General features: G+C 40.2%; 2 protein-coding genes and 1 pseudogene across 2 annotated transcripts; 1 reads left to right on the top strand and 2 right to left on the bottom strand.

Moving 5' to 3' along the window:
• Window positions 1–34,092: 34,092 nt before the first annotated feature.
• LOC104447279 (UPF0481 protein At3g47200) lies at window positions 34,093–35,328 on the bottom strand. The gene has a single exon (XM_010061038.1). It carries the CDS (start codon window positions 35,326–35,328, stop codon window positions 34,093–34,095), a length of 1,236 nt encoding a protein of 411 aa, XP_010059340.1.
• Window positions 35,329–37,078: 1,750 nt separating this feature from the next.
• LOC120293979 lies at window positions 37,079–89,966 on the top strand (annotated as a pseudogene).
• A 436-nt stretch (window positions 89,967–90,402) lies between these two features.
• Window positions 90,403–91,740, bottom strand: LOC104447277 (UPF0481 protein At3g47200). Its single transcript, XM_010061037.1, has one exon. The coding sequence runs from the start codon at window positions 91,738–91,740 to the stop codon at window positions 90,403–90,405; it is 1,338 nt and encodes a 445-aa protein (XP_010059339.1).
• Window positions 91,741–121,224: the final 29,484 nt, after the last annotated feature.

Genomic DNA, 121,224 nt, shown 5'->3' with positions numbered 1-121,224 from the left:
ATCAAATAGTTTATGATGAATGTAGTTGGATTTCGGATATTATTAAGGAAGTTATGCAAATCAAACATTTCATCATGAACCATTCTATGAGATTAATAATATACAATGAGTTTGTTAGCTTGAAGTTGCTTTATGTAATGGATACACGTTTTGCTTCGATGATTGTGATGCTTAAGAGATTCAAGTTGATAAAAAGTGGTATTCAAAACACGGTGATTTGTGACAAATGGAATATCTATCGAGATGTTAATTAAGAGAAAGCTAAGCTTGTCAAGGAGAATGTGTTGGATGATTTTTGGTGGGATTTGATTGATTATATACTTTCCTTCACGGGTCCTATTTATGATATGCTTAAAGTTTGTGACACCGATAAGCTTTGTCTTTACTTAGTTTATGATATATGGGGTTCGATGATTGAAAAAATGAAGAAAGTTATATATGCACATGAAGTGAAGAAGCTAGATGAAAAGTTCACATTTTATGAGGTGATTCACACAATTCTTGTAGATCGTTGGACAAAGAACAACACTCCACTTCATTGCTTGGCACATGCCTTAAATCCTAGGTAAGTTCTAAAATTGTATGAGATTATTATTTTAGCAGTTATTCTTTCTTTAACATGATAATATAATAATCCTCTTATTTATTATTGTTTTCTAATTTTATTTCATTTTATTAAATAAAAGTACTATAGTGATCAATGGCTTGATGAAGATCCTACTCGAATTTCTCCATACAAGAATAAGGAGATCAACAAAGAAAGACTAAAATGCTTCAAGAAATACTTTTCTAATTTGGATGAGCGCAACAAGGTGAATTTGGAGTACGTAGATTTTGCAAGTAAAAATTGGGATTTTAGACAATTTGATTCCATTCAAAATTGATATTCAATGGATCCTAAGGCTTGGTGAGTCAATCATGGTGCATGTGCACCGATGCTTCAAAGCATAGCCTTAAAGCTTCTTGCACAACCTTCTTCTTCATCATGTGCTAACAAAAATTGGAGTACTTACTCATTTGTGCACTCGGCGAGAAGAAATAAGATGATCCCAAACGTGCAGAAGATTTGGCTTTTATTCATAGCAATCTCCGTCTTCTATCAAGAAAAAGCCCATAATATGCAGAAGGAGAGACTAAGATATGGGATATTGGCCGAGATGCGTTTGACTCGTTTGAAGATGTTGGAGTGCTTGAAGTTGCAAATCTTTCACTTGATGAGCCGGAGATGGAGTCTTTTTTTTTTTTTTTTTTTTTTTTTTTTTTTTGTGCAGAAGAAGTGGATAATGTGGATGGATGACTTTTTGTTATATTACTTGATGGAATGTTGATTGTTTTTTGCTTATTGATAAATTTTAAATTTTAAAGTGCAATGTGGATTACTTGTTTTTTCCTTCAAGTTTTATGGTTTATTACAATGAAATGTAGTTGACTTTGTCAAATTAAAATAATGAATGATATTACCAAATGTATGATTAATGTTTTTAGTATAGACTAATTCTAGACTCTTTTTATTATTATTATTATTTACTTATTTATGTATTTATATATATAGATATTTATTTAATATTTAACGTGTCAGAACGTGTCGAAATTATCTACTTTTTTAGAAATGACGTGTCACGTGTCGTGCCGTGTCGCATGTCGCGTGTTGCGTGTCGATTCTACATAGCTTATTTGAAAAGTATTTCCTTACCAGCTTGCGAAAGAAGATTTTCTTTCGAACTCTCCAACTTCATATTTACTCTAGCAAGTATCTAGGCGAACATATCTTTTTTCGAGGCCCCCCAGCTCGAGGGAATTCCTAAATATTTCCTGTTTTTGCAATTTTAGGAACTCTCAACACCGACACCATGTTTCTTTGAAGGCTTTCTAGACATCCTTTGCTGAAAAAAATTCCTAATTTATTCAGATTTATAGCTTGACCTAAAGCATAAGGCTACATTTGGTCGACCAGATAAAAACCATGATAGGATATATTTTATTCTATCCCATGTTTGGTAGCTGTCTAGGATAGGATAAGGTCGGATATAGACCGGATATAGACCGGATAAAAAAATCTGAGGGGGGTAGGATAAGGTTGGATAGGATTTATTTTATTCGAAACATAAAACCCTCGCTTTTTTTTTTCTCTGTCATTCACCCACGGACGACTCTGTTTCCAAAGTATCGACATTGAAGCATTCTCCTCAATAGCTCTCCAATTCTCATTGAAATTTTATGAAAGCCTTCTTCCTCCGCCAAGGTAAGACCCCCCCCATCCGCCAACAATCGCCCGCCGGTCACCCTCCCGATCGATTCCCCTCCACCACATTTCTGCTTCACCTTCCATCTCCGATTTTCCATCAGCTGGTTCATCTTCGCTTCTCTTCAACCGACTCATCGCCACTACCACCGGCGGGGACAGCGCCACCACTGGCGGTGGCGTAGATCCCCTCTGTTGACCAAACCTAGATTCAGGTCTGAGCAGTCTCGGGTCAAGCTGAAGCAAGACGACATTGGAGAGGGTAGAAGAAACTTTCATGGGTCTTGGTCCCAAACAGCCTCAGTTTTGCTTGAAGTGGCCATGGGACATCCACCGGAACCCTACTGACCCCAAAGGCTGTAGCTTTGAAACTCCATGGTTGTTCAAGTCTTTGTAGAACGTGGGCTCTCTAGCTTCCAATCTCCTCGTCTTCGCCTTAAACCCCCCCTTTCTCATGACCCATCTTTTCAATCCTCGCCCTTGGTCTTTAGAAACGGTAAAGGCAAGGTCCTGAAGTCGCAAAACAAGGGCTTAAGCACTGAAGAGCAAGGGGAAGCAGAGCAGAGGGTGTTTCCCTATGCTTTGGCCAGTCGGAAAGAGGCCACTATGATTAAGTTCTACTTGCCCGAGTGTAGGTTGTGTAGTTCTCTGCTCAAGTTCGTTATGGAGATGGAGGGGCGAAATTCGAATTGGCTCAACATTGTTATGGCCGATGCAGAGAATGAGATGTGGCTTCCTGAGGTGCTTTCATCTATCTTTCTCTTTCGAGTCTTTTAAGTTGTCATCTGGTATTACTGAGATTTAGGAATTTGAGGATTGTTTGTACAGTTTAGTTCTCTTTGAGGGATGGTTCTTTTGTATGTTGTGATGGAAGGTTTTTCAGCAATAGATTGAGTACGTTGTTCAAATATTTGAGGATATATAACTTTAAATCCATAGTTCACCAAACAATAGATTGGATAAAATATGAAGATATCCGACTTTAAACTCATAGTTCACCAAACAGTTGATGGGATATGAGGATTTCTTATCCTATCATATACAGTCCTATCCTGTTTAGAAATCCGGACAACCAAATGCAGCCTAACAGTATTGGTGGAGGATAGTCACCAAGTTCTGACATTCCAAAACTGTACCATCTAGGAAAAAGATAGAGTCGTTTGCAAATAATAAAGGTGAGAGAGTTGGACAATTTCTATTGAGTTTGATATCGTGAAGTGTACCTGCTACGAGTGCTTGCTTCATCATATGAGAAATGACATTTGCCACTATAATAAATAAATATGGGGATGGAGGGTCTCTCTAACGAATACCCCGAGATGGCTTGAAATAGGGTGAGGACTCCCCATTAAACTTAATGATGTAGGACACTGTAGTGATACACTACATAACCCATTGTACCCATTCTTCACAAAAGCCCATCTTGCTTAGACACCCCTGTAGGAAGTCCCACTCTATTCAATCATAAGCAATCTACATGTCGAGTTTAAGAATGACCTCATTTTTTTCCTTTTGTCACGAGTTCTTAATCTGTGGAGAACTTCCTGTACAATCAGAATATTATCTTGAATTTGCCAACTCCCCACGAAGGCACTTTGCTCCGCTACAATTATGTTTGGTAATAGAGGTTTTAGTTTGTTCGTGAGAATTTTAGAGATGATCTTATAAGCAAAATTGCAAAGGCTTATGGGCTGAAATTGTTCTAACTTTTCTGGGTTTTGGTTTTTAGGGATGAGAGTAATTTGGGTTTTGTTCAGGGCTGGGTTTAGGGTTTCAGACTTGAAGAAAAGCTGCACCTCCCTAAGAATATCTCCTCCGATGTCTTGCCAATGCTACTGAAAAAAGAGACCGTCCAATCCATCCGGTCTAGGAGCTTTGATAGCGCCCAACTAGTAAGTTGTAGCAGAAACTTCTTCCATAGTAACATCTTAGGTGAGTTTAAGGTTCAAAGCTGCATCAATTGAAGTTGGAATTTGGTTTAGAATGGGCTGAAAGTTCCTAGGACCCCCTAAAATATATAGGTTTTTGAAGAAATCCATCGTCATGTCCTTTAGAGTTTCATCATTCCTTACCCAGTCGTCTTTGGCATTCATCAGCATGGAAATGCGATTTCTGTTTGTCCGTTGTATAGTAGTGGCATGAAAAAACTTTGTATTTCTATCCCCCAATTTCAACCACTTAATTCTAGATCTCATGCCCCACAACATCTCTTCTTGTCGCTATAGTAATTCGATCTCTCTGTGGATGAGCTGAATTCTGCAATGATCGTACTGCAATGTGGGGCTGTTCATCAGAATCTGAAGTTCATTTTTCAGCCCGTCGATTTTCTTATAAGCATTGGGGAATCTCTTTTTACTCCATGCAACTAGTTGAGTTGCCACTATATGCAGTTTCTCAGCCATTTTCTTCCTTTGGGAATCCTCCCAAGTTTGCTTGACAATTCGCCTACAATCCTCATCTTCAGCCCAATAAGCTTCATATTTGAACTCTCTCTACTTGCGTATCGATGTGGGTAGAATTGATAGAATAAGAGGACTATGGTCAGATTTGATAGCTGGTAGGGCTATAACTTCTGTATTTGGATAAGCTATTTTCCAGTCCATGGTACAAAGAGCTTTGTCCAGCCTTTCTTTAACATTATCGTCTCCATCCCTTCTATTTGTCTATGTAAAAGTGCACCATTTGCTTTCCAGATCTATTAATGAGCAAGCATGTAAGAAGTCTCTGAATGCTATAAGGCGAAAGTGTTCTACCATCCTCTTTCCCACTTTTTCCCAATGGTACAAAATTTTATTAAAGTCCCTGATACATAGCAAGGGAGATTGTTTAATGCATATGCTCTTTGTAATTCGTCCCATAGTAAAACTCTCATGAAAGGCATTAGGAGTGTGTAGGAAAGTAATATGCATAATTTGTCTACTATCATGGAAAAGGCATTGCACGTTGATTACGTATTTAGAATGCGATTCCATTGAAATGGTTATCTGTTCGTCCCAGAAAATAGCCAAGCCCCCTGAGATTCCTTCTGGATTCACCAAAAAAACTGTTGGAAAACTTGAGCCGTCTCCTTAGTCTTTGCACCGCCTGCTCTTGATTTTTGTTTTCATTAGAAATATAATATTGGGCCTTTCCTGAGTCACTAGGACTCGTAGAGCTTGAATTGTTAGGGGAGAACCTAACCCCTGACAATTCCAACTTAGTAGTTTCATGGATGACCCGGTGGCTTATTAGGGCTAGCCACCAAAGCCCATTGTGTTGATTTCTCCTCCTCTGTAATCGAGATCTCCATTAGTTGTAAGTTGTCAGTGGACGTTGTCTTTGAGGATTGTGCCCCATATAGGCAAAACCTCTTCCCTTTCTTCGATGTAGGGAGCTTGGTAGTTCTGGCTTTGCCCCTAGCTTAGGCTCTTTCGGTCGCTGAATGATGTTGTCTCTATTTTTCCACTTCTTTAAGTTGTTCATTATACAGCGTCATCGTGGATTTCGCATCTAAGTAGCTGCTGCCTCTCTTCTGTGCAGCTTTGCCTTCTATAATGGTTAAGGCTAGAGAAGCGTGGAGATGGTCAGCCTTTTGTTGCGACCCCTCCTCCGAGAAATGCTGAGGATGGAGAGGCAAAATAGGCTGCGTTGTTGTGTTCTTTGCCTGCTGAGTTTCATGAGTTTCCACAACAAGAGGAGATTCCGGCACCATTTCTTCGTCTTTGAGGAGTTGGGCTTGTTTACCATAAAAAAAAATTTCCATACAGGCTAAGTTCCCGGACCTCAGCTCGTGGCCAATTCCCAAAGTTGTCTAGTAAGTCCTCCTCTAGCCTTGTAGTTTCATAAGGTATCTCTTTGCAGACAGTGGCATAATGACCAATTCTACCACAAGAGTAACAATAATGTGGCAGCCTCTCGTATTTGAATTCAATCCATAATTTTTTGCTTCCCAAGTTGATGACCACCCCTATTTTTAAAGGGGTAGCCAATTCAAATCAATTCTGGCTTTACTGACCCTATAATTGTTGTTTCCTTTTGCCTCCAGCTTCACATCTATGACTTCTCCAATCTTAAAGGCAATCTCTCGTACCATGTCCGTCGTTACTTTGCCAAATGGTAAGCCAAACAAGTGCACCCAAAAAGGGCAATGAGAAAAATCATAACAAATTTCTGGAATGTCAATATCATATTGCTGGAGTACTAGGAGATTGCTAGAAAAAGACCACGGCCTAGCATCTAACACTTTTTGCTTCTCGGCTTTTGATTTGAAGGAGAATGAGAAGAAGCCCGGTTCTAACAAGGTATAAGATACATTCTCCGTTCTCCATGCCCATTTCATAGTATTGAGAAAGGCCTGGAAATTGATGTTTGGTCGATAATAGAGTTTGCCAAACAATGTTAGCCAGCATTCTGTTAATTTTTCATCAGAAATGCCATCCTTAACATCTATTATATCGTCCTTAGACCATAAGTTACTCAAGCTTTTGCACAGTGCCTCTAATCTGCTAGCTTTAGAATTCTGATCAGTCATGTTTCGTACTTCTAAAAGGCATGATGATAAATCTAAAGGGATACCGCAGCACAGCAGGTACACAAATAGACGCCATATAATTTACAGAACAGAGAGCTTAGTGCGTCACTTGAAGCTGTTGAGTAGAACCTTCTTGAATGATTGTAGATAAAGGCTTGAGCTCCGGCATACCTTCCTTCGTGTCTGAAGTGCTATTGGTCTACATGGCGATCCAGGCCTAGCGGAGAAGGGCGAAGCATATCATTGAAGGGAGTGGTGAAAATCGAAAGGTGAGAGGTTCAGGGAATAGGCTGATGGGGTTGGGTTGTGGCTGTGGGATAGCGAAAAAAGAATACGTGCAGGGGTAGATGGTGGGTTTCGACCTGAGGTGTTGAGCAAGTAAATTAGGGCCTGTTCTTTAGAGTTCTGGGTGGGTCGCTCGAGAGGGAGGAAATAGTAGGCGAGGAGGTGCGGATATATGCCCAAAAACTAATTAAGGATTTTGATGGGGGTTAGATGTAGGTATACTGGCACGAGAGACTTGATAGAGTTTATGGTGTTTATGGGTGTGGGGGATGCGTCCAGGGAAGGTGAAACAGGGGTCGATTGGGGGAAGCATCTGTTCATCATAAAGAATTGGGGTTGATGGGGAGGACTAAAGTGGGTAAAACGAAGAGGAAATCGTTAGCATGAAGGATGTGAACAAAAACTACCAAGCGGTAGAGGGGAACCTAGAGCGTCTAGGAGAAAAATAATCATTGGTGGAGTTTTCCCCCCTTCCCTCTTTGTCCAAGCCGATTTAAATTGTAGAATCTACGTGAATTTTTTGCTGGAATTTCACTAGCCAGATAGAGAATCGAAATTCCTAGCGAAAAAAGAAAAATAGGAAAAAAAGAAAGAGAATCGAAAGGATGTCAAGAGCAGTGCAGTGTATCCTATGACAAATATCAGGGGACAAGCTTGACTTACATGTAGTAAAGTCATCGAGTGCTCATGAGTTATCGGATGCTGATTGACAATCGTCATCAGGTGATAAATCGACCATGAATTTTCATGGCCGTCTGTTTTGTAAAAGAAATGACTACGTGTTAGCGAAAGAGCAAAGTGATGGAGACAACTCCTTAAATTTTTTCCCCAGTAGTTGTGCTTTCCCGATACACATTACTCCCTGGAAACTAGCCTCCTTCGGTTTTCATGAGAAAAATAATATCTTTTACCTGCCATATACGGTTCTGAGAAAGAAATTGAATTCTTAAGATAATCTAATTGACGTACATATAGAGCTTGTAATGTTAAAACTGTATTATTCTACACAAAATTTGATACTTTTAAAAGATTAGGTTTTATAAAATTACAAAAAATACATGATTTTACATGTTCTTATTTGTATAGTTTCAAAAGTTTCATTTTTGTTTTGCTAAATAAAAATCTAATTGGGAAAGACATTAAATTTTAATAAACTGAAACCCACTATATTCTCTCCTTATTTTAAATTACCTCCTTCCCTCTCTTTTTTTCTTAACTATCATCCGGTCCTTGACTCTAGAAACTCACCATATTCTCTCCTTATTTTACTCGCATCAACTCAAAGGATAGATTTAACATTTAAATGAGCAATTATGTGAAAAGAATGAACTCATAAAGGCTTGTGCTTTTTCCATTCATTTTGCACTTCGGATGCCTCTGTTACCTTAAATTGATCACACTATCTCTTGCAGGTGCCAGATTTAGAATTTATTTTTTTAAACCTTTTTTCTTCTCTTTCTTTGGAATTTCTGCATTTAGAATTGACAAAAAATATGCATTTGCCAATGGTTTGATTGGATTGTCTTATAATGCAACTACAATTGTCATAATTTCCTTGTCAACAACTAATTATTCCACTTGATCAGTGTTGACACCTAAATTTTTAGGGTTAATTTTTGCTATAAAATAAAAAAATCACATGGCATATAGTTTAGGGAAATTTTATTTTGTGTTATATTGCATTAGGATTTTTCACATATTTGGGTAATATACCTTTGCGAGGTGTATTTCGTGCAAAAAGGGAATTTTTTTGGATAGAATATGTGAAAAATACAAAAGAGAATATCACATGTAGTGCAATGATATATTCAGAAAATTATGCACGAGTGAAATTGGAAATAAAATTTGCTTCAAAGATCTAAAATTTTCCCTATAAAAGGCGTTGCACACGTACGGACAAAGGGGGATTTTCGAAATTTTTGAAGAGCAATTACGTGAGGAGTTCTTGGGTGCAGTGAGCGGGGATTCGAAAGAAAAATCAAGAAAAAAATTGCTTTCTTCCGTTTGTCTTTGGTTTGTCTTGAAGAGAAAAAAAGTCAGAAAAAAAGAAAAGAAAAGTCATGTCTGCAGAAGGGAAACAATAGAGAGAGAGTACGAGAGACAAGGAGTGACGTGAAAAAAAAAAAAAAAAAAAAAAAGGGGACGCCTTTGTTCATCTTCCTCGCCGGGTTGCCTGCCGCGCGGCGCCGCGTGCCAACGTCGTCGACCGCGCCGGCACCGCCTCCACCGGCTACCTCCGCATCTCCGCCGCGGCGCACCACCACCGATCCGCCTCCACCGCGTCCGTCGGCCCCGTGAGCAGCGCCTTGCCACCGACTGCGGTGCAGGAGTCCCGCCGCCCGCCGCGATGGACCCGAAGCGGCCGTCGTTCGTCCCACCTCGCCGCGGCGAATCCGCGATCCGGGCGTCCGGATCTCTCCACCTGCGCAGTCCGAAGCTCCGGTGCTCTGTCCCGACACCGCCGTGCCGCCGCGACGCCCGCACCCGAGGCCAGCCCGCGGTCCTCTTCCGCCCCGACGACCTGCGAGCTGTCCCGACGACCGCGCCGAAGCCCCCGGTGCCGCGCCGCCGTCACGCCCTCGCCGGAACCCTAGCCGGAGGCTTCCCTCGCCGGACCCACCAGCTTTATTTTATTTTATTCTTTTTCTTTTTCTTTTCAGGAAAAAGGAAAAGAAAAAGAGAAGTGAAAGAAAATTTAGGTATTTTCTTTATTTTATTTTTTAATTATTTTTGCTATTTTATTTTATCTTTTTAGTGTAATTATTCCTTAATCTGAAATTGAAATTCCATGACATGAAATTGCCTGGAAATTAGTGATTCTCAGTCCGATTTTCAAGCTCGAAATCCGACTCGCAATCACTTAAAAAATTGCCAATCCGATCTCCCGCTCGAGATCCGATTCGTGATTTATGTGAAATTGGCCAACCCGATCTCATGCTCGAGATATGGTTCGTCAATTTGTGTATCAATATGGCTTGATTTGATGTGGTGTTGCTTAAATTAATTTTCTTAAAAAAATAGAAAATGTAGCTTTAGGGTTTGCATGTTCACAATAGGTATTTTATTTCGAATTTAAAAAAAATAAAAAAATCAAATCAATTCATTTAGGTTGCTAGTTCTTTTAATTTGGATTGCATGTTTAATTATTTGGCAATTATTAATTTTGAAATTTAAAAAAAAAAAAAAAAGGAAAAAGGAAAAACATAAAAAAATCATCATGCATAATTCATGTAGAATTAGGGTACATTTTGCACGTCATTGCATATTAGGATAGAAATTGCACTTAAGTTAATTTAGATAATTTCTTAATTTACTATAGGTTTAGGTATTTTATTAAATGGATTGCATTTTAGGATTATCTAGGTTAAGATAATATTTTAGTTTAAATTAGGATGTGGCTCAACCTAATTCTTAATATAAATTAAATAGGATCTTAATCTAATTAGGTAATTTTCATATTTCACCTAATTTCGAATTTCATAAAAAAAAAACATAAAAAATGCCATAGGTTGATTTGTCTTTATTTTTAGGATAAAAATGTATTCTTTTAGGAAAAAGAAAAATTGTCATATGCACGTCATTAGGGTTAGAATTCATTGAGATGCATGACATTTATTATTTTTGCTAGGCCATTCAAATTACATGTTATTAGAATTAGGTCATTTAGTTAATATTGCATTGCATATTGCATGATTTTCATTAAAAAGTGAAAACAAAATAAAAATTGTGTGTTAATTAGAAACCATATCTAGGGTTGTTGATGTGGATTTTAATTTAACATTGCAGATGCTTTCGTTGCTTTGAGGTAAGTCCTGCAATTTATTCATTTGCTTTCTTGAGTGTTAAATTGGTGGTTTGTGCACCTGCATGGTCACCTCACATGTTAGGAAAATAGATTTAAAATCAATCCAAACTGCTTGCCAAACATTTATTAAAATAAAAAGAAAGGTACCGAAAGGGCGTTAGAGAATTTTAGCGTAACCAAGTCCCCGTACCCATAGTCTCTGGTTCGTAGGAGTAAAATAATTCTCCCATTATTTTACTTGGGTTTCTAATCGACCCACCAAAAATAGATTAGTGGCGACTCCTAATTGAAAATCAATTGCATGTTAAGAACTTAAACTTAAGTCGCGAATTGGTATGGGCTTGGGAGAGCCCGAGTTAAGTCTAGGCTTAACAATCCATTAGCCAAACCCTAGGTGGTTCATGCCTCGAAAAAAAAATTGGTCGCGACAGCTTGGCGACTCTGGGGACTTGAGTTAAAACTTTTAGTGGACTTAGGCCAATTTTCTTTTTGAAAAAATGTTTTTGTTTGGCAGCGAGGATCCTGTGTACGTCCCTAACATTTAAGGTGTTAAATGTTTTTGCGGATGGGAGGTATAAGGGGAAGTGTTTGCTAACCTTTGTTTTGTAGGGAGGTGTAGGAATGTATGGTTTATTTTCATATATGAAGTGTTGCTTGATATAAAATGTTGTGCATGCCTTGCATCTAGCACTACACTATTGCACACACAACCCGCCGCCGGACTCGGGGCCGCATTAGGATCATCTAGGATGGTATTGAGATGTTTGCCACTCCGACCGCATGATCGCGGTACGAGTCGCCCATCTCAATCCCAGTTTCTTTCATGGTGTCAAGAGTACCCACCTCGGTCCGCATGCTCGCGACCCGGGTCGGCTCTTTGATCAAGCCGGAGTCATGAGGACCCGACATAGTCCACAAGCTCGTGGCTAGTCCGATCATCCTTGTGGCTTCACTTTGATAAGCCTTATAGTGTAGAAATCGAGCCACTTAACATGCGCATGTCTATGTGATTGCCCATCATTGGTAAAGTAAGTTCTCTAAATTTTTGGCCTTTGCAATTTACTTACTTTATCGCATTATTTTGTCGGTCCATGGCATTAGGATTGTCCCGAGTCTTGATCAATATACAATGGGGACATCGGACATTCGAATTATTTTCCCTCCAAGGGAAGAGCTTAGCATTTGGTGGGACAAGTTAGATCAAGATGGCCGTCAGTTTGTAGAGTCACATATTGGTCGACTACTTCCGCTGCTGCGTATCAACATCCATGTCGGCCTCGCCCAAGCACTCGCCCCACCGTTGGTGCCCCGAGACTTCTACTTTTATCTTCGGTAAGCATGAGCTCACTCCCACCTTGGAAGAGTATAGCATTGCCATAGGAAAATCCTTGAAAGCTGAATTGATTAGTCCACCTATCGGAATAGATCCTGTTATGACCTTATCGATTTTCCGAGAATTAAGGAAGACGATTTAAGAAAGGTTTTAAAGGCTAACCGCAATGCATGTCCTTTATCTTTTCTGAAACAATGTTTTGAGAAAGGCACTTCATCTCAAATGCGAAGGGTTTTCCTTTTGGCTTTCTTTGGGTTTATAGTTTTCCCCCTTGCAAGAATGCTATTAACCCTTTGATCGCTCAATTAGTTAAACAAGTGTTGGAAGGAAAGAATTTTGTAAACACTATTCTAACTGAAACTTTCCTTTCCCTCACTCATTTCAAAAGAGGTGGCGATAAGACTCTCCATTCCTCTCCTGAACTTTTACAAATTTGGTTTCTTTCACATATAAAAGGGTTTGGTGGTCTAATGACTATACATGATGGTAGTAATTCCAACCACCCTATTATGAGATTTGAGAACAACCAAAAACATGCACCGGATTATCATTATTCTAGGTGGCTAGCTTTCATGAAAAAACCAACTTCCAAGGGTTTCCTATGGCATGCTAAATGGTTCCAAGTTCGGGTAGCGAGACTCTCGTGTGGAGGAGTTGGCCCAATCCCTCTATTGGGATTCACCGGAGCATTGGAGTACTATCCGACTAGGGTGACTCGTCAATATCAAGTCGTGCAAGAGCTTCCCCGGCGTTACAAGTAGAGCCACTCCAAGTCAGTTTTGTCGATGGAAGCCGAGGCCATGAAGATTCCATTCTCACTATCAAATCAATGTGGGACATGTGCCATCCGCGAAAGCTCAAATGGCCCGAGGAGGAGTTGAAAGGCACAGAAAGGAAGTACTATGCCTCGATTAAGTACATCCAACAACACAAGATTCCCGAGAAGCTGCTTCCGAAGATACCGGAGGCGCCGTTGAAGATCACCAATCAAGCTGAGAATAAACGCCTCAAAAGAGTTGCTGAAAAAGCTCAAGAGGAGAACAAACGATTGCGTCGAATGGTGTCCCGAATGTATATTGATCAAGCCAAATGAAGTGCTTGAATCAATCTTGCTATTCTCATTTTTAGATTAATGTTTAGGGAGTTTGAGTCATTTACTTTCCTAGTTCGTTTGCTTAGGACATATCAAATTTCTAGGCTTGTCAAAAGCTCCATTGATAAATAAAATTTCTAGAGTATTGCCATGGATCGGCGTATTTTCATATGAGATACTTATTTGTGTTCATTTCTTAATTTTTAGGTGATAACGGATCCGTCACGTTCGCCCATCATCACGCGATTAAGAGCGAGAATGGCTGAACAAACCGAAATGCGTGATCGTGTCTCCGCTGTGGAGACTCAACTCCAACAAGTACTCGCCTCTTTACAACTTGTGACGGATCAACTCCAATTCCTCCAGGCAAATCCAACAGCTGCACCTCCGCTCTTCCTGAAGTGGTTATCCCAAAGCAAGCAAACAAGGTTCAAACGATTGACGATGACATGCCCGGACGGGAAGATGATCCATTCTCGATCAATGTGGAAAAGGCTAAGCTTGTCAACATCCCTAAGACGGAGCGGGATGAACGCTTTGCTAAAATGGAAGAAAAGTTGAAACAACTGCAGAGTCACGAGTTCACTCCCGTTCGACTTGTCCGTGTACGAGAAAGTCAAGATGCCAAAGAAATTCAAAATGCCGGATTTTGAGAAATACGATGGTACTTCCCGCCCAAAAGCTCATCTTGGATGTACCATGTGCGTATGGCTCAATATGTCAAAAACGAGCCTCTCATGATCCAATCATTCCATGCAAGTTTGACTGGGCTCGCACTAAATTGGTATGTCATGAAGAATGTGAACCTACTCGACACGGAATGAAGTGGCTGACGCATTTCTCAAACAATACAAGTTCAACATGGATATTGCACCTTCCCGAGAGGATCTCGAGAGGATGGAGAAAAAGAGGAGCGAGTCATTCAAAGAGTATGCCGTGAGATGGCGAAATCTGCGCAGCTCAAATCACCCCGAGCCTACCGACAAGGAGCTGATGAAGTTATTTATCAAAACTCTCCCATCCGAGTTTCGTATTCGGATGGCCAGCACGTACGTTGAAAGCTTCAATCAGCTTATTTCGTGGGGGAACAAATCGAGATAGGAATAAGGGAAGGATGGTTTATCGAACCATCGAGTAGAAGATTCTCCGCCAAGAAAGAGAAGGAGACTGGCAGAGACGTAAATATGGCTTATAGCCGGGAAAATGCCAATCGCACCCGGCTATCCGAGATGAATCCAAAGCAACAAAGCAAGCTACCGGCCGTCAATCATTTGCCCAAGCAAGAAGGCAGTTCTCTCTCTCCCGGATCTCCATCCCAAGTGTTGGCAATTCTAAGAAAGAAAGGATTGCTTACTAGCGAACCAAAGCGCCCTAACCGCGAAAGCATTCGTAGTTACGACTCGACGAAGAAGTGCGACTATCATAGCGGTGAATTGGGACATTCAACTCGATGAATGTTTCACCTTGAAACACAAGATCCAAAACCTCTTGGACACAAAGGCCTTTTCATTTCGCATCGCTCAGCCAAACGTCAAGAAAATCCGCACGGAGCATGAAGGTACGGTCAATGCTATCCTAGAGCCCGAAGTTGGTCGAATCAAGAACTCGAAGGTACATGTGGCGGATGCTTACAATGGCTTGGTAAGAGCTGGATATTATCCAGATCAGGAGGATGTTCCTCTTTCACTGATGAAGGAAAGAGTCACCAGGATGGTGGATGACGGAATCATCGTTTATGCTGACCATAACTCTATAGTTTCCATTATTTCCCCCATCATTATTGATTGGGAGGAGGAGCAAGCGGCGCTCAATGCGATAAAGAGGAAGTTGATCCTTCACTCGTGGACATGCCCCCACTTGAAGATGCATCCGACGATGAGATAATGATTGAAATGCCTCAACCGTATGAATATGTCAACAATAAGGCGGTCCCTTGGTCCTATGACCTAGATGTTGACCTCGTTACAAGGTCTGGTCGGACTTATTCTCAAACTAATACTCAACCCGCAAAACCCGTCACCGATGAAGAGGTTAAGGAGTTTCGCCGTGATCAAAGCAAGCGAGTACAAGGTGGTCGAACGATTACGAAAGATGCCCGCCTGCATTTCTTTGCTTGAACTCCCGTTTACATCCCCGTGCATCAAAAGTCTCTAATGAAGGTGTTAAGTGAAATTCGTGTACCCGAAACGGTCGAGGCGGACAAGTTGGAAGACTTTGTGGGATCGATCCTTCTTAAGGACATGATTGCCTTTTCGATGAGGAATTCCCTCTTGAGGGTAGGGGGCATAACAAGGCACTCTATGTATCTCATCAAGCATAAGGCTTCCCATGTATCCCGAGTGCTTATTGATAATGGGTCCGCTCTGAACATATGTTTGTTGGCCACCCTTCATCACCTTAAGATAGACCCATCCAGGATACATGCTGCAAAGACATTCGTGCGAGCTTTTGATGAAACAATGAAGGAGGTGATTGGAGAAATCCATCTCGATGTGCAAATAGGGCCGGTGGTTTTCAATGTTCCTTTCCGAGGTAATGGATATCCCTCCGCTTTTAATTTCCTCTTGGGTCGTCCCCGGATTCATACTCGCGGGGCGGTACCATCAAGTCTACATCAAGCTGTGAAATTCGTAATCAAAGGGAAGCTAGTCACCTTGTCTATGGCGAAGAAGATCACCGAATTTATCATGAGACAGCTATCCCCTATGTAGAGCCAGACTTTGAGTTCGAATCGAGCTACCACTCATTTGAGTTGGTATCCACTATTCATGCTTCTCGAGACTCACCACCACCAACTCCCGAAGTTTCAAATGCTACTCTAATGGTAGGAAGGATGATGGTTGGGAATGGTTTTATTCACAGCGGTGGCCTTGGAAGAAATGGTCGTGGGATTCGAAACCCCATTGAAGCCCCTCGAGAGGTCCCGTCTTCTTTGGATTAGGGTACCATCGAAGAGTTGGGGAAAGTTACGGAGGACGAAGACGGGAAAGGCGAAACCCGCCACCCGACCACGAGCAAGAAAGGCAAAACCCAATACTCCCAAACATTCGCGAGACATTCCCCGGTCCTCCCATAATGATGCGGGATGAAGCGAAGTAATAGATACCAGGGCAGCCAAGCGGAAAATTCGACTATCGGGGTGAAGTATTCGGCTCCTCCCGGTTTCTATATTGATCCCCGCGACATTGTCCTGGATGGATGGGGTGGCATGGATGATCCGACACCCCGGAGATCGAAAACCCGAAAATGCATTGGAAGGAATCTCTAGTCTCTTCGATGATGTCTTCATAGGGGCCATTGACGAAGGACCTCAGGAGAAGATGGGCTCTAGCCCACAAGAGAGCAATCTTACGGCATACAAAAGTATGGAAATGGCCCAGCCCAATGCAACAAATGCTGACATTGACGACCTCGATGACTTGAATGAAGATTCCATTGAGGTGCGGCGAAGCCGGGAGCAACATGAAAAAGCCAAGGCTCTCACATCCGAGCATGTCACTATTAATTTAGGTGACACCGAAGAAGTCAAAGAAATTAAAATTGGGGCAAATCTTCCCGAAGACGAGGCCGAGCGCCTAACTCAGCTACTAAAGGAATACCAGGATGTCTTTGCATGGACCTATGCTGACATGCCTGGTTTAGACCCATCAATCGTCGAGCATTGCTTGCCTACTAATCCGGACGTACCACCTAAGAAGCAAAGGCTCCAGGAGAACTAAGCCCGAGCTCTCAAAGAAGATAGAGGAAGAGGTGATGAAGCTTCTGAAGGTGGGATTCATTGAAGTCTCACAATACCCTGAATGGGTGGCTAATATCGTGCCGGTGATGAAGAAGGATGGTCGAGTTCGAGTTTGCGTCGACTATCGAGATCCGAACAAGGCTAGCCCAAAAGATGATTTCCGCTGCCTCACATAGATGTCCTCGCTTGCCCCGGATTTGAACTATTCTCATTTATGGATGGGTTTTCCGGATACAATCGATATAAGGATGAAGGAGGAAGACAAGGAGAAGACTGCATTTATCACCCCGTGGGGGACCTTTCATTACAAGGTCATGCCCTTCGGACTCAAAAATGCGGGGCAACTTACCAACGAGCCATGGTAACACTATTCCATGATATGATGCATCGGGAGATTGAAGTCTATGTTGATGATATGATTGCAAAGACTCGGCCCGGAAGAAGCCATGTAGAAACCCCGAAGAAGTTGTTTGATCGACTCCGTGAATTCAAGCTTCGGCTAAATCCCACTAAATGCGTGTTCGGGGCAACATCCGGTAAATTACTCGGATTCATTGTAAGCGTAAGGGGATTGAGATTGACCCATCCAAGGCTAAGGCCATATGCAGAATTGCAACCTCCATCAAAGTGAAAGAAGTTCGGAGCCTCCGGGAAGGCGAATTACATAGCCCGGTTCATTGCCCAACTCAAACGCCAAGCCATTCTTCAAGCTCCTAAAGAAGAATGCGCGAGTCAACTGGGATGATGAGTGTCGAGAAGCGTTCAACAAGTTAAAGCACTACTTGATGAATCCACCAGTTCTTGTCCCACCATCACCGGGGCACCCCTTGATTCTCTACCTCACCGTTCATAGTGAGTCATTGGGTGCAATGTTGGCTCAGGAAAGTCCTGTGGATAAAAAAGAACGAGCCATTTATTATCTCAGTAAGAAGTTCACTGTATCAGAGCTAAAATATTCTGATGTTGAAAAGACTTGTGCGGCATTGGTGTGGGTATTGCATAGATTGCGACAATACACACTGCATTACCAGACATTCCTCGTGACTAAGAATGACCCCATCAAGTTCTTACTTGATCGGCCAGCTTTGGTGGGTAAGTTGGCCAAATGGCAAATTTTGATTTCGGAATTTGATGTGCAATACATGCCACAAAAGTCGGTTAAGGGTCGAGTGATCGCCGATCTATTGGCCGGAAATTCAGAAGTTTCTAATCACGATGATGGTTTCCTTGATGACCGTGTCTTGAGTGTAAATGAAGACTCATGGAAGATGTTCTTTGATGGAGCTGTAAACTTGTGCAGTTCAGTGCTTGGGGCGGTTCGATATCCCCGGATGGACAGCACTATCCGGTAGCTGCAAAATTGATATTCCCATGCACTAACAATGTGGCCGAGTATGAGGCTTGCATCCTCGGACTTCAAGCCGCAATCGAGATGGGTGTGGCCAAGTTAATGGTATTTGGAGATTCGGCACTGATCATATTACAGACAGTAGGTGAGTGGAAGACCAAGGATGCCAAGTTGCTCCGTACCACAGTACTTAGAAGATGCGGTAAAGGAGTTTGAAGAAATTTCATTTGAATACTTGCCAAGGTCTCATAATCAATTTGCGGATGCACTCGCGACTTTGTCATCTATGTTACAAGTCACCGATGGGTTAGAGGTTGAGCCTTTGAAGATAGAGGTGTTGCCGAAGCCGCTTCTTGTATGATTATAACGGAAGAACCCGATGGAAAACCGTGGTATTACGATATCATGAACTACATTAAAAGGCAGGAATTTCCCAAAGGAAGCACTCCTTCGATAGGAAGTACATCACGAAGATGGCCTCAAAATTCTTCGTCGTGGTGAGAATTTGTACAAGAGATCCTATGATTCAGTTTTGTTACGGTGTGTGGATGCAACCAAAGCCACTCAAATCATGCAAGAAGTGCACGAAGGAATATGTGGTCCTCATATGAATGGGCACATGATGGCCAAGAAGATTATGAGATTAGGCTACTATTGGCTCACACTAGAAAGTGACTGCATCAAGCATGTACGGAGTTGTCATCGTTGCCAGATCCATGGCGATAAGATAAATGTTCCTCCAACTGAGCTGCATCAATTTTCCGAGCCATGGCCCTTCTTAATGTGGGGCATTGATGTGATCGGCCCAATAAATCCGAAAGCTTCTAATGGGCATCGATTCATTTTAGTGGCCATAGACTATTTCTCCAAATGGATCGAAGCTACGTCATTTGCAAGTGTCACTGCTCGCAATGTTGCGAAGTTCATCAAACGTGACATAATTGCTCGTTATGGTGTCCCTGAAGCAATCATCACTGATAATGGGACCAATTTGAACAACAAACTTGTTGATGAGTTGCTCGGAGAGTTCAAAATCAAGCATTTGAATTCGTCTCCTTACCGCCCTCAAATGAACGGGGCCGTTGAAGCAGCTAATAAGAACATTAAGAAGATTTTGGCTAAGACAGCCGAGAATTATCGAGATTGGCATGACAGGTTACCCTTCGCGCTGATGGCGTATCGGACATCAATCCGCACTTCCACCAGGGCTACCCCGTTTGCTTTGGTGTATGGCATGGAGGCAATTCTACCTGTAGAAGTGGAGATTCCTTCTCTGAGAGTTTTATCCCAAGTGGAGTTGTCTGAAGCTGAATGGTCGCAACAAAGACTTGAACAGTTAAACTTAATTGATGAGAAGAGGGCGAAGGCGCTTTGTCATGGCCAAGCTTATCAGCAAAGAGTTGCCGGATCCTTCAACCGAAAAGTACGACCGAGACATTTCGAAGTAAATGATCTTGTTCTAAGAAAAGCATTGCCAATTTTCCACGATCCTCGGGGGCAAGTTCGCCCCAAATTACGAGTGGTCCATATGTGGTGAAGAAGGTACTTCTGGAGGTGCCTTGATCTTGGCAGAAATGGATGGTCGCGTGTTCTCCACTCCAGTTAATTCTGATACTGTCAAGAAGTATTATCCATGATAGAATTTGCCATGTCTTGTCTTGAATTGCAAGTATTTTATGATAAATAAGATGCCTCGATCAATTGAATTGTTCAAGTTTGTCATAAATTTTGCATTCTTCTTCCTTAATGAATCGTGTGAGATAAATTAAATGTGTCAAATGAGATACCTTGGAATGATGAAGGGCAAGCCTTATTCCATACACTATCCCATACACTAATCCTTGGTGAGTTGTGCAAAAGAATTCCATGCCCGCAAGGAAAAAGGTGATCTCGCAAATGGTACGTCAACCAAGGTGATGAGAGGCCGTTTCTTCTTCTACCCAAAACACCACAGGTATACCCATTGTTTAGCCCTTCGAACCCACACACATGAAGAATTTTTAAATCATCCCTGTTAAGGATCATCCCACATTGGGATGAAGTTTGAAATGAATGAAAGGAATTTTCTTACTCACACTTGCATCAATCTTTGAGTGTTCCTTTCGCATTGTAACTCATATGATAATTTAAAGTGCCTTAGGATGATGAAGAGCAGTCATTTCTCTATCCTACACACTTTCATCCATTGCATAACCCACTTGAGCTTATGAATTTATTTCATATTAAACCCAGTTGGTGAGCATCCCCCACACTGGGGCAAGACAAAAATACTCAAGTAGCATGAACTAGAATACCGACAAAAATGGAGATTTTGCTAAAAAAAAAAGGGGCAAAAATGGGGCATGAAAAAGCAGTGTGCCTGGTAAAAGCAAGGCCGATGCCCAAAAAGAAAAAAAACTCAAATGCTGTTGCAATCAATGAGTAAAAAAAAAAAAAAAAAAAAATCTCCGACAATGGAGAAGGAAAGTGGTGGAAATGTCAAGATGATCACCAACTTTGACCCTCTAAACACTTTTTGAGCCTAATGATCCTTTCATTTCACAACCCATGAACCAAGCCTACGTTACGTCCCTTGCAAAGTCTTTTCAGATTAGGGCACTTGAATTAACGTAAGAGTTCATATGCTTGAAAGCATCGCTTGAAGAAGTGCGAGTAAGATAATTACTTCCTTGTATGTTTCTTGACTTGAAAATCCCAAGACAGTTATGAAATGTCGTTTTTCAAATAGCCCCGGCTTAAAGAGTCCTCTTTGTTAAGCCGTTGACCAAACCCACATTATGGTCCCTTTTGAAGACCTCTCAGATTGGTGAAATCGTACCACTTGCGAGATTGCTCAGACCCTTGTTTGGCATGACGATGGTGAGATAGAGTGATTGACAAAATCCTGCATCAAAGGTCAGGATGAAATTGCCATTTTAATGAGGATGAGAGAAAAGTCCTTTCAGACCAAAGGATCCCTCATTTAACACATTCATGACACTCATGTATTCATAATGGAAATTAGGTGATGCAAGATTAATGAAAATCATCGTGAACCTCCATTAAATTGATACATGTTTATGATTACCAATGCATGTTGTCTCTTCTACGACCATATTTTGCAGGAGACGTATCCCCGAAAATCGGAGATGTTACCAGGTAAGTATATCTCTATCCATACCTTGAATATTTGTCATTGCACAGGTATTCCTTTTTAAGCATACCGACACTCAATTGAGTTGTCCCCCAAAAGATTTTTCCTCATTCAATCGATTAAGGCGACCAGAAGAATGGTTCGGGTCCGGTCGGATGATTTCTCGTCGCAAGGCTGGGCGACCGAAGAATGGTTCGGGTCCTAGCCAAGCAAAACCTCAGTCTAGGCGACTGTAGGATGGTACGGGTCCTAGACAACATTTATTGCTTTAATAGGCGACCGTAGAATGGTACGGGTCCTGGAAAAGCAATCTCCACATTCAGGCGACCGTAGAATGGTACGGGTCCTGAAAAATCAATTTTCCATCAAGGCGACCGTAGAATGGTACGGGTCCTTGACAACACCTATTCCTTATTCAGGCGACCGTAGAATGGTACGGGTCCTGGAAAATGAATCCCTCGTTTAGGCGACCGTAGAATGGTACGGGTCCTAGACAAAACCTTTCGCCGTCTTGGGCGACCGTAGAATGGTACGGGTCCGGGGAAAGCAGTTCTTTACAAAACATTTCTGCCGTATTGGGCGACCGTAGAATGGTACGGGTCCTAAGAAAGCAGCTCCTTTCTGCCATACTTGGGCGACCGTAGAATGGTACGGGTCTGGGAAAGGTTCCTTCACAAAGTCATGTTACTATTCTAGGCGACCGTAGAATGGTACGGGTCTGGACAGATAACACCCACTACCTTGAATTACTCTATCATCCTTAAAGGTAAGTTATTCGTGTAGGTTCATCTATCATTTGCATTAACATTTACATGCATCATATAAATTGCATTAAAAAAATGGAATTCACGTTCCAACAAAAAATCATTCATTGCATGAGCATGACCAAAATTTAGGTCTCAATTTGTCTTTTAAGGCAACCCTCGTGAGCTCACCTTCAAAGAGGGCAGCTGTTGACACCTAAATTTTTAGGGTTAATTTTTGCTATAAAATAAAAAAAAATCACATGGCATATAGTTTAGGAAATTTTATTTTGTGTTATATTGCATTAGGATTTTTCACATATTTGGGTAATATACACTGCGAGGTGTATTTCGTGCAAAAAGGGAATTTTTTTGGATAGAATATGTGAAAAATACAAAAGAGAATATCACATGTAGTGCAATGATATATTCAGAAAATTATGCACGAGTGAAATTGGAAATAAAATTTGCTTCAAAGATCTAAAATTTTCCCTATAAAAGGCGTTGCACACGTACGGACAAAGGGGGATTTTCGAAATTTTGAAGAGCAATTACGTGAGGAGTTCTTGGGGTCGGTGAGCGGGGATTCGAAAGAAAAATCAAGAAAAAAATTGCTTTCTTCCGTTTGTCTTTGGTTTGTCTTGAAAGAAAAAAAGTCAGAAAAAAAGAAAAGAAAAGTCATGTCGCAGAAGGGAAACAAGAGAGAGAGAGTACAGAGACAAGGAGTGACGTGAGAAAAAAAGAGAAAAAAAAAAAAAAGGGGACGCCACTGTTCATCTTCCTCGCCGGGTTGCCCCTGCCGCGCCGGCGCCCGCGTGCCAACGTCGTCGACCGCGCCGGCACCGCCTCCACCGGCTACCTCCGCATCTCCGCCGCGGCCGCACCACCACCGATCCGCCTCCACCGCGTCCGTCGGCCCCGTGAGCAGCGCCTTGCCACCCGACACTGACGGAGTCCCGCCGCCCGCCCGCGACAGACCCGAAGCAGCCGTCGTTCGTCCCACCTCGCCGCGGCAGATCCGCGATCCGGCACGTCCGGATCTCTCCACCCGCAGTCCGAAGCTCCGGTGCTCCTGTCCCGACACCGCCGTGCCGCCGCGACGCCCGCACCCGGCCCGGGCCCGCGGTCCTCTTCCGCCCCGACGACTGCGAGCTGTCCCGACGACCCGCGCCGAAGCCCCAGTGCCGCGCCGCCGTCACGCCCTCGCCGGAACCCTAGCCGGAGGCTTCCCTCGCCGGACCCACCAGCTTTATTTTATTTTATTCTTTTTCTTTTTCTTTTTCAGGAAAAAGGAAAAAGAAAAGAGAAGTGAAAGAAAATTTAGGTATTTTCTTTATTTTATTTTTTTAATTATTTTTGCTATTTTATTTTATCTTTTAGTGTAATTATTCCTTAATCTGAAATTGAAATTCCATGACATGAAATTGCCTGGAAATTAGTGATTCTCGATCCGATTTTCAAGCTCGAAATCCGACTCGCAATCAATTAAAAAATTGCCAATCCGATCTCCCGCTCGAGATCCGATTCGTGATTTATGTGAAATTGGCCAACCCGATCTCATGCTCGAGATATGGTTCGTCAATTTGTGTATCAATATGGCTTGATTTGATGTGGTGTTGCTTAAATTAATTTTCTTAAAAAAAATAGAAAATGTAGCTTTAGGGTTTGCATGTTCACAATAGGTATTTTATTTCGAATTTTAAAAAATAAAAAAATCAAATCAATTCATTTAGGTTGCTAGTTCTTTTAATTTGGATTGCATGTTTAATTATTTGGCAATTATTAATTTTGAAATTTAAAAAAAAAAAGGAAAAAAGGAAAAACATAAAAAATCATCATGCATAATTCATGTAGAATTAGGGTACATTTTGCACGTCATTGCATATTAGGATAGAAATTGCACTTAAGTTAATTTAGATAATTTCTTAATTTACTATAGGTTTAGGTATTTTATTAAATGGATTGCATTTTAGGATTATCTAGGTTAAGATAATATTTTAGTTTAAATTAGGATGTGGCTCAACCTAATTCTTAATATAAATTAAATAGGATCTTAATCTAATTAGGTAATTTTCATATTTCACCTAATTTCGAATTTCATAAAAAAAAAACATAAAAAATGCCATAGGTTGATTTGTCTTTATTTTTTAGGATAAAAAATGTATTCTTTTAGGAAAAAGAAAAATTGTCATATGCACGTCATTAGGGTTAGAATTCATTGAGATGCATGACATTTATTATTTTTGCTAGGCCATTCAAATTACATGTTATTAGAATTAGGTCATTTAGTTAATATTGCATTGCATATTGCATGATTTTCATTAAAAAGTGAAAACAAAATAAAAATTGTGTGTTAATTAGAAACCATATCTAGGGTTGTTGATGTGGATTTTAATTTAACATTGCGAGATGCTTTCGTTGCTTTGAGGTAAGTCCTGCAATTTATTCATTTGCTTTCTTGAGTGTTAAATTGGTGGTTTGTGCACCTGCATGGTCACCTCACATGTTAGGAAAATAGATTTAAAATCAATCCAAACTGCTTGCCAAACATTTATTAAAATAAAAAGAAAGGTACCGAAAGGGCGTTAGAGAATTTTAGCGTAACCAAGTCCCCGTACCCATAGTCTCGGTTCGTAGGAGTAAAATAATTCTCCCATTATTTTACTTGGGTTTCTAATCGACCCACCAAAAATAGATTAGTGGCGACTCCTAATTGAAAATCAATTGCATGTTAAGAACTTAAACTTAAGTCGCGAATTGGTATGGGCTTGGGAGAGCCCGAGTTAAGTCTAGGCTTAACAATCCATTAGCCAAACCCTAGGTGGTTCATGCCTCGAAAAAAATTGGTCGCGACAATCAGCCATACTTTTTAATTTTGTTAATGTAGTCCTAAACTTTTGGGTTATATTTCAATGTAATATTTCCAGCTAATTGTCATTGAAAATCGCTGACATGGCATCTAATCATTGCCGGCGTCCTAAGTGGCATGCTAATGTGGACAATTTATTAATTTCCACGTCATAATTTACGATGGCAAATGGCAGGAAATACTATATTTAAATATCACGCAATTGTGTAGGACTATCACATAATTAGAAAGTTAAAACTGAATTGATATTTGTAAAAAAAATTTAAGACTAATTGATAATTTTCTCAAATATTTAAATAATCATTCATTCAACGACACATGTATAAGCACTTTTAGGAAAAGTACATTAGGAGTACCGAAACTTTTATACAACGCTCGTTTGAGTGCCTTAAATTTGAAAAATCAATCACTTTAGTGCTATCAGTAATTTGTCTTACCAGAAAAGCTAATGTGGATGTTAGTTGTCCTACATGGTATCTAAGGGTGAGCATCGGTCTAGGGTCAACCCTGGATCAACCCTAGACCAGCCCAACCCTACCGATCCTAGTTTGGTTCCCACACACACACACACACACACACACAAAATAAAATAAACGGCGTCAACAATATTAAATAATTCATTATGATGAGTTTAAGTAACACACACACACACACACACACACACACACACACACACACAAAATAAAATAAACGGCGTCAACAATATTAAATAATTCATTATGATGAGTTTAAGTAACACACACACACACACACACCATAAAATAAACGGCGTCAACAATATTAAATAATTCATTATGATGAGTTTAAGTAATTTTACACTATTTTTTAATAACTTATATCTTTTAATGTTTTTTACGGCATCAACAGCCATAATTTAGAAAAGAGGAAAATATTTTTTTGAGGAGTTCTCACAGCGTTCAAAAGGGCATAAATATCTCCTCACGACATTCTCATCTAGTACTCATTCTCTTTTGTCTTATTTGTTCTCTTAGTCTACAATTTGCCAAAATTAAAATAAACAACTTCTCCACTCGTCACTTGTCACTCACTTTGGGTCACTTGTGCCGTGCACTTAGCTTGTTGCTCCCTGCTCAACGCTCGACACTCACCCCACTCGACACTCGTCGCTCGCCTCTCTTAGCTGACCTCGTTCATCATTGAACCCATTGGGTTGGTCCAGTCCTCAATCGCCTTTTCAAGGAGTACAAAAAATAAAATAAAAAATTACCGGTTGGTCCTAGATTGACCCTGAAACGAGACTAAACTCATTGGGTCGATTTGGTCCTCGGTTGCCTTTTCAAATAGTACAAAAAATCAAATAAATAAATTATCGGTTAGTTATGGATTGACTCTAGAACCGGACCGCAAACCCATTAGGTCAGTCCGGTCCAGTCCTCAATCTCAAGCTCAATAGGGTCGGTCATTGATTCCAAAAATTGAGGACCAGCACTGTGTGAGTTGGTCCTAGGATTAGAGAGTGGGCTGGCTCAATCTAGACCAAGCTCACCCCTAGTGTTATCATTAGAGCTGACATGGATAATTAATAAAAAATTCAAAAATAAAAAATAAATCCATGTCGGAATGGGAAATTAATTTAAAAAAATCCATGTGGGAAGATTTGCGGAAAATTACACTTAAATGATCGATTTTATTCTAATGTGGTATTTAAGTAAGCAAAACGGAAAAAAAAAAAAAAAAACAAAACAAAAGAAGAAGAAGAAGAAGAAGAAGGTTATAGCACTCTTACTGAACTTGTCCCTAGTTCTACTATGTATAACTTTTCATGTACAAAAAAGATATTTTTAAAATAAGGTGGAGTTCGACTAAAAAAATGAAGTTAAAAATAAAAAGTTGATTGGGTCCGTTCGTTTTGTGGAAAATGGGTCATTTCCGGAAATGTTTTCCTAGAAATCATTTTCTAGGAAAATGACAATATTTTATGGTGTTCGATTAAAATCTGAAAATGTTCTAGAAAATATTTTCTGGTGTTGATAAGGAAAATATTTTCTAAAACTTCACCACTTAAGCATGCATCACTTACCGACCTATAAATCCATCAAATATGAACTTGCTTTTAAATCCGAGCAAACTTACTTTATAACTTTATTCCCTTATTGTCGTCAAATGCTCATCTACTCTAAAAAATGTTCGTATGGATTTTAAAAAGAAACAAAAGAGAAAAGAAGCAAAACATGTATAGCCCTCATAAGAATCTTCCAGTTGAGTGGCATGTTTTCCCCCTGCGTCTTTTGTGTTCTAATAAACAAAAGAAAAGAAAAAGAAAGAAGCAAAACATATAGAGCCCTTTGCTTGAGCAATGTACAATTGCAAGGTAGAGTAAATAAAGAAAATGATAAGTAAGAATGCAGAGTGCGAGCTTGAGATCGACAAGCTTGAGGTTCGCCTAGCAACGACCAACAACTAGCCAAGAAAGAAGAAGATGGGAAACAAAAAAAAAAAAAAAAAAAAAAAAAGCAAATAGAAAAGAAAAGGAAAATTTAAAAAATTCAAATTAAAAAAGAAAAATAAAATTAAAAAATAATTCAACTAAAAAAAAGAAAAAGAAAGGGGAGGAGGAAGTGGGGATTTGTAGAAGTGTGAGATAAGAGAGATCAAGTGAGGAAAATGTTTTCCACTTTTGAAAAGTGCAAAAAAATTTCCCCTAATTTAGAAGACTTTTTTTTCTTTTATGGAAAACATTTTTCCTAAGGAATTCATTTTCCGTGAAACAAACGCCGGAAAATCTAGAAAACGTTTTTCTGGAAATTATTTTCCGCGAAACGTACAGAGCCTTAAGGTTCTAATCTTTTATATAGATACCCATAGATGCATGAAGCATGAAAAACTTTATCCATTTTTCATGTTCTAAAGCTACCCATCTCAAATGTGAAATATAAGAAGCTGACGTGTCCGGAGGTCAAATATCGGATTTTAATGCCTGTATGGTCCTCGATATTTTCTCACAACCTGCTGGTATTTTTTAACTCTTTAATTCTCCCAGTTATTATCAAACAAGTTGCAATGGTTTCTTCTAACTTCTTCACCCAAGCTTTTGTTCTCTTTTATAAGTAACTGCATCTTTTTTTTTACCAATTTAAAGAAGTCAGTAACGATCTTTTGTTGGAAATGCCCTTTATTTGATCGAGTTGATAGACCATCTCCTTTCAAAGACATTTGGAGGCGTATTGGAGTCCAACAGCAGCAAAAAACACACCAACATGTTTCTCAACGTTGAAGCGCTTCACCTATCCAAAAACGCGTGCGGCCGAACAAAGCAATTTGCATTGATGGATTTTGATTAGCCATTTTCATCGCAGGAAGACTAAAAGGTAAATTCATAACTTAAATTACCCAAAAAATTAAAAATATAAATCACACTAAGCAATTCTTTTGTTTATGCTTAGGGAGTATATATAAATCTTATAAAAATAATTACAGATCAACATATCCAGCCACCAGTGACTAGGATTGGGTAGGACTCTTCCTACCCCTTATACAAGTAAGGCCACTCATCTCTTTGCTAGATCGACAAAATCGACCTAAATGGTTTTAGTCTCCTTTGACATAATTATTTTCTTTCTATGTGTTTTTTTGTGAATTTTAAAGTTATTGTTATTTAGAAAATAAAAAAAAAAAATTACTATTTTCTCCATCATTGCTATTATAACAACACGTGCTCGTAGAAATATAAAATGACCGGTTTGAGAAGTTTAGGTGAGGACAAGAAGCCACTCGAAAGATAAAATGCAAGTAGTACAAGAAGAAAGACAAAAAAAAAAAAAAAATCGAAATTTCATAATATGAATGAATATGAAGTTCAATATCTTGACAGCCCATTTATTAGGGAGGTGCCAAAGCAACGAAAGATCTTTTTAGGAACCACGGTGGGTGTAGAATGCAGTTTTGTAGTTCAGCCACATCCCCACAAAGCTCCATTCCTCCCACTTCCCTTAAAAATAATTAGACAACATTTATTAGGCAAAAAACTTATTATCACTCTGTCTACATTAATCTTCCTAGAACAATCTATAAACATCAATTGCATGTAATTTTTTATTTTTTGTCAATAAATCTAATTCACCAATTAAGAACTCTACTTGGTTTTTTCATATCTAATTCCCCACGCAACCGTTCGCAGACGAGACACAAGGGAGGATGGGCCAGCACCGTAGAAGAGAAGAGCAAGGGAAGCGAGAGGGAGGGATAACGGAGGGGAAAAACGCTCAACTTCTCTCTATGGGACAGGCCGTCTCTCCTTCCTCTCAACCATTCTTCGTCGGATCCTCACTCGACACTACGATTACTCACCACCGTAGCCCAGAATCTTCCCCGCTTTAGAGAAGCGCCATTGCTAAACATCACAGAGGAAGAGCACGATGATAGTAATTAAACAAAATTCATAGAAAGTTGCCGGCTCCCAAGATTGGTGCGCTTTGAAAAAGAGTCTTTATTGTAGTGTTGCTTTCAGTTCGTTGCTTTATATCTAGTTTAATATTTTGTAAATTCCCAGGAATCTATCTTCCTAAAATGTAAAAGGTATATATATATAAGTTGGCTTTGTAATTTTTTATTGCAAACTCTAATATAGGTGGAAAATACGTGGGTGGTTTCTGTGTGATTTAGCAAACACACAAAAGCCACTTTTCAGGATTTATATGTTTCATAATTTTTTTTGTGACAACTAATTTTGAACCTTATCCTTTTCTCGTCGACGTTCTATTCAAAGAATTAACTAATAAATACATATTCTAATGTTTCTCTTTAAGTGTGTTGATCTCCACGCTTCAACTTCTCAACAAAAAATCTTTGAATTGGACGTTGGATATATCAATAGTTTTGAAATATTAAAAGTTACTGATTTTATAATGGTTTTTTACCGTCATTAATTTTTAATAGTTTTTATCCACTATAAATATAAAAATTTTTGTAATGTTTTATTACGGCTTTGTAAGGCCATTTGAAGGCTTTGTAACATTTGATTTATTTCTTAATAAATCCTTCATAATTTGTAATGGCTACATAACAATCATCTATTAATTATCAATAAATTTATACCAGTCTTCTTAATTGCTCTTTTTTTTCGTTTGAATATAAAAATTTCAAAACACAACCTTTGAAGAGAATGAATTTAAAAAGAAAATTTCTTTTCCTTTTTGTTTCTTTGCTGGAGTTATACACATAACATTGCTCTAGTTCCTTCCGAAGAATTTCTATTGTATTGTAGAAGAATAATTGCTAGAGCCTTGTGCACCGAGTTTCGTACTCCAAGGGATAGAATTATTCTTAAAGACAGTTCTTGCAAGCCTTAGATAATTAATTTTTTTCTCATATTTTTCAACAAATTTATAACGATTCTTATATTTTATATTATCTAATATTTTTTTCCAACACTTTATTTCCTCGTTCTACTTCGTACTTAACCTTTTCCTTCCTAATTGGGTAGCGCATCCCCTGGGCATTATGGGACTTACCTTGTCTTGGCGCTCCTGCTGTGAGCCCGGATATATAAGAACGTTTTGACTCAATAAACCTCCTTTGACCAAAAAAACAAAAAGAAAAAAAAAGGAAATTGGAAGTGGGCATTCACTATCCCTTTTTCTCATCGCATAAAGGCTCAGTTTAGGAGAGAATTGATTAAATGATAAAATAAAAATGAATGAATATAATGAAATGAATAAAAAATGATAAAAAGAAGAGGTGTTGAGTTTGGTCCAAAGCATGCTGGACCAAAACTCAGACGCACGTTATATGTTTGATAAAATGTCTCTCATAGGTGATAAAAGCTCCCTGTAATCGTTTGACTTGGAAATTTGTTAGGGTTGTTTTTTTTTTTTTGTCGGTCCTACTCTAATCATATTCTAACACTCACGCTCAGACTTTTGCCCTATCTCCGTACAGGGCGTGGGAGTCGAAACCCACTCTTGAAATGAAATCGTCCCCACCCCAATCCCCATGAGAAAGTGGGGGTATGAACCCCTTACATTTCCCTTCCAAATTGGAAGGGTGGCCACTGGGTTGTTAGTGTTGTTCACCTGGAGCAGTCTGAGTCGGTAACCATTTGACATGATCACATGTGTAATTTGGATTTGCTGAACATAGTGCCGAATCGCTGTTCTCTGTCTTGTGTTATATATTCCCACTGTTGGAGATATGCGAGGATCGGACCGAAGATTATAATCGATCAATCCAAGATTGCAAGAAATTATAGTTCGTTAATTATGTCAACTTGTAATTGGATTGGATTTGATGTATCTTCCTTTATTTTCCTTAGTTAGACATTCATTGTATTACAACTAGGAGCTTATACAAAGTAAACATATACGACCAAAAATATACAAAGATTATGAGTCGTTGTCTCATTCTTGGCCTATTCTTCAAACTCTGACATAGTATCAGAGCTCTTCAACCTAGCTTCTGCAACATTCACGAATTGCCTCAGTTCCCTTCTAGTTTTTGCTATTGCAAATAAGAGCCTGCAAAGCAAACTAGCGCGCACAGTAGGAATTCATCTCTACACATATCATGGCCAAGAATGCCAAAGGGAATACTTCAGTAGAGGAGACCCCGAATTCACCTCAAAATCTAGGTCAGGTTGATCCAGCTGAAGATGAGCGTTCCACAACTCAAATCACTTCTGATATCTGGCCCTTGCTCTAGGAAATTTTTCTAGCCTAGTTCAGCGACCGCCAGTCTAGTGGTTCCCATTCCAAGGAACATGGGCAGCTGGGCGAACTCAGCCATGGGCTTCGTATGGCAAACCTGGAGAAGGATTTCCGCATCCTGGAGCCTAGTCCACTGAAGGAGGACAGAATCCCTTCAACGTCGGAATGGGCTGGGTGGGTCCAGGCCTAGGACCCGAGCCCATATCGCAAGGTTAGGGGGCAAACCCCTTTCCGACTTTGAGGCATTGCTTTCTGCCGTTTGCCGTCCTAGCCAATAGCGGCCGGCCAGAGCTTGGCAACCCACTCTATGCATCTCTAAGTGACAACCTCGAATTATGACTCATCTCCTTGCTGCTCACCGGACTCGAATATTACAGTGCCTGGGCTCAAGATCTCAGGTGGGCGTTGGTCACTAAAGACAAAGACGGGTTCTTCGAAAGAACCATGCCTTTTCCGTCCAATGAGTGCTCATGCCAACACTAGTGTAGATGCAACCAGCTCAATGTGGATCGGAAATTGCCTTGCTCCCAAGGTGGCCGCTGGACTTCCATCAATCAAAGATTCGAGGGCGATTGGGATAACATCTGTGAGATGTACGGAAAACTCGACCCGGGCCAAAATCTTCTCTCTCACCGAAGCCATGTCGGAACTAAAACAAGGAAATCAATCCATCACAACATGCTTCAATCGACTCTCGGCTCTGTAGAACGAGCTCAAGGCGGTTGAAGAGCAACACGAGGAGCTAGACGAAATGCTTCAACAATATCAAGCGATACGTGAAGAGAGAGAGCAACCCTTTTTTAACTGATCTTGAGTGAGAATTACTCATATTTCAGGTCCCAAATTCTTGCGATGGAACCGGCGCTATCGCTCGGGCGGATATATCAACTAGCGGTCTAAGAGGAGAGCCAAAGGAGAGCCATGGTTGAACACACACAAACCGAAGAGGGAATCGCCCTTGTTGCTTTCGGATCTAGACCATCCACCTTCAGATTTAGACAGTCCGTGACTGGCGACTTCTTGCCCGGCTTGCTGCCTCGAATCCGGAACACCACCGGCTGGTGGCCTCCTAGCTGGCTTTGCTCCAACAAGTCAATACCTCGATTCCCATGGAGAAGTAGCCCGACGATTTGCTACTGCTGTTGGTGCGTCCTTCAAAGAAGAAGGGAGCCCTAGTCCCTTTCAGATGGATGGTTACAATTTGATCCCTAGATCAAATGGCTATAATTTAGCCATGGCTTCAACCAAATCCAACGGCCCTCAACAAGCTACAATGGTACCTGCTTTTAAAGGATCTCATGGCTCTTGTAACACCACATCACACATCATCCTTGAAAGGAAATTTTTAAGCAAAGGGGAAATTATATTGTGATTATTGCAAATGCCCTCATCACACGGTAGAAATCTGTTGGAAATTGCACGGTAAACTTGGGGAGAAAGAAAAAAAGGAATCTTAGGCTAATGAAGTCACTGGGCACAATACCAATCAATCCATCACTCAAAATCAGTATTGGCAAATCATGAGGGCATTGAGACAGTTGGAAACTTCTAATAAAGGGGCAAGTTTCTTAGGTACTTCATATTGTCTTAATTCCATTTTTAATGATGTAAGAATAATTAATTCAGGTGCCAATGACCACATTATCTATGATGAAAGTCTTTTTTCTTATACCCACAAAAATCCTTTCCCTGTGATTCATGGAATCAATCGTCGTTACTTATGCAAACATTCTTTTATGCAAGACGCCAAGGGGATATCACACATAGGATTTGTGAGTTGGTTGGTTTGGCGTTTGACTTATCTCGTGAGGGTAGTCAGCTGGAGGAACAAGTTCTACGTTGCAGTGAACTGGGCGATGACTCTAGTATTTGGCAAAGACAACTAGAGAATAGATTGACAATGGTAGAGATGCATTTTATGATGCATTGGGCTCTTTTTGGGTGGAAAGGTTCATTTATTTGTAACACAAGTATTTAGCATGGCTATAAAATAAAGATGGTTTTTGCACCAGTACACCTTTTTTGTCGTGTGACTTTGGTTTTATTAGTTATAGAACACCATTTAACTGGCCGATCCGGTCCTTTGTTTTACGGAACTTGGAAGTGGCTCGGCCTAGGGCAAAGTAAATTCTAGATTCCCAGGCGGAATGGGATCATCGGTTTGTGCTCTCTCCTAGTGATCACCACTTTAGTGATGATAACTGCTTATCCACATACTCAAGATTGATCTTATCACAAGGAAAGTATCAACAACTCAAAAGATTCACTGAAAACAGAGTCTATATATATAATGAAATCAATATGGAATATCTAGCTCTATATGCTTCTTGCTACTTGGGATAATGGTATTGCAACACGACATACACTGTTTGAATGATGCCTACAAGCGTTAATACAACAGCTAAGCCTGAAAGAGCCGACCATGGATTATCATGAAAAGTATTTAGGAGTTGTGCCCGGCAATGGTAAGCCTGTCCACACTTAAGAGACTCGTTTAAAATTGCAAATTGCGACTCTAGATAGCTCTCTTCAACGAGCTCGAAAGGAGCAACCTTACGGATGTCATTGAAGAAGCGTGCAAATTCCCTATTGCTCATGCCATGATTTGAGATGACTTTACATTTGTGCAAAAGTTGTACATCATCGACCGTGTGAATGAGACTTCCCATGAACATGGCATAGGCAGTTACATGACTATCATTTCTGCAGCCACAACACTGTTCAAAGGCAACCATATTGGGGAGGATCCAATTGAGGTCGTCGTCATCTATTGTTATTTTCGGAATTCCAATAATTCTGCGTTTTCTGTCAAATTTGATCTCCAGGAAGGTGTTGGCTTCCCTCTGCTTGAATCCAATTCCCACTCGACGCAACTCGGAAGCAGATATGATCATAGGAATAGATGGGCTCTTGTTTACTTGATTGTCTTGTTGATCCGAAGGTATTAAGCTCAAACGAAATTCGTCAAGTAAGTGCACTCCTTTCCGATTTATCCGTCTTTCCCTGACATTGCCAGGTCCTTTCAGGATGCAAATGAAGAAATTGAAGATAAGATCGGCCAAGGACGAGGTTGCCTCTGGAACAATTGTCGTTTCAAACAAATCCTTAAGAACGAAGTAGGGTGCCTGGTTCTCAAGTCGTAGAAGGTCCTGCATAACACAAGCTTTCACATATGTATTACATAATAGGGGCCTATCCATATGAGGTACGGCCCTCCCTACTTGACGGAGGAGCTCAATGATGAAGCATCCATCGAGGACCATCATTCTCACAAGATTAGGTCCGCTGAAATTGTCGGTGCTCTCCGAGTAGCACTGCCGGATCATTCTCTCTTTTGGGGCCACTACATCGATGAGGTTTACAAGGCGGACACCAAGCAGTTGAGTTCGGCCCAACATAGCATGGAGGTATCTCCACTTGGGCCCCTGAATCATTTCCAACTGCGATTCTCCATGATGGTACAGGCCAATAGAGACGATGCGAGGGCCGGCATGCCTCGGCAATACCTCCGCCAATCGCCTCAGGGACTCTGAAGATGCTACATCTGCTTCTGCCTGCTGATTCATTCAAACATTTCAGCGCCGCCTCAATATCTTCTGACATGGAAGGCAATAACTGCTGCTTCATGAGCTCGATCTCATGTTCCTCGGCAGTTGCTTGACGACCTCCTTGATTGTTGTCCATGCCGAGTTAAATTGTAGAATCAACGTGAATTTCTTGCTGGGATTTCAATAGCTAGAGAGAGAAACAAAGGATATCAGAAGTTTAGTGTATTCATGAAAAATATGAGGGACATGTAGAGATTTTAAAAGGTCATGGAACCAAGCTGGAGAACCAAACTAAAGAGGGCTTGTCTTCCCCCCGGCAAAATCATCGAGGGCTTCATAAGCGATGGCTGACGATGACTGTCAACTTTGGGCTGCTAATTGACAATTATCGCCCGCCATTAGATCGAAAATGGACTTATAGTCAGCCGCCTCTCTTTCCGTCTTGTTTTTCTCCCAAATAATTATCGTCGCAACAACTATTGGAAAAAAACACGTCCTCATAAAAAATTGACATGACCGGTTTGAAAAGTAAGGCGAGGATAAGAAGCCACGCACAAAAAGAAAGACAAAAAAAAATTGAAATTTCATAATATGAATGGATATGAACATCAGTCTCTGCATTGCCCAATTATTTAAGGAGGTGCCTTAGAAACAATACATTTTTCTAGGAACTACGGTGGGCGCGTGGTGAAGAAGGCACACAAAAGACAACATGTAAGTAGCCGAAGTCAATGATTTAGTACGGAAAAAATAAGGAAAAATATAGAAAATCATTATGAATCTACTTACTTTTGTAAATTAAGATTTGGATACAAAGTAACTACGTATCTTCAAGTGCCTGCATATTTATATATACACATACAAACATTCTAGACAACATTCTGGACAAAATATATTAAGACTAAGTAATTGATGTATGGATTGCTACTACTATGGATTGGCTCCAAATGAACTTATAAAATTCGAACATCATGAGAAGATTCTTCCATGTCTAAGGTGATGTGATTTTGAATTTTGCACAATTTACTTCCAAGTGAAACTAAATATTAAATTGCACTCATATTTTCAGGAATTAATGAATTGTTCGAGTAATTTAAGTAAGAAAAAGTTCCAATTTAAACTGAATGGACATGCCTTTATTTGCTTGTGTAGATTTTTTAAAACGTTTTATTGCTGCATATATACACACGTTAATATTGTATCCAGCAACGTTTTGGGAGAGTATCACTCTCTAGTAAAAGTCACTTTTTTATTTTTTATTTTACATTTCCTATAATTTAGTTGTGATTGTTTATCTTACAATGTCAAAACTACGACACGTTAAAGAATTCCTCTTGTAATATTTTGATAATATTTTGATATTGCTTCTAATTTAGCACTTTTTTGACAATTTTCCTCTAGTAGCTGCTCCACGCTACCGCGAGGTCCTAGCCTAGTCGAATCCTTGTTGCTGCACTCCCCTTACGTTTTGCTAGTTTCTTAAGCGGTCCTGAAGCTTTCTCGTTGTTCATCAAGGCGGAAGCAGCCACGTCTTCGTCCCATTAACGAGATCAGTTCACCAATCAGACCATCGTGATTCACCATCTGACGCCCGATTGCTTGTCGACCACGGCGAGTCCCGGTCGTGATTCGTGAGTCCTTGTTCATAGATCTAAATTTGGAAGCCAATATTTGGATTAGGCAAAATCTTGTCTAATTTGATTTTTAAATATTTCATTTCCTTATTTAAAATATTATTGATGCATATGATTGAATTTTTGGATGTATTATGCTATTTAAAATATTGAGTATCCTTTTAAATTATGGATTATTTCCTAATTTAAAAGAGAGGAAACGCCTTTTACACTGTGTCGTCATTGGAGGTGGACCAACTGGGGTGGAGTTCAGCAGTGAATTAAGTGATTTTATCATGAAAGATGTCCGTGAACGTTTTCCTCATGTTAAGGATTACATTCAAGTCACCATTATTGAGGTACTCATACACACTCACATACAGATGCTAGCGTCAGTTTGGAAAAATGTAACATGAATTGACAAGTACACACTTTAACAGGCAAACAAAATCCTGTTGTCGTTTGATGTTGGCTTACGGCAATATGCGACTAATCATCTAACAAGGGTAAGTTGATTTTCTTTCTCCAGTTACCATCATCTTTTCCAGCAGTTCATTTTGGTGCTGATTTAATGCTTTTAATCCCTAGTCTGGTGTTCATCTTAAAGGAGGCGTGGTGAAAGAGGTGCATGCGAAGAAAATTGTATTGAATGACGGTACGGATGTTCATACGGCCTCCTAGTCTGGTCCACTAGTGTTGGACCCTAGGAGTTTATCAAGTCACTTGATCTTCCCAAATCCCCTGGTGGAAGGTGAGGAAATAAGATTTCTTCTCTCCTTGGTCATCTAACTCTACAATAGCAATCTCGAGAAAAGAACTTTGGGACAATATGATTTTAGCATTTTACCACCTTCCAAATCATATGATTTGTCCTCTCAACTATTTCAGGATTGGGGTTGACGAATGGTTGAGGGTACCTTCAATGGAAGATGTGTTTGCGCTGGGGGATTGTGCGGGTTTTCTTGAACAAATAGGGAGGCTACTATTTCCCGCTTTAGCTTAGGTTCAGTCACCCTGTCTAATTCCTTTAAAGATGTCTCACTATAGCTCTTCATTTGATCGACAATCTTCATCTCCTTGCTCTACTTTGTACAAGATGTGGCATGAATCCTTCCATTTGAAACTAGAATTGGTCATTCACTATCTCTTTCTCATTGCATAAAGGGTTTATTTCCTCAGAAATAACTTGAATGCTGATTTCTGAAACAAGTCATGGAAAGGGAAGGGAAATTCTTGGAGGAGCTGTTTCGTAGGATAGGGAAGCAAAATGGAGGGAAGGCATTTTGTTCGAAAGACATACCTCTAGGAGACCCATTCATGTACAGGCATTTGGGAAGCATGGCTTCTGTTGGGCGTTACAAGGCGCCCGTCGATTTATGCCAGTCTAAGGTGCATAACGTGCTACCATGCGACACTTACTATTTTCTTTCCCAATACCTAGTACTGTCTAATTCATGGAATCAATCGTCATTACTTATGCAAACATTCTTTTATGCCCTAGTGATCACCACTTTAGTGATGATAACTATTAATCCACATACTCAAGAATGATCTGGTCACGAGAAAAGTATCAACAACTCAAAAGATTCACTAAAAACATAGTCTATATATATGTAATGAAATTGGAAGACACAACTTCTATATGCTTCCTGCTACTTGGGATGATAGTACTGCAACACAGCATACACTGTTTGAATGATGCCTACAAGCATCACTACAACGGCTAAGCCTGAAAGAGCCGACCATGGGTTGTCATGAAAAGCATTTAGGAGTTGTGCCCAGCAAAGATAAGCTTGCTCATACTTCAAAGACTTGTCTAAAAATGAAAAGTGTGATGCTAGATAGGTCTCCCAACTGTATATACTGATGTCTTTGCAAAGGTCACCGAAGAAGCATATGACATCCTGATTGCTCTTATGATAATTTGATATGACTTTACGGTTACGCAAAAGCTGTACGTCATCAACAGTGTGAATGAGGCATCCCATGAATCTGACATAGGCGCTTATGTGCCCGTCCCTTTGGCCACGACACTGCTCAAAAGCAACCATATTGGTGAGGATGCAATTGAGATTATCATTTATTTTTATTTGTGGAATTCTGACGGTTCTGCGTTTACTGTCAAATTTGATCCCCAGGAAGGTGCTGGCTTGCCCCTGCTTGAATCCAATTCCCACTCGACGGAGCTCGGAGGCAGATCTAATCAAAGGACAATATGAAATCTTCTCTACTGGATTGTCTTGTTGACTCTGAGGCATTAAACTCATACGAAATGAATCGAGTAAATGCACTCCTTTTATATTGATAAGCATTTCCAAGACATAGTCGGGTCCTACGTCGAAACAGCTGAAGAAATGGGAGGCAAGATTGGCCAAGGACCACGTTGCTTCTGGAACATTCGTTGTTTCAAACAAATCCTCGAGAACAAAGTATGGGACCTGGTTCTCAAGCCGAAGAAGGTCCCGTGCAACAGAATTTAACACGTATAAATTATTTAATGGTGGATCCATCCGTATGACCTCTGCCAATTGACGGAGGAATTGAATGATGAAGCATCCATCAACAACCATCATTTTCACAAGGTCAGGTCCGCTGAAACATTCGGTGCTCTCTGAATAGCACTGCCGAATCATTTCCACTTTCAATGCCACTGTATTGATGAGGTCCTCGAGGCCGACACCGTGCGGTTGAGTTTGTTCCAGCATGGTGCGGAGGTATCTCCACTTGTGTTCCTGAAGCATCTGCAACTGCGGTTCCCCATGGTGGTATGGGCCAATAGAGACGATAAGAGGCCGAGACGCCTCGGCATTTCCTCCGGCAAGTGCCTGAGGAACTCTAAAGATGCTACAGTTGCTTTCGCCTGCTGATTCAGCCAACAATTTCGGCGCTGCCTCAATATCTTGTAACATGGAAGGCAATAACTGCCGCTTCATGAGCTCGATCCCATGTTCCTCAGCAGTTGCTTGACGACCTCCTCGATTGTTGTCCATACCGAGTTGAATTGTAGAATCAACGTGAATTTCTTGCTGGGATTTCAACAGCTAGAGAGAGAATGGGAAGGATACGAGAAGTGTAGCATGACCTATCCAAAAACATGTGGGGCCAAATGAAGACAAGCGAGCGTAACGTGATTCACGCATCTTGACAGGAACACGCGCGGGTTCAAACGAAGCAATTTGCATTGATTCATTTTCATTAGCCATTTTCATGGCAGGAAGACTAAAAGGTAAATTTATAACTTAAATTACCCAAAAAATTAAAAATATAAATCACTTGAAGCAATTCTTTTGTTTATGCTTAGGGAGTATATATAAATCTTATAAAAATAATTACAGATCAACACATCTAAAGATTAGTGACTAAGATTGGATAGGGTTTTTCCTACCCCTTATACGAGTAAGGCTACTCATATCTTTACTAGATCGACAAAATTGACCCTAATGGTTTTGATCTCCTTCAACTTACATGCAAACAAGTCAGAAAAAGATACTTGACTTATATGCAGACAAGTCATCGAGGGGGAAATATCTAAAAAGGCATGGGGCCAAATGAAGACGAGTCTCAACAGGAACACGCGCGAGGCCAGACGAAACAATTTGCATTGATTGATTTTCATTAGTCATTTTCGTGGCAAGAAGACTAAAAGGTCAATTCATAACTTAAATTACTAAAAATATCGTACATATAAATCATTGGAAGCCATTCTTTTGTTTATGCTTAGGCGTATAAATATTAGAAAAATAATTACAGATCAACACATTTGGGGATCAGTGACTAAGATTGGATAGCGCTTTTCCTACCCCTTATACAAGTAAGGCTACTCGTATCTTTACTAGATCGAAAAAATTGACCCTAATGGTTTCAATCTCCTTTGACTTACATGTAGACAAATCGGAAAAAGATACTTGACTTATATGCAGACAAGTCGTCGATGGGGAAATATCTAAAAAGGCGTGGGGCCAAATGAAGCCGAGTCTTGACAGGAACACACGCGGGGCCAAACGAAGCAATTTGCATTGATTGATTTTCATTAGCCATTTTCGTGGCAAGAAGACTAAAAGGTCAATTCATAACTTAAATTACCAAAAATATGATACAAATAAATCATTGGAAGCAATTCTTTTGTTTATGCTTAGGGAGTATATATAAATATTATAAAAATAATTACAGATCAACACATCTAAAGATCAGTGACTAAGATTGGATAGGGTTTTTCCTACCCCTTATACGAGTAAGGCTACTCATATCTTTACTAGATCGACAAAATTGACCCTAATGGTTTCAATCTCCTTCAACTTACATGCAAACAAGTCAGAAAAAGATACTTGACTTATATGCAGACAAGTCATTGAGGGGGAAATATCTAAAAAGGCATGGGGCCAAATGAAGACGAGTCTCGGCGGGAACACACGCGAGGCCAAACGAAGCAATTTGCATTGATTGATTTTCATTAGCCATTTTCGTGGCAAGAAGACTAAAAGGTCAATTCATCACTTAAATTACCAAAATTATGATACATATAAATCACTGGAAGCAATTCTTTTGTTTATGCTTAGGGTGTATATGTAAATATTATAAAAAATATTACAGATCAACACATCTGGGGATCGATGACTAAGATTAGATAGGGCTCTTTTTACCCCTTATACGGGTAAGGCTACTCATATCTTTACTAGATCGACAAAATTGACCCTAATGGTTTCAATCTCCTTTGACTCACATGTAGACAAATCGGAAAAAGATACTTGACTTATATGTAGACAAGTCGTCGAGGGGGAAATATCTAAAAGGTGTGGGGCCAAATGAAGACGAATCTCGACAGGAACACGCGCGAGGCCAAACAAAGCAATTTGCATTGATTGATTTTCATTAGCCATTTTCGTGGCAAGAAGACTAAAAGGTCAATTCATAACTTAAATTACCAAAAATATGTTACATATAAATCACTGGAAGCAATTCTTTTGTTTATGCTTAGAGAGTATATATAAATATTATAAAAATAATTAGAGATCAACACATCTGAGGATCAGTGACTAAGATGGGATAGGCTTTTCCTACCCCTTATACGAGTAAGCCTACTTGTATCTTTACTAGATCGAAAAAATTGACGCTAATGATTTCAATCTCCTTTGACTTACATGCAGAAAACTTGAAAAAAGATACTTGACTTATATGCAAACAAGTCGTTGAGGGGGAAATATCTAAAAAGGCATGAGGCCAAATGAAGACGAGTCTCGACAGGAACACGCGCGGGGCCAAACGAAGGATTTTGCATTGATTGATTTTGATTAGCCATTTTCGTGGCAAGACTAAAAGGACAATTCATAACTTAAATTACCCAAAATATGATACATATAAATCACTGGAAGCAATTCTTTTGTTTATGCGTAGGGAGTATATATAAATATTATAAAAATAATTACAGATCAACACATATGGGGATCGGTGACTAAGATTGGATAGGGTTTTTCCTAACCCTTATACAAGTAAGGCTACTCATATCTTTACTAGATCGACAAAATTGACCCTAATGGTTTCAATCTCCTTTGACTTACATGCAGACAAGTCAGAAAAAGATACTTGACTTATATGTAGACAAGTCGTCGAGGGGGAAATATCTAAAAAGGCATGGGCCCAAATGAAGACGAGTCTCGACAGGAACACGCGCACGGCCAAATGAAGCAATTTGCATTGATCGATCTTGATTAGCCATTTTTGTGGCAAGAAGACTAAAATGTCAATTCATAACTTAAATTTCTAAAAATATCGTACATATAAATCACTGGAAGCAATTCTTTTGTTTATGCTTAGGGCGTATATATAAATATTAGAAAAATAATTACAGATCAGCACATCTAAGGATCAATGACTAAGATTGGATAGGGTTTTTCCTAGCCCTTATACAAGTAAGGCTACTCATATCTTTACTAGATCGACAAAATTGACCCTAATGGTTTCAATCTCCTTTGACTTACATGTAGACAAGTCAAAAAAAGATACTTGACTTATATGCAGACAAGTCGTCAAGGGGGAAATATCTAAAAAGGCGTAGGCCCAAATGAAGACGAGTCTCGACAGGAACATACGCACGGCCAAACGAAGCAATTTGCATTGATCGATCTTGATTAGCCATTTTTGTGGCAAGAAGACTAAAATGTCAATTCATAACTTAAATTTGTAAAAATATCGTACATATAAATCACTAGAAGCAATTCTTTTGTTTATGCTTAGGGCGTATATATAAATATTAGAAAAATAATTACATATCAACACATCTAGGATCAGTGACTAAGATTCCAAAAGACTAGATCTATCACAGCATAAAAAAATAATCAGTAGCCAATCATTAGAACCGTTAGTGATGGGTACACTCCAAAACCTTTCCCTAAAACATTATGGCTTGTAGTGCGAGCATAAGTTTGGCATTCTCAACACCATTGCCATATGAAGACAACGACAACATATTGAACCACCACAAATGAAACATCTTTAAGGAACTTGCAAATTTAGATATAGATTGGGAGTAAAAAAAAGGCTCACGATTTAGATCTAGATGTAAATTGTGAAAATATAGCTTCCACTGAATTTCTAAGAAGTCATACAATCACGTCTCGAGAATCCTACTTAGAGGTGGCAAAATGGGTCATTTTGGACCCATATTTTTCACAAATGGGTCAAATATGGGTTATGAAGTTGTAATGACCCAGCTAAAATGGGTCAAGGTGTTTTAAGTTCAATTCTATATGGATCGAAAATGGGTCACACGTTCTAACCCATTTTCGACCCATTTTTAAAACCTAAAAAACATGAACTTCCTCAGGGACTGCCCTTTGTTAGTGACCCATTTTCAACCCACCTCCGCCGCTCTCCTCCGAGCCACCTCCACCACTCGCCTTCGCCACTCGCTGCCGTAGCTTGCCTCTGAGTCACCTTTGCCGCTCGCCTTTGAGGCTCACCTCTGCTGCTCCCTCGAAGGTCGACGAGCTTCGTCACCCACCTCCGCCGCTTGCCACTGATGCTCGCCTCTGAGTCGCCTCTGCCTCCCGCCTTTGAGGCTCACCTCTGCCGCTCCCTCAAAGGTCGACAAGCTTCGTCACCCACCTCCGCCGACGAGCACACCCACGAGCTCTAGCTCCTCGTCCGCCAGAAGACCCACAACCTCAACCATTTACAATTTATATGTACGATATTTCGTGGCAAGAAGACTAAAACGTCAATTCATAACTTAAATTTCTAAAAATATCGTACATATAAATCACTGGAAGCAATTCTTTTGTTTATGCTTAGGGCTTATATATAAATATTAAAAAAATAATTACATATCAACACATTTGGGATCAATGAATAAGACTCGAAAAGACTAGATCTATCACAACATATATTTTGACGCATATATATAAGTTGGCTCTGTAATTTTTTATTTCTACATATATATAAGTTAGTGACCTCCTTGAGTGTTGTCAATGCTGAGTTAAATTGTAAAATCTATGTGAATTTCTTGTTGGAATTTCAATAGCTAGAGCGAGAATTGAAAGCTATCAAAAGTGTAGGGTATCTAGGAAAAACGTGAGGGGCAAGTAGAGATTTAAAAAAAGTCTTGAAACAAGCTGTAGCGGTAAGTCCTGGGAAAGGTCACATGTAACAAAGTATAGTTTATTTCTGTCATTGAAATTGAAAGAGGGCTGCTCTTGCAAGCGGCAAAGTCGTCGGGTGGCTAACAATGACTGCCTGCTGACTGCTGTTGATTCACGATCATCGCCGGCCGTTGGATAAAAAATGACTAGTGCTAGTTTTATATCAAGACCGGTTGGAAATGTTTGTACGTTAGAAACGACGACCATATCGAGGAGAAGAAGACACGCGAAAGGCCAAATGTACGTAGGTTAGTGCGTGAAGCAGTTACCTTTATGCTTAAATCATTGCAAGGGACATGTGAAAATGAGAATATTAATACGACATTAATACGATATATATAATATAATGTATCGTTTTGGTGATGTCAAATCTTCATTTCCTTCGAATTCTTGAATGCCCATCGAGCAAAAAGGAGCTGTACAAGTGCGCCAGCTGGACGGTGAAAAAAAAGAGTGATGAAAGAGTTATGCATTGCACTTGCAGAGCTACATCCCAAAGCTTCCGGAGGTGCGGAGGTGCACAATTTTTAAGGAACTGCGATCGGATCGAGGACCATAAGACCCCACATAGGAAAAAAAAAAGTCCATGATTTAGGACAGAAAAAAGAAGATAAAAAGATCGAAATTTCATACCACCGCCTGCGGTGGCCAGTTGGATAAGAGCTCCCATGATCCTTTTTCAGAAGAGAGGAGTTCGAATCCCGCTGGCTGCACGAGATCTTAAGTGCAACGTCGGGGTGGTGGGTCATCCGCTAGCGTCGCCCCAGGGTTTACCCCCGTTACCCTGGGCCTATCGGGTTATCCGTGTTGGTACGGTGCATGGGTTCCTTGGGTCATTAAAAAAAAAAAAAGATCGAAATTTCATAAAATAAGTGATACTAAGCGTCGGTCTTATAAGAAGTTGCCTAGATAAAGACCTTTTTAAGGAAGTGCACGTTGGGCGGGCACAAGTAGCCACACAAAAGACCAAATGTAAGTTGGTGAAGTCAATAATTCAGTTTCAACCAAAAAAAAAAAAGAAGTCAATAATTCAGTACAAAAAGAAAGAGAAAAATCGAAATTTCAATTAAAATATGGACATAAAGTAATTACGTATCTTTAAGTGGTTTCAATATTATTTTTACATTTGCATGCATACTCGAAAAAAATAGGATCTTACTACTTAATGGATGTACAAATTGCTACTCTACAAATTGGCTCCAAAAATAAACTTCTAAAACTCGAACATGATGAGGACACTCTTCTGTAATTTAGGGTGATGGAAATTTATATTTGTGTCATTTACTTTGAAGTGAAAGTACATATTAAATTGCACTTGCACCTTCGCAATGAATGACTTTTTCAAGCAATGTAAGAAAAGGAAAAAAAAAAAAAAAAAGAGATCTTATTTCTTATGCAAATTGAGTCGACTTGCCTTCATTCGCTCTTGTAGATTGTTGAAAACGTTTTAGTGCTGCCTATATGTATTAAGACATTTTGTATCCTAAAACATTTTGGAAGAGTGGCCCTCTTTAAAAACCAGCTTTTGTTAAATACAGAAATTTCTAAATATTTAGTTGTAATTATTCATCGCACTATTTTAGGACTACGACAGTTTGAAGAATATTTTTGGTATATCATCATAATATATTGATATCGCTTCTAATATGTAAAATGTTTGAATTTTCTATTCATTTTGCAATGAACTTATATTGCAAATGAGACACGATGTAAAACTTTTGTAGGAATATTGGGCATCGTAAAGTTGGAGGGGCATTAGTGATGGCCTTTCTCCATCGTATTCGTATGGTAAATGCGTTTGTTGTTCTCAATGAAAAAACCACTTTTAGTAGCCTTTCTCTTCAGTTGTAGCCTTAAAGCCAAAAAGATTATCAAAAAAGTCATCAAAATATTATATTAATGAAAGAGGCGGTGACTGGGGACCTCCTACCAGCCTTTAACAGAAAAAAAAAAAAAGGGAAAAAAAAAAGAAGACAAAATTTCAGATTTTTTTGAAAAACTAAAAAATTTCATATGAGTATCAACTGTGCCACATAGATGGTTGGCATCCATACAATTTCTGACCAAATTTGGTCAGATGGACTACAATGATAAATTGTCAAAAAGTTTAGGATTAAATTAGCCAAATTAAAAGGTTTAAGACTAATTTTGTACAAATGTAATATGTTTAAAACTTTCTTTTTTACACTAATCTTCCCGCTTAGAGCTCGCCCACGTTGGTTTAATATATAGCCGCATCCTCTCGTTGATTAATATACGTATATAGATATATAGACGCGTGCCCAGACACACACACACTTCATACACGTGTTTGAATTGCAATTGATAAATTGACCATTTTCCATTTGAAAAAGAAGAAAAGAAAAAGAAAGAAGAGCGTCTACATTTTTTCGATTTCTTATGGGAAGAAATGCTAAAGAAATGATGATAAGTTGTTGCCTCCTACTCCCTTGCTCTTCGATAAAGCTAACATATGGGAAATAGTAACATTCATAGCTATTAGTTTTTGAATGTGATAGGTGTACCTTAGTGTTCTGTTGGAATTTTTTTCCTGATAGAGCCTGATCATCAACTGCATCGACTGTGGACCTAAGGTGATGACTAATTAAACCGAAATCATCTACCACGAACCTCAACTGAAAATATAGTCTACATCCCCACTCTATGTTTCTTTTATATATTGGTGTCGAGGCACGCATCAAGTGCGTTGCATGCATGATCATGGATGGGTTGCATATGAAGAGAAATGAATCATCTTTGAAAGGAATGGCCGATTTGTAATGGGAAATTACTATTGTTATGAGACAATGTATGAATTATGTGGTAACTTGATGAAAGAGAGAGCAATGACCTAGCGGACAGTTTCAATTTTGATGCAAGGGTAATGTAGGAAAATGAAAGTGGGACAAATCGATGTATAAGTTGGCTCTACCATTTTTTATTGCATACTCTAACCTAGGTAGAAAATTTATGGGTGGTTTCTTTGTGATTTAGCAAACACACAAAAGCCAATTTTTAAAAGTTATATGTTTCATATTTTTTGTGACAAGTAATTTTTAAACCTTATCCCTTTTGCATCGACTTTCTGTTTAAAGAGTAATCTAATAAATATATTTTCTAATATTTCTCTCCAGATGTGTTGATCTTTACTCTTCAACTTCTCAAGAAAAAAATATTGAACTTTATTTCCTCGTTCTACTTTGGACTAGATGGGGGCATTAATCCTTCATTTGAATTTGGAAGTGGCCATTCACTTTCTCTTTCTCTCGTTGTATAAGGGCTAAGTTTTCTTCTTCCTAGGAAATACTATGAATGCGAATTTTCTGAAACAAGTCGCAAAAAGGGAAAAGAAATTCTTCATGGAGCTCTTTCCTAGGATAGGGAAGCAAAATGGAGGGAAAGTATTTTGTCGAAAGATATACCTCTAGGAGACCCATTTGAGTTACAAAGTGCTCATCAATTTACATTAGTATAAGGTACATAACATGCTACCATGCCATATTGATGGCTTTCTTTCCTAATAGCCAGATTTTGATGCACGCATACTTTATAATTTGCTGAATTAATAGTTGTCACTTATGCAGAATGCGAAAGGAATATTGCACGCAGGCTTCACGAGTTGGCTAATTTGGCATTCGACTTATCTCACAAGAGTAGGCAGCTAGAGGAACGGGTTTTATGTCACAGTGACAGTGACCTGGGCGACAAATTGGAAGAGACAACTTGTTTGACAAAAAAAGAAAATAAGAAGAGACAACTTGAGAATAGTTTGACAACAATAGAGATACATACATTAGCGGCTTTGCACTAGTCTTAAAATTTTCGCAATTTTTGAATGCCTTGCGCTCTTTCTGGGTGGAAATGTTCAAGTATTTGTCACACAAGTATTAGCATGCTAATAAAAAAAATATGGTTTTTCACCACTTCACTTTTTTCACATTGTTGTGTAACTTCAGTTTTATTAGTTGTAGAACTCTTTTTAGTCAATTTAACTTCATAAATTAAAAAATTCTAGAAAAAAAAAATTGCACGGTTTTGAACTGGGCGATCCAGTCCTCACCAATCCTCAATTCCATGGAACTAGCTAGTAGCTAGGCCTAGGGCTATGTAAGCTCCAGATTCCGGGCAGAGGCAGATTGTCCGTCCATGCTCTCTCCTAGTGATCACCACTTTTAGTAATGAAAATTGTTCATTTGCTTATACAAAATTATTCTGGCCACAAGGAAAGCATCAACAACACAAAAGATTCACCGAAAACAGAGTTAATACATGTAATGGAATTAATACGAAAGATGGAGCTTCTAGACGCTTAGTGCTACCTAGGATGGTAATACTGCAACACAGTGTAAACTGTTTGAATCGCACCTGTAAGCATCAGCACAGCAGCTATAGTCGACCATGTGTAGCGACAAGGAGTGTATATGAGTTGTGTGAAGAAAACACGAATCTGTTGACGCCTAACATAGCTGTTGACTCTTGCAATCTCTGACTCTAGATAGCTCTCTGAGACGTCCCAAATAGCGTCCTTGCTAACATCACGGAAGAAGCTTGCAATGCCCTTCTTGCTCACGCCGTCATTCCACATGACGCCATGGTCACACAAAAGTTGTGCATCGTTAGCTGTGTCAATGAGTGATCCCATGAACATGGCATAGGCAGTAAAGTGCTTGTCGCAATAGAGAAAACACCGTTCAAAAGCAACCATATTGTGGAGGATACACTGGAGAGTGTCATTGATTCTTAGTTTTGGAATTTGCAAGATTCCTGCTTTGGAATCAAATGTGATCTCGAGAAAGGTACTGGCTTCTCCTCGCGCGAATGCAATTCCGGCTTGATTGAGCTTGGAAGCAGAACTGATCAATTCATAGGACGAGCTCTTCTCTGCTGGACCAATGTTCTGTTGACCCCCAGTAATTAAGCTCAGACGAAGTAAATCAAGTAAATGCATTCCTCTAAAATTGCTATATCTTACTGAGAAACGGACAGGCCTTTCCACGATGCCGTCGAAGAACTTGAGGGCAAGAATGGTCAAGCTGATCATTTCTTTTGGAACATTCGTTGTTTCAAACAAATCCTCGAGAACAAAGTAAGGGACCTGGTTCTCAAGCCGTAGAAGGTCCCGCACGAGTGAAATGTACATGTATGAATTGTTTGATGGGATATCGTCGGACTGTACGTAACCTGCAATTTGACGGAGGAACTCAACGACATAGCATCCGTCCAGAACCATCATTTTGACAAGATCAGATCCGCTAAAATTGTCGGTGCTCTCCGAGTAGCACTGCCGGATCATTTTCTCTTTTGGCGCCATTACATTGATGAGATCCTTAAGGTGGATACCGTGCGGTTGAAGTCGGCCCAGAAGAGCGCGGAGGCATCTCCACTTATGCACCTCAAGCATCTGCAACTGCAATTGCGGTTCCCCATGATGGTAAGGACCAATAGAGATAACGAGAGGTCGGCACGCCTCCTGAGGGACGTTGAAGATGCAACAGCTGCTTTCGCCTGCTGATTCTTTCAACAATTCTGGCACTGCTTCCATATCTATTAACATGGAAGGCAATAAAGTTTGCTCAATGACCTCAATCACATGTTGGTCGGCAGTTGTCTGATGAACTCCCTGATTGTTGTCCATGGGCGAGTTAAATTGTCAAATCTACGTGAATTTCTTGCTGGAATTTCAATAGCTAGAGAGAGAATTGAAAGGATACGAGAAGTGTAGTGTTATGTAGTGTTACCGGGAAAGATGTGAGGTGCATAGATATCACAAGAGGGCATGGAAGAGCAAGTGTAGCGGAGGACGGAGACAAGGACGAGGGGGATGACAGAGAGTAGAACTAATACCTAGGGCGCCACGTGTCGTCCATTGAATGGGCCGGCCCGCCCTGGTCCCGCTTCTCTCTTTATTATTTCTCTCTTCCTTCTCTCTCTTCGAGAGAGGACTCATTTTTATTCTGGGGTCGGCAAAGACGACTTGATGGAGAAAAGTCGGAAAAGAGGACTTGACTTGCATGCAGAAAAGTCGTCGAGGTATTTATAAGGTGTCAAAGGTTTGTGTACGGTTCTGTATACGAAAGGACATATACCAAAATGCGTGGGGCCAAATGAAGACGAGTGAGCTTAAACGTGACTCACTCATCTTGACAGGAAAACGCGCGTGGCCAAACAAGGCAATTTGCATTGATCGATTTTGATCAGCCATTTTCATGGCAAGAAGACTCAAAGGTAAATTCATAACTTAAATTACCCAAAAAATTAAAAATATAAATCACCGTAAGCAAATTTTTTGTTTATACTTAGGGAGTACATATAAATCTAATAAAATAATCACACATCAACATATCAAGCGAATAGTGATTAGGATTGGGCAGGACTCCCACCCCCTATACAAGTAAGGCCACTCATTTCTTTATTAGATTGACAAGATCGGCCTTAATGATTTCCATTTTGCAGTCTCGTTTGACATAATTATTTTCTCTCTATGGCTTTTTGTGAATTTTAAACTTATTGTTATCTAGAAAATAAAAGAAAATTACTATTTGCTCCATCATTGCTATTATAACAGCAATTGGAAAACACGTGTTCATGGAGATAAAAAATGACAGGTTTGAGAAGTTTAGGCGAGGACAAGAAGCCACATGAAAGACAGACTGCATGTAGCACAAGAAGAAAGACAAAAAAATCGGAATTTCATAATATGAATGAATATGAACATCAATCTCTTCACAGCCCATTTATTTAGGGAGGTGCCAAACAAACGAAACATTTTTTTTTTTTTAGGAACTGCGGTTGGCGCGAGGCGAAGAAGGTACACAAAAGACCAAACGTATGTAGCTGAAGTCAATGATTTAGAACAGAAAAAAAAAAGGAAAAAAAAATCGAAAATCATTATGAATCTACATAATTTTGTAAATAGAAATGGATACAGACTAATTACTTATCTTCAAGTGCTTGCATATTTATATACACATACACACATTCTAGACAAAATAAAATCAGAATAATTAATTGATGTATGCATTGCTACTACTATGGATTGGCTCCAAATGAACTTATAAAATTCGAACATCATGAGAAGACTATTCAATAACTAATGTGATGCAATTTTAAATTTTGCACAATTTACTTTCAAGTGAAGCTGAATATTAAATTGCACTAACATTTTTAGTAATTAATGAATTATTCAAGCAATTTAGTTAAGAAAAAAATAATATCTGATGTAACAAAGTACAGTCTATTTCTTTGTTGATTGAAAACGAAAGGGGGCTGGTCTTGCTTGAGGCAAAGTTGTCGGGCCGCTGACGATAACTTTGCCCACTGACTGCTGTTGATTGAGGATCATCGCCAGCCATTGAATCGAAAACGACTAGTGTTACTTTTATATCATGACCGGTTTGAAATGTTTGGATGTTGGGAAACAACGACCATAGGGAGGAGAAGAAGACACACGAAAGGCCAAATGCAAGTAGGTGAAGTCAATGATTCAAATACAAAAAGACAAAGAAAAAGATCAAAAATCATTACAAATCTACTAACTTTTGTTAATTAAAATATGAATAGCGTCAAGTATATACATTTTCAAATATACACAAACACACATCCTGGGAAAAATAATATATTAAGTTCACGTTTCTCACTGACAACTAATTCTACATTAGAGGCAGAAAAACAGCCCAAGTGCCAAAACTTGGCATGGGGGACACTTAAGCGTCAAAATTTTGAAAATGTATACTTAAGTGCCATAAATTTTGAAAATGTACACTTAAGTGCCGGTTTCGAAGTTAAATGGAACACTTATGTGCCACTTTGGCTAAAATTCGGCCAAATGGCTAACGTAGCAATTTTCTGGCGAGTTTGGTCCAAAATGGCATCGTTTTGCATGCTGATGTGGCGAGAAAATGCAAAAACGATGCAATTTTCGTGTCTAATGTATAAATAATAATATAAAAATTAATTAAATTAAATTTAAACTTAATTTTATTTAAAATATTCTAAAAATTCAAAAACTAAAAAAAGGGGGAGAGGCCGAAGGGGGCGGCCGAGGGCCGAGCCCTTGCCGCCGCCTCCCCGCCATCGCCGGGAAGGGCTGGCAACGGAGGGGGAGGGTCGGCCGGGGTCACCGGCCCCCAATCGACCGGCGGTAAGGGCCGCCGGTTGATCAGCGCGTCGGCCAGGCCCCCGGCCGGGGGCCGACGCCGCCCAACCGGCAGCGAGGGCCCATGAGCCCTTGCCTAGATCTAGGGCGAGGGTTGCGGCCCTCATTGCCGATCGGCCGGGCCGGCGACCCCAGCCCAACCCTCCCCCTCCGTCTCCGGCCCTTCCCGACAACGGCGGGAGGCGGCAGCGGTGAGGGCTTAGCCCTCGCCCGCCCCCCTTGGCCTCCCCCGCCCCCTTTTAATTTTTAGTTTTTTAATGAAATTAATTTTAAATTTAATCTAATTAATTTTTATATTATTATTTACACATCGACACGAAACGGCGTTGTTTTTGTATTTTCTCGCCACGTCAGCGTGCAAAACGACGCCATTTTGGAACAAACTTGCCAGAAAATTGCCACGTCAGCCATTTGGCCGGATTTTCGCCGGAGTGACACCTAAGTGTTCCATTTAACTTCGAAACTGGTACTTAAGTATACATTTTTGAAGTTTTGGCACTTAAGTGTCCCCCGTGCCAGGTGTCCCAAACTCCTACATTAGATATGTAACTTTCCCTTCGTGTTGCTCTACGATCATGCAATACCTCCTATAGATTAGCCTGTAACTTTCTAGTAGATTTCTTTCTTTCAACATAATTAGCTTAATAATTGGTATATATGATACATACTTGAATTAATTAGAGATTTTCTAGCATGATCAATTATATTTAAATACATTTTTACGTCATATAAAGTTTAATATTGAACATGATTATCATGTCATCACATATTCTACAAACTAGATAGAACGACATTGAACAAATGAAAATAATTATATCTAAAATTTCTTTTATAGTTTGTAATTTAAGCTGCATAAACTTTATTCTGCGACGGCAGCACTTTAGTTCTGTTGAGTACAGCAAATTTTCGTGCTTATTAATCTGAGCTCATTAGGTAAATTATAGGGTAATGGTCCAGGAATCTCTTTATCTATTCGTATGCTTCTTTCTCTGGTGATGAGCGTTCAAGCACGTGTTTTGACCGGCTAATATAAGTCATGACAGATATGGGGTCTCCAAGAGTGGCCAAACTACGATGATTTTCCCCACCAATTTTTTTTTTTTAATTCTTTATTATTTAACTTCGGGTTTCACATAGGGAGAACTCAGAACGAACTATTTTGGGTTGGCTAAAACAAATCAAACGCCAACATTGACTTTGTGATTAATTGTACGGGTTTAAATTGACAAAAATCCTAAATCGGTACATTTGTGATAAATTTATTATAACTTAATTTTTTGACCACCACTAAATTAATGCATTTGTGATAAATTTACTTTCCGTTATTTTTCGTCAAATTGGATTAACTCAACGAAAAATAATGAATGACAAATTTGTCACGAATGTACTAGTTTAGGATTTTTCATGGTATTAACCTGTATTTCATTTATTTTTGTCAATTTTTAACATATGATTGGAAAATATCACAATTTAAAAAAAAAATCATAAACCTATTGCACCTATACTAATTTAGCTTTGAACTTTTTAATTGTGCCAATGGAGTTCAAAATATTTTTATATCTTACCAATTGAGTATATTTAGCCAATTTTGGCCGGAAGACATTGATGTGGTCGTCCAGTCAACTTTGGTCTTCCTATATAGCATACTGGCACTAATATTGACAATTTTTAACAAATTTTCTAATTTTGTTTTTTGGTTTTTTCCTTTTTTTTGTTTTTTTATTTTTATTTTTGCCAGTGGCCAATCTCATGCAATAGCCACAGTGGCCAATCTCATGCAATAGCCACCCACCGGCAACAACTGGAGGGGGTTGGGTGAGGGACTATTATGCCTAGGCGAGGGTTACTATAAAAAAAAAGTAAAGAAAAAAACCAAAAAATTATTAGAAATTTCAAAAAAATATATTAAAACATTATTAAAAATGTTCACATAGTACACTCAACATTCACGTTAGTAATTTCTTGCCAAAATTGAGTAAATAGATTTAATTGGCAAAACATGAAAATGTTTAAAACCGAATTGAAACGATGAAAATATTTAAAATTAAATTGGCACTGATATACTAGATTTAGGACTTTTATGATAATTTTTCCAAACATGTCTTATGTCTTACCCAATTCAGTCAAATACGAATGACATTTTATCAATCGTTTTCTGATGTCTTATTTTGTCTTAAGTAGGTTTTATTATATGGCACTGACATTACATATAGCCAATTTAGTTATAACGAGTCCAATTAGGCAAACCAATAAGGAATAATACAAATTAACGTGCAATAGGGACGTTAAAAATTCTCGGACTGATTGAGATTATGTGAACGTGACCTCCATTCTATTATGATAATGGTTGGAAAAGAACCGGCATCATTCTTCTTTTCACATGATCCATCCATGTGACACTCCACTTAATTAAAGAACTTGAAGATCTCAAATTTGTTGCGTCCTCTTTCTTTATATGTAAGGGCAGGATCCTTCAGTTGAATATGGTGAAGGAAAGGGACGGATTAATCTAATTAGAAATTAGACATGCTCTCACCCTGATTACACAAATTATTGATAGAATGCTTTGATTAGCTATATTTGCTAGGGGCATCTTTGCAGTTTGGGTTGGACCATGTCTATTGGAAAATTAGATTAGGACCTAATCATTCATGCTAAACTTAATCAGGACCGAAGAAAAACGGGACCGCTTTTCTAAGCATCATAATGTCACCATAATCATAATTTCCTAGTAATTCGTGAATGTAATTGCCATGACCTCTGTTATTATCTAGGGAAGGTATGCAGAAACAATTGGAAAAAGTAATGGAAGCTACGAAACTACGATACTTCTTTTGAGAATCGAGAACTTGTGATTACATGCATGATAGAGGTTAGTGTGTGAAGCAGATAATTCTATGCTTAAACCATTGTAAGGGAGTCAGAGACATGTAAACATGAGAATATTAATATGACATTAATACAAATATATATACTAATGTAATATCATTTGGTGAAGTCGAATTTAAATGTTCATTTCCTTCGAATTCTTGTATGCCCATCAGGCCAAAAAAGCTGTCCAAAGTGCACCAGCTGGACCGTGGAAAACGATTAGATGAAGAAGTAATGAATTCCACCCGCAGAGCACCAGTCCGAAGTTTCAGGACGTGATGAGGTACACAATCTTGAAGGAACTGCGATCGGATCGAGGACAATAAGGCCCCACAAAAGACAAAATGTAAGCAGGTGAAGGCCGCGATTTAGGACAAAAGGAAAGATAATAAGACATTGGAATTTCATAAATTAAGTGAATCTGAACATCGGTCTTTGCATAGCCCAGTTGTCGAAGGAGTAGCCTAAGATAACGACATTTTTAAGGAAGTAAACATTGAGCGAGAACAAGTAACCACACAAAAGACAAATATAAGTGGGTGAAGTCGATGACTCCGTTAAAAAAGAAAGAGAAAAATCAATATTTTTAATGAAAATGTGGACATTGCATGTTTCCGAAATTTTTGAAATATTTACTGTAATAACTTTGGTAGAAGTTATGATCGCAACGAATGCCATCATTATTCTAATGATTATGTAACGGCTTTTTAACAATCATAAAACGTTTGATTTAATTTTTCATAAATTGTCCATTATTCTACAATGGCTCTATAACAGTCTCTACGGCTCTATAATGGTCTCTCAACGGCTCTATTTTATCTAAGTGTAAAAGTAAAACTTCAAATGGCAATCTTGATAGACATATCAAATTAAAAAGAGAATATTCTTTTTCCTAAAAAAATCTTTCATTTCTTTTTCGTTATTGGGTTATACATGTACAATGTTTCTATTCTTTCTAATATTGAGTGCGAGATATAGAAAAATGTATGTTGTATCTTAGGAGGATAACTATTAGAGCCTATTGTATTGAGTTTCGTACTCCAATGAGTGGAATTATCCTTGAGGAAAGTGCCTACCTGTTCGAGACAATTTTATTTTTATATCAATTTCTCAATAATCTTAAGGATAATCCCCATGGAGTCTCAAGTTGGAGCCCCCGCTGCTGTTGATGGCTCTGTCTTCGCTAGTCCAGTTGCATTGCCACCACCACCACATATGTCCTATGCTAAACAAATCCCTAACATATATAATTTTGAAGCTTTTAATGGCAACAATTTCAAAATGTGGCAAGAAAGAGTTTTCTTTATCCTGAGCATGGTGTGCCTTTTGCACTTAGGGAGGCCAAACTAATTGATAACAATTTCAAATGAATAGCTGTGTTTACTTTAGGAAATTGGAGACTGGTTATTTGATTTATCTATTACTCTATGTTGATGATATGATGATAGCAACTAAATATATGTCTGATATTAGTGTGTTGAAGAGGCAATTAAATACTAAATTGAAATGAAAGATTTAGATGATGCAAAGAAGATATTGGGTATAAAGATTTTGCATGATAGGACTACAAGAGTTTTACGTCTATCTTATAAGAAATATATTGAGAATATTTTGGCACATTTTAATATGTAGTCAACGAAATTTATAAGTATACCTTTAGTGAGCACTTTAAACTTTTCGATAAATTATCATCGCAGATTGAGAAGGAAGAGAAGCATATGTCCCATGTTCCTTGTTCTAGTGTTGTGGGTAGTATTATATATACTGGGGTATGCATTAGGCCTGATATTTCACAAGTTGTAAACTTAGTTAGCTGCTATATGAAGCGTCCCGATAAAACTCATTGTGAAGCTGTGAAGATGATCATCAGATATTTAAAGGGGACAACAGACGTGAATATAGTGTATCGAAGGGACGACAATGACAATGAGACCACTGGTTTTGTGGATTTGGATCACGCTAATGACTTGGATGATTGTAAGTCTTTAGCAGGGTACGTGTTTATGTTAGTAGAGGGTGCAGTTAGTTGGAAAGCGTCTTTACAAAATCACGTTGCCTTGTCTTTGATTGAGGCAAAGTACATGGTATTAATCTTTGTAGCAAAGGAGACGATATGGTTATGAAGTTTACTCTTGGACTTTGGGCTAGAGTAGAAAAGTGTGGATATATACTATGATAATCAATGTGCGATATATTTGGCGTATAATCCAGTTTATCACAAGTGAATAAAGCATATCAATCTCATGTACCATATCATCCGATATGTCTTAGTTAAGGGTAATGTTATTATGAAAAAGATTGCTATAGTAGATAAACCGGCAAATATGATGACTAAGTCTACTCTTTTGGCAAAGTTCAAGCTCTGCTCGAGATTTATTGGCATCTGTGGAGGTGAGCAACCATCGGGACGTTGGAAAGGTAGTATAGATGATAAGTATTATAACTTAACTTTAAACATTGAGCCAAAGTGAAGAATTATTAAATTAATATCGTGAATTTAAATTTAAATAAGGATTTATTAAATTAAATATTTTGAAAAAGATTTTCCAAGTAGATTAGAAATCGGATGAAGGGGCATTCCTTCTTGGATTTCTTTTCCATGTACAAAAGAAAGCGAGGAAGATGTGATCTGTCACTATAAAATAAAAATGGGTACATTATATTTTAATTTATCTATTTATCTTTTAGAGTTTCTTCTTTTAGCTGCATCTGCCAACTCCTTCTTTGGCTGCACACGGTGTATAGCCAAAGTTGTTGACTCTGGGCACGCATACAAAGGCATGGTACATGTTCTTTCTTCCAGAGGAGCCACAAAAACCGGAGCGCCCCACGGCAAAATAAAGAAGAGGAGCCGCACAGCAAAAGGAGCTGCCGTACGCATGCGAATCAGAGACGAACGCTGGAGTTCCTATATTTGGGCGTATGTAGAGGGAGTTTGAACGTGCGGTTATTTTTATATTGTGCATTTACATTATTTATTTATAAATAGTTTGAGTTTAGATTTAAATTTAGATGTGGAAAATATTCGAGTATTTGAGTGATAATAAAATCTGATTTTCTGATTATAATGAATTAATTATTGTTGACTCTTCTCGTGAATATAGATACCAATATTTGAATCGAACCATGTAAATCTCTAGTGTCATATTATTCCTCATTTATTTCTCTGGTGATTGTGTTGACGTAAATTGTAAAATCATTTCGTTTCCATGTATTATAAATTAACATATGAGGAAATAGTAACACTCATTCTTATTAATTTTTTAATGTGATGAGGATATTTTAATGTTCTGTACTGCCTCGTACCCCTTTGCTCTCTTATAAAGCTAACATAGGGGGAAATAGTAATATTCATTCTTATCAATTTTTGAATGCGACAGGTGTATTTTATTGTTTTGTATTGTTTCCTCACAAAGCTTGAGCATCAATTGCATCGACTGTGCACCTAAGGTGACGATCAATTACATTCGAATCATCTATCCTAAACCTTAACCGAAATAGGGCCTGTATGGAAATTAAGGAAACTAGTGATTGGGCTTGCAACTAAAGGCCCAACTCAGTCCCTTCTCAGTCCAAATAAGCTCTAAGAACTCATCAATAAACGAGATTCAACTGGAATCGATGCCTTATCCGTAGAATTCAAGCTAGATAAGAAAGAAGTTATTGACGGAGGCCCTCACCAGTTGACAAAGTCCATCAACAAATCTTCTTCTTCCTCTAGCATTTGCCTTCGTGAGATAGATGAAGGGAGCGGAGAAACAGAGAAAATTGAGAAAGAGAAAGAAGAGAGGCAAATGGCGGTGGTTTGTCGTAAAACATTGATTGATGTTCGAATACGCCTTTTGCATGTAATTGCTAGGAATTCCCTATAGTTTTCTCTCTTACAAGTTAGTTTCTGTTGTGGGAGTCAAAATTATAGCCCCAGCTATGCTGGCTTTGCCAGTGATGCTGCGGTTGAGTTTGAGCTGTACAATTGTGATAATGAGGTCCCTCACGTACCTACAATTTTGGGTCGAAGGAATTGAGGTCTTATAATACTTTAGAGGAGCTTTCTTTTGACTATAAGCTCCTGCAAATCAAAGTTCGGCGGAGACATGACATGACAAAGTTCATCACGCAGGATGAGGTTGCCCAGTTCGCTACAGTAAGTTGCTATTCGTATGATCTTTTGTCAATACATAATAGACGTTTTGACCCCAAAAATAGCGTGGCTGAGTGAAGTTTTAGGCTCCATTCATTTCATGAAAAATATCACATTTTTAAAAATATTTTCTAAAAAGTCATCTTTTAAGAAAATGACCACATTTTCCGGTGTTCGATTGAAATCTAAAAATTGAGTGGAAAATATTTTCCATTGTTCAGTATTTGATTAGATTCTTGGAAAAATTACTAAAAAAATTGAACTTTAATTTTTTAATAGACCGAAAAAATTTTAATTTTAATTTTTTTAAATTTTTTTAAAAATTGAATTTACAATTAATTTTTATTTTTTAAAATCTAAATTTTTTTATTTTTAAAAATTTCCTTTTTTTATTTTTTTTTTTTCGTTCCTCCTTCTTCCACCTCTTCCCTCCGTCGCCGCGTGCCTCAGCGATGGATGGTTGCCCGACAACCGACCAAGACTCTAATTAGCAAGCTCAAGGCTTGGCTAATCTAATCGAGCCCATGCTTTGCCAAACCAGGTGAGCTTGAGCTTTGCTGAGGCCAACGAGCCTGAGCTCCACCGAACCACGTGAGCCCAAGCTCTGCCAAGGAGTAAGCTCACGACTAGCCAAGGCGAGCTTGAGCCTCGCCCACACCGATCCGGCCTCCGACAAGGCTCGAGTTGGCTTGTGGTCAATCAAGGAAGAAGAAAAAGAAAAAATAATTAAAAACCCAAATTAAAAAATATATAAAAGAAAATATAAAAATATAAGGAAAATGTGTTTTGTGAAAGAATGTGAGGTGGAAGAAGTTATGGAAAATGATTTTCATTTCCAAAAAATGAAAAACATTTTCCCCACTTTAGAGTGTGTTTTTTTAATAGTAAAAACATTTCACTTGACTAGTTTATTTTCCGTGAAAAAAAGTCGGAAAATCTGAAAAATGTTTTCTCAGAAGTTATTTCTATGAAACAAATGGAGCCTTAGTCAAGGTTGGTGTAGCATGTAAGTTTGACATCCAGTAAAATGCTTCTAGGCATACCAAGCTGCGTAGCTTTTGATTAATGGTGAGTGGTGCTTATCTTGTGTATGATTTGTAAATTCATTTTTTGAAAGTGATATGAAATAGATATATTATAAATTATGAAATACAATAAAATTATTGATTTTATTAAACCAAAAAGTCATATTTTGTACATATTTATGAAAGGAATTGTGAAAGGTTTCTTATATTGATTTATTAAACTGGTTTATGAAATGAATGTTGCTTGATTAATCGAGTTGTGCAAGATTATATGTTTAGATTAGTGAATCTACTTTATGAAATGGATTCTGGATTTGATTTATGGAGGATGCGTTAGTGGTTTTATGTTTATTGTCACCATGTTTCAAATACCTCGAGAGGTTGAGTGTGCAACATACGGTTCTTACGACGTCCTATTTGGGCCGGGCTATTGGCTATTTGTGCAGTTGGAATATCCGTCGAGGTCTCCGGAAATAAAAGTCCCGTGTGCAGATACCTGCCAAATCAAACATTATAACAAATATCGACATGCGTTGTCCCCGTGTCCGACATGTCAAAAAGTGTTTTAGGTACATACTATACAGTGAGATAATGTAAAACTTCATTTCTTCAACAAGATGGAACCGAAGTTGCACCAGTAAGAAATGTCAAAAAACACTAGTTGTGGCAAATCCGCCATGTTTTTCCTTTAGGATTTTCTCTTTCGCTAAATCTTGTTCCTTATCGATCAGGTGTACTGGATAGTGGTTGCCATCGGTGGACTGCCTCAAGATGCCTTACCTGTTTAAAGTCGCATACGAACAAGGTGGTCATTGCAGCCGGAGCCGAGCCCTTGACTTTCAGTTTAAAGGGTCTCAAGGAACACGCCTACTTGCTTCGTGAGGTGAATCATGCCCATGAAATCAGGAAGAGGCTTTTGTTGAACCTCATGCTTTCTGAAAATCGAGGTACTTTAATTCTTCAACCTTATGAATTGCACTTAACAGAGCAACCTTCAAAGTTTCAGGAATAGAAGAAGATGCTCGCTGTTTTCACTTACAATTTCTCAATGATTAATGATCTTAACATGGGTAAGTTGATTTTCTTTCTCAAGTTACTGTCATCTTTTCTAGCACTTCATCGTGGTGCTGATCTAATGTTCGCAATGCTAGTCTGGAGCTCGTCTTAAAAGAGGCCCGGTGAAAAAGGTGCATGCGAAGAAAATCGTGCTGAATGATTGGACGGATGTTCCATACGGTCTCCTAGTGGGATCCGCCGGTGGACCCTTAGTTTGTCAAGTCACTAAATCTTCCTTATCCGCTGGTGAAACGTGCGGAGAAAAGATCTCCTTTCTCTCTCCTTCGTCGCTTAAATCAACAACTTCGTGATAATCTCATTTTAGCATTTGACCATCTTCCAAGTGGAGGATTTGTCCTCTCAACTATTTCATACCAAAGTGTGTTAGCTAATCCAACCCAAAAGCTTAAACTCATAGATGGAAATATGCCACGTATATATAAAAAACATATAAATCTCATAATTAAATGATGTGTGATCAAGTTTTCTTAAACAGACGAAGAGGCTGGTGCTTTAGCTCAGATCCAGTCAACTAGTCTGATTCCTTTGAAGATTTCTCGCTGTTATTTTTTGTTTGATGTCCACTCTTTACTTCTTAGGCAAAAATCTTGAACTTCATTTCCTTGTCCTACTCTGTACAAGATGTGGCATAAATACTTCCATTTGAACTTGGAAGTGGCTATTCACTATTAATATTGCCCATCGCATAAAAGGCTTAGTTTTCTCCTTTCCTTGGAAGTAATACCAATGTTGATTTCTGAAACAGGTTGCGGAAAGGGAAGGGAAATTCTTGGAGCAGCTATTTTATAGGATAGGAAAGCTGAAAGTGCTAGTATGAAAACCTAGAGGGGGGTGAATAGGTGTGAAGACAATTTTTCGCAAGAGCAGTAAGAATATTTTGCTTTTGAAACCGAGTCTGATGATCATCAGACTTTAAAAGAGTTTAGACTTTAACTACAAAATTGAGATACAAATAAAGTAAAGGAGTTTAGGGACGAGAAAAGGAACATATAAATTATAGTGGTTCGGCTTAAATCAAGCGTACGTCCACTTTCCCACGCTGACAGCTTTCTAGCTGGTTTCCACTAAGAATCAAAAGAGAATTTACAATCTTGTGATATCGACTTCACAGTGAAGAGTCTCTACTACTCTCACAAAGTCTCTCTTTGAGTCTCTCTCTCTTTTGAGTACAAATTTGAGCACAATGTAGGGAATAATAAGTAAATGGTAAGCTTCAGACTTTGAAATTTTTATTTCACGCATTCTATCGAACAGCTTGGAGAGACTTCCTTAAATACTCTTTCATGCCTTCTCGACTGTTGGCACTTTCCAAATGAATTCTTCCAATCAACTTGTTGGACAAAATCAAATAAGGAGATCTTTGAGCCGTTTGAAGATTGTGATGAAAGCCCGTCAATCATGTTCGCCAACGCAATCAAGATCTTGTTTTTCATAAGTAGATTTTTTCCAAATTAACTTGCCATCCGAAAAAATTTGATGTATCTAAATTGATTTCAATAAAGATAATCAATCTTGTATGTGACATTTCCATCCAAAAGGCCATATATAACCTATACAAAACGAATCCTTGAAGAAAGGAGGATAATCATGCGTCTGGATAAGTCTTCATTTTTCACTTGCATTTAGTCTGGAATTTGTTAGAGTAGGCAGACTTCTGTTGTAAGATAGACTTTGACACAAAAGTCTGACAATCTTCAGAATAGGATTTATATAAGTTTTGTCAGCTTCAAAACAACATAGGAGTTTTCTCTAACAATCTCCCCCGTTTTTTATGGTAACAAAACTTTCCTGCATATTTAAAGAACTATATTCCGCAAAACAATACTTTAGCAGTACATGGTAACTTATAAAAGCATATTGAGGATTTGGATAATATCAATTCTGCAACCACAGAAAACTCGTTAATCTTGAAAATCTAAACAAGATTCAATCATCCATATCCATAATCACAATCATAACCACAAAAGATTACTGTAGAATAAAAACAAACAAGTTCAGTCCAAACAAGTTCAAAGTTCAAATCTGCAAACAAACAGTTCAAAGTTCAAATCAAATCTACACACATTCTCCTCCTTTCTGTCAAGAGCAAAAAGAAAGAGAACTTTCAAAAAAGATAGAAAAAATGGAGTCAATTAGGTTTGTTTAGGGGCTCGAACTAGTCAGAAATCCTCAAGTGATTGCACTGCCTCCTCTACTTTGGCTATAGCCTAGGATGTCTGTTGATTCAAAGTCTCAACTTTTGTGTCAAGAGATTGTACCTTGCCATTGAGAGAGTCTGTTGAGGACTTTAAGGTGGTGTAGATCTTCTGAATCTTGTACTCCATTGCATATTGCTAAGCTTTAATCTCCAGAAGGAGCTCAACCAACCTTGGATAGTTAGGATCAGTTTCGGTTTAAACACTAGCTTTAGCAAAGTGAGTTTGAGGAGTATTAAGAGATGGAGGAACATCGACTTGAATACGAGCAGCTTGTTGAATGTCTTGATTGGGAGTCTCTTCGTCAATCTCAATCTCAGGAAAGTGAGATGCAAAGACTTCTTCTGGATCTGCAGGGGATCTGCTAATGCCATCACTAGCAGTAGGAATTTTCTCAAGATCTCCCCCTGACTTGTTGCCTTCAGGTTGAGATGAGACTTCTCCTTCTGCAATCTTTTCTTTCTCAGCATTGGATCCCTCCCCTTGTTGATTTTCTTCGTATTTGGAAGCAACATCTCCTCTTTCTTCTTCAGAAACTCCTTTCTTAGTCTCGTCTGAAAGTGGTATGGCACCACTTGCTCCATCTGGGTTTTCATCTTCATGGTCCTTCTCCGTTGATCTTTTAGGCTCAATTTCTTCTTCGTGCTCATCATCATCATCATCATCATCATCATCATCTTCATCATCATCTTCTTCTTCTTCTTCTGCCTATTCTTCTTCTTCTTGTTCTTCCTCTTCTGTTTCTGCTTCCACTTCTAGTTCTACTTCAACTTCTTCTTCCTCTGTTTCTTCAGAATCAACTCCTTGAAGATTCCTCAAGGCAAGAGCAGAGATGGTCAGGTCATCCTCCTGTTCTCCTCCTCTTCTTCATCCAACAGGAGGACACGCCTCTTCTATTTCTTCGAAGTTGCTTAGGTAACACTCTTCCCTTTCCTTTCTTTGCAGAAGTCGATTCTACCTTGGTTTTGCTTGTTGATTCCTTCTTTAGACGCTCAATCGCCTTGGTTTAGATCCTTCATCCTCATCTTCGAAATCATCTTCAATCCTATCACCATAGGACTAATGGTTTTTGTGCAGATCATAGAGGGGAATTGGATCTTGAAGTGGCGAAACAACTTGGTGATCAAAGCCGAGTAAGGCAATTGCCCTTTCTCTTTCATAACTGTCTTGTACATGTGCAGGAAAATGATGTGGGGCAGAGAAAAAGGAATGGCATTGCAAATGGCCCACATGATATTTGCTTCAAATCTGGACACATTAGTCTTTGATGCTGCCTTGGGTCTTAAGCAATTAATGACGATTTTGTGCAACAAAGCACTTGTTGCTGGTAATCGAGAGTAAGTGATACTCCTAGTTGGCATCCTATCCTTCACCAAGAAACGAGTTGCTTGACCAATGGAAATGTTGATCGGTTGAAAACTGCTTCTTTCTACTCCCAGAATGTCAGCCGGAGTATCAACATCCACAATAAAAGCTTTATCACAAACAGTAAACTAAATGTGAGTCTAGTCAAGGAATGACAGATTAGAATAAAAATATGCCGTCAACTCAGGATAAGCTATAGCAGTCTTAGCGCAAAACATCTAAAGTTGAAGAGTAGCCAACTTTGCCCTTAAATCAACCTTGATCGAGTCTAGGAAATCGAAATCCACTATTCGAGGGTTTATCACCCCTCTGTTCAACATCTGAGTATAAACCCTTTTGTGTTCCTTAGAATGAAACAATCTCGTTCTCTCTCTAGGAACATCAGCAGCCACTCCTATTCTAGGTTGGAAATTCGAATAAATCCGCTCATCATCATCCTTGTTTTCAGGATGCTCAGAACTGAACCTAGGGTCAGAAGGAAAATAAAGAAAAGCTTTGTCTGCCGAACCTTTCGGCACTATACCCAAACATTCCATCTTTCTTAAAAACACTATTTCATTGCTATGCCCGTGTCCTCTTAGAAAATTAGTAATAAAGGACATTGGAGTACCACCCATTTTTCAGATAACTATAATGTTTATAAAGAACTTGGGGGGGTTTAAGTCCTGAGGGGAACTGCGTCTTGCTCAACTTCCTCTTCCAAAGGTTGGCGCGGAGGGTTCTGCATTAAGTTCTTCGGAGAGTTCTGTGGAGAGTTGTGCGGAAAGTCTTCTTTAGTGAGATCGAAATGCATTGGTCCTTCTAGCATGCTCCTTGGACCTTGATTAGCTATCTGAGAGGACTTTTGCTGGTGAGACATGGATGCAGACTTTGAGGATTTCATCGACATTTTCGAGTAAAAAGTTTGAAACTTGCAAAGAAATTTGAGAGCAAAAGGTTGAGGGAGAAGAGAGTCACAATTAGGGTTTTGAAAGGCAGTACTTGAAATGAATAGTTCCATGAGATATAAACCATTCAAAACAGGAAGTTAAAACAACACAAAAGAAAATGCCTTTTCGGAATAAGTTTAAAATGGAAACTGCTAAAAATTCAAAAATTGAATTTTAGCAAGAAAAATATAATCTCTAAAAGTAAAATAAGCAAGCAATGATTCGAATAAGAGCGTACCTATTCGGAAATTACATACTAAAATTAAAATACCTGGATTGAAGAGATTTTTTCAAGTTGAAGTTTTGAGTCCGAACAACTTTAGACTTTAATCGATAGGAGAAATAATATTCAGCTTGCTGCGTATAGACTCAAATAAGCTTTTCTCCAGAAGCTTCGTGAAGATGTCTGCCAATGATTCTTTGACTCAATAAATTAAACCAGAATCTCGCCATTTTGGACATGATCCCTTATAAAATGATGTCGAATCTCTATATGCTTTGCTCTTGAATGAAGAATGTGGTTTTTGGTGAGATTGATAGCACTTGTGTTTTCGCATTTGATCTTGGTGCATGATTCTTCTATTCCAAAGTCTCTTAGTTGTTGTCTTATCCATAGAATTTGAGAACAACAACTCCCAAGAGCAACATACTCTGCTTCTACTGTTGATAATGCTACAATACTTTGTTTCCTTGAGAACCAAGATACTGGCATATTTCCCAACAATTGACAAGTACTAGATGTGCACTTTTTGTTGACTCTACAACCGACTAAATCAGTGTTTGAATATCCAAGTAGAGTAAAGTTTCATTCTTTTGGATACCATAGACCCAGCTTTGGACAAGTCGCAATATATTTAATGATGTGTTTTACAGCACTTAGATGAGATTCCATTGGATTAGACTGAAATCTTGCACAGATGCACACACTGAATAGAATATCAGGTCTGGTGGTAGTAAGGTAGAGAAGAGAACTAATCATGCTTTTGTATAGCTTCTAATCTATTTTCTTCCCTTCTTCATCCTTATCTAGTTTTGAAAAACTTGACATAGGTGTCTATGTTTTCTTGCAATTTTCCAATCCAAATTTCTTGATAAGATCTTTATCATATTTCTCCTGGTGAATGAAAATAATTTTCTTCAATTGTCTGACTTGTAATCCCAAAAAGAATGTTAACTCACCCATCATGCTTATTTCGAATTCATCTTGCATAGATCTTGAAAATTTTTTGTAGAGACTTTCGTTAGGAGAACCAAAGATAATATCATCTACATAAATTTGTACCAGTAGAAAATATTTTCCTTCTCTCTTTATAAACAAAGTAGTATCAACTTTTTCTTTTTCAAAATCATTTTGAGTTAGAAACTTACTCAACCTTTCATACAAGGCTCGAGGTGCTTGCTTCAGTCAATACAAGGCCTTTTTCAGTCTGTAGATTGAGACTAGCTTTCTTTGGTCTTCAAATCTCGGTGGTTGTTTCCTATAGACTTCTTATTGTATGAATCCATTTATGAATGCACTTTTGACATCCATCTGGAATAACCTGAAATTTTTAATACAAGCAAAAGCAAGTAATAGTCTAATTGCTTCTAATCTCGCTACTGGTACATAAGTCCTCTCATAGTCTATTCCTTGTTGTGTATATCCTTTCGCCACGAGTCTTGCTTTGTTTCTGATCACTTTTTCTTTCTCATTCATCTTGTTCCTGAAAACCCACTTCGTTCCAATCACTGACTTGCCTTTGGGTTTTGGAATTAGCTCCCATATATCGTTGATGCTGAATTGTTTGAGTTCTTCCTGCATAACTTCTATCCAACTTTCATCAGACAAGGCTTCGTCTACTCCTTTTGGTTCTATCTCAGAAACAAATGCTAAAGCACTGGACTCTTCTCTTCCTATGGATTTGGTGCGAATTCCTTCATCAATGTCGCCAGTGATGAGTTCTTTGGGATGACTTGACTTGTGCTTCCAGTTGCTTCTTGGTTTGAGAGTCTGTTGATCCTCTGCTTCGGTTGAGTCTTCTCAATCTGCTTGTTATTGTTCTCCATAAGTCTAAACCTCTTTGGGGGAAGTAGACTTTGTTAAGTTTGGAATGGGTTCAAACTTTTCAAGTTGAGTCTGATCTGGTTAAATCTACACATAATCCTAAAACTTGACGTTCATAGATTCTTCCATGGATTAAGTCTTCTTGTTAAAGACCCTGTAGGCTTTGCTTGAAGTCGAATAGCTAAAGAAGATTCCTTCGTTTGATTTTTCTTCAAACTTTTCAGATTGATCGTTTGTATTCTTCAAAATAAAACATTTACAACCAAAGACATGAAAGTAGGAAACAATAGGCTTGTTTCTTTTATATACTTCATAAGGAGTTTTCTTTAGGATAGACCTCAAGAATACTCTATTGATAATATAGCAAGCAGTAGAGACTGCTTCTGCCCAAAATCGAGAGGATATTTTGCTCTCTATCAAGAAAGTTATGGCCATCTCCTGTAGGGATCTGTTTTTCCTTTCCATAACCCTATTTCGGTCTGGAGTGTATGAAGAAGAGAAAACATGCTAAAAACCAAATTCATCATAGAACTTCGCAAAGTCTTGATTTTCAAACTCACCTCCATGGTCAGTTCGTATGCTTGAAATAGCATAACCATTTTCATTTTGAACCTTATTGGAAAACTTCGAGAAATAAGAGAATATTTCAAACTCACTTGTCAGAAAGTATACCAAAGTGAAACGAGAGTAATCATCCACGATTACTAGGCAATATTTCTTTCCACCAATACTTTGAGTTCTAATTGGTCCAAAAAGGTCCATATGAGAAGTTGCAATGCTTGACTGGTAGAGACTTGATTTGCAAGTTTAAAGGAATTTATAACTTGTTTTCCCAAGATACAGGGAGTGCATAATTCAAACTTATGATAAGCCAGAATAGGAAGTCCCGTACCCGCTTCTTAGAGGAAATTTTAACAATTTGCTTCATATTAACATGACCAAGCTTCCAATGCCAAAGACTTACTTCATCTTGAATAGAAATAAGACACTGAGAACTTTCTGTGTTTATGTCCAGAAGGTATATATTGCCATGCCTTCGCTCAGTAAAGGATTGAGAGAAGTCTTGACTCGTTCCAGAACAAATGCCTTATTGGAAATTTATTCTGAACCCAGTATCGCAAAGCTGACTTATGCTCAGTAGATTATAGTTCAAACCTTCTACCAATGAAACATTATTGATAGTCAGGCTTTCAATCTTCATAGTTCCATATCCTACAATCTTTCCTTTGTTGTTTCCTCCAAAAAAAACTTTTCCTTCATTCAATCTAACAAGCTTTATAAAACAGCTTGAGTCTCTTGTCATATGTCTCGAACAACCACTATCCAAATTCCATTTGATCTTCCTTTTGATAGTGTCACGCCCCGATCCTCCGAGCATGTGCCCATCCCTCTGCGGTCGATTAAATAGCAACGTCCCAAGATGCATCACCGACCCATTCATTTTAAATGCGCATGTGGAAGCGAATAATTAATCCCCAAACAACAACAAGATGTGATAGAAAAGCAGGACCATGAATTTCCAAACTACAACACGCTTATATATACATATATCAAACCATGTCATATACAATACCAGTTTATAAAAACAAAGTCTGCAAAACAGGGGGTGTTCATAGAACTACAGATCCTACTCCTCATTCTCACCCTCATTGGAGCCTTCAGCTAAATACACTAGGGATTTCGGTTCTGATAGGTTGGGGTTCACCACCAAACCTTCAAGAGGATCTGCCGTGCCCTTTCCAAAAGCAACCTCCATTACATAAAAAGGAACCTCGGACTCAGGTATGGGCCTCTCTCTCTGCCCATTTCGCTCCTGGTGGTACCATGATCTGTATTGATGGGGCACTTTTTTGGGTAGACCCAGACCACGGATTTCACCAACTGATATACCCATCCCCTTAGGTCTCCATGAAGTGGGATGAAACACTTCTGCTCTATAACCTTCTTTGGTTGTCCAAAATGCTCGGGAGGAGCTGTCATCTAGGGACCTGTAAATGTTATCCCATAACGGGGTGAGACAACGTCTCATCAAGTTTACCCCCTAAGACCCGACTAGGAAGAAAATACGCCCCAAGGGCTGCTTAAGCACAAGCACAAGTCAGATGACTTACATTTGTCTCAATTCCTTCCTGCAAGTCAATATAATTCAAATAACCATCCAATCAGATCGAACCATCGATCAATCGACTCAGTCAATTCCATGTCATCAAGACCATTTCCCGGTCATCTCAATCAATACTATCTACAAAGTCTGATCATATCAAGGACTACTCACTCTAAGTTGAATATAGATATTATATCTCACTCTAAGCTAATAAATAGTATACTGCTCACGCTAAACTGATATATCGAGGCCTTCAGGCTGATATAATATATTAACACTGCTCACTCTGAGTTGATAAGGTATACTGCTCATGCTAAGCTGACATATCGAGGCACTTAGGCTGATATAGTATACCGGTATACTGTTCGCGCTAAACTGACATGTCGACCCGTAGGCTGATATAGTATACCATCATGATCATCTAACAATTTTACCATTTTTATCATACTCGATAAAAATAATCGTGTGTGGGTACACGGTCGGCCTTAGTCAAAATATAATATTTTCCCTTTTAGAAAATCCCACTAATTCCAATGATCCATAAACACATTTTTGGCTTTTTAAACTGACACCCAATATATTCTAATTAATTACCGAAATTATTAAATTTTGAGATAAATTCCCAAAATTGCAAATCACATTCAATCAGCACAAATTAGCACTCAAATTAAATAAACCAACTACACCATTGCACTCAACATGAAATTCCGATGATCGGCTATCCCGGTCAAATTTTCGAAAAATAACAATTAATTAAATAATTATGAAAATTAATTATTAAATACAAATAATGCACACTTGGTCATAAAAGCCTAATTAAAAGCTGAGACGGGCTCGAAAAATTTCCAAACCACTCTAGATAAATACTAGAGCTTGTCTAGGCTCTAATTACACTACTCTAACCACTTAATATGCAATATCGAACGATTAATTTGCTAATCTATTCTAACTATCCACCTAATCCATACTCAGTCTAAACTAATCAACCCTTAAGCATAATTAACTTCATAAGCAGGGATTAATGAGTAAACTCACTTGATTAGCGATCCAATGGGACCACAACGACGGGGACGCGGTGAGGATCGATAAACTCCAAAGCGAGTGTGCCTTTCGAGGTTCGGAAGGGCACCAAAGCGGGTCAAATAGTGTTGGTGAGACTCACGGCATCGGTTTCTGTTTTGGGCCGAACAAGCTAACCGGTGGCTGCGGGTTGGTTGAGATGGCGGGGGAAGGGACCTGTGGGGCTATTGCGGCTTAGGCGGAGACAAGTGGAGCTCCCGGCGACTTCAGGTAGCGATGCATGGCGGCCAGGTGGTCGGATGAGGCCTTTGGACATGCAAACAGACGAGCAGGATGCAGCTGGGATGCGAACTTGTGTGGAGGACTCGCGGGGGTGCAATGGGCGACACGGCGGCTTGCGGTGGCCTTGGCGGGCGTGCGGCTTGCTTGGACGGCTACTGGCCAATTTCTGGGTTTTTGGAGCTTCAAACAATAAGGGGAAAGGAGAGGGGTGGCCGACAGCAAGGAGGAAGGAGGGAAAGGGGACCAACAACTCTTTGAGGGGGCCACTTGGTCTTCTTCTCTATCCCTTTGTTCTCTTGACTTGGTCCCACTTGTTGGTTGTCTTCCTCATCAACTTGCAGCAGCTATAGCTTCCTCTAGAAGCTATTGAAATGGTTCAATAGTGGTGTCCATGGGGGAGCTACGAATTTGCACAAGATTTCCCTCAAATTGAACCAAAATCCCACTTGAATTAAATCAATTCGGCTCCCATAAATTCAATCATTGAGTCCTCAATCAAATTGATATTTTTTCTCGCCAATAGGTCCCACTTGCATCCCAATTTTGCGGCCAAAACTAGTCCTCTGCATTTTCTGGTCGAAAATGGCCATATATCAACTTTTCGCCAAAAATCTCAGTTTGCTAGAGAAATCTTCGGAGGATGAGTCGACATTCCCAAAATGACTTGTGACATGACAGAACTTTCAATTTCTGAAATTGGATTCAAATTCGCGGATAATTTCAATCCGGCGCGATTTTAGCTTGACCTAAGCTACCGAGTAGCTTTTAGAAATTTTTAGTGCAAATTACCCGTGGTCGATTTTCTTTGAGCCACAATGAACCACTTTGACACATTGGTGACTCTCGGTGGTTGTGAAAATCTTGAGATTTCAAATATGGACAAATGGTACGAAAACGATAGAAAAAATCAGTATAATGTTGATCGACGAGAATTTTGTAATTTAGTGGAATCACCCACGTTTAGCTACACATCTCTGTCGAACCAACCTATCTCTGATCTCTAATCGACTTTTAACTGTGCCATAATGATCTCTGCAGATGAGCACGGTCAAGTAATCGATTCCCGTTTGAATTCCTTAGTCTATTGCATTAAAACCCTTTAATGACTTTCCCAGATAGTTTAGTTATCTCAGGAGTGATCAGTTCAGAGAATAACGGTATAGACATGTTAATGGAAGGCCCAATTTACTAAATTGAAAACAGAAGTGAAATTCCAAGATGTCACAACTCTTCCCCTCTTATAAAAATTTCGTACTTGAAATTTAAACCATTACAATACTTAAACAAAAAGGTGGGGGGTATAATTATCTCATCGACTCTTCACTCTCTCAGGTTGCTCCTTTAGTGCCATGGTGTTGTAAGATCACTTTGACCAACGGGATGGTCTTGGTGCGCATAACCTACTCTTTTCGATCCACAATCTGAATCGGGCTTTCAACATGTGACACTCAGTCATCCACATCCAATTCTTCAAAATTAAGCACGTGGGTCGGGTCAGGCTCATACTTGCTCAACATCGACACGTGAAAGACATCATGCACTTGCGCCAGCCTCGGTGGTAATGCAAAACGATACACTAGAATCTCGATTCTCTCTAGAATCTCAAATGGACCTACGTACCTCGGACTCAGTTTTCCCTTCTTGCCAAAGCACGAAGTACCCCTTATTGGTGACACTTTCAGAAAAATGTGATCACCAACTTGGAACTCCAATGGTCTCCGGCGCTTATCGGCGTAGCTTTTCTGGCGGTTTTGAGCGGTCTTTAACCTATTCCTCATGACTGTAATTGCCTCTACTGACAACTGAACCAACTCTGGGCCTGTGATCTTTCTTTCCCCAACGTCATCCCAATATACGAGCGTTTTGCACGCTCTGCCATACAATGCTTCAAAAGGAGCCATCTGAATGCTTTGCTGATAGCTATTGTTGTAGGCAAACTCAACCAAATGAAGCTATTCTTCCCAACTTCTCTTGAAATCTAGTACGCAAGTTTGCAGCATGTCTTCGAAGGTTTGAATTGTCCTCTCAAACTGGTCATCCGTCTGAGGATGATATGCTGTACCATATTGCAGTTTGGTTCCTAAAGTAACCTACAAACTTTTCCAAAATGCAGCTGTAAATCTTGGGTCTCAGTTTGAAGTTATCGTCATCGACACTCCATGCAGTCGAACTATCTGATGCATGTACAATTTTGCATGCCTATCCAAATCAAGGTCTTTTCGTACTGCAATTGAGTGAACTGATTTTGTCAGTCTGTCGACCACTACCCAAATGGAATCATTTCCTCTTTGACTTCTCAGTAAACCAGTCACGAAATCCATCGTGATGTGCTCCCATTTCCACTCTAGGATCTCGAGAGGTTACAAAAGTCCTCCCGACTTACAATGATGCGCTTTCATTTGTTGACATGTCAAACACTTGGCGACATACTTAGCAATGTCTGCCTTCATACTAGACCACTAGTAGTGTTGACGTAGATTCTAATACATCTTTGTACTGCTAGGATGAATGTTGTAACTACTACGATGAGCTTCCCATAAGATCTCCTCTTTGAGCTCTACATTGTTTGGTACAACCGATCATCCTCAGAACCTCAGTGTTCCATCCTCAGAAATATGAAAATCAGCCTTTCTCTTATTGGTGTCCTCTCACAAAATTTTCTGAACATTTGGGTTTGTTGGCTGAAGTAATTTGATTCTTATTTGAACATCCGGCTCAATTCTGAGGGTGGCCATGAAGTTCGAAAGGTGGCTTACCTCAAATTTGAAAACTAAATCTCGAGCTCTCTCGATTAAATTCCACTCTTTAACCAGCATATATGTGACTGAAGACTTCCGACTCAAAGCGTCGGCAACCATATTCGCCTTTCCAGGGTGATATAAGATGTCGCAATCGTAGTCCTTCAGAAGTTCCATCCAGCGGCGTTGTCTCATATTCAACTCCTTCTGAGATAATAAATACTTGAGACTTTGATGGTTAGTGAAGATTTGGAATCTTTCTCCACATAAATAATGCTTCCAAATCTTCAGAGCGAAAATGATTGCGGCAAGTTCCTAGTCATGTGTCGGGCAGTTCTGTTCATGATGTCTTAACTGATAGGAGGCGTACGCAACAACCCTACCATGTTGCATCAACATGCAACCTAGTCCTCTGAACGACACATCACTGTAGATCTCATATCCTCCAGGACCAGATGGAATGGTAAGCACATGAGCGGTAGTCAGCTTTTGTTTAAGCTCTTGGAGATTATGCTTGCACTTATCTGTCCACACAAACTTATCTTCTTTCTTCAAGAGTCGAGTCAACGGTGACGCCAAAGCCGAAAATCCTTCTACAAACCTTCTGTAGTAACCTGTCAAACCCATAAAACTTCTTATCTCGGTATTCCTTGAACACTCGGTTCATCAGATCCATAAAAGCAGTTGGGGCATTCATCAAACCAAACGGCATTACAATGAACTCATAATGGCCATTTGAGTACAAAACGCTGACTTTGGAATGTCTTCCATCCTGATCCTCAGCTGATGATATCCTGTCCTCAAGTCAATTTTTGAAAATATCGACGTTCCTTGTAACTGATTGAACAAGTCGTCAATCCTCAGGAGTGGATACTTATTTTTGATAATTATCTGATTGAGTTGGCGATAGTCGATGCACAGACGCAATGAACCATATTTTTTCTTTACAAACAGAACTGGTGCTCCCCAAGGTGGCGCATTGGGACGTATGAATCCTTTACTCAATAACCCATGCATTTGCACATTCAATTCTTTCAACTCAGATAACGCCATCTGGTAAGGAGCCTTAGAGATTAGCTCTATCCCGGGTGCTAATTCGATCACAAACTCGATCTCTCTCCTTGGCGGTAAGCCTGGCAATTCCTTCAGGAATACATCTGGAAATTCTTGCACCATTAGGATATCTTCGATCTTCAGCTCCTCAACTTTCGTATCCACGACAGTTACCAAGTAACCTTGACAACCCCTTTCTAACAAACGAGTTGCCTCAAGCGACGAGATCAGTGTAATCAATGGTCCTCCTCAACTTCCAACAAACTCGAAACTCTTGCCCTTTAATGGGTCAAACTGAATCACTTTACGATAACAGTCAATCTTAGCTTGTTGCTTGGTGAGCCAATCCATGCCAATTATCAAATCAAAGTCATACATGGCTAAGATTAATAAGTCTATTTTCCCCTCTCGCTCACCAATCACTAACTTGCAACTAGAAGAACCCAATGCATATAACACCTTATCCTTTAACGGTGTAGATATGCTAACCACTAACTCCAGCAACTCAGAACTCTATCCTATCACTTTAACATATTGCTCGGCAATAAAACAATGAGTCGCTCCTGGGTTGAATAAAGTGTAAGCAGTATGGTTGTTCAACGATACCGTACCTGTAATCACATTAGGCGCATCCTCAGCTTGACCTTTGGTGATGGCATACACTGTCCCTTTAGCTGGGGGTCTGATTTGTCCACCCTACTGTGCATTCTGTGGCGTGTACCCTCTGATCTGTCCCAACGGCGGCATTGGCAGTAACTGTGGTTGTCCTCTCGGTCTTCTAGGACAATCTCTGGCCAGGTGACCCTACTGGCCATATTTGAAACAAGCACCCGTTCTTCGAGGGCACGGGGTTGTACCATGTTGCCTTCCACAGAAGCGACATATACCATTCTGACTTGGTGTCGACTTTCCAATTCCACCTATCTTATTAGGCAGAACATGGAACTTTCCTCTAGTCATGAGCCTCTTCCTATGTCGAATCCCTTCTTTGCTCGAATTAAACCTTGATCTAGACGAGGCGGCTTGCTCATTCAGACTTCTCTCTAGCAATTGGGCTTAGTTGTAGACTTCACAATAGTTCTTCTGGTCAAACGGCACCAGCGGTTGTTTCAGCTCTAGTCGAAGGCCATTCTTGAACCTTCAAGCTTTATCTTCTAGACGTTCTATCAACCTCGGAGCATACTGAGAAAGCTCCACGAATTTGACCTCGTATTGGTCAGCCGTCATCATTCCTTGGTAGAGGCGTTGAAATTCCTCTATTTTCTGTTCTCGGGCGCTACCCGAAAAGTACTTATCATTGAAAACTCTGAGGAACGCATCTCACACCGGAATTACTCCTCCCGGAAACACTGTATCTCTGGCGGCTCTCCACTAGGTATTTGTGTTACCCTGCAATTGATATACTGTCAGAACAACTTTTTCTTCTTCATTGCACCTCAAAAGTGCAAACGCTTTTTCCAAGTCCTTAGTCCATTGCGAGGCAGTCTCAGGGTCTCAAGTACCCATGAACCTTGGCGGGTTCAGCTTCAGGAATTGTTCTACCAATTTGTGGATTGGTCTCTCCCTCTCCAGAACCAAGTTCCTAGCTGGAACTTCAACAAGTGCAACAACGGCGGCAGCTTGAGCAGCGGCAGTAGTAGCGGCAACTTGAGCGACGGCAGCAGTGGCAACGGCTTGGTTCTGGGCCTATTGCCCCATTAGATCTCACATGGCTTCCAGAGCCTGCATGATCCCCTCGAACCTAGGATCTCCAGGGGCTGCAACCCCAGCACCAACAGGCGGCGGTGCTATACCATTAGCGCTAGCTTGTGCTGGTGCTCTACCTCGGCCTCCTCGAGTACCAACTCTCGTTGGTGTCCTACCCTGAGTCATGGGCCTTATGGTATGCTTCTTAGGAGTCCTCTACTCTTGATCACTCATTCTGAAGGTTCTTTAAAGAAGCCTGCTTCCAATTCCACACAGAATTAGAAGTCGAGCGATCCACACAAACAAACAATTGTACCAAGCAGCTAACACAGACATGCACCCGCATGAAATAAAGGCCAATCCTACTAACTATCCCATAAACCATCGCACCTTATCACTCCAATCACTAACCATGCTTTGATACCACTTAAACAGGGATTTCACGCCCCAATCCTCCGAGTGCATGCCCATCCCTCTGCGGTCGATTAAATAGCGAAGTCCCAGGACGCATCGCTGATCCATTCATTTTAAATGCGCATGTGGAAGCGAATAAATAATCCACAGACAACAACAAGATGGGATAGAAAAGCAGAGTCATAAATTTTCAAACTACAACACTTATATATACATATATCAAGCCATGTCATATACAATACCAATCTATAAAAAGGTCTGCAAAATAAGGGATTCATAGAACTACGGATCGTACTCCTTATCCTCATCCTCATCATCATCATCATTAGAGCCTTCAGCTGAATACACCGGGGACTCCGGTTCCGATAGGTTGGGGTCCACCACTGAACCTTCAAGAGGATCTGCCGTGCCTTTTCCAAAAGCAACCTCTAGTACATAAAAAGGAATCTCGGACTCCGGTATGGGCCTGTCTCTCTACCCATTTCGCTCTTGGCAATACCATGATCTGTATTGATGGGGCACCTTTTTGGGTAGACCCACATCGACCCAGACCATGGATTTCACCAACTCATATACCCATCCCCTTGGGTCTCCATGAAGCAAGATGAAACACTTATGCTTTGTAACCTTCTTTAGCTTTCCAAAATGATCGGGACGAGCTGCCATTTAGGGACTTGTAAATGCTATCCTACAACGGGGTGAGATGACGTCTCAACAAGTTCACCCCTTAAACCCGACTAGGAAAAAAATACGCCCTAAGGGCTGCCTAAGCACAAGCACAAGTTAGAGGAATTACCTTTGCCTCAGTTCCTTCTTGCAAATCAATATAATTCAAATAACCATCCAATCATTTCAACCAATCAAATCAAACCATCGATCAATCGACTCAGTCGATTCCATGTCATCAAGTCCCGATCATCTTGATCAATACTATCTACAAAGTTCGATCATATCAAGGACTACTTACTCTAAGCTGAATATAGATAGTATAACTTACTCTAAGCTGATAAATAGTATATTGCTCACGCTAAGCTGATATATCGAGGCCCTCAGGTTGATATAGTATACTAACACTACTCACTCTAAGCTGATAAATAGTATACTACTTGCGCTAAACTAATATATCAAGGTCCTCAGGCTGATATAATATACTGACACTGCTTGTTTTGAGCTAATAAGGTATACTACTCGCGCTAAGCTGACATATTGAGGCCTTCAGGCTAATATAATATACTAGTATACTGCTCGCGCTAAGCTGACATATCGACCCGTAGGCTGATATAGTATACCATCCTGATCATCTAACAATTTTACCATTTTTATCATATCCGATAAAAATAATCGTGTGTGGGTACATGGTTAGCCTTAGCCAAAATATAATATTTTCCCTTTTAGAAAATCCTACTAATATCAATGATCCATAATACATTTTTGGCATTGTAAACCGATGCTCGGTATTTTCTAATTAATTACCGAAATTATTAAATTTTGAGATAAATTCCCAAAATTACAAATCACAGCCAAACAGAAAAAATTAGCACTCAATTAAATAAACCAACCACGCCATTGCACTCAGCACAAAATTCCGATGACCGGCTATCCCAGTCTAATTTTCGAAAAATAATAATTAATTAAATAATTACGAAAATTAATTATTAAATACCAATAATGCACACTTAGGCCGTAAAAGCCTAATTAAAATCCGAGATGGGCCCGGAAAATTTCCGAACCACTCTAAATAAATACTAGAGCTTGTCTAGGCTCTAATTACACTATTCTAACCACCTAACATGCAATATCAAACGATTAATTTGCCAATCTATTTTAACTATCCACCTAATTCATATTTAGTATAAACTAATCAATCCTTAAGCATAATTAACTTCATAAGCAAGGATTAGTGAGTAAACTCACTTGATTAGCAATCCAACGGGACCATAACGACAAGGACGCGGTGAGGATCGATAAAATTCAAAGCGGGTGCGCCTTTCGAGGTTCGGAAGGGCACCAAAGCGGGCCAAATAATGCTGATGAGACCCATAGCTTTGGTTTCTATTCTGGGCTGAACAAGCTGATCGGTGGCTGTGGGTTGGCTGAGACGGCGGGGAAAGGGACTAGTGGGGTTGCTACGACTTAGGCGGAGACAAACGGGGCTCTTGGCGACTTTAGACAGCGACGCACGGCGGCTAGGCGGATGGACAAGGCCTCTAGATGTGTGAACAAACCAGGACGACGCAGCTGGGACGCGGACTTGCGCAGAGGACTCGCGGGGGCGGGACGGGCAACCCTGCGGCTTGCGGTGGCTCCGGTAGGCGTGCGGCTTACTTGGATGGTTGCTGGTCGGTTTCTAGGTTTTTGGAGCTTCGAACAGAAAGGGGAAAGGATGGGGTGGTTGACAGCAAGGAGGAAGGAGGGAAGGGGGACCAAAAACTCTTGGAGGGGGCCACTTGGTCTTATTCTCTATCCCTTTGTTCCCTTGACTTGGTCCCACTTGTTGGCTATCTTCCTCATCAACTTGCAGCAATCATAGCTTCCTCTAGAAACTATTGAAATGGTCCAATAGTGGTGTCCAAGGGGGAGCTACGAATTTGCACAAGATTTCCCGCAAATTGAACCAAAATCCCACTTGAATTAAATCAATTTGGCTCCCATAAATTCAACCACCAAGTCCTCGATCAAATTGGCATTTTTCCTCACCAATAGATCCAACTTGCATCCCAATTTCGCGACAAAAAACAGTCCTCTGCATTTTCCGGTTGAAAACGGCCTTATATCGACTTTTCGCCAAAAATCTCGATTTGCAGAAAAATCTTCGGAGGATGAATCAACGTTCCTAAAATGACTTGTTACATTGTAGATTTCAAATTCTGAAATCGGATTCAAATTCGCGGATAATTTCAATCCAACACGATTTTAGCGTGACCTAGGCTACCGGGTAGCTTTCAGAAATTTTTAATGCAAATGACCCATGGTTGATTTTCTTCAAGTCATAATGAACCTCTTTGACACATTGGCGACTATCGATGGTCGCGAAAATCTTGAGATTTCAAATATAGACACATAGTACCAAAATGATAGAAAAAATCACTCTAGTACCAGTCGACGGGAATTTTGTAACTGAGTGGAATCACCCACGTTTAGCCACACATCTCTATCGAACCGACTTATCTCTGATCTCTAATAGACTTTTAATTGTGCTATAATGATTTATGTAGATGAACACGATCGAGTAATCGATTCCTGTTCGAATTCCCAAGTTTATTGCATTAAATCCCCTAATAACTTTCCCATATAGTCTAGTTATCTTAGGAGTGATCAGCTCGGAGAATAAATGTGACATTCTGAAATTTTCGGTTCTGTTTTCAATTTAATAAATCAGGCCTTTCATCAATGTGCTTATCGTGCTATTCTCAGAGCTAATCACTCATGAAATAACTAGACTATATAGGGAAGTCATTAAGGAATTTTAACTTAATAGACTTGAGAATTTGACTAGGAATCGACTACTCGACTGTGTTCATCTGCAGAGATCATTTCAACACAGTAAAGATTGATTAGAAATCAAAGATAGGTTGGTTCGACTGAGATGTGTGGTTAAACGTGGGTGATTCCACCAAATTGAAAATTTCTTATCGATCGGCACTAGACTGATTTGGTACCCTATATCCGTATTTGAAATCTCGAGATTTTCATAACAACCGAGAGTTGCCAATATGTCGAAGAGGTTTATTGTGGCTCGAACAAAATCGACCATGGGTCATTTGCACTAAAAATTTCTGAAAATTACCCGTTAGCCTAGGTCACGTTAAAATCGCGCTAGATTGAAATTAACCGTGAATTTGAATCCAATTTCAGAAATTGAAAGTTCAGTCATGTCATGAGTCATATTAGGAATGTCAACTCAATCTCCAAAGATTTTTCTGCCAACCGAGATTTTCGGTGAAATTTCAAAATAAGGTCGTTTTTATCCAGGATATTTCGAGAACCGTTTTTTATCGCGAAATTTGGATGCGAGTAAGTTCTATTGGCACGGAAAAATGTCAATTTGATCGAGGACTCGACAGTTGAACTTTTAGAAATCGAATTGAGTTAATTCAAGGAGGAATTGAAGTTCAATTTGATGGAATTGCCTCCGAAATTCGTAGCCCCCTTAGACACAACCTTTGGACCATCTTTAAAGCTTCTAGAGGAAGCCAAGGGAGTGGAAACTGCTGAGGATAGGGCTGAGTCTTGGTGGGACCAAGTTGAGCGGACAAAGAGATGAGGGAAAGACCAAGGGCGTGCATGTTTGTATTCTTTTTTTCTATTCAAGAACATATTTTCTGTTTTTTTGTTCCCAGGAACAAAAAAAGAACATAAATGTGTTTATTTGTGCATTGTTCAAAATCTGTTTTTTTGTTCTCGGAACAAAATTGGAACGGAAATAAGAAACAAAAAAACAACTTTTTTTTGTTCCGGAAACACTTCAAGAACAAATTTTCTCTCTTCTCTCTTTTCTTCTCTTTTTTTTTCTTCTTCTTCTTTTCTTCTTCTTTTTTCTTTGGCCGATCGCCGGCCTCGGCCATGGCCGACGACCGGCCGTTGAGGGCTGGCGACCTTAGCCTCGCCCGGATCCGGCAAGGCCGAGCCTCGCCAGGGGCCGGCGATGCTCGGCCTCGCCGGATCTTGGTGCGCCTAGCCAAGGCGAGGCCGAGCCTTGCCAGGGGCCGTTGACACTCGGCCTTGCTGGTGGCTGGGCAAGCTCAGCCTCGTTGGATTTGGGTGAGCTTGAGCTCGCCCAGCTAAGGCGAGGTCGAGCCTCGCCTAGCCAAGGCAAGCCTTGCCATGGCTGGGCGAGGCTGCCGGCCCCCATTGGCCAGTCGCCGGCCTCGGCATGGTCGGCGATTGGCCAAAAGAAGAAAAAAGAAAAAAAAAAGAAAAAAAGGAAAAATAAAATAAAAATATTAAAAAATGAAAAGAAACAAAAAAAGAATATAAATTTACCAAATGTGTTTCTATTCATTTTTTATTCGGGAACAAGTTTACCAAACGCATCATTTCGTAAAAAATTGTTCCCTAGAACAGAAATAGTTTTTTCTATTTATTTGTTCCTGGAACAATTTTTGAATAAAAACACAAACAAACGCACCCCAAGTGGCCCCCTCCATGCAAGTTTGGTCCCCCTTCTTCCCCTCCATTCCATCGACTCCTCTTCCCTCAATTTTCCAGCAAGTTTGAAGCTTAGCAAAACTAGAGAACCGGCCAAGCTAGCTCCCTCCTTAGTTGCATGCTCGCCGAAGCCCGGAGCATCGCCGTCCGCCCATTGCAAGCTGCACCGTCGTTGCTCGCATCCCGTTGCTCGACGTATGTCCTTGCCCACTGTCTCACCCAGCTCACGCATCCAGCAAGTCACCCGGCCGCCATACGTCGCCATCATGGTCGCTGGAGCTACCGTCTACCCACCTGCACACCCATCTAAGCCTCCTAGCCTCGCCGTGCTTGTTTCCAGCTCAACCGGCCCCGGAGCAGACTTGTTTGACCCAAGACCAGAACCGAACCGCCTGGGTTTCCAACCCACTGTTTGGCTCGTTTTGGTGCCATTCTGGACCTTGAAAGGCACACCCACTTCAGAGTTTGTCGATCTTCTCTGCGTCCCCGTCATTATGGTCCGAGCGAATTGTTAATCAAGTGAGTTTACTCACTAATCTCTGCTTAGGAAGTTAATTATGCTTAAGGGTTAATTAGTTTAAGTTAAGTGTGGATTAAGTGGATAGTTAGAATATATCAGCGAATTAATCGATTGATATTACACATTAGGTGGATAGAGTAGTGTAATTAGCAAGTAGACATATCATAGTATTTAATTAACGAGTCTTGAAAATTTTTCGGGCCTGTTTCGGTATTTAATTAAGCTTTTTCGGCCTAAGTTGAAATTTTGGACATTTAATAATTAATTTTTGAAATTATTTAATTAATTATTATTTTCTGGAAATTAGACCAAGATAGTCGGTGACCGAAATTTTATTCTGATTGCAATAGTGTGATTTGTTTATTTAATTGACCGTTATCTTGTGTAAATTGAGTATGATTTGCAATTTTGGGTATTTATCCTAAAATTTAATAATTTCAGTATTTAATTAGAAAATTATCGGGCGTCGATTTACAGCGTGAAAAATGTTTTTGTTGATTATATAAATGGTGGGAGTTTTGAATGTAAATATATTATATTTTTGGCTAAGGCTGACCGTGTACCCACACACGATTATTTTTATTGAGTATGGTAAAAGTGGTACAATGGTTGGTTAAGTAGAATGGTGAGCAATTAAGTAGCACACAGCTTTGGTGAGCATTAGCCGTATACTATATCAGCCTGAGGGCTTGGGTATATCAGTTTAGAGTGAGCAGTATACATGGTTGTCAACTTTTGGTGAACATTTCTATCTATCTTCAGCTTAGGGTGAGCAGTCATTGCCGTGATCGGACTGGATAGATAGTATTGACTAGATTGATCGAGAAATATTATTAATGACATGGAAATTGACTGGTTCGATTGATCAATGGTTCAATCTGAATTGATGCTTTGGTGTGTTGAAGTGATTCGTTGAAATTATAAATTGTACTGACTTGCAAGAAAGAACTAAGACAAGGTGAGTCCTCTGACTCGTGTTTGTGCTTAGGCAGCCCTTATGGTATATTTTCTTCTTAGTCGGGTCTTAGGAGGTGAACTTGCTGAGACGTCATCTCACCCCGTTATGGGATAACATTTACAGGTCCCTAGATGGTAGCTCCTCCCGAGCATTTTGGACAGCCAAAGAAGGTTACAGAGAAGAAGTGTTTTATCCTGCTTCATGGAGACCTAAGGGGGATGGGTATATGAGTTGGTGAGATCTGTGTACTTCACAGTTTTTCCTTTCTTCTTTTTCAACAGTGGATAGTTTGGTCTGATATGCCCATTTTTCTTGCATTCAAAGCATATTGCATCTTTGTTGGTTTCATTGTCCTTTGTCGGTCTCTTTTGGAAATTCTGCATGCTCTGCTACTTCCAATTGAATCTTTTTCCCTTTCTATTAAGCTTTTTGAACTTCTTAATCATAAGCACTAACTCCTCATCATCTATATCATTATTTAAGTCTGTATCATCAGAATCAATGTTAGACTTTAAAGCAATTGACTTCTTACCTTTAGGATCTTCTTCATCAATTATTTGTCCCATTTCGTATGACTGAAGCGTGCCTATCAGTTCGTCAACTAATAGAGGTATGATCCTCTAAGTTTCTCTAATTGAAGTCTTCACATAATTCCAATCTTTTGAAAGCCCACACAAAAGTTTGTTGAATTTTATTGTTCCCGAGATTGGTTGACCTTGATAAGCCAAGCCATTCACAATCTCTATAAAGCAACTGAACATATCAATTATAGATTTTTCAGGCTTCATTCTGAAGGCTTCATATTGTCCGAGCAGAATATTTATTTTGGTTTCCTTCACACGATCAGTCCCTTCGTAGGTAACATGTAATCTGTCCCAAACTTCTTTTGCTATTTCACAAGAAGAAATTCGGTTATACTCAGTGGGAGATAAGGCACAGTATAAGGAGTAGATTGCTTTCATGTCAAAAGCTTGTCTCTTGGTAATTTTAGCTTGTGTTGTTTCGTCAGCATCAGTAACTTCTTTCCCTCGGTTAGAACCTGATATTGCTTTAGGATTGATCCATTTTTCTACAACACCCCACTCCAGAGGATCTCTGGATCTATGAAATGCCTTCATCTTGTTCTTCCATACATTGTGTCACGCCCTTAACCCCGAGACACGTGAACAACCCGCCATGGTCATGTATATGCGACATTCCTAGGTAGTATCGCCGACCCCATTTAATTATTATGCGCATGCGGAACGTGCTAAGAAACCCTTGACAAAACATACAGGATAGGACAGCAGAAAAATCAATTCAAAATCAAACCAACATACTTTCATACATCATCATTCTAGGGTTTACATATACCGACAGGATCCAGAGACTATATGCACCAAAGATGGGTCAGAGTTTATGTGCATCAAAAGGGGTCAGTCTACACAACATGGATCGGTCCACCAAAAAGAGGAACAGTCCTATGACTACTAGTCGGCCTCGTTCGTCGATCCCACATCTTCCACGTCTGACTGCACTAGGTCTGGAGACGGTGGGTTGTCCACCCTACCATCAGGAAGGTAAGCTACACCATCACCCAAAATAGCATCCACCACAGCCAGTGGAATATCAAAACTATCGAGTGGACCAATCCTAAAGCCATTAGCCCCAAAACGAAACCATGCCCTAAACCTATGTGGTACCCTAACATCCTCGGTCTTCTAAATCCACACAGTGGTCCTGATCAGCTTGTAGACCCAATGGCTCCCAGGATTAGGAAAGTTGTGCACCTGCTCGATGATCTACACTGGGATGCCATTTTTCTTCGGAGTAACTACCATCTACGGTCCTGTAATATTTTCCCACAACGGGGTGAGACATTGTCTCAGCAAGTTCACCCCTCCTAAACCCCTATTAGAAAGAAAATATGCCCAAGAGTGGTCTAGCCACACAGCACAGAAGACTTACCTCGCCTTATTGCCTTCCTGCAGATTAGTATAATTCGTATCACTCAATCACAGGTAGTAATAAGAACTTAGATCATTGAAACACGATCAATTTCACATGATGCACAATCACAACAAGCCTTCCAATCATTAATCACTGTCACACAAGGGCATAGCCAACTTGCAGTTTGACTATCTACTGACATTAATGCCAGGCATCGCCTCGCCCCCATGGAGCGTGGCTTCATCACCCCGTTGACGGCATTCCCGGAGGAGCATGGGTCCAGTTGGCCTAGCCTCTACTGCGACCCGAGCCACGTCACTCTATTGACGATATTTCTAGAAGAATAAAGGTCCAGTTGGCCTAGCCACTACTGCGACCGAGCCTTTCAACCATCACACAACAATTTAATACTAATCCGTGGATACTTTACATTTCACTCACATGCTCCAATTACAATATTAACCATAAAAAATAATAATAATCGAATTTCAATGCCAAACCCGACACTTGGGATTTTCTAGATAAAATCCATATTTTTCACAATCAACACTCAATTTGCATTATCCACTCATCAAATTCAAATTCTAAATACACAGCAGCGATCAGCACAAAATTCTGAGCAATTGATGTCAAAAATAATTTTTCGAATTTTTTAAAATAATAATATTTTAATAATTTTCGGAATATAATATATTATTAAATAATCCAATAATTTGGAAACATTTATTTAAATCAGAAATAAATTCCTTTAAGTCACATCGAGGCTTATATTAAAATAAACCTACTTAAACTTAAACTAAACATACTTTAACTTAATTAAACCCCTTAATCTAATCCACAACTAAATAAACTAATCTAACCACCTAATCTCAATCAACCTAAGCTAAACACACTTAAAGCATCATTAACCCTCTAATCAAGGCTTAGTGAGCTAAACTCACCGGAATTGCTTTCCGACAAGTCCTCGGCGAAGAGCACGACAATGCCGACGACAAACCTACACGGAGCAACATCAAATGAGAACCGAAAGGCAACCAAATCGAGCCTTGAAGAGCCGGATCTCGCTGGAACTTCCAACCACTAACCAAGCTTGGAAGAAGGCGGCACGGCGGTCGATTGGACGCGAAACCGGCGGAGGGAAGCAATGGTAACTCGAGCGGTGACTGGCAAGGACGTGCGGCGGCGATGGGGACTCCGGCGAGGTGTTGCGACGTCGAGCAGCAGCTATGGGATGGTGGACGACGGGCTGGAACTCGCGGTGAAGGCGGAGCAGCTCACACATGGGACAGCGCGTAGTCGTGCGCGGACGAGCAGCCACAACGAGCTTCGGTGGCGAACGACAAGCGGCGACGAGCGAGCAAGCGAAGGGCGGACGAAGGGGAGTCGGCTGGCCTGGTTCTAACGGTCGCTCCTCCCTCTCTCTCTCCTCCAAGCTTGAAGATGATGGGGACAAAGGAGAAGTGACATCCCACCTTTTCGGGATTCAATCTCCACCCTAGCCAATCTTGCCCCACCCCATGACATTACTTGTGATGTCACAATCCACTAACTCTATCCTCCCACAACCTTAGTCCAATAAGTTCAATTTCATTTTTCACCGGGGCATAGAATCTTATGTGCTAATTTCTTCAATTCCATTCAATTCTCTTTCAATTGAGTCCAATTAAAGCCCATAAATTAATCCAATGTTCCTAATAAGATTTGTGACACACCATGACTTCCAATTTCAGAATTCGATCTCAATTTCACGATTACTTTCACTTTGGCATGATACTAGCGCATTCTGATCTACCGGGCATCTTTTAGAAATTTTTTATGCATTTGACCTGTGGTTGATCAATTCAAGCCATAATGTACATCTTTGACACATTGGCGACTTTTGGTTGTCAAGGGTAATCTCAAGGTTTCAAATACGGGCACAGGGTACCCAATCGACAAAAAAGTCGATCCAGTGCCGATCGACAAGAATTGTGCGATCTCGTGGAATCACCCACACCTGATCACATGCCTTTGTCGAGTCAACCTATCTCCGGTCTCTAATCAATTTTTATTTGTGCCGTAATGACCCTTGCAGATTAGCTTGGTCAAAAGGTCGATTCCTAATCAAATTCTCGAGTCTGATGCATTAGAATCTCTTAACGACTTCACTTGATAAACTAGTTTTCACATGAGTGGTCGACTCAAGGAAAAGGAACTATATGCATGCCAACGAAATGCCCGTCTCAATTTATTGAAATTAGAATTGAAAAAAATCGGGATGTCACACATTATACTTCTTTCCATCGAATTAAGGGGGTTTGGTGTTGCTCTAACCTTCAACTAAATCTAGAGCCAAAATACTAGCCATAGAAGATCTTTAGCTTAGAAGTAAAACACTTTAATAAGTAAGCACGTGGGCTCTGATACCAATTGAAAGTGCCAGTATGAATACCTAGAGGGGGTGAATAGGTGTGAAGATAATTTTTCGCAAAGAGTAGTAAGAATATTTTGCTTTTGAAACTAAGTCTAATGATCATAAAACTTTAAAAGAGTTTAGACTTTAACTACAAAATTGAGATACGAATAAAGTAAAGGAGTTTAGGGACGAGAAAAGGAACACATAATTTATAGTGGTTCGGCTTAGATCAAGCCTAAGTCCACTCTCCCATGTTGACAGATTTCTAGCTGGTTTCCACTAAGAATAAAATAAAAATTTACAATCGTGTGATCTCGACTTCACAGTGAAGAGTCTCTACTGCTCTCACAAAGTCTCTCTTTGAGTCTCTCGCTCTCTTTTGAGTACAAATTTGAGCACAATGTACGGAATAACAATTAAATGGTAAGCTTTAGACTTTAGAATTCTTCTTTCATGCACTCTATCGAACAGCTTGGAGAAACCTCTTTAAATAATCCTTCATGCCTTCTCGACCATTGGCACTTTCCAAAGGAATTCTTCCAATCAACCTGTTGGACAGAATCAATCGAGGAGATCTTCAAGCCGTTTGAAGATTGTGATGAAAGCCCGTCAATCTTGTACGCCCATACAATCAGGATCTTGATTTCCATAAGTAGATTCTTTCCAAATTAACTTGCCATCTGAAAAGATTTGATGTATATAAATTGATTCTAATAAAAATAATCAATCTCGTAGGTGACATTTCCATCCAAAATGCCATCTATAACCTGTATGAACCAAACCCTTTAAGAAAGAAGGATAATCACGTGTCTGGATATGTTTTTATTTTCACTTGCATTCAGTTTGGAATTTGTCAGAGTGGGCAGAGTTTTGTTGTAAGATAGACTTTGACACAAAAGTCTAGCAATCTTCAGAATAGAACTTAGATAAGTTTTGTCAACTTCAAAACAACATAGGAGTTTTCTCTAACAAAATTGAGGGAAAGCATTTTGCTCAATAGGCATACTTCTAGGGGACCCATTAGTGTACAAACATTTTGGAAGCATGGCTACTGTAGGGTGTTAAAAGGTGCTGGTCGATTTACGCCAGTCTAAGGTACATAACATGCTACCATGCCACACTAATGGTTTTCTTTCCTAATACCTAGTACTTCTATTATTCATGGAATCAATCCTCATCACTTATGCAAACATTCTTTTATGTAGGACGAGAAGGGGAAATCGCAAGCAAGATTCGTGAGCTAGGTGGTTTGGCGTTCAGCTTATCTCATGAGGGTGTTAGGTGGAGGAATAGGTTCTACATTGTGAGGAATTGGGCGACGACTTTGGTGTTTGGAAGAGATAGCTCAAGAATAGGTTGACAATGGTAGAGATGCATTTATGATACACTGGGCTCTTTTTGGGTGGAAATGTTCATTTATTTGTAACACAAGTATTTAGCATGGCTAGTAAAATAACAATGGTTTTGCACCAGTACACCTTTTTTGTCGTGTAACTTTGGTTTTATCAGTTGTAGAACACCATTTAACCGGCCGATTCAGTCCTTTGTTCCGCGAACTTGGTAGTGGCTAGGCCTAGGGCGGAGTAAGTTTTGGATTTCCCGGCAAAATGGGATCACCAGGTTGTTCTCTCCCCTAGTGATCACCACTTTAGTGATGATAACTGTTAATCCACATACTCAAGATTGATCTGATCACGAGAAAAGTATCAACAACTCAAAAGATTCACTAAAAACATAGTCTATATATATATATATATGTAATGAAATTAGAAGACGCAGCTTCTATATGCTTCTTGCTACTTGGGATGATAGTACTGCAACACAGCATACACTGTTTGAATGATGCCTACAAGCGTCACTACAACAGCTAAGCCCGAAAGAGCTGACCATGGGTTGTCATGGAAAGTATTTAGGAGTTGTGCCCAACAAAGATAAGCCTGCTCATACTTAAAAGACTCATCTAAAGATGAAAAGTGTGATGCTAGATAGGTCTTGCGGATTTCTATAGTAGCGTCCTTGCAGATGTCACCGAAGAAGCATGCAACATCCTGGTTGCTCATAACGTGATTTGATATGACTTTACGGTCACGCAAAAGCTGTACGTCATCAGCAGTGCGAATGAGGCATCCCATGAATACGGCATAGGCGGTTATTTGCCCATCTATTAGGCCACGACACTGTTCAAAAGCAACCATATTGGGAAGGATGCAATTGAGATTATCATTTATTTTTATTTGTGGAATTCTTACAGTTCTGCGTTCACTGTCAAATTTGATCTCTAGGAAGGTGCTGGCTTGCCCCTGCTTGAATCCAATTCCCACTCGACGGAGCTCGGAGGCAGATCTAATCAAAGGACGGTATAAACTCTTCTCTACTGGATTGTCTTGTTGACTCTGAGGTATTAAACTCAGACGAAATGAATCGAGTAAATGCACTCCTTTTATATTGATCTGTCTTTCCAAGACATAGCCGGGTCCTACATCGAAACAGCTGAAGAAATGGGAGGCAAGATTGGCCAAGGACCACGTTGCTTCTGGAACATTCGTTGTTTCAAACAAATCCTCGAGAACAAAGTATGGGACTTGGTTCTCAAGCCGAAGAAGGTCCCGTGCAACGGAATACAACACGTATGAATTATTTAGTGGGGGATCCCTCCGTATGATCCCTGCCAATTGACGGAGGAACTGAATGATGAAGCATCCATCAACAACCATCATTTTCACAAGGTCAGGTCCGCTGAAACATTCTGTGCTCTCCGAATAGCACTGCCGGATCATTTCCACTTTCAGTGCCACTGTATTGATGAGGTCCTCGAGGCCGACACCGTGCGGTTGAGTTTGGTCCAGCATGGTGTGGAGGTATCTCCACTTGTGCTTCTGAAGCATCTGCAACTGCTGTTCCCCATGGTGGTATGGGCCAATAGAGACGATTCTAGGCCGAGACGCCTCGGCATTTCCTCCGGCAAGTACCTGAGGAACTCTGAAGATGCTACAGCTGCTTTCGCCTGCTGATTCAGTCAACAATTTCGGCGCTGCCTCAATATCTTGTGACATGGAAGGCAATAACTGCTGCTTCATGAGCTCGATCCCGTGTTCCTCAGCAGTTGCTTGACGACCTCCTCGATTGTTGTCCATGCGGAGTTAAATTGTAGAATCAACGTGAATTTCTTGCTGGGATTTCAATAGCTAGAGAGAGAATTGAAAGGACACGAAGTGTAGTGCAACCGTGAAAAATGTGAGGGACATGTAGAGATTTTAAAAGGTCATGGAACCAAGCTGGAGCGGCAAGTCCTGGTGACGGTCATATGTTACATGGTCTAATTTATTTCTGAGTTTAATAATTGAAAACTAAAGAGGGCTCGTCTCACATGCGGCAAAGTTGCGGACGGCTTTTTATGATTTTCGTGAATTTTAAACTTATTGTTATCTAGAAAATAAAAAAAAAATTACTATTTTCTCCTTCATTGCTATTATGACAACCATTGGAAAACACGTGCTCATAGAAATTCAAAATGACTGGTTTGAGAAATTTAGGCGAGGACAAGAAGCCACACGAAAGACAAAATGCAAGTAGTACAAGAAGAAAGACGAAAAAAAAATCGAAATTTCATCATATGAATGAATATGTAGGTCAATCTCTTCACAGCCCATTTATTTAGGGAGGTGCCAAAGCAACCAAACAATTTTTTAGGAACTACAGTCGGCGCGAGGCGAAGAAGGCACAAAAAAGACAAAATGTAAGTAGTTGAAGTCAATGATCTAGTACAGAAAAAAAAAAGGAAAAAATCATTATGAATCTACCCACTTTTGCGTATTTATATATAAACATACACACATTCTAGACAAAATAAATTCAGACTAATTAATTGATGTATGCATTCCTACTACTATGGATTGACTCTAGATGAACTTATAAAAATTGAACATCATGAGAAGACTCTTCCATATCTAAGGTGATGCGATTATGAATTTGGCACAATTTACTTTCAAGTGAAACTAAATATTAAATTGCACTAACATTTTTAGGAATTGAATTATTTGAGCGATTTAGTTAAGAAAGCAAATAATATCTTATGTAAACTGAATAGACACGCGCACCCACACGTAGATACACATTTTTGAAGTGTGATTGATAAATTTACCATTTTCCATAAAAAGCTACAAGTAAAGAGCATCTACACTTTGTCATTTCTTTTGGGGAAAAATGCTAAAAGAATAATGATAAGTTGTTGTCTCCTACTCCCTTGCTCTCCGATAAAACTGGCATATGGGGAAATGCTAAAATTCGTAGCTATTAGTTTCTTAATGTGATAGGTGTACTTTAATGTTCAGTTGGCATTTTTTCCTCATAAAGCTTGAGCATCAGTTGCATCGACTATGAAACTAGAGTGATGACCAATTAAATGGAATTCATCTGTCAAAAACCTCAAATGAAAATAAAGGCTACCTCCCCACTCTATGTTTTTTTCTCATATACTATTATTGGGGCCACGCACTGCACACGTCGTGTTCGTGATAAGCCTTTTTTTTTCAAAAAAACAGTGTATGCGTAATGGGTAATCATTGTTATTATTAGACATGTATGAATTATATGGTAAGGTGATGAGAGATAGAATAGTGACCAGACGGGTAATTTTGATTTTGATTTAAGGGTAATGTAGGAAAAGAAAAGTAAGACAAATGAATATTTTGACGCATATATATAAGTTGGCCCTGTGATTTTTCATTGCTACATATATATATATAAAAGTTGGTGACCTCCTTGAATGTTGTCAATGCTGAATTAAATTGTAGAATCTATGTGAATTTGTTGTTGGAATTTCAATAGCTAGAGCTAGAATTGAAAGCTATCAAAAGTGTAGGGTATCTAGGAATAACGTGAGGGGCAAGTAGAGATTTAAAAAAGGTCTTGGAACAAGCTGTAGCGGTAAGTCCTGGGAAAGGTCACATGTAACAAAGTATAGTTTATTTCTGTCATTGAAAATGAAAGAGGGCTGCTCTTGCATGCGGCAAAGTTGTCGGGTGGCTGACAATGACTGCCCGCTAACTGCTGTTGATTGACGATCATCGCCAGCCGATGGATAAAAAATGACTAGTGCTAGTTTTATATCAAGACCGGTTGGAAATGTTTGTACGTTAGAAACAACGACCATATCGAGGAGAAGAAGACACGCGAAAGACCAATTGTACGTAGGTTAGCGCGTGAAGCAGTTCATTTTATGCTTAAATCATTGCAAGGAACATGTGAATATGAGAATATTAATACGACATTAATACGAATATATATATAACATAATGTATCGTTTTGGTTATGTCAAATCTTCATTTCCCTCGAATTCTTGAATGCCCATCGAGCAAAAAGGAGCTGTACAAGTGCGCCAGCTGGACGGTGAAAAAAACAAGTGTTGAAAGAGTCATGCATTGCACTTGCAGAGCTGCACCCCAAAGTTTCAGGAGGTGCCGAGGTGCACAATTTTTAAGGAACTGCGATCGGATCGAGGACCAGAAGACCCCACAAAGGAAAAAATGTAAGCAGGTGAAGTCCATGATTGAGGACAGAAAGAAAGATAAAAAGATCGAAAATTCATAAAATGAGTGATACTGAGGGTCGCTCTTATAAGAAGTTGCTTAGATAAAGACATTTTTAAGGAAGTGCACGTTGGGCGAGGACAGGTAGCCACACCAAAAAAAAAAAAAAAAATGTAAGTTGGTGATAGGGGTGATCGGTTCCCGGTTCGGTCCGGTTCCACCCAAGAACCGGGAACCGGACCGGGAGGACCGGTTCCCACTTTTCTGGACCGTGGACCGGACCGGCTGGTCTTGGAACCGAGAACCGGACCGACCAACCGGTCCGGTCCGGTCCGGTCCGGTTCCAATGAACCATCACTTGTTTCATTTCATAAACCTCGTAGGATTGCCCCCAAATCAATGAATCAATTGGCAATTAAAATTTTCACAACTTGTGAAGAAAGAGAAAATGTACCAATTTTGACGATGGAAAGGCATTTGAGTGTTGAGCAAAGCCGAAGGCAAGGTTGTGAGAGGGGAAGGTGTCGACGTCAAGGCTTAAGCAACTTGATCGAAGCTAGGCATGAGGCGAGGCTGCGACTTTCGCTACATGCTTCGCATGACCTATCAGCAGACCCATTTAGAGACTAAACAACCAAGCAAACTCCAATGAGACCGCCACACCTATATCAAGTGAGATCATACTGAAACAAACGCTACAAAAAGACAGAGATCTAAAACCGACGAAAGTGAAGCCGAGAAACGCACCTATGTGGAGGCAAACGTCACTCCAAAGAGCAGGAATGCACAGATCACAAGCAAAGCATAAGAGGAAGAGAGCCAAGCGTAAATGCGTAGATCTCAGGTGAAGCAAAGGAGGAAGAGAGCCAAGCGTCAGAGCGAGCGAGGCGTCAAGGCGAGGCACTCGCCAAGCATTAGAGCGAGCGAGGCGTCGGGGCGAGGAGCTCGAAGAAGGAAGAGAGCCGAGTGTCCAAGCAAGCGCGGTATGAGGCGAGACCTCGCGGATAGGTGCTTGGAGGAGGAAGAGAGCCGAGCGTCAGAGCGAGCGAGGAGTGAAGCGAGGCATCGGGGCAAGGCGCTCGGAGGAGGGAGAGAGCCCAGCATCCGAGGGAGCAAGGTGTGAGGCGAGACGTTGCGGCGAGGCACTCGGAAGAGGAAGAGAGCTGAGCGTCCGAGGGAGCGAGGTGTGAGGCGAGACGTTGCGACGAGGCACTCAGAGGAAGAGAGCCGAGCATCGGCACGAGTGAGGCGTGAGGTGAGGCGTTGGGGGTGAGGCGTCGAGCGAGAGGGGAGGGGTCACGGTTTTGAGAGGGAAAGGCAAAGTGAGAATTGCCGCCGAATTGGATTGCAAAATTTGGGAAAATGGAAGTTGATGTGATGGCTACTGTAGATTAGAGTAGAAACTAAATAAAAGAAAGAGAGGGGTTAGGCTTACGAGAGGGAAAGGGAAAGTGAGAGCTGCAAAATTTGGAAAAGAAAATATGATGTGATGGTTACTGTAGATAGGTTCAGAAACTAAAAAAAGGGGGAGGGATTCGCTTAAGAGTTACAAGAGGAAAAATAAATATGGTGATGGGTACTGCAGATTAGTTTAGAAATTAAAAATAAATAAATATATATAAATGGTCGGTCCGGTCCAGTCGGTCCGGTCGGTCCGGTTCCGATCCCAAAACCGGGAACCGGACCAACCGGTCACCGGTTCCAAAATAGGAACCCGAGACCGGACCGAGACCCTCTAGAACCGCCCGAAACCGACCGGTCCGGTCCGGTCCGGCCGGTTCCCGGTTCGGGCGGTTTCCGTTGCACACCCCTAGCTTGGTGAAGCCAATAATTCAGTTTCGACCAAAAGAAAAAGTCAATAATTCAGTACACGAGCACCCATACGTAACAAAGTATAGTTTATTTCTGTCATTGAAAATGAAAGAGGGCTGCTCTTGCATGCGGCAAAGTATTCGGGTGGCTGACAATGACTGCCTGCTGACTGCTAATGATTGACGATCATCGCCAGCCGTTGGATAAAATATGACTAGTGCTAGTTTTATATCAAGACCGGCTTGAAATGTTTGTATGTTAGAAACGACGACCATATCGAGGAGAAGAAGACACGCGAAAGACCAAATGAACGTAGGTTAGTGCGTGAAGCAGTTATTCTATGCTTAAATCATTGCAAGGGACATGTGAAAATGAGAATATTAATACGACATCCATTGTATATAATATAATGTATCTTTTTGTACTGAATTATTGACTTTTTTTTTTTGGTCGAAACTGAATTATTGACTTCACCAACTTACATTTTGTCTTTTGTGTGGCTACTTGTCCTCGCCCAACATGCACTTCCTTTAAAATGTCTTTATCTAGACAACTTCTTATAAAATCGACGCTCAGTATCACTTATTTTATTAAATTTCGATCTTTTTATCTTTCTTTCTGTCCTAAATCATGGACTTCACCTGCTTACATTTTTTTTCCTTTGTGGGGTCTGTTGGTCCTCGATCCGATCGCAGTTCCTTAAAATTTGTGCACCTTGGCACCTCCTGAAACTTTGGGATGCAGCTCTGCAAGTGCAATGCATTACTCTTTCATCACTCGTTTTTTTCACCGTCCAGCTGGCGCACTTGTACAGCTCCTTTTGCTCAATGGGCATTCAAGAATTCAAAGGAAATGAAGATTGGGCAGCACTCATGGTTGACATCTAAATTTCATCATTTTACTCGAGACTTAGTAACATTAAAGGTTAGGATTTAATCACAAAAAAAAATTCTAAAATTAATTAATTAAAAAAACTGTCGGGTCAGGCCAGATCTAGCCTTGGCCCGGCCCGCCCCTTCCTTTTCTTTTTTTCCTTGTGTTGGGCTCGACCCAGCCCTCTTTCTCCTTCGGCCTGGCCCGCGCCCATTTTCCCTTCCTCCGGCTGGTCTTCGCGCAGACTTGCAGAAAACAGAGCAGCAATGAAGGAGCAGGGGGATCGAGGTGGCAGGTAGCTAGCGTGATCCGTAGGTCAAGAGTAGCCTAGCCAGCAGCTCGCACGCCAGGGGTCTTTGTGCGATGACCTGCAGAAGGAAAAAGGGAACAAAAGGGGAGAAAGGAGGAGAAAAAGGGAAGAACTCCACCAAGCAAAAAGCACCAGCACGAAACACAAAGAGAGGGAGAGCTCGAGAGAGAGGAAGAGAGCTCAAGGGGGAGAGAGAGAGAGAGAGAGAGAGAGAGAGAGAGAGGAAGCTGGAGAAGACTCGCCGTCACCGTTCCTATTGCCGCTGCCGCCTGACCAACCGCAACCGCCGCTGTCTCCCCGAAACCCAGATTTGCAACAGAGGCGCCATGAGGGAGAGAAGAGAAGAGAGAGAAGGAACGGAGGGGAGGAAGGTTGCGGCGGTTGCGGCCCGTCGCTGTCTGAGCTCGCCACCTCAACCCGATGTCGTTTGAGCAGCTACCCTTCAAAGGCCGTCCCCCTACAGCCTGAAGCTGCAACGCCACCGCTTCTATCCTCGCTACGACACCTGACACTGTTGGAACCCAACGCTAGAAGCCACCGCCACTACCTGCCGTTTGCAGCACCTTCGAACGACCCCCTGCAGCAGCTCGTCTCCACCACGCTGTAGCAACTCGCCACCGCGTTCGAGCGCTGCTCGCCTCCACCCGCGATGACTAGACGCCTCCGCCCATGACTTGCAGCAGTTGAGCCCCCGCTTGTCGTCCTCCGTGCCGGTCACCGCTGCATCTGCTCCATAATGCAATAGTCCGCCCTTACCCAGCCGTGACGCTGCCGCCACTACCATCGTCTCTGCTCGACGCCAGCAACCTGCGCTGGCCACCGCACATCAGTCGCCCTGCCGTGCTGCCATGACCAACCTTCAGCACCGCGTCGCCGTGCCTCGCCACGCCACTGCTGCCAATAAGCCCTAGAGAGGAGGTACAAGCCGAGTCAAAGAAACAGGTAGGGTTTTGGGTGAATCCGGATCAGGCCTGGGCTGTTTTGGGCTGTGGGCCTACGGTGGGCCTATGGTGGGCCCATTTTTGCAAAAGAGGGATTGGGCTTACCAACAGGCCCAACCCATTTTAAGGTGGTCGGGCTCAACCCTTTTCGAGCGGGCTGGTCAGCCCGCCCCTAATCGGCTAGCCCCAAATTGGATCTAGGCGGAGTCGGGTCCAGTCGGGTCGATTGGACCCGACCCAGCCGACCTAAGTTTTTTTTTTTTTTTTTTTTAATATTTTTTTCTGAAAAAAATTAAAAATTATTTTTTAAAATTTTTTAAAAAATTAAAATTATATTTTTATAAAAATTAAAATTATTTCGAAAATTAAAAATATTGGGTTTGGTTAGGAATCGTCATATCTTGCCTTCTTAGTGTAATTAGGCTTTTAGTTTCTCGTATATTGATTATATTGCATGTTTAATTTACATGTTTAGTTATGTTTGCAATTGTTTTGTTGCGTGTGTTTAATTTTACTGCAATTAGGATCTTGATAACTATGGTTGTTAATTTAATGATTGTACACCCACATGATCACCTCACATGTTAGTGGATGCATGTAAAATATCCAAATTGCCTAACAAAAATCTTTTATCTAAAAATAAACAAGATTAGGTACCGAAAGGGCACTAATTGGTCAATTAGTGTAATTAAGTCCCCGACCCTAGATTCTTTGGTTGTGTAGGAAGTGAGGTACACTCCCATACCTCACTTGGTTTCTAGCCGACCCCAATAGGCTAGTGGCGACTCCTTTTGTGCAAAATTCCTAAAAAATGTCCTAATGTTATACGGGGTATGGGCTTGGGAGAGCTCACGCCTAATCATGGGCCTTAAGCCTGTCCTTTAGGCAATAACCCTAAACATGTTCCCTCTCTCAAGGGGTAGGTCGTGACAGCTTGGTGACTCCACTGGGGACTTAGTTTTAAACCTTAGAAGACTTAGGCCAAAAATAATCTCGTTCAAAAATATTTTTGTTTGGCAACGAGGATTCCATATACCCCTTAACATTAAAGATGTTCAATGTTTTTACAGAATTGGAGGTATAAGGAGAAGTGTTTGCTCACTTTTGTCTTGCAGGGAATATAGGAATGTATGGTTTATTATTTTTATGTACGGAGTATTGTTTGCCTATAAATTGTTATGCATGTATCTTTTGCATTGCACTACACCTTAGCACGCACAACCTACCGCCGGACCTGGGCCGCATAGGATCACTTAGGATTGTGTTGAGATGGATACCACTCCGACTATAATCATGTAGTACGAGTCGCCCATCTCAACCTCAAAATTTCTTTCTTGATGTCAAAGATCCCCACCTTGGTCTATGATCATGTGACACGGGTCAGTTTTTCGACGAAGCCAGAGTCATGGGTAACACGACCTAGCTGTGATCTTGCTGGTTCAGTTCGGTGATCCTATGGCTCCATTTTGAGTCGAATAGAGTAAAAATCAAACCACATTCCATGTGCATGTCTATGTAATTGGAAAAAAAAAAACAGAGACAAAGGTCGGCACCTGTTGTAAGTATCATTTTCCTTTTTTATTTGCTCATTTTGTATTGAACTTCCATCTTGAAATTCGCGAACATCAATCGATTGCCCTCAATGCTGTAGGCTTATAATTGAAAAAATTGGCAATCACTTTTGATAAGTGAACATTGAATGCAAGTTCTAAACACTTTGATTTGGCCTTGTTGAACACATTGTTTTGTTTTAATTTCTAATTATGGGCTCAAAATCAATTTGAAAAAAAAATCAAGTTGGATTATACATTAGGGCACAAACATTGAAATTGCATTTTTAATCAAATTCTCTCCATTTTTGTATATAAATTTCTCAAAACAAAAGTTACTTCTACAGGAGTAAAAATCACAAATTAATCTTTGAAAAATCAATGCCCCTTTTGCATGAAACTTTTGGAGTAGAGTGGACGTTCGATTGATGGCCGTGGATCATTTTTTTTTAAATGATGTCTTCGCTTATAATAAAACATTGGCAAAATACTAAAACCCCGTAATAAGGACTATGGGGCATATACTGTCGTCTCGATTGTGTTGTAAGAAACGACCTCATTGAGATATCATTTTCTCTCATTCACATATTGACATTGTCATCTTTTTGCAAGTTATGCATGATGCTCCTTGACATTCTCATGTGACCAAATAAAGAAGTGAATTCTAGAGCTAGGACAAGAGTTGATTTTTACTTTCATCTGTGCAAGAGTTTCTTGTATTTTATCATTGTCTTTATTCTTGTTAAGAATCTTGTTTTCCATTCTGGCTTTTGATTGCGAATCCAAATGATGCTTTTGTAAATCATGTGACTCATTTTTTCATGATGGAATTCAATTTCATGAAAATCATCCCTTAAAAAAAAAAAAATTCAAAAGTGTTTCAAGCGAATCTTTACGTCTACCTTCCAAAATGAATTTCAAGAAAACTTTGCTTAAGGCCCTCTCTTCATGAAATCGCTTTCTTCGATAGGACGAGGAGTTTATTTGAGATCGACATCTGCCCCTTCTAAAAGATAAAAATGTAGGCTCATGGAACTTGAGGAGTAAGCATGGGTCAAGGTACCGTTGGCGCCAATTTTCCATAGAGGTGGATCGAAGTTGAATTCCATTCTGGGAAGTTTCGTTATTCACAAATGCCTTAGGTGTCAAAATAGCCCATCGACCTCGTTCACTTTGCATGATGAGACAAATGAAGGGAGTTGCCAAGTATCTAAAAGGGCGAATTAGAAGGAAGAGTAAACTGTATCGATTCCAATTATCCATTTTTGATACCGTTTCTGACATGATTTTCTTTTCATTGTCAATGAGACATCAAGAGTACCAACTTTTGTAACGTTCCAACAAACGCGATGGAGCATTATTGAGTCATGTTCATCTTAAACAAACAAAGATTCAAATGCTGAAATAGAGGGGCAATATTATCCCTTCCTCCATGAGAGATACCTTGGGATGTTGATCGCTTGACTTTGAAAATGATGTATCTTGTTCCTAAATGATGTATCTAGTTCCTAAACTTGATTCTCTTTAGCATAAAAAATGACATGTCCTTTTCTTTAATACAGGACGGATTCAAACAAAACAAAGGGTGATAAATAAATATAAAAAAAAAAAAAAGTTGCACCTTGACCGTAGAAGCGACGCCTTCTACCAAAGAATCAATAAAACATCAAACATTTAAAGGTGAATGCAAGGGAAGGGTATTGTCGAGTTACCAAGTATCCACGAAGGTGAATCCAAGAGATGTTAGTGCCCACAAGATGAAAGCGAATGAAGGGTAATAATGTATCGTTTCCCATTTCAATCCCTAAAGATTTTAGCACTAACATATTCATTCTTTACAAGGTTACCGAGTCACCATGCCACAGGTAAGTTCCTTTCTTCTCCAAAAAAAAAAAAAAAAAAAAAACGGAGAATTTGCATTACAACAAGAACATTTGGCGCTTTCCTAGAGACAAGCACAAAAATGAATAATTGAAAAAAAAAACTTTCTACAAGCTTTTTGAACATTATTTTTATCTCAAAATTGTTTTCTTGTTTTGGGGATTATTCATTTTGAATCAAAATTCCCTATGAAGATTAACCTATTCAGACGATCTCAGCAGAGTGAAATGGAAATGTTAGTCATGTCAAACGAAGTGCTTAGGGCGAAGAAAGGTAAGTCATTTCCAAACACGTCCTTCAAACACTTTTGAGAGTTGAGTAAAAAATGACCTTCTCTTAGGACGAAATATTCATTCACATTGAGCGCAAAGATCGAAATGATAAAGGCGTTTCCTTCATCAATCCTAAGCACCATATTAATCTCTTGTTAGCCCTTTGGGCCAAATAGAGATGATCATTCAAAGTATCCCTATCGAAAACGACCCTATATTGGGGCAGCATAGGAGGTTACAATTATGTTATAGAGCGAAAGATTGAGAAAGATTCTATTACTTTCACTCGTATCAATCTCATTGTAATAGCTTCAGAGGAATTCTCATCAGAGCTTAGCTGATCCCAAGGTGAAGATGAGCATTTCCTTCTCTACCCAAATACCCATTGCTTTAACTAATTTGGGTCTGATTATTCATTTCTGAAACCCAAGCGATGATCATCTCCCTTCATTGGGGCAAGGCATAAGGATTGACCACATACAATTGGCATTTACGAGAAAGCATGAAAAGCATCTCAAAAGTCATAAGAGCTCCAAAAGTTCAAAGAACAAAAAGTTCGACAAAATTAGGGGGCATGAAAAAACAGTGTGCTTGGTAAAAGCAAGGCCATTGCCTATCAAGAAAAAGAGTCAAAAGGCTGCATTTTATGTGAAACAAAAATGATCAAAGTCCAAGTGCCTGCGTAAAAAAATCATCGCAAGAGCAAAGGAAATTAGAGAGAGGAGCAAAGCTCCCATGGATAAATGATTAGTGAAGGAACTTTCGAGATGTGCTGTGTTGCAAAAGCCAAATGATTCAAAAAATCGAGTGACTTGGTCACGATGCCATGATGATCACCGACTCTTTAAAAACCCTATTGAAAATTTTAAGCCTTTCGAGCCTCTCCAAAACCAACTTTACAATCCTCTTCCAAAGTCTCTTCTGATTGGGATGGTTTGAGTGAAAATGAGAATGCCACAAAGAAGTTACTACTTGAAGGAGTGGAGGTAATTCTATCTTGTCTTATCTTCCAAGTTCTCGACTTGTAAACCCGATGAAGATAGCAACAAATGTTCCTTTATTGGCCTCAAAGAAATAATCCCTTTGTGTAAGCCCATGACCAAATCTATATTGCGGTCCTTTCAAAAGACCTTTCTGATCAATCAGATTGTGCTCATCGCGAATGTTTCTGAAAGCCTTTGACATGGGTTATGTGAGATACCCTCAGCAATTAGTTACTTCCCACGCGAATGAATGGGATCAAGCAACCATTTTATCGAGAGTGTGTGAGAAATCCTTTCTGACTAAGAAGCTCTAGTTTGGAATGATTAATGAGCCCTTTTCACGAGTCATAGCCATTCCCTTCATATCATTTTCCCATTCGCAACCCCGATTGTCATCATTTAAGGGCAAAATTTAGGCGTCTCTTGTCTTTGAAGAGAACCTCTTTGAACTCTCATTCAAAGAGGGGTGGCTATTGACACCTAAATTTCGTCATTTTACTTAAGACTTAGTAGCATTAAAGGTTAGGATTTAGTCACCAAAAAAAAATTATTTTTTTAAAAAAATAATAATTAAAAATTAAAAAGAAAACTGTCGGGTAAGTCCGGATCTGGTTTTGGCCCGCCCTTTCCTTTTCTTTTTTACTTGCACCGGGCCCAACCCAGCCCCCTTCTCCTTCGGCCAAGTCCACGCCCATTTTCCCTCCCTTCGACTAGTCTTCGCGCAGACTTGCAGCAAACATAGTAGCAGAAGGAGCAGCAATGGAGGAGTAGGGGGGTTAGGGTGGCAAGCAGCTAGCATGATCTAACGGGTCAGGAGCAGCCTGGCTAGCAGGGGTCTTCGCGTGACAACCTGCAGAAGGAAAATGAAACAAAGGGGAGAAAGGAGGAGAAAAAGGGAAGAACTCCACCAAGCAAAAAGCACTAGCACGAAACACAGAGAGGGAGAGCTTGAGAGAAAGGAAGAGAGCTCGAGGAGAGAGAGAGAGAGAGAGAGAGAGAGAGAGAGAGAGAGAGAGAGAGAGAGAGAGAGAGAGAGAGAGAGAGAGAGCTGGAGAAGACTAGCCGCCGTTGTTCCTACTGTCACTGTTGCCACTGCCGCTCGACCAACCGTGACCACTGTTGTCTCCCCGGAACCCATATCTGGAGCAAAGGCACCATGAGGGAGAGAAGAGAAGAGAGAGAAGGAACGGAGAGGAGGAGGGCAGCATCGATCGTGGCTCATCGCCATTCGAGCTGCTGCCCTTCAAACGCCGTCCCATTGCAGCCCGAAGCTACGACATCGCCGCTTCTATCCTCGCCGCGACACTTGATGCCGCTAGAACCCGACGCCAGAAGCCACCGCCACTACCTGCTGTTTGCAGCACCTTCGAGGGACCCCCTGCAGTAGCTCATCTCCACCACACTGCAACAGCTCGCCACCGCGTCCAAGCACTGCCCACCTCCGCCCGCGACGACTAGACGCCTCCACTCGTGACTTGCAGCAGCTAAGCCCCCGCCTGCTGTCCTCTGTGCCTGGAGCAGAGGCACCATGAGGGAGAGAAGAGAAGAGAGAGAAGGAATAGAGAGGAGAAGGGCAGCATCGATCGTGGCTCATTGCCATTCGAGTTGCTGCCCTTCGAACGCCGTCCCATTGCAGCCCGAAGCTACGACACCGCCGCTTCTATCCTCGCCGCGACACTTGATGCCGCTGGAACCCAACGCTAGAAGCCACCGCCACTACCTGCTGTTTGCAGCACCTTCGAGGGACCCCGCGGCAGCTCATCTCCACCACACTGCAGCAGCTCGCCACCGCGTCCAAGCACTGCCCACCTCCGCCCGCGACGACCAGACGCCTCCACTCGTGACTTGCAACAGCTGAGCCCCCGCCTGCTGTCTTCCGTGCCGGTCGCCGCTGCGTCTGCTCCGCAACGCAACAGTCCGCCCCTGCCCAACCACGACGCCGCTGCCACCGTCTCTACTCAACGCCAGAAACCCACACCAGCCACCGCACCTCAGCCACCTTGCCGCGCTGCTGTGACCGACGTCTAGCACCGCGTCGCCGTGCCTCATTGCACCACCGCCGCCAAGAAGCCTTAGAGAAGAGGTATGAGCCAAGTCAAAGAAACAGGTAGGGTTTTGGGCGAATCCGAATTGGGCCTGGGCTGTTTTGGCTATGGGCCCGTAGTGGGCCCATTTTTGCAAAAGAGGGATTGGGCCCAATCCCATTTTAAGTGAGGGCTTGACCAAAAGTGGTCGAGCCCACCCTTTCCGAGCAAGCCGACCAGCCCGCCTTGGATCGGATCCGAGCAAGTCCGATTGGGTCGATCGGACCCGACTCGGCCTGGCCGAGTTTTTTTTAATATTCTTTAAAAATGTAAAATAAAATAAAATAATTTTTAAAAAAATAAAAAATATTTTGAAAATTAAAAAATGTTGGGTTTGGTTATGAATTGTCATATCTTGCATTCTTAGTGTAATTAGGCTTTTATTTGCTCGTATATTGATTATATTGCATGTTTAATTTATGTGTTTAACTATGTTTTCAATTGTTTAGTTGCGTGTGTTTAATTTTAATGTAATTAGGATCTTGGTAGCTATGGTTGTTACTTTAATGATTGTGCACCCGCATGATCACCTCACATGTTAGTGGATGTGTGTAAAATCAATCCAAATTGCCTAACAAAAAGCTTTTATCTAAAAATGAACAAGATTATGTACTAAAAGGGCACTAATTGGTTAATTAGTGTAATCAAGTCCCCAACCCTAGTTTTTCTGGTTGCGTAGGAAGTGAGATACACTCCCATATCTTACTTGGTTTCTAGCCGACCCCAATAGGCTAGTGACAACTCATTTTGTGCAAAATTCCTAAAAAAGGTCCTAATGTCACACGGGGTATAGGCTTGGGAGAGTCCACGCCTAATCATAGGCCTTAGGTCCGTCTTTTAGGCAATACCCCTAAACCCGTTCCCTCTCTCGAGGGGTAGGTCACGACACTCATGCTCAGGCCCGCAATGATTTCATCCTTCTGGCCTTTCGATGCAGGGCGGAGGCTTCCCTGCAGCACATACTACTGAAGAGAAAGGCTACTAAAAGTGGTTTTTTCATTGACAACAAACGCATTTACCGTAAGGCATTTACCATACGAATACGATAGAGAAAGGTCATTACGAATCCCCCTCCAACTTTACGATGCACAATATTCCTACAAAAGTTTTACATCGTGTCTCATTTGCAATATAAGTTCATCGCAAAATGAATAGAAAATTCAAACATTTTACAAATTAGAAGCGATATAATAAATTATCATGATATAACAAAAATATTCTTCAAACTGTCGTAGTCCTAAAATAGTACGATGAATAATTACAACTAAATATTAGGAAATTTCTGTATTTAACAAACGCTGGTTTTTAAAGAGGGCCACTCTTCCAAAATGTTTTAGGATACAAAATATCTTTATACATATACACAGCACTAAAACGTTTTCAACAATCTACAAAAGCGAATGAAGGCAAGTCGACTCAATTTGCATAAAAAAATAAGATCTTTTTCTTTTCTTTTCTTTTCTTACATTGCTTGAAAAAGTCATTAATCCCGAAGGTGCAAGTGCAATTCAATATGTAGTTTCACTTCAAAGTAGATGACACAAATATAAATTTCCATCACCCTAAATTACAGAAGAGTGTCTTCATCATGTTTGAGTTTTAGAAGATTATTTTTGGGGCCAATTTGTAGAGTAGCAATTTGTACATCCATTAATTAGTTAGATCCTATTTTTTCGAGTATACATGCAAAAACATTATGAAAAAAGTCATAAGCATATTATATCAATGAAAGATGTAGTGACTGGGGACCTCCTACCGGCCTTTTACAAAAAAAAAAATCAATTTTTTTTTTTAAAACTAAAAAATTTTATATGAGCATCGACCATGCCACATAGATGGCTGGCATCCATACCATTAATTTCTGACCAAATTTAGTTGGATGGATTACAGTGATAAATTGTCAAAAAGTTTATGACTAAATTGGCCATATTAAAAGGTTTAAGACTAATTTGGTACAAATGTAATATGTTTAAGACCCTTTTTTTTTTTACTAATCTTCCCACTTAGAGCTCGCTCACATTGGTTTAATATATAGCTGCATGCTCTCGTTGATTAATATACATATACAGATATATAGACGCCTGCCCACACACACGCGCGTACATACACATGTTTGAATTGCATTGATAAATTGACCCTTTTCCATTTAAAAAAAAAAGAAAAAAGAAAAAAGAAAGAAGAGCGTCTACATTTTTTCGATTTCTTATGGGAAGAAATGCTAAAGAAATGCTGATAAGTTGTTGCCTCCTAGTCCCTTGCTCTTCGATAAAGCTAACATATGGGAAATAGTAACATTCATAGCTATTAGTTTTTGAGTGTGATAGGTGTACCTCAGTGTTCTGTTGGCATTTTTTTTTCCTTATAGAGCTTGATCATCGACTGCATTGACTGTGGACCTAGGGTGATGACTAATTAAACTGAAATCATCTATCACGAACCTCGACTGAAAATATAGTCTACATCCCCACTCTACGCTTCTTCTTATATACTGGTGTTGAGGCGCACATCAAGCGCATTGTGTGCATGATCATGGATGGGTTGCGTATGAATAGAAATGAATCATCTTTGAAAGAAATGGCCGATTTGTAATGGGAAATTACTATTGTTATTAGACAATGTATGAATTATGTGGTAACTTGATGAAAGAGAGAGCAATGACCTAGCGGGTAGTTTCAATTTTGATGCAAGGATAATGTAGGAAAATGAAAAGTGGGACAAATCGATGTATAAGTTGGCTCTATAATTTTTTATTGCATAATCTAATATAGGTAGAAAATATACGAGTGGTTTCTTTGTGACTTGGCAAACACACAAAGGCCAATTTTCGAAAGTCATATGTTTCATATTTTTCATGACAAGTAATTTTTAAACCTTATCCTTTTTGCATCGACTTTCTATTCGAAGAGTAATCTACTAAATATATTTTCTAATGTTTCTCGCTAAATATGTTGATCTTTACTCTTCAACTTCTCAAGAAAAAAATCTTGAACTTTATTTCCTCGTTCTACTTTGGACTAGATGGGGCATTAATCCTTCATTTGAACTTGGAAGTGGCCATGCACTTTCTCTTTCTCTCGTTGTATAAGGGCTAAGTTTTCTTCTCTCCTAGGAAATACTATGCATGCGAATTTCTGAAATAGGTCACAAAAAGGAAAAATAAATTCTTCACAGAGCTCTTTCCTAGGATAGGGAAGCAAAATAGAGGGAAAGTATTTTGTCGAAAGATATACCTCTAGGAGACCCATTTGAGTTACAAAGTGCTCGTCAATTTACATTAATATAAGGTACATAACGTGCTACCATGCCATATTGATGGCTTTCTTTCCTAATAGCCAGATTTTGATGCACGCATACTTTATAATTTGCTGAATTAATAGTTGTCACTTATACATAATGCGAAAGGAATATCGTACTCGGGCTTCACGAGTTGGCTAATTTGGCGTTCGACTTATCTCACAAGAGTAGTCAACTGAAGGAACGGGTTTTATGTCGCAGTGACCAGAGTGACGACTTCGATATTTGGAAGAGACAACTCGTTTGATAAAAAAAAGAAAATAAGAAGAGACAACTTGAGAATAGTTTGACAACAATAGAGATACATACATTAGCTGCTTCGCACTAGTCTTGAAATTTTCGCTATTTTTTGATGTCTTGCGCTCTTTCTGGGTGGAAAGGTTCAAGTATTTGTCACACACGTATTAGGAGAATTACCAAAAAATTCTTAAACCTATTGTAATTGTACAAATTCAATCATAAACTTTTTTTTTTGGCCAATTTAGTCATAAACCTTTTATAATTGTGTCAATTTAGTACATCCGACCAAAATTGGCTAGTCGGTGTTGACGTGCAAGTCGGCCATCCGAAAAAAGTTAACATGCAATTTATAAATATTTATAAATATTTTTGATTTTTTTTTCTTTTTTTTTTTCACATTCTCCTTACTCTAGTCGGTTGACCAAAGGAGAGGATCGGCGAGGCCCCACCAAATCTAGCGAGGCTTGGCCTCGCCCAGCCATGGCGAGGGCCGAGTTCGCTAGCACTGGCGAGGTCGACCCTCGCCATGGCTGGGCAGGGTCAAGCCTCGCCAAATCCAAGGCGAGGGTCGACCTCGCCCAACCAACGCGAGAGTCGACCTCGCCATGGCTAGGCGAGGTCGAGCCTCGCTAGTGGTCAACAGGGACAAGCCTTGCCACTGGCTGGCAAGGCTGACCTCATCAGCCCTCACCTTTGGCTGGCCGGTGCTGGCTAGAGGAAGAAAAAGGTGGAAAAAATTAAAAAAATTCAAAAATTTAAAAAAAAGTTTAAAAATTTAAAAAAATTTAAAAAATTGCCATGTCAACCTCCTGGACGGCCGGTGTCCATGTCAACACCGACCGGCCAATTTTGGTCAGATGGACTAAACTGACACAATTGTAAAATGTTTTGGACTAAATTGGCTAAAAAAAGGGTTTATGATTAAATTGGTACAATTAAAATAGGTTTATGACTTTTTTGGTAATTCTCCCTACAAGTATTAGCATGCTGATAAAATAAATCCCGTGCAACAGAATACCACACGTATGAATTATTTAATGGGAGATCCATCCGTATGACCTCTGCCCATTGACGGAGGAACTGAATGATGAAGCATCCATCAACAACCATCATTTTCACAAGATCAAGTCCGCTGAAACACTCGGTGCTCTCCGAGTAGCACTGCCGAATCATTTCCACTTTCAGTGCCACTGTATTGATAAGGTCCTTGAGGCTGACACCGTGCGGTTGAGTTTGGTCCAGCATGGTGTGGAGGTTTCTCCACTTGTGCTTCTGAAGCATCTGCAACTGCCGTTCCCCATGGTGGTATGGGCCAATAGAGACGATGCTAGGCCGAGACGCCTCGGCAATTTCTCCGCCAATCACCGTGGGGACTCTAAAGATGCTACATCTGCTTCCTCCTGCTGATTCAGTCAATAATTTCGGCGCTGCCTTAATATCTCGTGACATGGAAGTTACTAACTACTGCTTCATGAGCTCGATCCCACGTTCCTCAGCGGTTGCTTGACAACCTCCTCGATTGTTGCCCATGACGAGTTGAATTGTAGAATCAATGTGAATTTCTTGCTGAGATTTCAATAGCTAGAGAGAGAATTGAAAGGATACGAGAAGTGTAGTGCAACCGTGAAAAATGTGAGGGACATGTACAGATTTTAAAAGGTCATGGAACGACCTGTAGCGGCGAGTGCGCAGATGGTCTCAGTGGAGCAGAGGAGAGAGAAGGAAGAGAGAAGGAAGAGCAAGTGTAGCAGTGGACAGAGACAAGGATAAGGGAGTTGACAGGAAGTAGAAGTAGGTCCTAGGGAGCCACGTGTCATCCGTTGAATGGGCCGGCCTACCCTGGGTCCCACTTCCCCCCTCTCTCTCTCTCTATTTCTCTCTTCCTTCTCTCTCTTCAAAAGAGGACTTTTTTTTTGGCGGTCGGAAAAGAGGACTTGACTTACATGCAGACAAGTCATCGCTTGTCGGGCTGCCTGCGTGGGGTGGGTGGGGGTTGGTGGGGAATATCCAAAAACGCGTGGGGCCAAATGAAGCAATTTACATTGATGGATTTTTTATTATTATTTGGTAACCAAGGGAACTCCCGTAAGCTGGCAGCTCAGCGAGGTAAACCCTGAAGCAGGTAGAGTCACCATCACCCTTGCCTGTCAAGTAAGTCATGAGTTCCTTTCCAACAAAGCAGACGACATAGGGAGTCGAACAATGGACCTCTCGCGAAAGGAACAAGTGCCCGCCGAGCGAGATCCCCGGACATGGAGGGCTCAGAGGCAAGTTTCTCGGAGAAGCTGGTGTTGTACATGGCTAGCGCGACGCTCAGCTGCATTGTCATATTCGCCGGGCTTCGTCACCTCAACCCGAACCGGGGGCCTCCAAGATGGCCTTCGAGCACAAGAAGGAAATCGCCAAGCACCTTTTCTTAACAGGTATTAGCTACATACATGAATATAAAGGAGACAAACGCAGGCTAGTCCACCAGTCAATATCGGCCGAGAAAGTTCTGATAGATCAGTGGAACAACCCACAGCTTTCGGACTCGGGTCTGCACAACCTCCTCGTAGACGATGTGGTCCTCACCATGCTCAAGGCTAGCGCTGCCATGGCTACCTCGCCCCAGAGTACACAAGCACTGGCTACTTCACCGAGAAGAGTGACGTGTATGCCTCTGGTGTTCTGGTGCTCCAAATCCTATTGGGGAAGCGTGTGATCACTCCGGCAATCCGGCACGGAGTGGAAGCATGTTATTTCGAGGAATTCGTCGATGAGGACCTTGAGGGGAACTTCTCCGAGCCCAAGGCGACCCAGCTCACTTTCTTTTGTTTATTTTAAAGAGACCGTGTTGTAAATGATTATGATGTTTAGTGACGGATGAATCGACTATTTCTGACTTAATACTATGAATCCGAAACTTCTTTTGACAATGCGTTTGGCGAACCGCTATTTGCTTTAGCGAAATTGAATGTTTTTTGTCCCTGGTCTCAATTGTGCAGAAATGTCATGTTTCTCAATAGTTTCTTTCCCTTCTCATGCTTTGAGGGCTAAAGAGAGGCAAAACTCTACAGAAAACACAGCTTGTGTATAGAAAAGAAATAACAAAAAATGTAGATTTTCATTACACAATTTAGTGAATCTCTGTTTACATTTGCAAAAAATTTTAGGAGTTCGTTTGGATGGCCAAATTGAGATCTAGCAAAAATTCTTGGTCCTCTGTTTCTCTGGCAAATCCAAAAAAGCAAATGCAATTCATCCTCAAGCTTCAATCTATCTCCTCAGCGGCGAGATGATCTTAAAAGCATTATCTTCACAATGCAGTCGTCTACTGTGTAGCACCTGCCGCCACCGCCACTGATGCGTGATCGGGTGAGTGATTCAAGAACGAAGATTTTTTTGAGGGGATTTTTGTGGTTAAATGTATGGAGTAGTGTATACGGTAAAGAAACAAAGAGGAATAAGAAAAGATAGAACGATCTCCTCCCAAGGTATAAAGGCCACGCCACCAACCGAGGATGAGGATCGAGATCTACGAAGCTCACCACCAAGGCCTAAAGCTTCCACCAACCAAGGATAAAGCACTTCGGGATAGGAGAAGCTCACCACCAAGGCCTAAAGATTCCACTAGCCAAGGATAAAGGGCTTCTTGGCTCACCACCAAGGAGTGATCTACGCTCCAAGGATAAAGAAACCAAAATGAGTTATCCACTCTCCAAAGGAGTTCACTCAAGCAGAGGAAATCTCACCATTTTCATTCCTGAAATTCGTATGTCCCCTACATTGGATAGTTTCCTCTATTTATAGGAGGATTTTGGCATTAGGAAATATTAAAAACTAACTTTAATGACCTAGGAACTTAAACGTTCGACTCTTGAGCTACATAAAAATAAAAACAGCTAGGAACTTAATAAAAAGCCTTTATTAACACGAGAACTAAATGCGTTTAATCTTCGGCCTTCCGCACTCCCGAACCGTTAGCTTTCCGTATTGTTGAACTTTTGGCTTTCCATATTCTTGAACCGCATTCGTGAACCTTTAGCCTTCCCAGAATTCGAGCTCCTCCCTTGACCAGAAAATAATCCTCCTGAAACTTCATCAATTGGTCATACAAGACATTTGAAATGGCCTCCCATTGATACCTATCGATATACCACAAAGTACCGATAAGTAATTAACATTATTCATTCAAAATGATCCATCGAAGAACATAATGCCCAACTTCTTTATTGGCTTGGATAAGCATCGATGGTTATGAGTTGGTCGATGGAGCTACGTTGGATGCACCCGCATCATCCTCCCGGGGTTGTTTGAGATTTGTCCTCAAATCTAGAAGGATTTCATCCTCTAAGTAAGGAGAAAGGTCTCCCACGTTGAATGTTGCTGAAACTTCAAACTCTCCCGGAAGGTCAATCTTGTAAGCATTGTCGCCAATTCGCTTAATAACTTTAAAGGGACCGTCAGCTCTAGGCATGAGCTTGTTCTTTCGACGAAATGGAAATCTCTCCTTCCTCAAGTGAAGCCATACAAGATCGCCCGGTTGAAATTGAGTCTTCTTGCGATGTTGATTAGCTTTCTTCTTGTAAGATTCGTTGGCCTTTTGAATGTTGGATCGAATCTGCTCATGGAGCTTCTTCATTGATTCAGCTCTTTTCTTGCCATCAAAGCTCACTTGAGAGTTAGATGGAATTGGAATCAAATCAATGGGTGTGAGAGGATTAATTCCATAGACAACTTCAAATGGCGATCGAGCAGTAGTATAACTTGGTGATCGATTGTAGGCAAATTCAGCATGCGCAAGCTTTAAATCCCAATCTTTTAACAATTTACTCACCATACCACGAAGAAGAGTGGTTAAAGTACGATTTGTTACCTCCGTTTGGTCATCCGTTTGGGGATGACAAGCTGTGCTGAATAAGAGTCTTGTACCAAGCATTCTCCATAGAGTCCTCCATAAGTGGCTTAAGAACTTGGAATCACGATCCGACACAATGGTCTTTGGTACTCCATGAATGCGAATAATCTCTTTGAAATATAATTTAGCAATATGAGATACATCATTAGTCTTGTGACATGGCACAAAATGAGCCATTTTAGAAAATTAATCGACAACCACCATGATAGCATCTTTTCCTCTTTGAGTTCTTGGTAGAGCCACAATGAAATCCATGCTAACATCTTCCCAGGGCTGCAATGGTACCGGAAGTGGAGTATACAAACCTTGATGGAAATGGCTTTTTGATCTTTGACAAGTTGCACACCTTGAGATGATAGCATGCACATCTCCACTCATCTTTGGCCAATAGAAATGCTCTTGAAGAACCTCAAGAGTTTTGTTAATACCAAAATGACTGGCCAATCCTCCACCATGCGCTTCTCGAATTAGCAATTCGCGAAAAGAACTCTTCGGCACACATAATTGATTTCCTTTAAAAAGAAACCCATCTTGCAAAGAATATATACCTTGAACTCCCCGCTTGCAATTGTTGATGATGGATGAGAACTCTGCATCTTCAGAATAAAGTCCTTTCATTGATTGAAATCCAAGAATCCTAGAGTCCAGAACAGCAAGCATAGAATATCTTCTCGATAAAGCATCTGCTACAACATTAGTGTGCCCAGGTTTATATTTTGAGACAAAAGAAAAGGATTGAAGAAATTCTACCCATTTTGCATGTCTCGAATTAAGCTTGCGTTGGCCGCTAATAAATTTAAGCGCCTCATGATCAGAATGAATGACAAATTGCTTTGGCCTCAAATAATGACTCCAATGATCAAGAGCTCGGACAATGGCATAGAACTCTTTGTCATAAGTCGAATAATTCCTCTTGGAATCGGATAGCTTCTCGCTAAAATATGCCAATGGTTTTTGTGCTTGCACCAGAATAGCACCAATACCAACTCCACTTGCATCACACTCAACTTCAAATACTTTATCAAAATCAGGAAGTGCAAGAATAGGAGACTCACAAAGTTTTTGCTTGATTATGTCAAAAGCGTTTTGAGCAGCCTTTGTCCATTCAAAAGCACCATTCTTCATGCATTCAGTTATAGGAGCCATGACGGTACTAAAGTTTTTGACAAAACGTCGATAGAAAGAAACAAGTCCATGAAAACTTCTTACATCGAAATGGACTTGGAACCGGCCAAGTCTTCATAGCTTCCACCTTGGTTTGATCAACAGAGATTTCTTCTTTGGAAACCACATAACCAAGAAACACAATACTTGAAGAGAAGAACTCACATTTCTCCATTTTAGCATATAGTTTTCGTTCTCTCAAGACATTAAAGACCTATTTTAAATGAGAGATATGCTCCTCCTCATTCATGCTATAAACAAGAATATCGTCGAAATAAACAACGACAAATCGACCAATAAAAGAATGAAGAACCTCGTTCATAAGTCTCATGAAGGTACTCAGAGCATTAGATAATCCGAATGGCATAACCAACCACTCATAAAGGCCTCCCTTGGTCTTGAAAGCCGTCTTCCATTCATCTCCTTCTAGCATTCTGATTTGATGATAACCACTCCGCAAATCTATCTTTGAAAACACATAAGAACCATATAATTCGTCAAGCATATCATCAAGTCTAGGTATAGGGTACCTATACTTAATGGTGATGTTGTTGATGGCCCGACTATCAACACACATGCGATATGTACCATCCTTCTTAGGCACAAGTAGAGCCGAAACAGAACAGGGACTCATGCTTTCTCGAACGTATCCTTTGACGATAAGTTCATCGACTTGTCTTTGCAACTCCTTTGTCTCCTCTAGATTGCATCGATAAGCTGGCTTGTTTGGTAATGGGGCACCAGGGGTTAAATCAATTTGATGCTCAATACCTCTTATGGGAGGTAATCCAGGTGGCAAATCCTCCGGAAACACATCTGCAAATTCTTTCAACGAGCAATGCATTTTTGGATGTATGGGTCGCTCTATCTCACTCTTTTTCTCGACCACAAGCAAAGCAAATACATTCTTTTGTTTGCTAATGGCTCTCTCAACCCGTGTCTCACTCGAGAACAGATTTTCCTTACAAGTGTTTCCCTCCCCAGGTTGATTATTATGTATTGAATAAGGACTCGATGGTAAAAGAGTAATGCATTTTTGTTCCTTATGAAAAGAGTATGTGTTTTTCCGACCATCATGCATAGCTTTTTTATATCAAATTGCCACGGTCTACCAAGTAACAAGTGGCATGCCTCCATAGGAATCACATCACATACAACCTCATCTCGATAGTTCTTCCCAATCGAAAATGATATAAGAACGTGTTTGGTTACCTTGAGTTCATTCCCTTGATTGAGCCATTGGAGCTTGTATGGTTGTGGATGTTTCGTTGTTGGAAGCTTCAATTTGTCGACAAGAGTTGCCGAAGCAACATTGGTGCAGCTCCCACCATCGATGATCACCGAACACACCTTTTCGTTAATAGTGCAACGCGTGTAAAATATATTCTCCCTTTGCTCTTTATTAGGAGAAACTTCAACATGCAATGCTCTTCGGATGATCAATAGCTCACCATCATCAGCTTTGTCCACAACTTCTTCTTCCCGATCAGATTCGGAAATATTTTGGTCTTCATTGTCAGCCTCTTGAAGTGCCGAATTAATCTCCTCAATTTCTTGAAGAGTCATAACTCTCCGATTTGGACAATTTGCTTGTAAATGCCCAAAACCATGGCACTTAAAGCATTTCCTCGCATCACCTTCAAACTTCTTTTGGACTTCTTTGGAAGGCTCTACATTCTTTCCCTTGCCTTTGTCTTTTGTCGACGTACTCTCACCCTTGTTTGAGGAAGCACCCTTAAAATAGGATGTCGCCTTTGTTGAGGTTCTAGAGGAAAACCTCTTGCTCTTTAATTGTTTTTCGACTTTTATGGCTAACTTGCATATGTCCTCAAAGGACCAATACGGTTGAAGTTCAACTATATTAGCAATTTCTTGATTCATGCTGCCAAGGAAACGAGCGATGGTTTGCTCAGGAACTTTTGGAACTTCACTCCTCATTTTGAGTTGTTCAAACTCACGAATGTATTCTTCAACGCTCATCCCATGTTGTCGTAGGGAGTTCAGTTTGAGGAAGAGATCTTGCTTATAGTTGTCGGGCAAGAACCTCTTCTTCATCAACTTCTTGAGTTTTTCCCAAGACTTGATTTGGCATTTTCCTTCCCTTGCTCGTTGATGCTTTAGATTCTCCCACCATAGAGAAGCATATTTGGTCAGCTTTAGGATAGCAACCTTACATTTCTTCTCATCTGAATAGGATTTGAAGTCAAAAATTCGTTCGGTTTTATGTAGCCAATCCACAAAGTCGTCGGGATTAAGATTACCATCAAACTCAGGGACCTCCACTTCAATGTCTCTTTCATCCTCCTTATGTCTCCCTCTTCGTCTTCGTCTTTGAATTGGAGATTCAAAATCACTAGAGTGCAGAATCGTTCGGTTCTCTCCAGTGGACTCGGAATCACCATCAGAATTTTGACGAGATTTAGAATCATCACGCCGATTTCATTCATTGGGACGCCTTGCTGGTTGTCCTTGTCTCGCCGGATTCTCTAGAAGATTGAGGACTCGCTCCATTTGTTGTTGAAGATTTTGGATTGCACGATCTCGCCTTTCGTTGTGCGCTTGCTCCAGAGTCAAGCCTCTAGGAACTTGTTCATCCATAAGGAATTTGTAATAAAAGAAAGAAAGGAATCACTCAAATGAGTTGAACCTTGAGCTCTGATACAAATATTTTGATGCGTGATGGGGTGAGTGATTCAAGAACAGAGATTTTTTTAACGGGATTTTTGTGGTTAAATGTATGGAGTAGTGTATACGGTAAAGAAACAAAGAGGAATAAGAAAAGATAGAACGATCTCCTCCCAAGGTATAAAGGCCACGCCACCAACCGAGGATGAGGATCGAGATCTACGATGCTCACCACCAAGGCCTAAAGCTTCCACCAACCAAGGATAAAGCACTTCGGGATAGGAGAAGCTCACCACCAAGGCCTAAAGATTCCACCAGCCAAGGATAAAGGGCTTCTTGGCTCACCACCAAGGAGTGATCTCCGCTCCAAGGATAAAGAAACCGAAAGGAGTTATCCACTCTCCAAAGGAGTTCACTCAAGCAGAGGAAATCTCACCATTTTCATTCATGAAATTCGTATGTCCCCTACATTGGATAGTTTCCTCTATTTATAAGAGGATTTTGGTATTAGGAAATATTAAAAACAAACTTTAATGACCTAGGAACTTAAACGTTCGACTCTTGAGCTACATAAAAATAAAAACATCTAGGAACTTAATAAAAAGCCTTTATTAACACGAGAACTAAATGCCTTTAATCTTCGGCCTTCCACATTCCCGAACCGTTAGCTTTCTGTATTGTTGAACTTTTGGCTTTCCATATTATTGAACCGCATTCGTGAACCTTTAGCCTTCCCAGAATTCGAGCTCGTCCCTTGACCAGAAAATAATCCTCCTGAAACTTCATCAATTGGTCATACAAGACATCTGAAATGGCCTCCCATTAATACCTATCGATATACCACAAAGTACCGATAAGTAATTAACATTATTCATTCAAAATGATCCATCGAAGAACATAATGCCCAACTTCTTTATTGGCTTGGATAAGCATCGATGGTTATGAGTTGGTTGATGGAGCTACGTTGGATCCACCCACATCAACCACCGCAGGCTTTAGCACCTTTTGCAATCCCAATCACCATAAGACCCTTCCCCTATCGGCAAAAAGTGAGCTCTCAATCCACTCCACAACGTGCCCTCGTGAAGGGCATTGTACCGCACGATGATCCCTCTATCGCCTTCTCACGCCACCTCAAACGCCCTGTGCGGGTGGTCACCTCCGCAGTCTAAGACACGAATTCCGCGACTGAACCACTTGGCAATTTCCTTCTTGTGCTCGAGGGCCATCTTGAAGGCCCCCGGTTTGGGTCAAGGTGATGGAGCCCAGTGAATATGACGACGCAGCTGAGCGCCACGCTGGCCACATACAACACTTGCTTCTCCAAGAAACTCGCCTCCGAGCCTTCCATGTCCGAGGGTCTCGCTTAACAGGTGACGCACTTCGACGTTGAGGGGAGCCCGAAAAAGCCTGCTTCTCCTCCGTGTGCTGCGTTCGTGATCCCAGGAATGTTGGCTTTGACTGCTCAAGTCAGCAACCTAAAGCTTCCAACCAAACTATTTTTGGAGACTGCGAATAATCTCCTACTCTTCGGGCGCTGATCATCCGAGGTTACGCCTGTTGCTTGATCTGCATTAACGGAAATCGCTACAACGTTCGCCTTTCTGGAGAAGATGGACGAAGAAAAATGTCGTCTTCTTGTTGATCGGTGAGAAACCAGCAAACATTTTCTCTGAAAAGAGGGGAGAGATAGAGAGAGAGCTGGTGACGAAGCCATAGCTTGAAAATTTGAAAAGATGAGAGAGAGAAAGAGGAATGGGGGGAGATAAAGCGCTTGTGTATACAACCCTTGAAAAATTGAAAAGATGAGAGAGAGGGTTTTGAGTGGGGAAAATGCATTTATTATTTCTTATGTCAGTGGCTTGCTAGAGGAGAGAGAAAAAGAGCGTCTGAGCCCTTTCGGTTTTAATTTTTCAATTCCTACATATTCTAGGTCACCGGACAGATGTCGCTTTTTCAGTGGAGCATATACGCCAGGTCAGCCGACGACCATTGAATATTTTCTCGCTGGTTGCTATTGTCCATCACGCATGTACAACTTCAAATTTTTGTTTTGGACAAAATGTAAGCTCAAATCGAGTTCCGTAAAGTCCTACAACTCCATAACACTCTAAACTATCAAAACCAACAATTTCTTAGCTCAACAACTTCAAAATTTTACTTCATAGTTCAAATTTTGCTTGATCCCAAATTTAACTTCTCATTCCAAAAACTTTTCCGATTGGAAGAATCAAAGGTGTAAGCACTTACCCGGGCTTTGCGAATTAAAGTAAATTGGGCTTGGCAAGGTGTCTAACGTGAGTATGTGGAATCTTTTTCTTCTTTTCCTCCTGCTTCTTCTTCTCCTTCCGCTTCTCGTTCTTCTCCTCCTCCTCCTTCCTTCTATTCATTGGGTGAAGTGCTCTTTCTCCCTTTCTTCCCTTTTATCTCACAATGGTCTTCTCTTTCTTTTTCTTCTTGTGGGCCCATCCTTTGACTAGATCAAAATATTCTTCTTCTTCTTCTTTTCCTCCTCTTCTCCTCCTCTCTATTCACTGGGCAGAGTGCTCTTTCTCCCTTTCATTCCTTTTATCTTGTGAAGATCTTCCTTTTATTTTTATTTTTATTTTTCTTCTTGTGGACCCCATCATTGACTAGATGAAAAATTACACAATTAGAGATTTTAAAGAGTTAATATCTAAAAAATCCCAAATTAATATATTTATGATAAATTTATTCAAAATTAATTTTTTATCATAATTTTTTTTAAATCAGTACATGTATCAATTTGGTGATGTAAAATGTTTATTTCCCTCAAATTCTTGAACGCCCATTGAGCATAAGGAGTTGTACAAAGTGCACCAGCTGGACCATGGAAAAACGAGAGATGAGACGGAAAAGTTATTAATTGCACTTGTAGAGCAGCATTCCAAAGTTTCAGGAGGTGCTGAGGTATAGAAGACCCCATGTAAGACAAAATGTAAGCAGGTGAAGTCCATGATTTAGGACAGAAAGAAAGATAAAAAAATCGAAATTTCATAAAGTAAGTGAATCTGAACATCAGTCTTTCCATAGCCCAGTCGTCGATGGAGTTGCCAAGATAAAGACATTTTAAAGGAAGTGCACGTTTGGCGAGGACAAGTAGCGCCACAAAAGACAAGTGGTTTCAATATTATTTTTACAAATGGCCGCATACTCCAAAAATAGGATCGAACTAATTAATGGATGTACGCATAGCTACTGCTACATATTGGCTCCAAAATAAACTTATAAAACTCAAATGTGATGAGGACACTCTACCATAGAGTAAATTCCAAATAAAGACATGAATTGTTCTCATTTTCTTAAATAAAAACTTGAATGAATTATAACTATTTCAAATAAGAGTTAAATCTCGCTAGCTCGTGGGCTACCAAAATATTTTTACCAAGCAGAGATATTTTCATCCAAACACATTTTTAATTTAAATTTTAATTAAATTAGATTAAAAATACGAAAAGATAAAATTTATTTTTAAAAAAGCAAAAATACAGGCGAGAGGTTATTAATAAAATAAAATAAATAAATGAAGGCTTTTTCGACTCCTTTTATTAAAAAAAAAAAAGAAATTAGAAATTGGATTAGGAAAATGCAATTTCTTGTCTTTTATTGTAATTAGTCCCCAAGCTTGGTGGCATGTTGATTGGTTGGTTTGTCTAAATTACATGTTTAAATTCAATTTCGCGTGTGAATGATTAGAGACACGTTAGAACCTCGACTCGTGTTTTTCGGTGGGCAATCTAGAAGGTAATTAGAGTTTAGTTAGGGTTGATTATCTTATCCTAATGTTTTGCTAACACAAATGGTGATTAATGATTATTGGATTCATAGTTGTGGTATTGGGGAAAATCGAAACGCATGTTTGCCTTCAAAGCCAATGCTGAGGCAATTGGGGATTGAATGAACTTTGGTGATTGCTTACTTTGATTTATGACATATTATGATTGATGATGAATGAATGGACGAGAAGCAACATCTCGAGAGACGGCCGATAGCCTGATGATTGAAGGCCAACCCATGGCGGCCAAGGCAGATGTAGCCTAGTTTAGCTTAGTTTAGCTTAGTTTAGCTTAGTTCAGTATGGTTAGACTCACAACTTTAGGCCCTAATTAGATTAGACTTTAAACAAGACTAAGAATCACT

The sequence above is a fragment of the Eucalyptus grandis genome, chromosome 5 (assembly GCF_016545825.1).
Source record: "Eucalyptus grandis isolate ANBG69807.140 chromosome 5, ASM1654582v1, whole genome shotgun sequence".
Lineage (NCBI taxonomy): Eukaryota > Viridiplantae > Streptophyta > Magnoliopsida > Myrtales > Myrtaceae > Eucalyptus > Eucalyptus grandis.
The sequence above is the reverse complement of the archived record's forward strand: the minus strand, read 5'-3'. Positions and strand labels throughout refer to the sequence as shown.

Excerpts from the sequence above, each read along its gene's own strand:
- LOC104447277 (XM_010061037.1), bottom strand. The coding sequence starts at position 91,740 with ATGGACAACAATCGAGGAGGTCGTCAAGCAACTGCTGAGGAACACGGG.
- LOC104447279 (XM_010061038.1), bottom strand. The coding sequence starts at position 35,328 with ATGAATCAGCAGGCAGAAGCAGATGTAGCATCTTCAGAGTCCCTGAGG.